The sequence below is a fragment of the Phaethon aethereus genome (genome assembly GCF_964289735.1).
Source record: "Phaethon aethereus genome assembly, chromosome: 5".
NCBI classification, from domain to species: domain Eukaryota; kingdom Metazoa; phylum Chordata; class Aves; order Phaethontiformes; family Phaethontidae; genus Phaethon; species Phaethon aethereus.
Window position 1 is genome coordinate 42,790,111 of NC_138579.1, and position 120,402 is coordinate 42,910,512.

At 44.6% G+C, this 120,402-nt stretch overlaps 3 protein-coding genes across 3 annotated transcripts; all 3 read right to left on the reverse strand.

The window, feature by feature from the left end:
- Positions 1 to 1,998: 1,998 nt before the first annotated feature.
- On the reverse strand, positions 1,999 to 5,890 carry LOC309405546 (acyl-coenzyme A thioesterase 1-like; the record flags this gene model as incomplete). The annotated part of the gene is made up of 3 exons (XM_082000336.1): positions 1,999 to 2,601; positions 3,931 to 4,133; positions 5,437 to 5,890. The coding sequence occupies 3 exons, from the start codon at positions 5,888 to 5,890 to the stop codon at positions 1,999 to 2,001; spliced, it is 1,260 nt and encodes a 419-aa protein (XP_081856462.1).
- A 1,771-nt stretch (positions 5,891 to 7,661) lies between these two features.
- Positions 7,662 to 16,500, reverse strand: JMJD7 (jumonji domain containing 7; the record flags this gene model as incomplete). The annotated part of the gene is made up of 8 exons (XM_082000778.1): positions 15,624 to 16,500; positions 14,767 to 14,920; positions 13,612 to 13,865; positions 12,747 to 12,803; positions 12,237 to 12,332; positions 10,674 to 10,750; positions 9,414 to 9,573; positions 7,662 to 7,750 (listed from the first exon to the last, which is right to left on the reverse strand). The coding sequence occupies exons 1-8, from the start codon at positions 15,688 to 15,690 to the stop codon at positions 7,662 to 7,664; spliced, it is 954 nt and encodes a 317-aa protein (XP_081856904.1). The 5' UTR covers positions 15,691 to 16,500.
- Positions 16,501 to 20,634: 4,134 nt separating this feature from the next.
- Positions 20,635 to 118,216, reverse strand: MAPKBP1 (mitogen-activated protein kinase binding protein 1; the record flags this gene model as incomplete). The annotated part of the gene is made up of 31 exons (XM_082000491.1): positions 20,635 to 20,928; positions 21,922 to 22,007; positions 25,325 to 26,386; positions 27,197 to 27,507; positions 29,078 to 29,156; positions 30,028 to 30,198; positions 30,672 to 30,817; positions 32,444 to 32,610; positions 33,571 to 33,807; positions 34,334 to 34,383; positions 34,945 to 35,093; positions 41,314 to 41,439; positions 44,331 to 44,394; positions 44,984 to 45,095; positions 47,129 to 47,204; positions 48,243 to 48,364; positions 48,817 to 48,887; positions 50,633 to 50,758; positions 51,146 to 51,237; positions 51,349 to 51,533; positions 52,469 to 52,615; positions 53,623 to 53,812; positions 56,103 to 56,263; positions 56,782 to 56,799; positions 57,408 to 57,590; positions 58,426 to 58,563; positions 61,501 to 61,671; positions 64,660 to 64,717; positions 65,325 to 65,387; positions 89,217 to 89,308; positions 118,100 to 118,216. 31 exons carry the CDS (start codon positions 118,214 to 118,216, stop codon positions 20,635 to 20,637), a joined length of 5,064 nt encoding a protein of 1,687 aa, XP_081856617.1.
- Between the last annotated feature and the right edge of the window lie 2,186 nt (positions 118,217 to 120,402).

Sequence of the window (120,402 nt, forward strand, 5' to 3'; positions counted from 1 at the left end):
CACAGGTTGGAGAACAACACAGTGTGCTGCATAAGCCTTGCTGTGTTCAGTAAAAACAAAAGAACAAAATTACTCATACCACAGCCTTGTGCCCTGAGTCTGAGGCAAATGTGGATGGACAACCCAGGTTTTTTTGACTGCTTCAATAAAATGGAAAAATGAGGGGAAAATGGGCCTTATTTCAGACTGAACTGATTAAATATGTTTGATTTCTCTTGTTGCTACACATTGCTCTTCTGCCAGGTCCTACCCACTCACTAAACATCTGGAACAACCACAGTCCATACAGGACATAGACACACAGGGGACAAACAAAAATGAAGAAGAGGTAATAACAGAAAACTTGATGGATAACCAGTGCAGATGAGCAGGAGCAAGACCTCCCCACTCTGACTGCTCTCACCTTGAGCTAAGTGGTACCCATCTACCATTTTGGGGAAGGGCTGAGGCAAGAAAATCAGAAGTAACTGAAGGGGCACACTCTGCATTGGACGTCTTGCATGAGAAGGTCTACAGCCCTCTGAGGCTCAACATGCTCATTCTGAGTAGCCATTGCTCCCTGAAACAAGAAAACTGAGGGCATGGTTCTGCCCTCAAGAAGATGCAGGCTCCTGCAGGGCTTATCTCTCAGCAGGAATTGGAAACCAGGGACTACAGCACTCTCAAAGGCAAGATTTTGCTGCCTCAGCAAAGGCAGAGACCCTCAGCTACTGTTGACATCTGTGGTCAGAAGGGGAGCATTGACTGCTCCAGAAAGCAAAATCTGCTCAGCTGATGCCATTTGATACCTAGAAAATGCCAGCAAGCTGCTGTATGCCACTATCCCACAAATGCACAAAGTAGTGGAGTCGTCACAGTCATTCTTGGCAGATTTGGACCTCAGTAAAGGGGGAGATAATACATAATCTCCCCAGAAGGCAAGGTCAGTCCTCTCTGAAGAGCGGCATTTCCTAGCTGTCACTGAGCCCACAGCTGTCTGCTATAGTGGCAAGACCGCAGAGACAGCCCACTGCACAGGGCTCCTGGGAATTCAGCAGCAGCAGTGGATTTATTCTTCCTCCTCAAAACGGGGATAAACCGACTTTCAACATTCAAAGGCAGGTGCCTAGCACATCTGTATCACACCCATCTTGAGCACTGTGCAGACCCCTACTGCCAACTCCACCACTTCTCCTACTGATAGGAGGTAAGGACTTCTGTATATCAACTCTTCAGCTAGGTGAAGCAGCAGCTTGTGACTGCACCAGGATTGCTGCCTATGTATTTATAGGCATAAAGACAGTCAAAGGCTTCATTCAGATAGTTTCAAGTAAACTGTGCATACACACATAGACATTGTATTTATTGAGTAGTGCAGTGGAAACTTTACCCTGATACGGAACTATCTGGAGTCAGCAGGACATACAAACATTGTAACCTAGGTAAGATTCACTTCTGTTTTTTGAGGTACCAGGAAAAAATATGTTATTACTGCACTTCAGAATAAGTCAGAAGAGTGCCTCTGTACTTAGTTGAGATCAGAACTGCCGCAACTGCCACTTTTCACCAAGAAATGTGAGAAAATGATACACCAAGAGGAAAGGTGAGTGTACTGATGTGCTATCCCAAGAAACTGTTGTTTACTAGTTAAAGGTGCAAGACTAAACAGTTCAATGGAAAACTCCTCCTATGAGAGTATTCCCTGCTACCAAAGGACATGGTTGGAGATTGAGGGCAAAGATACCTCAGTACAAATGAAATCCACATGATGGGATGCTGGGTTTTTCTCAGATTACTACAGGTCACAGGCAGATCAGATGGTGTCAATCTACAGTGCAGCTGGGGCCAGAAGAAAACTAAAATTCAACTGAAAAATGGGAAATTATTTGGGGAATGAAAATAAACAACTATGTAACAGTGGGGTTCTTGGAGGAAGACAGGCCAGGAAACTTGCATGAGTTTCCAAGATTCAATGTGAGCTGAAATACCAACCCTGGTCAGCTGCTTTGATAACTTCCACTACAGCTTGCTCTTAGGGATGTCCGAGTCCATCAAGTGTTGCCAGAAAAAGGCCTGTATCCTGCGCCATGCATCTTCTTGGGCTTTGGCATGCTCCCTCCATTGCCCTCCCCAATGCACAAATACCCCAAGCACTTTGTGGATTGAAGCCTGGCACAGAGGCAAGTATGGTGGTTCCAAGAGGTGTCCTGCTCCAGAATAGGAGCAAAACTCCACTTCCCGTCCATGCTGCTGAAGACGCTGAACAGCATCCTGGCAATAGAGGTCACTTTTCCAGTTCATGTCATCCAGTCCAGACAGGAAGAGGAACTTGGCCAAGGACCTCTCCATGGGAATGCGACAATCCCAAGTCGCTGGGTCCCTGTGATCATCTAGGACATCTGAAAAATCTGTTAAGCCAGACTCATCACTGGTCTTCATCCTCCTCAAATCATATGGGTGGGGAGGAACAGTGAAGCCATCCCCTCGCAGGGGAATGAAAGAATTAAAACCACTTCCAGATATGCTGACAGCTGCCTTGATGCCAGGTAGAAATGTGGCCATGGAAAGGGCTAGATCAGCTCCTTTAGACAAGCCCAAAACGCCAATCCCAGTATCCTTCACCTGAAACACAGTTATGAAACAACCATTATCAACTACTACTCATTTCCTGGGCTGGCATAATGTCTCCAGTTCTGCTTCCTCACTCCTCATGCAACTAAAACGGCTCATACCTTACACCTTACCTCTCTCTATTCAGGTTACATCACTCCCATTTCCATCCCTTTGCTGAGCCTCCACAAGAGTGACTCTGAATTCTACAGCTCCTCAACATTTCTTCTCCTGTAACACTTTCTTTCCTGGTGACCTCTACAGACAAAGCCTCTTTGCTTCCTCCACACCCTTGGCTAGACACTTGCTCTCGGTATTGTATCTTTTACTGCTCCTGCCTCCAAACCCTCTCAATCTTCTCTCCTCCAGTCCCCTTTGGAAAACCACTTTTTCATGGATTTACTTGCATTGATTTTCTTTCATGCTGTTGTTTTTTGATGCTCTCTTACAGCTGACCTGTTATCTTCCGTTTTGTCTTGGAACACATAAGGTTCATTACACCTGAGGCTGAGTAAGCCCAGCTTCTAACTGTTTAAATCAACTTATTTACAGTGAGACCTCTTCACAGCAAACTCATTTTTAATGTGTGTCTTGAAACTTTGGAAGTTTCAGGGCTCCATGAGGAACAAGACAAACAAGGAAGGCTGAATTCTGCTCTCCCTTGGCTACATTCCTGGTGTCCACGTGCCAGAAAATAAATAACTTTGTGAAATAAATACCACATTAAGTAGCATTCCATTCAAAGTTTTAATGCTACTTGATTTCTCTTGGTCTCTTTTGCTTTAAGTATGATGATATATTGCTATGAAGTGTCCTTCTCATCCCACATACTTGTTCAAATATAGCCCCAGCTTCTTAAGACATGGCACGCTCTCCAGTGCTATGACTGTAAGGGATTCTGTTGTTAAAGTGTTTTATTACTGTCTTGTGAAACTTACTCAGACTCAAAAGCCTGTAACATTTCAGAAATGGTAGAAAATGGCAATGGATTTTTTTTCCCCTTCTAAAATCTTGAAAGATGCAAAAGTAGGGGGGGCGGAAAAAAAGCAGTTTTCTGCTTCTATTCCAGGAATTCCTTTGATTTAATCTTATACAAACACTGGTTGGCAAAACATTCTATGGACTGTCATAAAGTGCTGTGCAAAACCAGCTATCCAACTACTTGCAAAATTGGAATTGAGGCACATGCTTTTCCATCTCTCAGATCATGCTGTCTTTCAGACAATGCTGTCTCCTTCTAACATTTCAGAAACTTAGTTGCATTCATGGACATATAGTGTTTCACATTAGAAAATTGGAAAATAGCTTCTAACAGAATGAGCACCATAATTTGTCTCTTACCTGCTGCTGCTTCCGTAAAAAGTTTACAGCTTCCTCAAAATAGCTCAGTTCAAGAATCTCTGGCATAGCAGGGAGATCTTCAAAAGCCATGTAAGCAAGAGCCAGAGTCACAAAGCCTCTGCTAGCCAGAAGACTTGCTCTGTATTCAACAAGACCTCCTCCAGATCCGTACAAATCAATAAGTCCAGGGAATGGACCAGGTCCTGCAATGAAAGGTATATATATACACACTCAAAGTTTCTGCAGTTGTCCTTTCAGTAGTGCTCCCTCAGCGTACACCAGGACCATAAGTATCAAAAGGAAATCATATGCTGAAGTTTTCTGTAGAGAATCTCATTCTCAGGCACACATACAATCACTGTAAGGACACTAACTTGGATATTTCTCTTTCTTAGGAACTCACTATAGGAAGTTCATATGTTGGACCTCCTTCTCCTACCATGAATTCCAGCTGAAATTGGCCTAGATGTTCTCAGGCTACTGGGCATTGACGAACAAACAGTAGTGCGCCATGAGCTGCATTTCTTTAGGAACTGTGCTAGCGGATTTTCCAGGGAGAGAATACCCGAGTTCTGAAATGCACCCACAAATGCCAGCACTGACCTCTGGCAATTTCAGGCTTTCAGTCTCATCTGGGTAACCACCCCTGGGCTTCTCAGTTCTCCTCCTGCAGCCATAGGATCTTCCTTTCCTGCTGCTGCTCTGCCCATTCTTATAGCCAGACTTCCCTTACAAGATTTGGTGTCACAGCAGCTGCAATGAACTTTTTATTCATTACAGAGCAAGATATTCACATTTAAGTACTGCTCAAGGAACATAAACAGTTCAGAGCTCAGAGCAGCTTTACACAAGATCCAGTCTCGGCATTGTCCCCGTATGGAGCTGTGGAATATGACATCTGTTTAATTAGAGACCTTGCTTTTCTCATTTGTCTCCCATCTTCCTAAGTATCCCATGCAGTCAAGCTGCTCAACCAGGTAACGACTTCCTTCTTTGGCTTTTCCTTAGCCAAAGAGAGAGACAGAGAGACAAGTCCAGAGCCTGCAGGAAGATTGGAGCAGCCAGCTGGCTGCAAGCCGAGCCCAGTGCTCCCACCACACCTCGTCATTCCTCACTCCACGGCCAGAGCTGTCACGCCTTGCAGCTCTGCCGAAGTCCAGGGGCCTCTTTGTCCTATCAGCTAAGCAGAAAAGCTAAGAAATAAACACTCTTTTCCTCAGAGCTCTCACCACAGGAGAGGTCCTGGCCTCCCTCAGCTACAGAAAAGAGGACATGCCTCTTGTTACCATTGCTGCCCTCCCTGCACACCCCTGCCTTGGCACTTGACCCGCCTGGGCAACGGCTGCTCCTCCCTGCTCTGCTGTGAGGATCCAAGTAGCTGGAGCAAGCACAGGCAGCAGGAAGCATTAGCTGAGGCTTTGCTCTGTGTTCCCAAGTGCATCCAGGGGTCACGGGGCACTACGTGGTATGTCACACCTGGAAAACCAGAATGGAATTAAAACTCACCAGGAGGGAGGAAGAGGGTTGCTTTGAGATGACCTTCTCTGACTGAAATCCTCTTCACCCCCTCTCCTAAAAAACATCGTTCATTGGTGCATTTTCCCAGCAATCGGCTCATGTCCCCATGGCCCTCATACACTTCCAAGTCCACACAGAAAGGGGTCAGGACGTTCCGCTTTGCCAGCCGCTTATAGGGCGATTTAGACTGCAGAGACCACAGCAGCCCCATCGGTTCCACTCCTGAATAGCTGCCCCCCAGCGCAGGGGAGCGGCTGAGGTCGAGCTCTCCGTTGCTCCCAGCTCTGTAGCGAGCGTGGGCTTGGAAAAGCTCCCCGCTCTCGTCCACCAAGCTGGCTCGGAGGGTGACCTCCTGCTGCGGCAGGAGACCCGCCACGCAGATCTGCACGGGGTCATCGAACAGGCACCTGGCAGAAGGCAGAACTGTCACCTGCACCGCCATCCCAGCTCTGCTGGTGGGGAGAGGAGCTGCCCTTTTTTGTGGTGAGACACCGGCTGCGTGAAACAGGATCGTCAAGAGCCTGTCGCTTCTCACGCTTAAAATCTCTGCCCAAAGTCCAGGAGGCACCACCGTGACTGCTTCCTTCAGCCGGCGAGCATGGGCTGCTGGGAGACGTAGTTCAGAGCACGCCTCCCTCCAGATACTCCGGCTCAGAGGTGGTACAATAACACCAGCCACTTGCACAGACGCATGCCGTCATTTGTTCCCGGCGTGCTGTCTTACATTTGATTATTGAGAGAGAGACACTAAATTAAACACCCCAAAGTGACAAAAAGAGATAATCAAAATGCCTTTTCCCCTAGCCCAGCTGTGGGAAAGTCTGGATTTGACTGCAAAACTGGCTTGGGCACCTTTGCCAAGGCACAGTGAACACAAACAAGCTGGAAAGCCTGAAGTGATGTGACATCTTAATCTAGCCATGAAACAAATCCTGCCCTTAATCCTTCCTAAATTTTCATCAATTTTTTGGACAAACACCACAAGGTAAAATGATGCTTTATGCTTTAACTCTGTTTCTTTTGTTTTTTAAAGAAACAGACAAAGTAAAAGAATTATTATCTTTTTTCTTCACAATAATCAATCTTGTCTAAAGGGTATCTGCATTTTACTAATTAATAAATGGAAAATAAATTTTCCCCCATATTGCTACTGTTTCTAAGGAACTGTCTGAAGATTTGACAATAAATACCAACTTTGGGTTTTCATAAACAACAATACTACATTTTTGCAATGTCTGTGTATTTAATAGCCTTCTACTCCTACCCTGCAGGTCTCATACACATGAGTAGTCTCATCCTGTTCTGTGGAAACACAAATGCGAATTAAGATTGTAGAAATAGGCTCCTGGTCCACACAACTCACCTGACCATGCATTACACAGCAATTACTGGCAAAGGAATGACACAGTCAACGAGCCTACAGGCTCCAGAATCACATGTCATGCCACAAGACCACAGGTGATGTGCAGATTGACTGTAGATCTGTCAAAGCAACTCTAAAATCACCACTCAGGATGTAAGAGAATACAGCTATATTTAAATACAACAGTGAAAAGAAATAAAAACCAGCAATAAAAACATGTAGCTTAACGTGGAAAATAGCCAACATTGAGTTTTGCATGTCTTCCTCGATGTCCTTCACCCATCACATCATTTGAAAAGAAAGTAATAAATCAGTACAGAAACAAGCTTTTAAACTGACCTTTTATTGCAGAAGTTGCAATTTCTCACCATCAAAATACCACAGCCACTGAACTTAGTGAATTACAACTGGATAGGACTTTTGCCTTAAGCGGAACACATTAAGGACTGAGGCAGCCTGATGCACAGGTGGGTGGCAGAGCAGATTCTTCCTTGTCTGCTTGTGTTGTTATGAAAACAATCTGTAGATATAAACAAACAGTCACGGCTTCAAAACCTCCAAAACCTGGATTGCCTTACTTCAAATTTTATTATGCTCACCATCACTGAAGCAACATGCAAAGACCTAAAAATGTTATTATCAAACTTTCTACTTACAAGCCAAAAAACCTGGCCCATTGATCTGGACTCTGAAATCAGGCAAAATAGCCATGATCTGTTTGACAGACATTGTTGAGGATAATTTAATGTACAGTTCTTTTCACTTGAATAATGTGCGTACTCCAGTCATAGATGCTGATGATTATATCACATCAGAGAGAAAGATCGCAAGCTCGAGTCCCCCACCTCTGCTATAACGCTTTCACGGCTTTTGTGAGACAATCTAGTAGTTGATAATAGCTGTACTTAAGGTCATATTCCATGTCATACCAGTAATTCACTGTGGAGACAAGAAAAAGGAAAAACATTTCTAAGGCTAGAATGTAATGATTTACAAATGTGTTCATAGACTGTTTTACACAGCTCAGTTTTTCCTTATTACTGACTGAACTTTGAAATGAGCAAATCTTTGGCTACAGCCAAAAATAACGTAAGTAAACATCAGAGTTCTTTAATAGTGCTGCCAATGCAACTCTGTCTTAACCCAAACCAACTCCTCTTCAGACTCTATACTGGGGATTCCTTGGAGCAGAAGCTGGCAAAATATTTAGGAACAGAAAATATGTGCTTCTATTTAGAAAAAAATACCAAATACACTGCAAAGTTTACTATCTCAATAGGAACCTCGCTTCCTCTGAGTGTGTAAAGCACAGCAGATTCACCACTACTTCACAATGGTCATCAATCAGTGCTTTAATTCAGCTTCTCATTTTAATTTTGGTGTACAGCTGCTAGAAAAAATAAGCCAAGCAGTAAAATACTCTACCAATGGTTCTTGAAGGAGGATATACTCTAGCTTCAGACGTCCACTGGACCAGACCCAGAGAATATTGATTTTTCAAGTGCATACAGACTGTAGTGCAGTTAACAGGCCTTTACAGTGCAGTAAAGGCCAAATAAACTCAGCAATTCTTTAGCATTTCTGCTAGACAGAGAAAAAGAGTGGTCAGGGTTGCAAATGGAAACAACTCTACTTCTAAAAAATTTTTAAGGACTGATGCAGCACTACTGGGAAAAGAGAATTGGTATACTTCTTCACTGCTAGCTTGTCTTTTTATCACAGTATTGTGAATACTGGGAAAAAAAAAGGCTTGCAATATTTGCAGTGTTGCACAAATACTAATATCATGTTGTACAGAATACTTTATTTACTCTGCCTGGACAGACAGGATTATTCCAGGTAAAGGACAGAAAAAACCTCTTCCTCAAACCCTGCAAAACTTACACAACGTAACAATAATACTTTGCACCATCCCTACCCCTCCACCTGCACGAAATGAGCAATGCTTGAAATTCTGGAACTCTCTTGGGGAAGGAAAAAAAGAGATAGAGATGATAAATCATACAAAGAGAGATATGACATGACTTTTGACAAGTGCAGGGGAACAGGAACACAAGCATGGGCTTATTATCAAGGTAAGAGCCTGGACTGGAGCAGATTCCAGCTCACATGACAACAGAGTATCTTCCACGTTGTGTCTAGATCCATGCCTAAAACTCATACACTTTCTGTTTTCCATTTCTTCCCCCAGATCCTTTTTTGCTGACGTGATAACGGCATACACAACATGCAGTTTCTTTGTGAAAGGTATGTAGATGACCAATTTGCAGTTAGCAAGCTAGGCAAAAAAACTGCTTAGCTCCATGTCATAAACAGAAACTGGATCATGATCACTGAATTAGCTATTCTTCTCCAGAATTGACAACTAGAAAGACTTTTTCTTCTGCTATATCCCTAGCACTTGTCAACAATACTATGACTTACAAGCAAAAGAGACTGCAAGGAGATAGCCCCATGGCATCCTTCAAGATTGCCATGTCACCCTGAGGGGAGGTAGATGATCTCAAAGGGACATTTGGTCCCAGTTTTGCTTTGCTGTGGGATATCTAGCTGCACACCCACCACAGTTCAAAAATGTATCTGGAAATACTGTGTATTTTACCTGCTATGCAGCCATGTGATTGCTGAACATGATGGAACCAGAGAGAAGGCAGGTATAACATCTCACCAGCTTTCACTGTACACTGCAAAGGTTTTGCTTGAGCATACTCTGGATACTGTTCCAGATTTGGATTCAATGGGTCCAGGGGGATCCAGGGCACCTAGAAGCAGAAGAGGTACTGACCTCAGTAAAAAATTCCAGCAAGCTTCCAGAAAAACAACCGACAACCAAACTTACCAGGTTACAAAATATGTATTTTGCCTAGCAAAACACGTACAGCTACACAGCTTTCCTCAGTCAACTCAGAAAAGGTCAAGGATGCAAAAATTTGCCTCCTTCAGTGAAGCATTTCTAATTATGGAAAAGGTGGTAAATGTCAGCCATGAAATTTCAGTCTCGTGGCATGCTTCCAAAACACCTCCAGCCCCTCAAGTCACTTGTTCCTCCTACATTCAGTGCTTGAGCATTTTATCTGCACCATTCTTCTTAGAAATTCCCTTCTTCTAAAGCTCTCTGATCTAATTTTATTCCCAGCAGCTAACCCCTCCCCGCTTCCTGCTGGAAATCCCTCTTGTCTGCATTAATTTCTTCTGTGCCCTACCGAGTTATAAACCTCAGCACCCCACCTTACTGCGTTACAGGAATGTTCCCATGAGATTCCATGAGCACCACTCCGGAAACAGAGAAAAAGCCCCAGCTCAAGTTCAGCTGTAGCATTAGTCACACATTGCAGAGGCAAAAGGAGCAGGATGATTAGATACAAAAGACTACTGAGTTTTTGTGAAGTGCCTCCAGATCTATAGATTTTAATCAAATCAATATTGCTACTACTAAGAAAACATAATTTATTCATTGAGCTAATATATTTTATTGCACTGGGTGATACTGCTGTAGAGCAAAAACCAGCCCTGAGTTGAGGGCCAAAAGAAAGTGAATGCAGAGGAGTCTATTTCAGTTTTAATGACATAAACTCCTTTACTCTTGATTCATTTAAAAGTTTTTTACTGGATCTATTTAAGTTTGGTGAAAATCCTCCACTGGATCTAAGTTTGGTGGCAAGGAAGACAGTTTATGATACAGGTGTGCAGTAAAAATCTTTTCTGGAACCTGTGTATCCTTTACAATTAATAAAATACAAGTGAAATATCAGGCCATTCCAGTAATGAAGGATTTCTAAGTACCAATCAATATGCTCAGTTTGAGGGCTCAGCAGTGCCCAACACTCTCTTTACTGTATTGTGTTCTTTATATACTTTTTACCTTATCTGTGCTCTTCTTGTCCACAATTTCAAATGAGCCATCTTCTGATACCTGGTAGGTTGCTGGCTGATAGAGCTCTGGAACCACAGAAGGAAGTAAATGGCACAAATCTGAGTAGTACCCAAAGAAACTAGTGGCCAGGCATGTCACACTTTCACCAAGTAAAAGAAAAATTAAGACAAAACCATTTTCAACTTACTGTCCTCACCGTCCTTCCCTTTGTACATTTCAATTTTTATCCAGTTTCTTAATTTTTTTTTTTTAGTCAGTCTGAATACTGAACTGCCTTCCTGTTTGGAATTCCAACCTTCTTTCTTCACAGGGATGATTCTCCTCAAAACCCATTTTACTCCTGGTCCTATTTTGTCCCAGTAACTGTCTTGTTTCCCTTTCAGAAGTCATAAATGCATCCCTGACTGACTTACACATTGTTCTATATTCTGCCCTTTGTTCTTAGGTCAGTCTAGCAAGATAGCACTCACAACAGTTATTAGTGACTTGTGGCCAGCCTTTCATTTCTAGTTTTATCCAACAGGGCTCATTAACTGCTTCAGATACTGCAGGTTGCTTTTCTTTCATTGCTTCAGCACATGTGGTTTTCTAAGACCTCCCTTGAGAGTCTCCCTCCATTAACTTGATGTTCCAAAAAATGGAATTGTCTTTTTACTACAACTATAACATGCAAGCATTATCTCTGTTCCATACTTTAACAGTAACTTGTTTTGCAAAGTATGACTCATATGACGCACATGTATTTCATACATTCACATACATATGATACCACCTCTCCTATGAAGAAAGGCTGAGACAGATGGGGCTGTTTCAGTCTGGAGAAGAGAAGGCTCTGAGGAAACCTTATTGCAGCCTTTCAATATATAGAATATATTTTTATATATTAAAAAATATATAAAGGGGGCTTATAAGAAAGATAGAGGAAACTTTTTACCAAGGCCTGTAGTGACAGAATAAGGGGCAACAGTTTCAAACTGAGAGAGGGTAGATTTAGACTGGATATAAGGAATAAATTTTTTACAATGAGGGTCATGAAACACTGGAACAGGCTGCCCAGAGAAGTTGTGGATGTCCCATCATTGGAAGTGTTCAAGGTCAGACTGGATGGGGCTTTGAGCAACCTGAACTGGTGAAGAGCAGTGGGGATTCAGTTAGTACCTTGAATATTTTGTTAAATTACAGCTTATTTTTCAGCTTCCTGGCTTTTTTTCCTGAAGAAAAGAATGAGCAGGCAGAATCCAAACCTGTTAAACATCAAAGATGGCATGCCACAATACTGACAAGATACTTAAATAATTTAAATAGAAGAGAAGAGACTGCCATGAGTATCAATGAACCTATTACTTTACAAGACTGGAAAACCTGAACTCAGAGTAATGTTTGTATTACAAACTACCTGCAACACAAAATAGAAGAGATTCCTGTTCACGCTGGAAAGTGTAACACTGCATAAACATCAAAATGTTATCTCTGCTTCCTTTTTCATATCTTTCAATATTTTAGCCTCTTCTCCTTCCAACCTCCAGATATACTGCATAATAAATTATGTACCATACGGGATGAAGGGACGGTCACTTGGCGGATGCAGTAGAAAATGTTTCTCTCCAGATATCACACAGTACAAGTTCTCATAATGATCTTTATGTACTAGGATTGAGAAAAAACAGAGATGGGGAGAAAGAGTGAAAACCAGTGTTATTTCCTTCTCTACATCAGAAACTATAGTAAACTGAAAGTGTCAGCTTGTCCTCTTATTATCAGGCTGCTTCTTCCTCTTGCAGACAGTGGGAGTGGAAAGCCACAATATAATGTTGTAGCAAATGTATTCAATGAGGCAAATTGTCAGTGCCTTGCCTGACATAACACCAGGTAGATGCACCCAGAGACACAGCAGCAAGAGGCTGCAGAAGTGCAGGAAAAAGAACACAAAAAAAGCATGTTAAAGCAGAACTGCCTTGACAAAGAAAACACACAGTCCTACTGAGCCACCAACTCAAAACAAGCCCACTTAAACCTGTGCTGAAAGCACGCAGAAGACTTACAGCACCATACAATACATACAAGATGTCACAGCAGCTGATTCCCCAAGCCAGAAATTCACAGCATCGGGCTTCTTCCCTGTATAGTTAGGAAATAGAGGAATGTTGTGAACAAAAAAAGAATTTGAAGTGTCATGTTTAAAAGAATTTCAAATAATTTTCTGCCAATTTCTGCCAAATTCTGTCCTTCAACTTCCTTTGTAACTATGACAGGCTTCATTGCAAATAGCACTCTGTGAGCAACAGCAACCTCCACTGTAGTGCCCATCAGACTTCAAGACATAGTAACATCCATCCCCAAATCGATGGTTACAACCCTTCATTTCCAAATTCTGAATCCCTAAGACTTAGCTCACACAGAAACTGCAGCACTGTCTACGTACAGTTGCAAAAAGGTGAGATCACAGTAAATAATTTTCATTGACATTTTAAAAAAAGACATGCCGTAAAATAAAAAACTGAAACGGAACAGTGTTTAACTAGAAACAAACATCTGTAATTTTACCAAAGGGGGTGGGAGCTGCATGTTGTTTCACTCCTTTGTTATGCCAGCTTTGGTAGCAACAGCATGAATCGAAGTCGAAACGTGACTCTGAATCAGAGAAAAGCTGCTATATGAAAAGAAGGGCTATATGGCACTATCACCACACTGTTGCAGTTGTGATGGTGCCAATACACAACTGAGATACTGATTCTGGAGTAACCCAAACCCAAAACTTGGATTACTCTATTATTATGTATTTTACCACTTCTGCTTTCTAAGGGGATGAAACCAAACTGAGCTGTGGCATCCAGAAACAGAACAACCATTCACCATGTACCTAGCATGATTGTTTTAAAGCTCCATACAAAATATTTACTGAATATAGGAGAAATAAAAGGTTTACCAAGTGCCTCACTCATCCATCGTATGTCAGGCTGCACATCACAGACAAGTTCAGAAAACTCCTCGGTGAGGTTTGAACACTGCTTCTGCACATAGAATACGTTGGGAGAAGTCACTTTCTTCTCTAAAATGTCCAAAAAGTCCATGAAAGGCATTTGGCGCTCCTCTGGCATGACAAAACGGTCCTGGAACACCGCATCTGCATAACCATTTGGTGTTACTGCCACACTCACTACCTTGCGACCTACTACCTCCCTGCAAAAGAAATCCAAGGTTTATAGCCAGACCTGCAATTGGCCCATATATTGGACACCGGTTACTTTAAAAACAACACGTTTCATAGGCAGGAAACATAAAAAGCCTGGCTTTCTGTGGATGGCTGTCTCTTGACTAGATTTTCAACTGTCTGGTAGTTCTACTATTACTATTCTGGCATTCTTCTCCGATTGCTGCCTGTGGTCAAGGCAACCATAGTATCTTTGCCTCTCTAAATTCTCTTGTGTCTTAACAGGTGAGTTCACAAAGGAGCTCCCTTTCCCCCTGCGCAGGCAGAAGGCCCTCTTCAGCCACTTCTTCTCATGAATCATGGTGGAGCTTGATATTCTTGGGACTACTCATCCTGGCCAAATCTGGGTGGCCGTATGTTCAAAAGCAATTGAGGAGGAAGAAAGTGCGGACAGAGACCAACAGACACACACATCGTGAGGCTAACAGCCCTTATTTCCATGAGAAATTTAATTTTAAACCCATAAATTTTAGGTGTAACCAGAAATTCCATCTCAAAAAAGAGCTTTAAAAAAAAAAAAAAAAATCAGACATTGATAAAATGCTCATCATTTTGTAGCCCCACTCCAACTGGGGGGCTGCAGGGTAGAGCACTGGCCAGAGCACAGCAATGAGAGTTGGGTTTCTATAGCCTGAGTCTGTTGGTTGCACACAGTCAAAACACCTCCCCTTCATACTGCATCGGAACTGGTCAGGACAGTATGTTTACAAGAAGAAATTTACACCTGGGTTTGGCAAGACCAAACAGCTTTGTACAGAAGCACAGAGGAATCTGAGCTAATCTTAAGGATAAAACCAAAGATTAACCAAGGGCCTTTTACTGAGATCAGTGATAATTGACCACCAGTCCTGCTCCAAAGCTCGTTCATACCTGAGGTACGCTGAGGTCCATTTCTTCAGAGCCGGCCAGTGGCTGATGGCATTCTGAATTATACAAGGTTTATTCGGACTCACCCATTCTCGATAAAATTCCAGCGGGGACGGAGGCCTATCAAGATAGGGTACAGACTCCATCCACCCCAGCTCTGTCCAGGCAAACGAGAAACAGTTTTACTCAGGGTCCCAACAGCAGCTCCCTCTGCTAGCACACTAACTGGCTTCAAACCCCACTACACAGGTGCTCAGCGGAAAGCAAGCGGTGTCCTCCTGGGCTCCAGAAACAGCTCCATTAAAACCCAGAGACTGTCAGGGAGGGTTTCTGTGACAAGCCCATACCCCGCTCCGTCACCCTGCTACTCTCCTACTGCCAGCCACAGCTCCTCTCACAGGCAGCCATGCCATGTGTCCACAGGAGAGCAGGCAAGAAGGTCATAGCTTACAGGAGGTGCAGCTCCGATACAGAGATGATACCACAGGAAGATTTTTTTGGAAGCTGGAACAGTGCTTTGTTTTGCTGTTTTATACATATGAAAATAACCTAAAAGGGCCATTTTCTCGAGTTTCTTTTTCTTTTTGCAGCAGCCTTTCTGCTGCTTCTTCACTTGGGAAACATTTGACCGAAAACAGGGTAGGAGCATGGATGCTCCAGTTCAACCCGTGCAGGCGCCGTTTGCGGCTGCCGCGGCCCAGCCGGGGCGGCCGCAGACTGAGTTCTTCCCGTGTGAGGCGGGCTGGGGCCCGTGGAGACAGCGAGCCAGGCCCCGCCGCGGCCGTTACGGGCGGAGCCAGCCGCGCCGCCTCACACCCCCTTCCCGCCTGGCCGCCCCCCCTCCCCGGCCCGGCGCTCACCGCGGGCCTCCCGCGGGAAGGCAGCCAGGCAGCCCCGGACGGCTCGCAGTGCCGCCGCCTCCGCCATGCCCGCGGCCGGCGGGCCCCAGGCGTGGAGCAGGCCCCAGCCCGGCCCCGGAGGAGGAGGTGCCGCCCGCCTCCTCCCGCCTCCTCCGCGGCCGCCCTCTCTGCTCCCCGCCGCGCAGGAAAGTGAAGTCTCGGGCGCTGTTCGCGAGTGGGTGGCGCAGCTCGACCGCAGCTCGGTACCAAATGATCACATTTTTATTGAAACAGTTTTAAGACACCGAGTACAAATGAATACAGAGTTAAAAACAGCTCCCGGGGGGGGGGGAGCCTCACAGTGCAAAAGAAACCAACAAACGATTTTTATTTTTTTTTTTCCCAAATAATTGAACAACAACAACAACAAAAGACTTTTTAAAGGATTATTTTACCTATAGCCAGAAGTATAAAAACACACATTTATAAATAAAGCAGGAAGTATTTTTTTTCTTTTTTTTTCTTTTTTTTTTTTTTAAAACGAGTGAAGGAAAAGGGTAGTGTTGGAGAACACAGGTAAAGAGTTGCCTGCCTGGTGCCTTGGGCGCACGGAAACATGCGGAGTGGCCATGGCTTATTCCTAACACTTGCTGCCCCATGCATCTCCCCCTCCACGCTTTACCACAGGTTACCCATACAAAAACAGTCCCAGCCGCCCCTGTGTTATTTACACACACTATCTGAAATATGGGATGTGCTGGTCTTAACCAGAGAAGGAAGCACCTGCTCACTCAGGGGCTGCTCAAAGACCTAATATTTTAATGAGGTTATTGTAATTTAGTATCTTGGATGCTACACATCCAGCGGGGTGGGGGGAGCCACTGAATACATGCAAGAATTTACCAATGGTGTTTAAATACCTGTATTTCATTTTTCCTTATATATAATTATATACATATTCTTTCTTTTAAAAAAAATTAAGTTTGTATGTTTCTACTCCCGGAAAGAAATATCCTGATTCCTCTAAGTCGTGATGAAGTCTGCAAAATAGGGGACTGGTGAGAAGGCTGCTCTAAGGCCTGCCCTAGCCATCGCCTGGGAGGTTGCATGGAAAGGAGAGGACAACCTGAGAGAGGAGGTAGGAGAAATGCAGACTACCATACACCCAGCTCCTGGGTGCTACTGAGGGATGGAGAGGAGGAAGGTGTTACCCTGCCTGCAGCAGAAAGTAAAAGAGAAAGAGTTTGCTGCCCTCTCAGGTTGCAGCCCTTCCTACTGCACCAGTTCAGAGGGTCCAAGAAAGCACCAAGGGGTCCCACAGGCAAAGTAATACTATTTATAATCAAGATGGAACAAAAAACCCAACAACTCTTCTCATTTTGACCAGAAATGTTGGGTAAGAGGGGACAAGAATGTACATAAAGAGGATAAGCAGGTCCAAATTCTTTTTTCAGGCTTTATGTTAAACAAATAACTTGTCTTAATACAAGTATCTGGTTGTGCCTATGATAACAACCACACAAACCAGTAAGAGGGATCACAAACCAGTAAGAGGGATAGACTCGAGTTTATTACCTCCTCCCACACGCCTCTTCACTTCCCAGGCAGTTGCCATTCAGCATTTCTCTCCATGGCCCAATGGACAGCCTGTGGCGAAACACAGTCACAAGGTGCAACAAAATGTAACACATTTACGCTCTCTTTGTTTTGTAAACTAGAATTTTTAGGATTATTTCCTACTGCCAGCAATAGGAAGTTAGCAGGAAAGAATCAGTTGGATCAGTCTCAAATTATAAAGACCAACACTATCTCCTCACACCTCTCAGCAACAAACATGAGGTACCATCATCTCCTTTATTGGGCTTCTACTATTCAATTCATAACATCCAAGCCTTGGGCAAACACCTCACGACTTTGCCGCTTAAGAAAAAACAGCTGCTTAGAGGACAGCGAGTGAAGAAACAAGAGGCCCAATAAGACATACTTCAAAACAAACCCCTTCCAATTCATTCTTCAATTACAGCTCGCCATCTCAAGTCCTAAATCTACTTTCTTGAAGCCTTTCTGTACTATATCTTTCACAGGTATTGGCCAAATGGTGTTCCTCAGGCCAAGACTATCTCTGCCTCTACTCTGTTTTCCTGAGTGTTCTACATATACTATTCTAATTTATTTTAAACTACACAACCATCCTCCAGCTGATCTACTTGCCTGACACTTCTCTTAGCACCATTCTGATCAGATTTTACCTCTAGTTTCCTGTATGCAGCTGTGACCCCAAGTAAAATCCATTCCAGGAAGCAAAACCCACTCTACTCAGCTTAAAAAACAGGTTTGCTTCACGTGATGACTCCTTTCCTAGCAGCTTTGTTTCATATCGCTATGCCAGCTTTACTGATCGTTGCTCTTTACCTTAACGGGAATTTCATTCTCACCACTGACTCTTCTGTATCACCTCTGACCCTTTTTGTCACTACCTCAAAGTTTAAATAATAAAATGGAATAAAATTGCACAGGGAAGCAATATAAAGGACCCTCAAACCATTATCGCTGGTACCAAAAGATACCTGGGTTGAAGGGACTGCTATTTTACCTGAGTGTCTTGTGGCCCCAGTACAACAAGAAATTTCCTGTATACTAGGACGTATGTTCACAGTCTGAAAGTGGAGGAATTAATCACCTCAAAAGCAAGCTTGACCCACACTAACTCCATCACAGACCCAACATGACCGCCATCATACACTCCACTCATGGCATCTCCAGCACACCTCTTCACTCAAGGAAACGGCCAGAAATTTCCTCTCTGGTTTTCAACTTGCCTTCCTTTGCAAAACCTGTCTGTGCAAGAGAAGCTGCCCATGGGACCGAGCACACCAGCTGAATCAGCACAGTGCAATGCTGAGACAGGGCTAGAAAAAAACACTTTTAAGGTTTCAGTATAAGCCCATGGAAGGGAAGGTTAGCAAGGACACCTGAAACATGATTAGGCAGATTTAAATTACAGGCAGAAGGAGTTGGAAAGCTCTGAAAGTGCTCCCCATACTGTTAAGTCCTGAAGCACTCAGCAATAGTGCTCAGCCAGCAAACCTGTTGAGGGGGGAGCGAGAACTGCAGATTATTCAGTCCCGGAGTTATTTGGAAGAAAGAGCTCATCCTACACCAGTCTGGCCAGCCCAGTAGAAAAAAGGCTGTACTGCAGATCTCCGGTCACAGAAAGATGAGAAGTCAAGAAACCACATTTCCAAGTGCCACAGGGTTTCAAAGAGATGACAGCCAGGACAGTAAAGGAAAGAAAACTGTTTCAAGCCTGTAACCTGTGGAACCAAGTGATGCAGCCTGGCTGCCTTTGACTGACTTCCACAGATACTAGCATTCTCTCTCCCACTGAAAGCTTGTTGCTTGCTAATGCAATGTTTCATAATATATAATGTTTTATAAACTGGAATTACACTGCTCTGCCTTAAAATACATACAAGACATACTGGAAATGGAGGAAGAAATAAAGCATTTTGTGTCTGTCCCTGTTGTGGAAAGGAGTGGGAGCATGGGGGAAGGTGCTGAAGAGTTTCATTGGTTTGAAATTTTTTTTTCTTAGCTTATCATTGTCCAAAAACACATCACTGGACAGTTTTAAACCACAACAAACACCAGTTAGCATGGTCTTAGAGAAGCTCCACAGGCTGAGAAGAGTATTGCATGCACAAATGCAAGAAGGGAAGATTTTCTGTTTCTCAGATGAAGAAATTCACGAAAAGCAAAGAGGCCAGGGGCAGGGGAAATGGTGGTAATCACATCCCAAAATATCTTGTTCCAGGTTCTTGGGAAACCATTTTTGGTGGGTAGTTGAAATAGCTTTGCAAAAGGTAAGAGAATCCCAGCTTTCTTGGGATGTAAATATTCCTTTTTCCTGGAAATGCAAGAAGAAAACACTTTCCTATCACAGTGAAATGAACAAATGATATGGATGAGCCGCTGCACTGAAGATCTCTCAAATCCAGAGATGGAAACCATCTTTTCTATGTCACTTCTCAACAGATAAATCAGCACCCCAAATTTCCCAGTCATGATAATACCAAAGTCAATATCCAATTCCCAATCATGAAAGGTGGCTAAAACAAGCTTTCATATTTGTAGCTAAATCCCAGTTTTAAAATGTCTGCAGAAAACCCAGTCTGAAGTATCAATATAACGTCAAATTCCAGATTACAAATACCGCTACTGAATTCTTTAAGTAATGTCCAAAGCATGGTCCAAGGGTTGCAGAGCCTTCCGCTGGAGGCACATGCAGATAACGTACAGTGTGGGGACCATCTTGAAACACGAGAAAAGCAGACAGGGTCGTCATGACAACAGTAGGATTACTACAGGTAACAAAACTAAGGCAGGAAAAGAAAGAACAGCAAGACAAGATATAAGCAGAAAACAGTTCATTCATTGCACAGACACTCCAGCCTGTCTCCCTGTTGGGGGTTTATAATACAGAGATTGTTTCTCGCTGGGATATGGCAAAGGGATTGACAGTTTTTGTTAAAGGACAAAGATAATAGCCACAAACGTGACATAGAGCAACAGTCAGAAAAATAAATTAATAAATAAACCCATAAAAAGTCTGCTTCTTGATTCTCATGAAGCCTTGGAGAGGAAGGGATTGGCTTCACTTGAACTCCTTTGTTTTTAGTCAGCAGTTCAGAATTTCTTGGATAAACTGTATTTTCTTTGTTTCTTTAGTTGCCAAACATCCTTGCCTCCTGGCTATGAAGAAATTTCAATGCAATTTCTCCAAACTCCTCCTTCAAGACTTTGTCTACAGACAGGAATTTGAAGACCATTGGGGAAAAAATATTAAAATCGTGGCCAGCACATTGCTAAGAATTAGACCAAGTCAGTTATAGGGGCCTGAGGAAATGAATTTATAAAGGTCTCCCCACCAGCCCTAGACCAATACGATGATAGCGTTGGCCTGAAGCTCTCTCTGTGGTCCTCTTCTTGGGATTATTTCTGTGTATTCACAAACACCTGAAAGCTGCCCCTCTTAGAGTTTTTTGTCCATGCGTCGTTCCACAGCTTGCAGCAATAGCTCTGAGTACTGTTCCAGCAAAGCTAGCGTCTGCTCGTCTCCCAGACTCTTGGGACTCGGTGGGTTGGCACCACATCCCTCATTCAGTGGGCTAGTGGTATCTTGTGGCTTTGCCAGTACCTCCTTAACCTTTGGAAGCTCTTCCTCATCCTTCAGAGAGTCCAATTCTTTCTTCATTGAGGAGAATGTTTCTGTCAGGAGGCCTGCTATTTTATCTTTGTCAGTAGAAGACTCTGTATCGTTTAACACCTGAAAATAGAGAAAAGAAAAAAAAAGAATGAACTGGGGTTTAGGCAGAACACCAAGAAAGCAGTTTCAGCCCTTTAGGGAAGTGAAGCCATCAAGATTTGCAGACCACTCAAGTGTCCTTTTCTTACACATTTCAGACTGCCAATTTAGTCACATAGCAGGGCATGCATCCAATACTGCTAGTCACACAAAATCCAGAGGCATCACTCCAATAGGATAGAGATGGGAAGCACATTTTTGGGTAGTGTTCCACTTGTTCTAGGCCAAAGGAGGTGCTATGTTTCTTAGCTGCAGCACAGGGCCACAGTCTCCTTTTCTTCCCATCTGCCAGATGCAGCTGGTCACAGGAACAGAGCAAGGTCAGAGAGCTAATGCAACTGCTAAAGCCAGAGCTGCAGAGGATCGCAGGGCAGAAGCTCACTGTGGAAGTTTCACACTCATTACAGAAGACTTGACAAATCAGTGTTAAGCAAAGAAACGAAGAGCTGTTATATTGCTCTGCATGTAACTCTGGTCTGGCAGTGAGAGGGACAGGCGAGTGGTTGCATGTTCCCTCTCACAGCTGGATTCCCATGGTATCTCACATTTGCTAATCCTTTTCCCAGGCATCAAAGACAGAGAACAGATGGGGATAATAAAACATAAAGCTCCTATAACATTTTGTATCTCTGAAGCACTATATAAATATTAACTAATTCCCTAATACCCTTTTGAAAAAGAGCATACTGTTATCTTCAGTTTACAGGTAGGCCAAACACACAGAAAAATTAATTGATTTGCTCAGAGTACCATAGCAAGCCATTGGAAAATCCAGCAGTTGGAAATCAGGAGTTCCTGCCTCCCCGGTTCAAGCTTAAGGTGCAGTCAAGTGGACAACCAGGCAGTTTGTGTCACTGAACACTCAGTCAAGTGAACCAGCAAGCACATACACTCGATGCTTGCAGGCTATAAAGCCTACCTACTGTAACAGAGCCCATGTCCGAGGTCACTCACCATGCGGTAAAGATGAATGGCTTTGCGCATGCTGTCCTGGAGCTCAGATACCACGTGCTCACACTGCTCTACGCTGATGCATGATTCTGAAGGGGAGGAAGAAATAAAAACCTAAACTAAGGCACAGACACACTCCAATATCCACAATCTCACAGTTGGGTGAAAAAAAATATGGGAGTTTTTTAATATATATATTTGAAAGACATGTGCACACACTTCTCATTCAATTTTTAGGGCTGGTTTGAGCCAGTCATTAAACAGGCAAGTTCTACATGAGCTTTTCTTCATACTATCTAGAGATGCTGCTTGTTTCAAACAGTCCTATTTTTCCAGTCTTTAGCCTCTCCAAAGTCAGCAGTGTTTTTTCTCAGATCACACGTATTTGTTGCAGTCAGGGATAGTCACAGATTACCCATGCCATTCTCAATTATAATCAAAGTCAAGTTTGAATGAAGGATTCCAGTGGCAAAAGGGACTGATCTGAGGAGCCTCTTAATTTAGCCTCCACCTAGTCAGAAATCTACATGTTCCCACTCATGTTGCGCAGTGTACAACTAAGCACTGAGGATGAAGGATTATGCTGAATTATTACAGTGTTCTCTAGTGAGGACCAAGGTCCAGAGGAGTGTTGACAAACTCAATCACCACAGAATGACATTTCTGAGCAACCCAGGATATGCACTGCAAACACAATGTAATTTGAAAATGAAAAATAAAAGCAAGCAACTAAAGGACATCATCTTCTGCCTGCCCCAACCAGATATTATCTCCAAAGCATCAGAACTGAAGGCCTGCAAAGTCTTAATAAAATAAACACTTTCATGAGTTAAGACATAAACCATGAACAAAGACATAGACACACACACAATCTGAAGTTATCTTCAATTTACAAAGGCCTGGACAAAGGCCATTCAACTTCCTTCAGTTACCTAAAAACAAAACTTGGTCACATTAGCACTATTATTTCTGCAATTCTAAGAACATCATCTTTGAACAGGCTGGAGGGGACCTTAGCTGATTTTATGAAAACATCTATATGATGTATAAACAAATACAGCTTAAAAAACACATCTATTTATATATAAACAAACACACCTAGAAGAACAAAAGAGCATGAACAAGTCCTTCAGTCTGTATTTTTTGTTCCCAAATCACCCAACCTTGTAGAGTTTGAGCACAGTGGGCTTCAGTGAAGTCCAAGATTCTTGCCTTTTTTCTTTTTCCCTTTTTTTTTTTTTCTGCCTCCCTTCACCCTCTTTTTGTTTTAAACCCAGCTGTTTCTTCTCATGATTGTTTCTGCATTCCTACTCTGGTGGAATGACTTTTATGCTGGTCTCCAGCTCTGTGAGCTGCCAGTCTGGAGAAAGGTCACAAATACAACATAAATGCTTAAGTAACAGGCATCTTCTGCCTCTTGGGTGTGCAGAGCAGAGCTCTTCAGAAACCAGCAGAGAATATTAAACACAGCAACAGTATTAAGCATATCTACAGCATTTTAACTGTAAATGTCAAAATGCTTTAACAAAAACAATTAAGTCTCTTTATCTGTAGCTGTTACACAGGCAGGAAAATGGAAGAACAGAAAAATTAAGTGGAAACCCAAAGTCATGGAGCAAGTCAGAAGCAGAACAGGTTTCCGCAACCCTACAGTTCTAATTTAAACTGCCACCCTATGATCCACAGAAGCCACAGTAAATTGTTCATAGCAATAGCCAATTTGGATCTAAACAGCTTTTCCAGCATCTACCACTAAAAATTTGGGAAACATGGTCTGCAAGAAGCTGAAGGCTGACAGCTGTCTGCTGAGGAAAAAAAAAATTGGAGATCCACGGTGCTGAATCATCTTAATTCACTAAAAGATGGGGCTAAATATTCTGTCAGGGCATGCTATGTATTCGGAGCTGCTTTAAAAAAAAAAAAAAAAATCACTGCTGCAAAAAAATCACTCCTCCTCTGCACTATCTGTGCTAATTCTGCAAAGATTCCTAGCAACTGTGATATGTAGCTTGATTCCCAAGTCTAGAAGAGAAAACTCAGCCTGAAGTGTACAGACAACTGGACTGTTACTCCTCTGCTATAGAATGTGATTCCACAGCTCCAGGCTGCATCTGCTGTTGGAGAAATCCTGACCACTGTGGGGACAGGGTCGGAAAGTTTCAGACACACTCACTATTCTACAAAGCAGCTATCCTATGGTATAAGAAAAGCAGGTCCCTCAGACAAAACACCGCATTTCCTGTTTTACATGAGTGTGCTTCAATCTTAGGGCATTTGATATCTCTAGAAATGCAAAAAGAAAAATAACAGTGCAAAAAACCCAGATTATCCCTCTGCAATGCTTTGGTGCAGAAATATTGTGCTTAACTAATGTCATGGACAGTGGAGCAGCCTGGCACCACAGAAAGTAATTCATTAGAGGATTACAGAGGTGCCCCTTCTCAGATATGAATAAGAACAATATAGCAAAAGGAATTAAAAACTGTGCACTGTATAGCCCCCTGAAGGTACAAGGTTTCAGTGCAGTGGTTAACATTCAGCTTCCTACTGCATGACTCAGATGAGTATTTCAGGAAGGCGTATTTCCTTTCAGGTTGTGACACAAAAGAAAAACCTCTGGAGGTTTTAGTCCCATAGCGGATGTTACGGGACTAATCTGGGTCTTCTCTGCCACTGGAGGCTTTCATGCCTTGGAGGGCAGGATTTTTGCTTCAGTTTGACATTACCTGCTAGTTTTCATTTGACTGAACTACCTCAAACCAGGGCCTGTAACAGATCCAAGAGCTGTTTTCAGCAAGTAAAAGTTTCCCACCTTGTACCTTTTTCTCCAAAATAGAGATAATTAAAAAATTCATCCATGTTTTTTACGCTCAAACCCAAAGGCTAGGCCTGTATGTGCACTGCATACCCAGTTTGCAGACGTGTCCACAAAGCAGAGCGATAGCGGCACAGAGACTTTCACAGGAGGCTACAACAAGGAACTCACCTTGGTCAAGTCTCATCTCATGCTAGAAAACTGTATGCAAACCCTTCTGGACCCTGCATACTTGCACATTAACAAAAGTGAAGCCCGAGCTGCCTGGCATATGACTGCACTGTCATTATCATCTGTACTTGCTAGGTTGAGCTAGTACATGCTGGCCTGCACCTTCATCTGCTGGTCAGACATGCTCCGAGAAGGGAATGGGGGGTGTAATTTACACACACTCATGGGGATTCCCAGCACATCAGCTTTTAGCATTGACCAGAAAGAAGTTTGAGCCCCTACAGGTAATTGTATGACTAAAAACATGAGACTGCTGAGGTCTACAAAACATTCAGCCAAAAAGGACCTTCTCACATAAGACGCAGAAGAAATGGAAATTAAAGACTGAGAAAAAGATGTCAGGTTGAAGAAGTGTCTCACCATTGCGGGGATGGCTTATGGAACGAGACAGGTGCAGACAGGACGAGACAGGCCAGAAGTCGGACGTAAAGAAATGTGATGGGATCGTGAGGCGGTTCACAAAGACAGGAGACAGAAGGGGGAAGATAAAAGATGGGTATCCATGCACACCTGAGACCTGTGCTGAGGCAGTTATAGATGTAGGAGACCTCGGCCTGATGGGGTCTAGTGGGCAAAGTCCAGGTTGGTTGTCTAGCACACAGGCGATGCCGGTGATCCTCTCCCTGCACCTGGGTAGCGTGCCCTCAGGAGACCTTAGGTGCCGGCCCTCTGACAACTCCCTCAGTTTTGGATTAGTGACCCCTGGCTCATCCTGGCAACCTGTCGTTGAGACTGGACTCTCCACTGGGCTCTCCTTAGCAAGTCCTGTTGGGATCTCCCTACCAGGAACCAGAGGCCCAGCAGTTTGATTCTCCCTCTTGGAGGCTCGGACCTCAGGAAAAGAGGGTTTCTTTTTACAGGCCCCAGCAGGTGACTGCGGAGATTGTGGCTCAAGCAGGGTTTTTGTTTTGGTAGTGGGTGAGAAGGAGGCCAGTGTAGGTCTATCAGGCAATGGCTTGGGAATGTCAAGAATCAGATGTGCTCTGTTTGACGATGCCAACTTGCTGTGGAAGGACTTGGGAGATGAGCAGTTTACAACTGGCTGAAGTGCTGGCTTCACTGGAACATTTTCTTTCACTGGTAGCTTAATCTTCTCAGCATCTGCTGTGGAACTAAACTGTGTCTTCTCTGCCACTGGAGGGCTAGTCCTCCCATCAGTCAACATTTCAGTGGAGTAACCAAGGTACAGATTTTCCCCTACAGATACACTCCTTGACATCTTAGCCCGGAAGCTGGTTGTGGGGTTCATGTAGGACTTTGGTTTTGCAGCCCTGATATCTTTGGCCAGAAGAGCACCAGATCCATCCATCTTCAACATACTGGCTGATAACACCCTGCAATTGTTAGGTCTGGGATCCTTCTCAACCACCAAAAGAGTGTGAGGACGCTGCTTGGTAGAGGATATCATTCCAGGACCCTTATCTGTGAAAATTAAACAGACAAACATACCAAAAATAGACAAGAGCCTGCAGTGAATTCCAAAATCGGAAAGTGACAGAGCTGCTCCAGCCTATGTGCCACAGCTCAGCCCCTGGCAGAGGTGTTCAGAACCACTACTTCAGGTTAATATCACCAAGCCTCAACAGCTTTCTTTTTTGCCCATCCCTCATCCTGCTCACACACTGCTGCTTACCTGATGAGAGAGACTCGTTCTTAAAGTTTATGGCCAGAAGACCTCAGACCACTGTGAACGTTAACTGAGAGGCCAGAGGAAGCAGGCTAAAACTTATATATGATGATATGGTGACAAGGTGGTTTTGTTTTTTTTTTAAAACAGAGTGTTTATTGATGATTCATGAGTTGATTGTTTCAAAAATGGAGTTCTTTCATGCAGAGTGCAGGGATACAGTAAGCTCCCTCCTACTGTCTCCTCCTTCCCTCTTTCTCTCCTCCCTAGCCTGGGGAGCTTCAGTCTTGTCCTACAGCAACCACCCACAGCAAGAGAGAATTTCTTTGCAAATCGTTCATTTCACCCTTGGCATTGCTCCTCCCAAAGCTGCCAGACAAATAGCAGGGACTTATAATTAGAAGACCAGCATTTGCATTACAAATTAAAAATATTTTCCCTTGACAAGCTAAGAGCTAGAAGACATGCAAAGCCTGTAAGCTCAGAACACAGAAAGACATAAACTTAATTTAAATCTCTACTCAAGCTCAAGTCTCCCCATTTCATGCTCAAATCTCCCCATTTCATTCTCAGATTTATACCATCATTCCAACCTGTGTCCTTACCCTCATGAACAAGATCGTGAACTGACTGCGCCTTTCTCATCGCTGCATTCACAGGGCCTTCTGGAAAGGATGCAATAACCCGTGCAGGAGCCATACCGACTCTGCTGGCCTCCAAAGCTGATCTGCGTTTTTTCTGGACATAAGCAGCTCGATTTGAATTTATACTCTCCAGGAGCTGGCTGTTCTCCAGTGCATCACCAGGACGGCTGCTGCCATGTTTCAACAGGTCTGGTGTAAACCTATTGGTCTGGATTGGCGGCTCGATGGGCTTTGAATCCAGCATCAGATTTGACGACGAGAGTGACAATCGTCTAGAGAACACGATAAAGAAATCCCAGTTAAAACAAGTAACTATGTTGCCCTGGACAAACATGCACACGCATTAAACCAATTTCTCTAGGATAAAGAGCCCTTCCCTATCTGGATTTTTTTAAGTCAAAAATGCCCTAGGCTGTTATCACTGCATTATACTCATCCCTGGAAGCACTGCTCTTCAGGCATCTGACCTCAGGCTGTGCAATCACAAATAGCATTGGGTCACTGTTTCCAGGGGGGACACTGTGAAAGGTGAAGGGAAAAGAGAAGGAAAAATTCCAGACAGAAGGAAGACTGAGCAAAGTCAGGTCTTTTCTCCCAGTTTACCTTACTAACAATGAAAACTTTTCAATTCTAAGATACCCTAAGAGAAAGTAATTATACTTTCCTAAACATTATGAAAGCATAATTACTAGGAAAGCTGGACAGTATCTTCAAAAGGAAAGCTTAATTTCCTCTTCCTCTCCACTTCAGACAAGCACAATGGGCTTCCTTTGGAAAGGAGGCAACTTTATCTGGCAAGTTTGAACAGCTGAACAGATTAAAAGCCCAGAGTTTTTCATAACCTAAAACTACTTCTCTTGTTACATCTCTAGAGCACCAGTGACTTCCTTCACTCACCATCGTAACTCTCCATAAGCTTACACAATAGCTAACCACTGGCTTTCTTCCCAAACATACGGTCCCAACACAAGACAGACTGAGACACTCCTGACAGCAGCAACAGCAGCTGAATACAGCAATGACAAAAAAATTTCCCTAACATGGGTGAATCTAGACACAGCTGGTGAACCATAGGAGGTGTACCCAAATCTGCTCAGTCCTATACAATGAAATTAATAGGAGCTGAGTTTTCAGGTTGTCATTTTAGAGGAATACAGGAGTATTTGTTTGTTTTAAACATTTATGAACCCAAATCAAAAAAAGTATTTAGCCCATTTTTTGTTAGTTTCTTTGTTTCTTTCTTTGTTTTGTTGAGGTTTTTTTTTTATTAAACAACAACGGAAATAGCCTGGAGAGGCCTTCTGGGATGCTTTAGCATTGAGGGGTTTCTTGAAGAATAATATCCCCATGGAGCTTTGTATGAGATACCAGAGCACCCTGTGAAGGCATGGGACTGAGAAACAAAGCTGAGTGTAAAAAAGGACTGTAAAACAAAGGAAAAGTTGACAACCCTACTTTCATTGTCCAAGCTGAATGAAATACAAAAGAATAAACAGAGCATAAACAGTGAAGAGTAAATTAGATGATTAGTGATACCTCCAGCTTAATCAATCAAGGCATTAATCATGAAACAATTAAGCACATTGTTGAAAGAGGAAAGAGAACAAAACAACAGTGGTGTTTTAGTAAGAAATAAAACAGCTGAAGTGACACAGGACTGCCTGTCCAAATCACAAGGGTCTGTAACCAGCCTGCCAGGTGCTATGCTAACACTTTGTTGTGCCTAGGCACACCAAGGCCAGAAGTTTGCTCAACTATTTTGACCCAGGGCCTAGCACAAGACCTACTCACACTAGTAGAAATAGACAGAGAAAAAAAAACTCAAAACAAACGGAGGCATACCTGAGAGCCGGGGACTGGGAAAGAAAGCGAGAGGAAATGCTGAGGTTTTCAATTCTTTCCAGATTCCTGCATGAGCCACCTAAAAATTTTGGTTAAAGGGGAGAGAAAAAGGGAGCAGTTTAGTTACAGAACAAACATTCTGACACATGCATTTTCTTATCACAGAGGCTATCAAATGTTCCACCATATCAAAGGGGATTTTTTGAGCTAAAACCACAGAGAATAAAATAATTTCACTGCCTTTGCCTTTTCTGTTCTACTTCGATTATTCTGCCTTAAACTGCTACTCTCCCTAAGGGTACGCCTCCTCCTTTTTTGCTTCCCTTTGTGTCCTATCCTGCCTGTAGGACTGTGAGGCACTGGCATCAAGCAGAAAAAAAATCAATCAAAGGAGAAAAAAAAACAACAAAAAAAGGAAAACAGAAAACTCACATAGATATTGCTGCCTGCAACCATTATCAATTCTAAAAAGATACGCTTTGTTCTGGAGTTGGTCGGTAAAGCCTAACCAGCTCCTTTGCCACTCTGATGTCTCCTCTTAGTCTCTCCCTCCACCCAGCATTTCAGCCTTTTCTTTTGTGACATTTGTTATGCCTTAATACACCACTAGAGGCCACTGCACGTCACCTGTGGCGGGGGGGCGATGTGAACACACAGTTAATACCTTCATACACAACAGGAACAAGAGAACGGCTCTTCAGGATTCCAGGGACAATACGTAACCCAAACCGATACAAATACCAATCTCATTCACACCCACTTACACACAGACCAATGGAGTTAACAGATGTTGCTCGTCTTTGGGCCTTTCTACACTGGTTCCCCATTTTTGCCCCCTGGTACACACATACCCACGAAAGCCTAGCAGAACTTGTAGCGTGGTTTGATTTATACAGGGGACAAATCTGGAGTGACCTCACAAAGTCCCCCCACGGAGCAGAGAGCTGTACCTTTTCCATCAGTGCTGGCCAGAGTCCCAAAATGCTGCTTGAGGAACTTTTCCTGATCAGGTGTCTGGAGGATTTCTCTCTCCGACATGCTAGTACCTACATCCTCCTCTCCTTCCTCTCCCTCCAGGTCTGAGATGCCATCCACACTTAGGGGCTCAGTGCTTTCAGAATCTGGGAAAAGGCAAAAAAAACCAATGCTGTAATAACATAATCACAATAACATTAGCAAGGTTAAAAAAAAACATTCAGCAAAGATGCTAAACTCAACCTAGAATGTTAAAGCAAAAGTTGGTCAGCGTTAAGCGTAATTCTCTAATCTACCATATCCCACAAACAGCATAGCCTATGGGATAATCCGTATTAAAACTGCCTCCTTACCTAGCAAGGTAAAAGAAAGCCAAAGGCACACAAGGAAAGCGCGCTTTAACCAACTCCTCCTTCTACACTGCCTGTTCAGTGCACCTGAATCTTTGCAGCAATACTAGCAAGACCAATACGAGTGTGAACTCAGTTCAGCTCATGAAGAGGATCAAGTATTAGAGATCAGGATAGCAAGTGATAAACATGGCACAGAACCACCCCAGCAAGTTTCCGCAGTGTTCCACATCATATATAAATACATTTATAATGTCTTTGCATCTTACCTTCATTCGGGTGGTCTGGGCTGGACAGACGACTGCTGCTGTAATCTACAGAGCAGGCACTGTCAGGACTGTGTTTGTCTGGGCATCCATTACTGTGATAACCTCTACTTAGCTTCCCATGGGGCAATGCTTTTACCTGGAACTCACTACAAGAGAGACAGGAAAGATACAGCACTGGAAGACATCTTTGTTTTTACATGTAAAGAAGCACATTCTAACTTTAATAAGGCCTTACCTGTGTTAGCAAGACCTTTGATTACAAAAGTAAGGCTTTAAAGAGAAAAAGAAGTTGATTTCTCTCATCATTATACATTATATTTTTTGCATTTCATTAAGCTTGGACAGTGAAGTCTCAAGGGGACTGTCTGACTTTCTGGGTGTTGTCAGTTTCCCATGATTACCAGGCACCAGCACAGCACTGCCCTGGCTGGATTTGCAGCACACATGAGGAACAAATGTAGACGTCTACATAATGAAAAAGGGACTAAAACCAGGCCTACACCTGCACAATAGAAACTGCAGTTTGCCATAGATTTGAGCCCTAATATACTATTTTTTCCATGTTTTTACCTGCTTCTTTGGGCAACTTCTGTGTTGCAAAATAGAGAAAATTCTGTGTTTGAGCAAGACTAATTTACTGAAGAACATCATACAAAAATACAATATTGTAAGACAGGGCTCCTGATTTCTGTTGTGATTTCATGAGTCTTATTTCGTCAAATGACACAAGCACCATTATTTTGCCTAATGCCTGAGGACTTCAGTTTTCCACTTTATGAAATAGTTTGGTTTCAGATGTACTCCAATGCAAGCTGGGATACAGAAGTCACCCAACAAAACTGAATGGCAGTTACTCCTGGCAGCTTGCAACGCTGTATACTTTGTGACATGCCCAGTCTGTATCCAGTATCACCAGAGAGCCTCCCTTTCTAACGTAGTGGAGCAGAACATGGGGGTGCTCTGTCCAAATGTTATCATAATAAAATTAAAAATGTAAAGAAAGAGAAACTGGCAGAAACCTATCAGCTTCAACTGAAAAATCTTGGAATGCACTCTTGCATAAAGGCCTGTCTAAAGCTATCAGCCCACTCTCTGTAACAGAGCAGGAGACGACAGAGGAAATTAAACAGTTATTAGTATCAGGTTGAGAGGGGAAGGGAAGACTAAAATTCAGGGAGGGAAAAAAAAATGGAGCACAGAATGAAACAGAAAATTAAGCAAGGTAAAACTAAAACAGAAGAAACAGCAGAGGAAGAAAAAAGGTCTCCACTGTCTCCAGTGTCGTTTTCAATGTCATCCATCTCATGCAAGCCATTTTATTTCTCTGAAAAGGGTCATCACATACATTTGTTAAATTCTTGCCCAATTAGGTTTGAAATTGTCATAAATAATAGTGTCCTGTCATTTCTCCTGGGCAGACATTTCACTGCCACGCATATGCTACTGCTGGGTGGTTTTCCAGCTTCCAAGTTTTCCCTTGCTTATTTCAATTTATATAAGGAAGAATGCAAAAAGGCTGCCCCCCAAGTTGTTTATTCAACAAAAAAAAACTTGGGGGAGGTTGCTAATGTGCAGTTTCCCCAGAGGAAAGATTATTTTAGTGGTGCCTTCTTAGTTTCAGATTCCTTTATCATCAGGCTAGCATAAAACTCTCAGCTAAACATGCCTGGCATCAATCAGGCAGTAAGTCAACTCATCCGTTACCACACAAACTGCAAGCAAACTAAAACAGAAACGTCTAAGCCATGCACAGCAGAGAGCTTATTTTTAACCTGCTGGGGTCTGTGGGATGGATTTCCTCTTGCTCAGGGTAGATTACACACTCCTCGCTCTCAGAAGGTTCCAGTTCCTGAGAGAAAATCCCCTCTTCACAAGACACAAGCCGAATCACTTGGGGTCGCACACAAGACCTGTTATCCTGGGGAAGTATCGAGCCAACCTGGTTTAAAAAGAGAGAAAACTAGGCATTACCAGTGTATTTCCTTAAGTCAGCAAGTGCTGTGCAGAGCTAGAAAGTAGGCATTACAGCACAGAATATGATCAGAAATCTGAGATCAGAAAGCACAGCACTGCCATGTCTTTCCTGTTCCTTATTTACTAAACTTGACACACTGCTGCTGTAGTTTCCTATTTTATTTCCTGTTTGCAATCCCCTAAAATTCTCTGGTAAAGTACTGGACTCCTTATCCTTCTTTGACCAAAAATCAGGAGTGTAAGCCATATGGCAGCAGGTTCTTCCATTACCTTTTATAGACTGATTGGTCATAGTTCAGAGAAGTCTGTGGGCCGCAGCTGAAAAACACTGATTTACTGCACCAACGAGCCCAATCCTCTTCTCAGTCACACAGTTATAAATGAAGAAAAAACTCTAACGAAGTTAGGCATCAGGACAGACTGCTACTGGGAAACAGGCGTCAGCTTTCTGAGGGATGAACATGCATTACTTGCTGTAATGACCCATTGATACAAAAATTAAAGAGAACTTAATAACCTAGTATAGCCCACAACTGAGGGCATCATATGAGCCACATTTCAGTGGCTACTGGAGTCAAGGAACTGCACCCCAGTAGAGTGAGCTAACAGGTAATCAAGTACACATTTGTAGCTCCACGCTCAGCTTCTCAGCTTGTTTTTGCCACAGATAATCAAAGAGCTAAAAGAAAACATGAGGTCTTCCCCTGGATCCCATATGGGTTCTGCTATAAGATAGGAGAGTCACACATTGCAGGAGTACTAACTACGAAAGAGTTATCTAAACAAGTTTCTCAGAAGGCATTTAGAGCGACCTCTAAAGGTGTAAAGAATGGCATCAGGTACTAATACAAGTAGGTAATAATAAACAGAGGCAGGACAGATGCACTCAGATTAGATTCACCTCCTCAGAGTAGTAATGCCTTACTTTGTTGATGTGCACAGAAAGATCTGCCTGTTCTTCTCTGTCATCCCCATTGCTGTTTTGAGACAGCGAGTCTCGACTCGGAGAACGGGAAACAGAGAAAGACTCCAACTGACGCAGGTCAAGCATGGATTTCACAGTCATCTCAATGTTGCTGGTTGGCTGGGACCAGCGCCCACGTTGCCGAGGCATCTTGCTCATTGGTGCCTCTGAGCACTGGATTGACGCTATCTCTTTGGCCTGAAGGAAATTGAAAGACAGACAGTCTTAGGGACTGAGTTCTGCTGAAGGAAAAACAGGAGAGAAAACACAAGACCCACAGAAAAACACAATTATGTCCACCTCCATAAAAGCCCCAAAGCTGTCTGTGAGACAGCTTAAAACTCCTCTCTTAATCATAAAGCATCAAGTAAAGATGATACATTTGTTGCTGCTTCTTGCATAACTGAACATTTAAATGCCTCGCTGTGATCCAAGTATATGATCAGGTTCAGCACCATATAATTTTCAGGCCAGAAATGAAGGGGCAAAAGCATAACATCTGATGGAAAGATACTGATGTAAAAATCCCAAGTGAAACTGTCTCAAACTAGGATCTATTTTGCCATTCTTCACAGAGAGGTTTCTCAGTGGTTTCCCACCACAGCTCTACCTTTCCTACCACAGCTCTACCTTTCCTACCAGTGCAAATGAAGTTTTTAATCTCCATGGGAATTTCTTTTCCAGTTTCCCTATGACAATACAATTTGAAGATTTAGCAACTCACCCTCCTCATTTCCCAATGGGAGAGGCTTCTTGACAGGGTAATGTCTGGATCTGGAAAAGGAAAAAGATACACACTTAGCTGGCATTCTTGGCCAGCAGTCCAGCTTTTTCAAGACCTCTTACCTCATCTTTCCTCAAAGGCAGCATTCCTACACCTTTTGAACCAATCAATCACTGACAACACATGCTTTCCCATGAACTACCAAATTGTTGTATCAAAATTTTAATGGAGACGTACGGTTTTGTATAAGATTTTCACTGACTCAACAGACCCATTGCAGAACACTTGCCAGAGTGCAGTGGCCCACCAAAGGCTTGGGAAAAAACCCTGCTCCAATACACTGTAGCATCTGTGGTAAAAATACCTCAAATTAGTAATGGTAATCTCTACTGTAAGTTTTATCAGAACTCTCTAGAATCCTCTGCCAGATCTCTTTTGGCTTCTGTGGATTTCTAACATCTTGTAGACCCAAGCCCGGGACACTAGTTCAAAATTTGTTTGGCCAGTTGGAACTAGTAAGAAACTTGTCAATTTAACAACTGAATCTTCAATCAGAGAACTCCAAAATGTACCCCTCTTCAGATGCAGGAATGGGCAACTCCCATTTATACCTGAGTCTCTCTCAGTGTTGCAGGTGGACTGAATATGGAAAGACTGCAGCCCACGTAACTCATCTTCATCATTTCCTTCATCTTCACCATCCTTGTCACTGTCTGATGAGAGTGCAGGCACAGAGGACAGAGCAGAGACGGACTCGTGCCTAGGAGGCAGGAATTGGAAGGAGTATTATGGTGTATCTCAAGAATTGCCCACTATTTCAACCCTTACACCAGGCAGTTTTCCACCTTATCTCCACCCACACTCAGCAGGATGCCTCAACTCTCCCAAACAGGCCTCGCTCTAGAAAAACCCATCTCTGAGAAACAGAACAAGTTAAACTCTGCACAAAGGTATGTACAGCCTTCCACAGAAATCATCTCATATGTGTGGAAGGATGACAGAAATCAGAACAGCAGTAAACGAGTCTGAGAAAGTCAAGTGGAATGAAACTTGGCCTTCTGTTTCAGACCCCATCAAGTGATAAGGTCAAGACAGTAGAACATATTTGAAAGGCAAATATTTTTCTGACCCTTAAACATTTCCTCTCTGGAACTGTTTTACACATCAAAAATATCAGAGAGATACTTCCTGTTTGACAGGAATTGGGTATATGGCAAATTATCACGTAAGAGGCAGGTTCAAATCAAGGATTGCACCACACAGAACCTGAAGGCACAGCCCACACACCATAAGAGCACTGTGCTGCCTTTTTTAGCCTTCAGGCACAAAGAATAATGAAAACATATTTTGGGCAGATCTTTAATCAAAGTAAATCAGACAAGCATTCTCATATGGACCTCAGAGGCACTCCTAGCATAGAATTCCCCAATACCAATCAAGGACACTTACCAACACCAAACTCTATGTTCCCTCCTTTTTCTTCTCTTCCCCTTCCTCCCCTAACTCCTTCAAGTCAACAGAACCAAATGAACAAACCCGCTTTGGGCAATAATTGAACAAATGAAGAATCCCTAACAAATAAATTTGAGTAGCGCCTGCTCCACAGCCTTGAGCTACAGTGCCAAACTCATCATTATTGACATTTATAAGATATCACTGGTGGGTGCTGAGTGCGAAGCATTATTCATGAAATAAAAATAGCTCATCAACGAAATACAGAGCAGCCTGGTGAGAGACAAACTTCTCCTGCAGCTGACAGATAGCAGGCAGTATTGAAACATGGTAAGAAGTAGTTAGGAAATTTTAATCTTTTCTTATATAGTGGCAGGACATTAATTTCCATTCTATTAGGAGTGGCTGAGCAATAACTACCCAATCCTTTCAGATGAGCTTCGAGGTGTTCTGGCAAAAAGAACAGTGAAATTAACTGTAGTCTGCAGAGTCCTCCAGTGAAACAGTTTCATGTTGGCTGTCCTCATCTACTTTTGACATTTGAGTTTGTTAGTCTCTTCATCTTTTCTACTGTCTCCTTGTGTGTCCATCTTGTCACTTCCAGGTTCTTATGTCTAAGTAGGGGAATCCCAACAAAGTTCAAGCACCAGAGTACATTTGAGGTTATGCCATGTTTCATCCTATGAGGTATATTACATTTATATATGGTAGGCAATATTAACTTTGTATCAGTAACTTTGGTAGCATCCTTCTGCATGTATTCTTCATGGTTATTTGAGAAGTTTATTGAGGAAGAAGGTTGGGATCATTAGACGTTTTAACATTTAACTGATTGAATACCTCACTACAATGAGGTGATGTGGCAAGGCAAAGTTACATATTTGCTAAACTCCTGCATGTACTGTCATTGATGTAAACGAAGAAGGGAGGATTGCTATCAATGTGGTTTATATTACAAGCAGAAAGATGGCTTCTCTGTCTGTCAGATGGTGACTGACAAAATAAGGAAGGGGGAAAAAAAGTATATTCCAATATCTCAAAGGAGCTGAGTAAGACAATGCAAAACATATTTTGGAAGTCAGATGGGCTTTTTTTTTATATACCTCACAGGAAGTGCCAAACAAATTATGAAGTCACATGTGTCTGATAAAAATGTAAGGTATCTTGCAGTATCCCAGCAAAAACCCATGTTTCCCTTCCACATTCTCCTTTCTACAACTCAAATATGCTTTTCAAACCCAGTCCTGTAACTTGGAGATAACTGAATGGGGTTTTCAAAAGGATCTTAGGCCCACTGATTTGAAACTGAGATACTCCTGAAAATGAAACCTAGGTTCATAAGGTCTTGCGTGTTTTAACTGTTATGCTTGTGCAAGTCAATCCCTCAGTTTGGACTTCATTACTTTCTCCTTTCTTCACCTGCCTTCCTCTGTATTCTCTGGATATTCTTCTAAGCCCCTCTGTTGCACTCATCTCCTCAACATACTTCCTCAGTGCTTGTTCATGCTTAGATGGAAGTCAGAGCAATGTAGGGTGAGGTTTCAAGCACAGGAGCTGCTTCCAAATAAGCACCACACAAGAGCATTTTGAAAGCTAAGGAATAAAACTTCTGGGTTTTGCTGAATTCCTGCTGAGAGCAGGTTCAGCCAAACCCCAGCAAAGCATCATTATGCCAGAATGAATGTTTCAGAGTAGCTATTCCAGAATAGCATGTACAGACATGTCCAATTCTCATGATACATGCGACTTGGAGCAAGGATTTTAATTGTCCTTCCTCTTGTCTTAGTTCCTCAGTGAAGGAAGATCTCATTCTAGTACCATGCCTGTGTCTTGTTCTGTACAGATGGGCAGAGCGTCAACTGCACTTCAGCTCCTAGTTTCTGAAGGGTCTCCCAGTATGGAGTCAATGGCAGGGGAGGACCTTCAGTTAGAAAGTCTTCAGGACATATATATAAATTTAAAAGTGCCACATGCCTTTATGGAGTTCTAGTATTAAGACATCTGATATTAGGTACTCTATATTCGTTTGCATGTCCTGAATTCAACCCTTTTTTCTTTTCTTAAAACAAACCAGACAAGAACAGCAACTATCCATTTAAAGAGGTATGTTGTCAGCATTCCCACTCTGATCTTGTGCTACTTAAACCCTCAGTTCTAGGGGCCTATTTATGAAACTGTAACATCCTATGTGGTAGATATCACAAGCAGATTTCACCCCCCCAAAATGCCTAAGGATTTTTAAAAGAAAGTTACTCTGCTTTTCCCCACAGAAAGATCACAGTGCTTACTTCAGTTTCCCTGGTGGTGTAATTGCAGTAGTTCAGCACAGACTCAGGCACCACTTCTGATCTGACATCAGAAGCCTGCCCCATTCTGAGCCCTGGAAACCACACAGCTTTCCTGGACTGGACCAAAGCCTCACTGAGAATTTGATAAGGAGCTCTTCTTTCCAAATATATCTGACGGCACACAGTGCTTCTTCAGCATACATATCTCTAAGTTTTACACAATTTAATTTGGATAACATTTCTATCTTTAGCTGTTTATAGTAGACCTTCAATGAAAGTCGCAGAGAAAGTGACTTTTAAAATTAAAATAAAAAAATGTAAGCGTTCAGCTAAAACATGACTATAAGCCCTGCAAACACTCCACAGTAAAATCAATTTAAACTTCCCTCCCAAAAATTTGAGACAAGCTTTTCTATACGATAAATACATACCTGGATCAAAATCAAAACCCTATTAAAAGGCCTTTACATGGTTTCTTCTCTGAAAATATAAATGCCTCAAAACCAAAAATGTACCAGCAATACCAGCTGAGTACAAATTCTATTATCCTGAACAACCAAAGCTCCTCATGTTCAGCAGATGAGAGAAAAGCACACATCTGCAATTATCACAACCAGAGGCAGAACTGAAAGGCTCTCAGGGGCACTATGGAGAACATGGGCCATACAGGTCAGATTACTTCCAAAATAATCCACTGTCCCATAAAGGTGAGTCAGAGATATCCTTCAGAGGAGAAACTTTAGTCTCTCTAGAAGGTTTTGGATGGACTGAAAAGGCTGGGACTCTTCAGTTTGGAAAGAAGGCTGGATGGAGAGAGGTTATCATAAAGGTTTACAAAACCATGGGGACTACAGATAGGGGGATACCAAATTCACCAGAGCTCGCAATATTCAGAAGCGGGGAGCTTTCAACAAAACTAGCAGGAATGTGGTTTAACAGAGACAAAAAAAGTTCTTCTTTCCACAGAGAGCAGTGAACTCCTGGAACTTGTCACGAAAGGATGTTGCAGAGGCAGACAATATTACAAAGTTCAAAAAGGATTTATACAAATTCAGTAGACAATGGGTCTATGAACAAATACTAAAGGGAACCGGTAGAGATGTACGTCCTAACACCCTTGATATAACAATTGAGCATGAGGCAAATGGACTGCAAAGGTTCGTATAGCAAGGCTCACAGAGTGTCTCACTAAATAGCATCTTCCGTTGCCACTGTCACAGGCAGAATATTAGGCTTCACGGAGCACTGGTTTGACCCAGAAAGGCATCTTCCATGTGTTTGCACTCCAGATGTTATTCGCCTGGGCCAATCCCTGCCCTGCCAGCCACATCTGGATAGAGACAGCACTGTCCTGAATTGGAAATTTTCAGCTCCTCACTGCCTCCTCAGCTGACTTTTGTTTCCCCAATATTATTTTGATTATTCAGCCTGTCATACACTCACACTATGGAACTAGCAGAATGCATTACTTCCCCTACAAATTCTACCAATACTATTCTAAAGAAAAATCTAGTAGAACAAATGACATATCAACAGGCAGGGAGCTTTCTTATACTACTGTAAGTCCCTTTGAGACAACAGTTTTACACCACAAGATGCAACCCAACTCTCCATTACGACCTACACGGACAGACTTTGGAAACACAACCAGAACAGTTACTCAAGTTCATTAGTTTTCCTTCTCCCACCTCAGTAATGCTGGTCCAATAGGTTCTTCCTCCATATTCAGTCCCAATCCAAAAATGCTCTGGAGTTATGTCTTTGCTGATCTCCAGTGACCACAGCGGTCGATCAAAACTGAAAACAAGCTTTCAAAGCTGGCCAAACAAGTAGATTCCAGGCTTGCAAAGAGGCTACCAAACAAGTTTAATAAAGTGCTGGGCTTGGCGTGGCACTAACACCGCCCTTCAGCAAGCGTCTGTGACGGAAACAAGTATCACCTAATGCGGAAGAGGACTGGGATTATCTGTCACAGGCTGAGCCTCAGTAGGGTATGGCTGCAGCTGCTGGAATAATGGAGAGTCTGCTATAAAAAGCACATTGCTTGACAGCTCCAGAATTTTGGCTAGAAAAAAGGCTTCCTGAGTTCTCCTAGCATCATTACCGAAAGCACTTACTAGACGAGACTCGTTTCAAGAATGAGCAGATCAAGACTTTCCCAAATGAAACTATGCAGACAGACTTGTTTCAACATTGCTTGCTCCCAAAGGGAGTGGGAAGGTCCTTGTGATACTCAACACAACAACCAGTGTGGTAAGTCCTCCAATGCTTTGGCACTTCTATATCCAGAACTGAATTTCTAGTTATTTGGAGGAGGAAAACTGTGGGACATAGCATGAAAAATCTAGGTCTATCCTTTTTTCCCAACTTTGACCCTATATCAGCTCAGTCACGACTCTCTCCTGCACTGCTTACAGTCAAATTAGTCTCAGCTACTTACTAACTACAAAAAAACCAAATACATTACACTAATAATCCATAATCCCCTGTCTCTCTTGTTGTGTTTAAAAACAGGGCCTGTGTTTAAGCACCACTTTTTAAAGAAAGGTCACCAGATAAATTCAGATCTATTCAGTTTGTAGGCTGTGGTAGTTTGTTTTTAGATAGGTTGTTTACCAAGCAAAAAATAATAATATGATTTAGCTGCCAAGAACTTTTCGTATGGAAATTATTTTAAGATTTATTATTTATAGTATAATTATTTTTAACTATTTTCCTTTGAAAAAGGTCAGCTAACAAAGAAACAGCACAACTGTAAGGACTCTTTCAGAATTATGATCAACATGGCAGACTCATACAGCTCACAGGGATACTTCAGTACTGACACCACAGAAAACAGCCTTTAAGTGGCATTCAGCCTAGATCCGGAGAATTTTATTCATGAAGGAGCAAGGCTTCCCTGGTGAGATGCTGTGTACCAGCCTCAGTACTGCTAAGTAAACTGCTTACTAAAGTTTCTGACCACATCATTAAACTAAATTAAGACACAAGGGGAATTGCATACACATTGCAATCTGTGAAGCAACACTAAGTAAGTCTGTCTGGAAGATCATGGTCAGGCTTCTATATCCAAAGAAGGGAGGCACAAAAACCATGGCAAATCCAACAGAAGAGTCAGAGAACTTTTGGGAGACACTTATCAATGAAGACAGCAGAAACCTTACAGTTGAATCCCAGTGACACACTTTTCACACTAAACCCTAGAAAGCCAGTCGCCTCTTCTCAGTCTACTCTGCTTACCTCATGAGTCCAGCTGTCTTGTGCGGAGGAGACTTTTCTGCCTGCTTCCCTCTCTGCTTCATGTCAGACAGTCGCTGTCGCATGTTGATGGTCATCTCTGAGCTCAGACGCCAGATGAAGATACAGCTGCAAGAGGGAAAGGTGAGGTTGGGGTCAAGTCTCAGTTCAGTTTATCGGTATTCTCATTCCCACCGCAGAGGCAAACAAGAGTCCCTTTGTCTGTGGTGAGGAGAGACACACACACACAAACAGCTTCACAGAAACTCAATCTCATGACAAGCCTCATGACAAAAGGGTAAAACCTGCCTAGCAAAGACTCCCTGTGGGTGAGAGCAACTGCAGAGATATTTGCACAGACTCACCTCTGATCCTATACATTTATTTGACTATCTGACCAGCTGCTGAAGGAAATGCAATGAAATGAAAGTCCCTCCATGGTCAGCAGGACAAGTGGAGCCTACAGGCATCCTTTGCATCCTTCAACAGTGACTGAGCCTCTGATTGCAACTACCCCATAAGCAAAGCCTTCCTAATGCCCGTCATCCCATGGAGCGTCTGTGGTGTAATAATAGTTAAGCTTATGTGGCAGTACTTTTTGCAGTGCTCCTAATATTTTATTTGGACTCCCTCCAGGAAAGGTCTAAGGAATTTGATTGAATTTGGCCAATGGATTCAAAAGTGTTTGAGACAGGGAAACACACAGTGTGATTTCACTGGTCTCATTTTCTTCATAAATCTGACTAGAAAAAAAAAAAAAAAAGATTTCTTCATCATGTTAGGGAATACTGTATCTCATCTTCAGCTACTAGAAAGTAAAATGACCAGCTCTCTTTGAAATTTAACCTCAGTGCTAACTAATTCTTTTCATCGCACACATCTTTCCTGTCTGGCTGGGCATACTTACACTGATGTAGAAACAGAGGTGGTGCTTTTACTATCATTTATAGAATCCTACACACTACTTTGGAATCCAAAGGGGATTTAATCAAGTTCTTCAAGACTCATCAGTGACATCATACTCATGAGTACTCCAATTCACCATGGAATTTTCAATGCGGGGCTTTCCCCTCTTTCTTGCTAGTTTGTAAAAATTCATTTGCTCTGCCATTTTGAACAATGGCCATGAATTCTGGTCTCCTGGACCTGAGGCAAATGCCAAAAGCACCAGGATCCTGAATGCCTGCATCTTCTCCATTTTTTTCCCCTCTCATGAGAAGACATTTTAAAAGGTTTTATTTCCATGCCACATGAAAAAGAAAACAGAAACCCTATTTTGCAGTCTGTGGAGATTTTATTGAAACACTAAAAGTTCCCTTCTTGACCCAAGTGCCATTCCCTTTGCAACAAAGCTCAGGAACATTGCTCCCAGCTATTGAAGTCACACACAGACGCTTCCCATCAACAGTGAACACGCTGTCATCCTCACCCCCCAGCTTTTCAGCCAGGAGAAAGTGGTGAGGCACTGCATCTGGGAACTATGGCAACCTGAGGCAGTCAGCTGCTTCCCCTCAAGCAGCAGCTTTCTCAAATGTAACAGCAACCATAATCTGCTGCTGAGAAAATACTGAAAAGCAGGAAACAAAAGTCAGAAAGCAAATATGGCTTGTTCATTTATCCCCTCCCCACAACTATCAAACCTAGAGGTAGGCAGCAAATAGAATGAACTTGAAAATACATAAGCATTCAACACAAAGCTCTACAGAATTATGCTCCTACCTACCCTTTCTGCTGTCTTTTTTTTTTTTTCTCCTTTCAGTACTTTTCTGACATGGGTTTCGCAGTCCTTCTGCCCTTCTCCACCTCCATTTCTCTGTCTAGTCTCAGTTTTATCCCTTGCACATGCTGCTGTGTGTGAAAAGACTATTTTCCCTGTTCTCCTTTGAAAAACATGCTTTCTCAAATCCTTACAGCAAAGTTCTTCATGAATCCTTTCCTCACTTCTCATCCACCTCCTCCACACCCTTAGTGAAAAAAATGACCCTTTCACTCATCAAAATGGTCAACAAGGGGACACTGCACTAAATCATGAAGATCCTGGGGACCTCAAACCTTCCATGTTTCTGGAATTTACCAGAAATCCACAACAAAAGGACTCTCTTCTGCAACTTTTCCCCTAACCTATTTCAACACATGAAAGGTAAAGAAAGAGGAAAACCAAATTATTTTTATTTTGCTGAAAGACATAAATAATCAATTGATGCATTTTTTATGTTCTGTAACAACTCACCTTCTAAAACTCTTTTTCCAGTTCAATTGTGTTTTATTAATAGGAAAGAGGAAGAAAGAGAGAGAATCGGGGTTGCTCTGGCCTTGAAATAGCAGAAACTATCTTTCTCGAGGGAAAAATTTTATTTGGTTCAGCTGATTTAAGCATTCACTGATTCCAGAAGTAGTGGGTCCAGTCACCTTTACAATCATCATATTAGGCATGTATTCTGCTTTTCCCCCTTGGGCTCAGGCTGGTGATTACTTAAGCTTTTGGTGAGCTGATTTAGCTCACTAAATCAGCAGAAAACTCAGCTCAGGACCTGCATCGGCTTACTGAGGGGTCAGCTGCACCACAGCTGACTTAAGAGTGTCGGGGAAGAGGACCATATGGACAGGAGCAAAGAGCAGGGATGGGCCTGGTGAAACCTCACCAACAGGAGTACTGTAAGACAAAGTTTTGGCACCACTGGTCAGAATATCACAAGCTGCATTACATTACAGACCTTAAGGCTGGTAAGGGAACACGCCACATCCCTGTCTCCTTTCCAGCAGGGAATAGTACCTACACTCAAAAAACCACAAGGGAAGCACTCTATATGGTTGTCTCATTCCATGGAATGATAATATAAGCTCTGTGAGCTTTGCCAACAGCACACATTTAGGATTCAGAAAGCTCTGAGGTTTCTTTGGAATTCAGAAAACATCCCTCATTAAAAAAAGCAAAAAAATTCCACTTTCCTTCAGGACACACTTTAAATCCAGTGTGAGATGGCATGAACTGATACAACAAACAAGAAAACCCCTCTTACCTGTCACCAGAAACAGAGATCAGATGTTTGCAGTCGTTACTGAATTTCATCCCCGTTACAATCTCTGTGTAAAATAAAGCACAAGAAAAAAAAAAACCTTCCCTGAATTATTCCAATGGGCAGAAGAGATCATTAGCCAAACAGCCTATCTGTGCTCAGCAACTTAAAATTTTGATTAAAGCCAACACACTTCACAGATCAATATGCCCCAGTTACAATAACCATTTAAGAAAGAATCAGTCTTGACATAGAAAGGGTATCCCATGGCAAAATAAGCATGAAGACTGAAGTGCCTTTTTGCCTATAATAGAATAGGTCCTGCCTGGTAGGAGCTGAGGATATATCATAATGAAACTTAATATATGCTGAAAAAACACAGACTACCTTAAAGGCTATTAGAAAAACTGTGTAAACAAATACATGTCCTGACAGGGGTGTGTGCGCTTGTGTTTTGCAATGCAAAATGTGGTCTTAAAAAAGTTGAAATTGCAATGAAATAAGCTATTGCAACTTCTTCCAACCATAACCTACTCCAAAATACCCATTGGGTAAACTTTGGTGGGGAGGAACCTTCAGAAAGCTTGACTAGTATCAGACCCTACCATATAGTCATCAGCAGAGAAAATGCATTTCCAGAAGTTTACATGCCTTACCTGAATGTCCATACATAGTTGCAACACACTCGCCAGAATAGAAATCAAAGATGGAGAGGTTCTTGTCAGAACAACTGGTTGCAATATAAAGACCAGAGGGATCGGTTTGCACCTAGTTTAGGAGATAAGTGCAAAGACCTGGTGAGAAAGTGCCTTCAAACTGCATGAAAATGGTCCAGAATACCCAAGACCATTCATAGTAGTTGACAGACTAAAATGCAAGTAGCTCCCACAGGACTCCAAAAGTACCAGACTATCCAGCATCCCAGGACAAATCTCCAACCTAATCAGAAACTAAAGGCACTCACATAAAATGCCTTCATGACTGTGAAGGCACCACCACCAATGGACAGACTTATACCTCTCTCTCCTACCTCCTTCTAACCACTGGGGTCTTACTGTCTTCTGTCTTAAGATGAAAACAAAACAAACAAAAAACCAAAAAACACACACACATCAAAACACACATATCCCCCCCCCAAATATAATCACTGACAGAGTTAAGTGAAATATTAAAAGACTCCAATCTTGAGGATAGAAACCAAAAAAGAACTGTAGAGAAATTATCTGTGATAACAATGCTGTCAAATCTCCAGCATTTGCAACTCCTGGGTTTGGTTGTGCAAGAAATTGCTTTACCTTGGATCAAATATAAAACCCCCTCCAAATGCCCCTCTAGGTCTAAAGCAGCACTACACAGCAAATATAGCTACTGTCACCAAATATCTTGCTTTGTCCTTTGTAGAACTTTAAGGAATTGAGAGTGAAAATGTCTGGGTTTTGAGGGAGACATGGTATTTAAATAATGATAACTTTTTTTTGTTATGTTTATTTTGTTGCTGTATCTTTTGCTTTGCATGTCACCGTTTGGGTTCTACTTGTTAAACTGCAATTATATTATGATCTCAGCACAACATGCCAAGAAAGTTTAAATTCCAGAGACAACCATAATCCCTTGGTTACATAATTGTCCTAAAAATGAACAAAGCAACATTAAAAATAATTGAGATTCCCCACCTGAGCTACACATGAAAAAAAAAAAAACCCCAAACATAAAGGGTATTAAAAACAAAAAATCCAGTTCCCAGCAACATTTCATGGTTTGTGGTCTGAGAAAGACATAATCAAGCACCTGAACTTACCAGCAATAAAGTGTACTATCAATTTTTCATTTTCATTACTCTGGCTTATAAAAATCTTTGTAGGAATTATAATAGGCAAAGAGAAAGAGAACTTATCTTTCTCTGTGAAACAGAAGTGGTGACACTGAACAAAGCTGTTTGCTTTCCTCTCCCTTTCTAATCAGTTATTTACACCCATCAATAATACTGCTGGCCTATGCAAATGAACAGAAATACTTGGTTTAAAAAGTAGAAAAATTATCAGTGACAACAAATACGATGAAGAAGCTTGTTTGGCAGCTTAATTTGAGAGATATTTTGGTTGTGTCAATTAGTCTTCCCCCTTTAAAGACAAGAATACAATTCTTCCACATCCCAATGTGCTGGCATCACTCAGGACAGTGACAGAAGCAGGTGTGCTACCCTACCCGAAGGCCTGGATGCACTCAGCAGTGCGAAACATGAACAGACTCTCTCTAAGCAGTACCAGGCTTGTCCAGCACTCCAAAGTCCAAAGAATATGGGCTTTCCAGGGCAGATGCTACTAAATTTCATTCAACTCATAATGAGTGTCACTTGTATTTGCCCTCTAGCAACCACAAATTTCTCAAACACCGATCAACAGGCAGCTCCACCTTAAAAATCCTAACAAAAATAGTCAAAGCCAGAATGCGCTCTGGAGCGTGAAGTAAATTATTAAGGTAAACGGACTAAACCATCTCATGACAGATATTGGTGCAGTTCTAGTTGCTTATAAAAGCATGGACCTGTGCCTCACTTCAGAAACAGGACATCAACTTCAGCATTCACTGACTCTTTTCCTGATGGAACCCAAATACATTACTAGCCCTTAAAGATGGAGTTAGAAGGAAGCAGCAGCAGGATAAGGGACAAAGGAAGCCAAAAAAAAAAAAAAAAAAAGTTACTGTGTTCAGATTTGTATTTCATTTTCTTAGCCCTGAGCTACATTCAGAAGAGCTGGAAAAAAGGAAAAGAGCAAAGAGGGGGAGAGCAAAGAGCTTACTTTGATAAGGGTGCCATCTTCACCTTGGGATCCCTTGTAAAGTTTCTTCTGCTTCCCACTGCTTATGTTGAAAACCCTGAGGGGAACAACATAAGACAATATTGCTCATTTTGCCCAGGTACTGCTCTGTGGCTCTTCTCACACGGATCATTTTCTCTTTCTGCTCCTGATTCCACATGAGATACAGGGAACCAGGCCAAGCCACAGGAAGTGGAGAAATTACCTCTATGAACTATAATGACCAACCACTTAAACGGTTCAAGAAACAACTTTCAAAGTAACATAGGGGCCCAAGACTGGATGATACGATATCAAGCAGATTATCTGAATAAAAATTATGTCTTGATTCTCAAGCCAATAATCAAAAACAAGTATAGCATCATGGCACTGAAGGAGAAGTCAAATGCGAGGGAGAAAACCTTGCTGTGCCTTGTAATGGCTAACGGTTATGTAGCAGGCATGGCTCCTCCATGCTATAAAAATACCTGTGGCTCCTTCATACTAAAGGAAAGGGTTAAGAGAGCAAGATCCTTTATGTACATTAAAACACAAAAACAAGTAACATTCAGCAGTGGTATTTCACCCGGATACAACAGGAGGAGACACACAACTACAGAGTCTCCTTTGCTTTGAAGGTAGAAGCAGACAAATTGGAAAAAAGGATAAAAAGGGAGCAGAGCATGGATTCCACTTGTCCAAAGACAGTCATAACTAGCTGAATTTTAGGTTCCTACAGTCCTAGCTATTCCACAGGACTTCACAGCTTCTCACTAGACATATCTTTAAGAGCAAAAATTACCACAGCGCAGAAGTTCTTGCCCCACAGCTCAATGCTGTGCCAAGGAAGGCACACTTGCTCTCCCAGTAGAAAGGCTTTGCTCTGCAGAGTAACCCAGTGAGCAGCCAAGAGTCTCACAGGCATTTGCATATATCCACAGCTTTTTATCAGTGAGGGGAAAGGCAGAGTTCAACCTCACAGAGTGTGAGATGACACCTCAGAACTGCCTGAAAATGCTGTGTCAAATAACTTTGAGGAACAATGATGGAGATGGGGCCATCTTGGCCAACTCATTTATGACTGCAAAAATATTTTCAAGACAAGAAGTAAACTAACCTGATGTTACGATCTTGGCATCCAATAGCTGCATATTTCCAGCTGGGGTCCACATCCATGTCATAAAGAGTGGTCTTCCTAACAATGTGATGTGTTCGGGTAAACTGAACTCCTTCTCCTGTCTAAGCATGTGAGTAAAGACTGTGTCAAAATCAAGTAGTTAACCCATTATTAAAAACTTCTCAATACAGATGAGTCCTCTTACACAGCCAGCACAAACCAACCCTTCCCACTAACCAGGTCTGCTGGGAGCAGCTGGGAATGGAGGCACAATGAACTCCTCTCTCCAGCCCATACTCTTTCACCACTCCTCACAATAGTCCTGACAGTGAAAGAAAAGCAGATATCCTAACAGTTCTCTTCTTTGCACCTTGCTGAGAGAGGTCAGGCTGGGAGCAGCTGCATGCTTCACAAAACTAGTTCTCTGAATGTAATCTCTTGCATTGAGTCAGTGGGAGACACTGAGGCTGAAATAGCAATAAGCTCATACCGAAACTCTGATACCACTCTTTGAAGTAGTTCCTTCATGGAAAGATTATTTTTAAAAGTGCACAAAAAGCTGTAATAATGTTACCTTCTGCGCAGTGCGGAAATAGATGCTCTTGTCTGCCCCACAGCTTATCATTCGCACTTTCCCATCATTGGCTGGAACAAAAGGCAGGAGCCGATCAAAAGATAAACACAGATACAAGGCAGAGGATATCTTTCAGTTTATACCACTGCTCATTTATTCCAGTCCTGATTACCCAAGACTGACTCCTACCTAAGCAGCAGGATGCTGCAGCAAAACAGAAGCCCCTTCTCAGGGCCAGCATTTGTTAATGCTCAGAGTCCCTGAAGCCTTAATACAGAGGCTTTACACAACAGATTAGGATGTAATTCTGTCTTCTCCCCCAACAGAGAATGAGCTCACATGCTCATTCTCGATGTGCCACAGCACCCTGTAGCAATGTGACAAGTTCACACTCAGTATGAGCTGAAAACAGGCAATAGGCACTTTTCAGTCCTCAGAGTCAGTCACATGTTTCTTGCTGCCCTCTCTTACTGCAGGGTCAGGCTTTCCTTCTTCTCCTAGCACTCTTTTGTAACCAATCCTTCAGCAAAGCAACACCTGATAAAACTCCATGTAATGAAAATGGATCCAATATTACACAAGTCCACTTGAACTGCACCCACTTAAGAGCAGGGCTGCACTTAGCTCACAGACTAGCACAAAGGCCTTCGCTGCCAGGGCCTCAAGTGCAGTTCCCCCACCGAGGAGTTTAGTTGGCTGCATTTAAGGCCAGCTCGCTGATAAGACAGAGCTGTCAGAGAAACTTTTACTCGCATTGGAGCTCCTTGAGAAAAAAAATGAAAAAGCCTCACAGCAGCTTTGGGGAGCCTCTCCTATGAAGCTCCAGCAAGGTCCCTGCTCTTCAGCTGGGAGCTCCTTTCAAACTGAGGTTCTCATCCTTGAACCCCAACTGAGCTACACTGCAGCAGCATTGCAGCCACACCTGTGCCTGGCCACGTACCCTACTGATTCGAATCCTGACCCTGACCCATGGACTCAGCTTCCTGATTTGAACTTGAACTTGCTTTGCTGCTATGGGCTTGCCTGGCAAGCACCTAACTGTGGCTGACCCTGCGTCACTGTCTCCAGACTGATCCTGACCTTGAATTACTGATGTGTCTTACCAGTATGGATTTGTCTGGTGATGTGGACTACTGGTTGGATGTACTGTCACTGGACTTGATCTGTTCCACCTTGTTCAGGTACTGCGGGACTTTCCCATTGCCAGTGAGGCCACTACCTTTGCTTGCCTTTGTGTCTCCCTTGGCTACTGGCTTCCCCTGGCAGAGCAGCCAACCCTTCTTGTTCCCTGACAACAGCAAAATACACACCTCACTGATGTCTGACCATCAGTAGTAACTGAGTGCTGAGATTGCAATGTGCTCCATTACCACAAATGCAAAGTCCTACACTGGTTTGCAATGACAAATTTACTTGTGACTAGTTGTGACTAGTGTTTTTTGTGGATTTGGGGATTTTTTTTGAGGATGACTGTTCCACTTCTCCTCACTGAGAACAGTGTATAGTCATCTGTCATCAGTTAAAGGGAGTAAATCATTACAGAAAACAGCTTCCCAAAGAAATGCTGAGGACTTCAATCAGAAAAGGCTTTTTTGAGTGGGGAAGAAAGAGAGGAGAAAAAAAAAAGGGAAAAGAAGGCAAGTTATCATCAAATATCATCTTTTGTTAGGACTGCAGCTACAGAAGATGACAAAAAAGCAGCTGCAGCTTCAGCCTGGCCTAGCCCAATGTTTAAGCAGTTAAAATTACTTTACAGCCACAATGGGACAACAGCAGTGCTCAAATCCCACTTTGGAGGAAGGCTGTGATTCTCTACCTGCAAACTTCACAGCAGTGATGGAAGAAGAATGTTCATCCAGGGTCTGCTGCAGGCTGTAGTCCTTTCCAGCATCCAAGACATGAATCAATCTATCCCGACTGGCTGAGGCTAAGAGCTTTAAGCCTGTCAGAAGATCAAAAAGAGTGCAAGACCATTACTAAAAAGTCATTTGTTCTTCCGGTCATTTTTTTTAAAACAGCTTCTCAAGACATCTTAGGGACAAAACATTATACTGTAGCTAACTGCATAGACGGACACAAAAGAACACCCCTGGATTTCACACTATAATAACAGACAGAACAAGTTTCAATCTCAACCTACAATATTCCACAGAAAAGTATGAGAAAGAAGTCTTTTTCAAAGTCCGGCTCTACTGGTCTAACACTACAAGCCTGCTCTGAAATTCAGGAGTACCTCACCACTGAAGGTTCTGACATACCACGGCTGGACATTCTGACTTGCTCAACACTACATTCATATGCAAAAGATAAGAAACTCAATTGCATTTACCTGTGTCAGGTTTGGAGTACTCCAGACATAGGATCTCAGAGTCATGGGCTTCCACCTTCAGCATTTCCCTCAAAGATTGCAGCTCATATATCCTAAGACACAACATGTCTGATTTCAGTATGTTTAATAAAATTAGCAAGACCTGGTTTTGATCCTCATGTCTTTCCAGCCCACAGTCTGCACAAGAAACTCTATGAGATTACCTGAGAGTGCCTATTCTGTCCCCTGAAGCCAGGTGCTCCCCACTGGGACTCACACAAACAGTGCGTATCCCCACCTTCGTATCCGTCACTTGTGCATCAGCTTTGTCTGCACTTCCTGCTGAGTTGTAATCAGTGTCCAGAAGTACCTGAGTGTTGTCATCTACATAAATGATCTTCATCAGGTCCTAGGGATACAATACACCCAGAAATATTAACTAGTTACATAACATTAAAGTGAAGCATCTGCCTTAGAAACGGGGCTCCTGGCCAACATATACACTCCATTGGCAGTAATGCTGTAATTGGTGGGATCTTTTAGCTACGAGCAAGCACTCAGCCCCTTCATACTGTAAGATGAAAGTTTCACAGCTGTGTCTCATGACCACCCTTTGTGAAAGATTCCCCTTCAAGCTAGGAACGAACAGCATCTCCCGCACAACAGACAAGCTCTGAGAGTAGTGATTACAACGTAGTAGGGGACACAGCAGGAATCTGAAAGACTTCTAGGGATCATCCAAGTCAGCCTGTGTCTTTTGAGAGCTCTCTGACAGAAAAAGCAGGAGCTTTTTCCACCGTGAGCAGATTGCTGAGAACAGGCAGGTCAGGGCTGCTATGCCCATGGATCTTCCAACACAATTGAGAACAGAAGCAAATGTCCATAGGTAATCGCTGTTCTGTATGAGTATGCTCCCTCTTATATAGACAAAGTAAGTATAAACTGTTTCTCATTCGATTCTCCCAAACTTCTGCCTCATTTAATGCACCTTTTCCAACAAATCTTGAAGTGGTTACACATTACAGAGATGGAGAAAAAGAGAAACAGCTCTCCCGAAGCATATGGCATGAGGCATTTTGGAAGAGACTAAGCTTGAAGAATTCCTTGGGTGATTTATGGAAAGAGAAATAGTCCCCACGATCATTTCAGACAAACTTTCTTTCCATCTGATACTCCCTTCATGTTTCTTCAGGTTCATACATTTTACCAGACTTGTGCCCTGTTTACAGAGAAGCCTGTGTTGACTTAGAGGTCCAAAGAAGTTTGGTCTTTAACTTGGGAGTACCTGTGCATGAGGAAGAGCAACCCCAAGAGCAAGGAGGTGATCAAAGCCTGGAATCTTACATTGCTGAGGATGTTGCGGTGCAGGGCTGTGCCGTGAATGTTGGAGCTCTCGGTGTTCCATAGGCGAATGGTGTTGTCAGAGGAGCAGGTGATGAAGGAACCAGGGGGGAGGCATGACTGATTGTTGTCCTTCACCTCCGGATACATCTAAGGGCAGGTAAAATCAACCCCTGAATGAGACTGCCTGGCACCTGGCATCCTAGACACTGGCAGTAGGTTTCAAAACAAAATGAGATAAAACAGCTGTCCTCTGTTTTGTAAAGGTGAGAGTCAGCCAGTTCTCCTAATGACAAACTGTTTGCAGACCAGAGCTTCATATTCACTTCAATCGAATGCTCAGTGATCTTCCCTGAATGTAGAACATCCCTTTAAGAAGCATGCAACAAGCCAGCATCCTTTGTTTCTGATAGTTCAAAGAGAGCACCTCAAAGACCACACAACAACCATCATGCAGCAACAACCTTGCACTGCTGTTTGCAGCTTTCAGCTACTACTGTCAATTTATAATCCAGAAGGGAAAGATGCAATTAATAAATAATAACAAAAAAAGTCCTCAAAGTCTTCCCACTTTCTTTCTACTTCCCCCTTTCCTGACCACTGTTGGACATATTTCAACGTATTAACAATTAAATTGTTTCCTGTACCTCCTTTCCATCCCTCTGAGGGAAAACCAACTAGACAGACTGGAAGATGACAGCCACTTGAGAGACTAATTCAAGATGCCCTGGTAAGTAAGGATCAGAGTTGAAATCTTATCACCTTTTTCATTTCTTTGACTTTGGAGCACTTGCTCACCACAGGCCTCAAATAATTTTTTTGAGGTCAATAGTAAACTCTTGGGCATTTCGTGAAAGGAGCCCCTGCATACAGCTTTGTCCAGCTCTGCCCCTTGTCCCACCTCTCACCTTTTAACAGTGAGATTTTTCTTCCAGTTACACACTGCATCTAATGCATTTGGTCAGCCATTGCAGTGCAGCCAAAAAACTGTTCCCAGTTCCAACTCAAGCCCTGTAGCAACCACACTAACCACAGGAGGAAATTTGAGTCAATTCTTTCTCTCTGCAGTAAGTGTTTGCATTCAAATTTGGCAGCTCTTCAGATGACTTTCTCAGATGCAACTCGCAATCCAACACTTGTGTCTGCAGACAACATACCTCAATGTTCCACACACAGGAAGAGTGGTATAAAGCGGAGTACACCTTGCCCACTTTCTTCGGGTCTTTGACATCCCACACATATAGGCTGTGGTCATTGTATACACAGGAAAGCCACTGGTTGGTGGGGTCAAAGGTCAAGGCAATCGTGTCTGGATACTTTGCATCAGCCATACCAGAGAAAAGACGACTGTACAAAGAGAGAACAACAGCCTGGTTAACTTGTGCTCTCTTGGAATCAGAGCAAGGAGGTGAAGCATGAAAGCTCTGATTCTCCACAGGGCACTGGTGAAATGAAAAATACACTGTGGCATATATAGGCAGAGAGAGTAGCTGGCTGGAAAGACCTGTGTCTCGAACAGCCAGAGTCCCAAAAGAAGCCTGAAAGTCCCACAGCAAAAGTCATTCTCCTTGCCAACCAACCCAGAGTCCCACCACAGACAGGCAATTGACTTATTCTGAAGAAGGACCAAACAGGACATTTGATCATCGCTGGAGATCATCATCTTTTACCCCTGCATAACCAGGTGGTAAAATCAAAGTCAAATAATCTCAAAACAAAGGGAAGAGGGAGGATCAGCTTTTGGTGAGTACTATATTTTGTTTACTGATTGCCAGAACTGCTCTTGCATAGGACCAAGCAGAAGAGTAAGCACTGCACTCAAAAGACAGGAGCACACCAGCACAAGGAACAAAGGAATGATTCGTTTCAGCAGCCGCTTGTCTGACATGCTTCCCTTCCACCCCTACCCCACACACAAGCCAGCTTGGTGCTGCTTGCAGCAGCTCATGAGATAGGCAGCTGCACATGGGTACAGTCCTTTTTAGACAGGCAAGCTCTCTGATGCAAACTTAAAAACAGAGGAATTCTGCAGAACAAGGAAGCACCTCTTTCCCCAGATTAGACCAATATCATGCCACGTGAACCCTATCTGCTCTGCAGGGGTCCTCTGTGAAGTCCTGCTGCCGTGCATGTAAAGAAGGAGCTGCTCTCTTGACCTGAGGTGAACACAGCCATCCCACAATGCTGCTAATGATATTGAATAAGGTAACTATAGCCAGAGTGCCAGGGTGTTGAGAGCAGGTAATTGAAAAGGACTGATAGAGATGCAGCAATGAGGGCCAAAACGCATATAGTACACCAGACAATTGGAGCCCTGCTTCTGCAGGTGCAAAGCTTTCAGGGCTAAAAGAGTGCAGCCCAGATCCTACCAAAAAGTCATGTCATTGATATAGTTGTGGGCAGATCATTGCAGGCAACTGGCATCCCACAGAGGCTCTGGCATACATGGGAAAATAAGGGAGTCCAGTGTTTTCAAGCTTCTTTGGAAGTAATAAAAAAGAAAAAACGTTGTTAAGATTGTAATCAGTGCTACAAATGCATCTTTAAGAATCACATGAATATTTTTGCTCAATCGATGCATGAGAGCAGCAGAGAGTATTTTTAAAGGGTCCATGTATACAATTGCTTGATTTTAGCATTACCAGAAACTGGTAACATTTTAAATTGTTCTTTTTACAGCTCCCTTAATAGAATATCATTATCTCCCACTGATCTTCTGGAGGACTATACAGTGCACTGTTTGAACCTTTACCTCAAGTTCCCAAGAAATGCTTAGATAAAAGCTGTTGAGACACAAGAAAAAAGAAGGAAAAAAAAAAAGAAAAAAGGAAAACAAAAAACAAAAAGAGTATATATCAGTAGACATGGGAACTCCAGATATCCAGTGGAATGATGGCTGGTGCATTCATACACCTTTGGATTTCCTTCCCCACTAGTGACAGAAGTGAAAGAGGGCAACAGAAGATTGGGAAAGCCTCCAACCAGGATTGGCAAACAGCAACACATGAAGGGTTTTCTCCAGCGTAAGCCTTCACAAGCTGGCAGACAGAATTGTATGGAAAACACATTACCCATCTCAGAAGGTGAGAAATAGAAAGCCAAGGCAGAAGGTACTGGAGCAAGGTAGGAAAATAAGACAACAGAATGCACAAAATAGAGGGGGAAAAAAGACTACGGGCAATAGTAGGAGATTTGGGTCTACAAAAGATCGCAAGGGAGCCTTTGAAAATGTGCCCCATGAGAGCCTGAGGATCTCTTAGCAACATCATTGTATTGCTACAGAGGAGAGTCTTCAGCCCTTACCAGTGAAAAGCGAAGGATGTGCCATGGTACAAGAATCACTGAATTGTGCCACAGCATCCTGTGCCCTCTGCCTGCTTGCTCATAGCAACCAATGTCAAAAGGCCACCAATACCCGAGCAATCCCAGGGAGATGAGGAGCAAGATATGCTATGTAGTCCAGCAACCAGCTTTGGGCTGTAGCCCTGCCATGCAAGGCAAGGCTGCAACAACTCTGGGAGATCTGCAACAGGCAATTTAAATCCATAAAGAGAGCACACTCCAGATGGCAACGGTCTGGGAAACAGTTCTCACCCCCACAAGCCTCCCTTGCTCCCTTCCACCCTCTCCACGGTACCTGGCCTCAGTCACACTCGCGATGTCTGTTCCCAGGAAGTGCGGCTTCGGCAGTGTGGTGACAAAATGAAGGTTCAGAGGGTTAAAAATCCGCACAGTGCCATCAGCGCAGCCACAGAAGATGTAGTCATGATTCACAGAGATGCAGTTTGCCACAGTGGTCTGAGGAGGACACAGCACACAAGAAAGCTAATAAGCAATGCACTTTCACTTCAAAGGTCACCAGACACACGACAGGGAGAATAGCAAATTGACAGACAAAGGAGTCATGGTGAGAAGAGCTGAAATGAAGTAAGGAAAAGCCTAAAAATCCAATTTTCCTTTCTGAGGGGCTTCCCAGCCAAGGTCCACTGCAAATTCCAAGTGGTTAAGGAAAAAGCCTAGTTCTTCTGCCACCCATTATGGTGGGAGGTCAGCAGAGCTATACATTTGCTCCAGCTGAGTCTTACTCTGAACATTTTTTTTTTTTGTTCCTCTGTGGCATTCAGCACCACTGGCAGGCAAGCAGCACCTCACCCTGTACCAGCAAGACAATACATTACCTGTCACAAGCAAATAAGAAGAGAAAAAAATGGATTTATTCCCCCTCCCCTTGGGTTTTGAACAAATGTCAGAAAATGGTAGAAAATGGAGTGTGGTGATAAGGGGATGAGTTCAATGCAAACTTCTCTCCAACTTACTGTGAAGCTGTCTGTATTCTGAGCGAGAGTGAAAGGCAGATTTTAGAGAGGAAAGGAAAGAAAAGAAGAGGCATTTCACTGGAGTGAAAGCATGGAAATATTTTTCCATTGATTTTAATACACTAGATCCTTTCAGGTGGGCATTTTAAATTCCAGCTAAAGGAAAATAAACATGACCAAATTCTTAACTATGGGCCAACCTGGTGGTTTAGAATAGCCAAACCAACTAGTACCTTGGGAACCTGCATTTGAGATGCACAAGCCAAGGAAGACTGCAGAGCGGGTAGAAATCTGAATCCTTCTAAAACTCCTGCTTGTCCAGTCCAAGCCACGAGGGACAACACAGGGATTGCCAAAGCTACATCAGGACACTGCTTTGCCAGAAGGGCAATAGCCATAATGCTGAGGCTGGAGAATGAAAGAGCCTCAATGATTAATAAAATCCCCTTGCCAAGAAGCAACACTATTTTTGCCTGGCCTTCCAGAGTAAATCACAAAGTGGCAGAGGCCCAATGACCTTCACTGCTGGTGGTCAGCTTGTGCTCCCTAAGCGCCCTTATTATTTGTTGTTCCTGCTCTGCTTCAGCAGGCACAAATATTGCAGGACAGGAAGATGTAAAACTCACCCTCAGCTCCACCCACTTGTCTAGCAGCCTTTTTTCATTGAATTCACAGAGCAGGCCTGAGGACGTGATACAGAAGGTGCTGTCAGCTTTTTTGCCCCTTCCACATGCCACATCTGCAAAGAAGTTATTCCTCAGTTCTCCAAGCAATCCCGAGCGACCTAGCAAGGGCACTGTGGCATTGACCTACCAATAAAAAACAGTTTGTTAGAAATAGAGCAAGGCACTCCAGGCAGACAGACAGCTTTCAGAATGTCAAGCCTTAAGTACTGAAGTGCCTTAAAGAAAGAGAGCTGCAAACAGCCTACAAGGAGAGGTAGTGACATGTTTTACTTGCTGCAGACCCATTGGTTGCTTAGTGTGTTGGAACCATCAGTATTAGCACGTCAGTGGAACAGAACACTATCAGTGCCACCAAAACTATGCATCCAAACATATGACCCAGAGACAGCAGATCAATCACTGGAAGAACGAGCCTTCCATGGCCAATCTGTGATTTATACCAAATGCCAAAGCAGGGTCCAAGCCTGAAGTAGGAACACCTGTTCATGACCATGCAGAAAAATTATCGTATGTGGATTCTGTCCCCCAGAGAAGAACAGGACAGCTAAAAGTTTAAACACTTCAGTTGATGCTTCAAAATAGCATTCACAACCTTTTGTGATGCTCATACCAACATCAGACAGCTCTCCCTCTGTGCTCCAAGGAGTTCAATGACTGCAAGCTCTTCTCTATTTTTTTTGTGCTTCAGTATATGTGACTTCTAAAGAACAAGCATGCTGCTATACAACTCCAAGAGCCATGCCCCTACCTCAGCGCAGGGTAAGACAAGATTTGGTGCTTTTTGGTGCTACCAGCACATGGAGAAATTGAGATTGAGAGCCAAGGGTGGAGGGTTATCCTCAAATCCCATCAAAAAATCAAGGAGTTCCCACCTCCCACAGCTCACTGAGGCAAAATCCACCCTGCTGTAAGATGGAAATGTCTGTTCACAGCTTGGCCTTGATGCACCTTCTCTCACCTTGGAGGTTTTGCTGTCATCCAGGTACCAGAACTTGATGTGTCGGTTTCCAGCAGTGACAAAGTAACTGCAGTCCTCAGAGAATGACACAGCTGTCACTTTACTTGAGACTTTGTTGGCTGCCACTACAATGTTTTTCTGGAAACATAATTGTTTAGATAGCTTAATTTCTTTGCTCAAAAGCAAAGGAAACTCATTTCAATTACAGGCACATATCCAGTACAAGCGCTGCAGCAGGGAAAAGGTGAGGCCCAAACGATTCCCCATTCACCTCTGAAAACAATCTCCCCAGCATTAGCTGGGAGGGTTGATTTGGCAGACAGCACAATCCACATTTACATTCAATTCCACTTCCACATTGACTGGGATCAAGAACAAATCAGCAGGCATTACTGCCCGCAGGAACTTGCTGTCTGAGCCTTGACATGTTGGTTTCACAATCACTGGGAGCTCAGAGCAAACCCATTTTCCTTTCTAAAGAGAAAAAGCACACACAGGGCAGCACAAGGAGGAGCTATCCCAGCCTCCAGGCAGCAATGAGAGCAAGACACTCAAGATGGGGAACAGGTGTTTTCTTCAGGGAAAACAGTACTGGTTCCTCCATAAATTCTCTCTTCTCTTTAAAGACATGACACTTTATCGAAAGACCCAAAACACAAAAAGACCATGTCTGTATTGGAAGGGACAAAGCAAAATCTGCTGCACCCCAAAGATGCACCTCAAGACGTCAAAGAGGTTGGGAAAGGAGGAAGAACACGGCAGGGACAGAAAACAGGAATGGACACTGCCCGAGCAGAATGATCAGATGGCAGAAGCTCCACATCCACAATACCAGCATTCAGTTTTCCACTCCCTGCCTTTCCCCAGAGATGGGTAGAAGTGAGAATAAGAAGTTTTCCCCTCTGCCTGTGGTAGGTTTTCAACCGTGCAGCACATGGTTGACAACAGTGCACCACTTCAGATTCTCATTCTGTTTCCTTTACCCCTCCTTTTAGGGACTTGGTTGCTCCCAGTCTTCCCAAAGCAATGCCCTCAGCACACAAACCACGTCATGCTGAGGGCCCCATCGGACAGTGTGCTGACACCACTGAAGAAACTGGCAATAGATGAGACCAGGCTGCTGCACCGTCACCATGGAAGACCCCCCCAACCCGGACTGGGGGAAAAGCAAGCAGGACATCCATTAACATAATTTCTTGCAAGACGGTGCACAGAGAAAGGCTTAGGACCCTTGCAAACCTCAACATCTGGACAACTACCACTGTTGTGGTCTTTCTTCAGGGAAGCAGGGGGACCCTACAGACAACAGGGGTTTTCTTTTCCATCACAGTCAAATGACAGAGCAAGTCTCCCAGCCAGGAAAAACGGGGAAATCAAAGCAGCAGCACAGTGGATAGAAGAAGAAGGGTTGTGGTTAAAAATGCAGGAAATGTGCTTCAGGAGATCTGGCTTTCACATCTTGGTCTCTTATTCTTTTTTGACTTTGGTCAGGTAAAGTCCCTCTAGTTTTCATACCCAGCCTGCAAAATAGAGGCTAGCTGGACCTCCTGATAGTCACAGTCTGGAGCGTATGTTTAAAGTGTGTGTTATTCAGTGCAGAACAGTGAGATAGTCCTTACCTCACAAGCTCTCATGCACATGATTATAAATAGGAATAGTGAACAGAAAAACCTGCATAAGCAAGGGAAAACAAAGCTACTTGTACTCAGTCCCACACATGCCACGCATTATGACCATCTCCAAGTCACTACTTTCATTTGTATAAGCAGAAAAAACCAAAAGGCTGAGCCCTCAATTTTCAACACTTACATTTTATCACTACACAGTTCAGCTACACAAAAAAATAGCAAGGTCAAACTTCAGCTCATGCAGGAGAGGACTAACAGTGAGATCTTAAATTACAGCACAGGAAATGCAATGAAGAGAGTAACATACTAAATAAGCACAGACTTACAAGCTGCAAGAGAAGAGAAGGCTCCAGGGAGACCTTATAGTGGCCTTCCAGTACTTAGGGGGCCTACAGGAAAGATGGGGGGGGACTCTTTACCAGGGAGTGTAGTGATAAGATGAGGGGTAATGGTTTTAAACTTAAAGAGGGTAGATTTAGACCAGAAAGTAGGAAGAAATTCTTTATTGTGAGAGTGGTGATACACTGGAACAGGCTGCCCAGAGAAGTTGTGGATGCCCCATCCCTGGAAGTGTTCCAAGGCCAGGCTGGATGGGGCTTTGAGCAACCTTGTCTAGTAGAAGGTGTCCCTGCCCATGGCAGGGGGGTTGGAAGTAGACGATCTTTAAGGTCCCTTCCAACCCAAACCATTCTATGATTATGTGAGGTTTAACAGATGCATTGAAGTTCTTTTTAAATCGCATCTCTTTTACAAAGGGTTACAGCACCTGAAAAGGTAGCAGGAGCTGAGTAAGTAGTTAGCATTTATTAATACAGAAGACTCCAAGCCTACTGACAATAAATGTTTCTTTTCTTATATACAAACAGCACACCCTTAAATGTTTTCTAGAGGATAAGACATGGGCTTTCTTTCCACAGAGTGCTGCCCCAACCTGGTGGCAGACAGCGTGATCTCCATCGGCTTTCACCCACTGTGATTTCTCTATGTTCCCTTTCTCAATCATCAAGGATAGGATGAGAGTATCACAAACCCTGACACCACAAAAGGAAAACAAGCCAAGAGCATCCACTACACCACAAAAGAAATCCCTGGCTGATAAGAGTTTCTTTCCTCAACCTCATAAATTAGTTTTTTAATAAGTCTCTAAAAGAGCACAAGGCTTTGACAAGTTTTCAAAGTCCAGGCTTTTCTGACTGGCCAGAAAGATGTCACACGTCTTCAAGTAGAGAGAATACCCCTTTGCTGAAGTGACTTAGACCTTCCCTAAGGGACCATAGCTGTCTCTCATGTCCAAAGTTGTCTGTGTCTATGAATGTCAAAAACAAACAACAACAGTATTACAACAAAGCAGAAAGCAAGATGGAACCAAAATAGTTAACGGTCAGTCTGTCCACTCTTTATAATTTAGCAACACCCTGTGGTCCACTAAACCTCCTGGAGAACTTACCTTCCATGACCATACATTGACAATCATGTCATGCTGGTACCCCACTGAAACAATGTACTTGGAGCTGGGGGAGAAGGCCACGCAGGCCACGCCGTACTTGTGCTCCTGGAGCTCAGCCACCTGAGTTCGCTCAGCCACATCCCATACCCGAACTGCTGGCATGTGTCCACTCTGGAGGGGATGAGAGCAGACACAGAACAGGAAATGTAACCCTCGAGGTCAGTTCTGACAGATACAAGCACGCAAATGTGTGGGGGCTTTGAAAAAGATGTCTAGATGATGCATTCACAACAGGGTTAGAGGTTAGACCTCAGTTCCTTCAACTCTTTAAAGCTCAGGTTGAGATTTACAACCTAAGGACTATATGCATTTCAACAGGTGTCTACAAGAATTAATACAATCTCCCCCACATTAATCCTTTCTTATGCTACTCACAAAACAGCCAGAGACTAGAACAATACTTTTAATGCACGTCCCTGATCTTTGCAATGGGAACTCATAGCCAGCTCATGAAAAGTATTATAATAGATCTTCTCTCTAGACTCAGTGAACCAAAAGGCCCTCACATCCTCTGCTTCTAACACAATGTGGACATCTGAGATCTCAAACCAGGTCATGCTATACAAAAACATGCTCTGTCTGTTGTGATAACTATCACAAGCTATTTGACAGAGGCCTCTGGGAGACTAGCAATATCGTTTCTGCCACAAAGGTAACACACACATGTGCTACCTGAAAGAGTATGGGCAGGGTAGCATCACAGAAAAAGACAGTGAGGGAACAGAGCCTCTGGTTTTATGCTTGTTCACCAGAGAAACAGAAGGTCATAGACTTCAGAAATGACAATTCAGCACCTTCTGCCAGACAATTCTATTCTTTTCTTTAATTATTTGTTATTAAGCCGAAATAAAACAAGGCACACAAGATGAGCTGAAAGGCTGGCCAAAAATGTGCCTGATGGGCAAATTCTACTCAAGAGCCTGCTCATGATTTCACATTGAAGGCTGTCAAAACAGTAGCTTGCGAGACAACATATCCATGGCAACATGGCAAAATGGTACCTTTTCTGATCGGTTTTAAGTAAGTTATTTGATTGTGTGGGAGAGGCAAGTCTGATCACAAAGAGAAGTCAAAGCTTTACAAACTCAGAATCACACATGTTTTAATCTTCTTGTTCAAAAGCTTTGCCTAGTGACTGCTTGTGGCCTGGAAAAATGCCACGGTCAGATTTTACTGCAGTTGGTACAGTTCTCCCTCCTGCAAGGCAGAGCTCAGGTCTCAAGGGGGCTGGCAAGATGTTACAATAAGCTGAATCAGCTGCTCTTCAAAGCAATTGCTGTACTTAAACACATACATATATAAGCGTGTGTATATACACACACACATACACACATTTTTCCTAGCACCTTAGCATAGACCCCAAGACCTTAACAAATTTAATTCATATTCCATCATTTTAAAAAATGCTCACCAAAAGTGAGGTCTATGTGATTCCCATAGATGAGGAATCTATGCCTCCATGGGGAGAAAGGGGAAAAAAAAAATGGGGGGGGGGAAATTAATTTTCCTCTGTATTTGAAATATACAGAAGACATGTAATAGGTATGTCGTCAACCAACTAACCTCCATGGTCTCCTTCCTGAAAAGCTAGTCATGCAGAAAACTAAGATGTCACTAGGCAGAATTAGTATGAGGCTGCTAAAAGTGAGCTTGCAAAGTGAAGCATTTCCCTATGGGACCAACCCACAGGACAGAGGTTGAACTAAGACGAGACTGCTGACACCGGCAGGGGACACTGCTACACCAAGAAGTAAGTCAAATGTCAGACACGTGGGAGGATACCAAAAAGAGAAATGGTCTTACAACAGGGCGAGAGGAGACATGTCTTGCAACAAGGCACAAAAAGCTTTCAAGTATAACTGGAAAGGCTTTTTTAAAAAAAAAAAAAAAAAAATCTGAACTTGCCATTTACCCCAATAAAGTTTCAAACTGAAAAGTTTGGGTTGTTGGTAAGAAAAGAACTCAATTCACTTTTCACCACTTTTCCTACCACACATGAAAAGAACAGAGCACCAGAGATTTAAAAAAAAAAAAAAAAGAAAAGAAGGCATCAGAATCATAAATATATTATATATTTATTACAAATTTAATATTAAGGTTTTTATTACATTAAGACTTCTAGAGTAGAGGCATTAAAACAAATTACAGCTATAAAACCTCCTGCTTTCACTAAAAATTAACAACAACAACCTCTGATGCTCCAATGGAAAAATTGTGCTTACTTTTTTCTGTGTCAAGGTAGCCTCCATCCCAAAACACTGCTGTTTCTATCCTTGGCCTAATCCACACAGGATTCAGGCCCAGCTTGGGAACCACCCAGTGACATGACAGCTGCCATCACAGTGGCTGCACTAGGGACCACTGGAGCGAACAGCATCCATCTTGACAACTCCGACACAGGGCTGTGACATACTTCTCTTCTTTGTGGCTGAGGCTCAGGAGGGGACCTGTTGCACACATGCTCCCTCCCCACATCTTACAGAGGCACTGAGACTAGTGGTGAGTTACCATTAATCACACACAAGAGTAAACTGAACCCAACCAAAACAGGGGATAGTCAGCATTTCTGTGGATTTCTAACATCCAGCAATTCCAACCTCATGACAACAGCCCATGCCTTGAACTTCTAATCCAGAACAGACACACAGTGCACTCATCCTTATTCTCCCTCTTGGGCATGTTTGGAAGGAGGAAGCAATTGTCGCCCCCAGCCAAACATACAATGCCAAACCACAGGCACCAGCATCTTCTGTCACTATTCCTAAAGCTCCATTCCACATGCATTTTTCACTTTTTCCACAACATTGTTACTGGCTTCAGTTACTTCCTGAAATCCTAAAGGGACAACGTTAAACTCAGACCAAGATATCTTCAGGCCACAGACACCATCCCAGAAGATCCATCCCCCGAGCTGATGAGAGACAACACACTGAAAAGCTGCCAGCAGGAGCACCCGTAACCCTGTAGGTCCACCCAGAGTGCAACACTGAAATAGATTAGTCTATGTCAAGGCAGCTCACTGGCTTGTTTCTCCTAATACCTTCTGCCCTGCTTCAAAATGTGATGGGCAAGGTGTGCCCTCCTTCCTCTCACACTTACCTCTCCTGTAACCAAGTATTTTCCATCTGGAGAGAAAGCAAGTGCTGTAATTGTTTTCCTAAAACAGAGAATATGACACTGAGAAACATTTCCAATATGTGATTTCATTTTAATACGTCATGACTGAGGAGTAGGTTGGGATGAACTGGAAAGAGTCTGAAATCACACATAATAGCTTGACACAATAGTTTTGTTTTACCAGAGGTCTAACACTTGTCATGGGGATTCCCTGCTGCCCAAGTCTCAAGAAGCATGTCTACAGCACTGGAAAAGCTCCAGAAGTCAAAGTTCATCCTTGTGCCTTTATTCCAGATGCAGGACCATGTCCCAGTCCTGGCTTCAATAATGAGGTCATAGTTTTACATGGAGAAAAAAAAAAACAGATACCATGGAGTTCTAGCAAGACCTCCTCCATGTCATGCCTGTTAGCAGTTCCCCACACCTGTTAGCAGTGGACCACAATGTTTATGAGGTGGTGCCTCATCAGCAATAGCACCTCATATTAGAAGGAGCTGGAGTCAAACGAGCAGGCAGCCTCTGCCCAATGCAGCTCTCACTGAGGGGATTTAGCCTGGAGCAAGAGTGGCTCCTGCACTTCACTCAAGCCATAAAAACCTTGAACTCACCTCCCACAGAAAGCAAGCCCAGCTTAAAGCTTCACTCACCTGGAACTGTTTAGAATATGGTGTTGTTTATTTTTTCTAGGGTTGAACAGCACAACAACACACCTAGATGGAGGAAACAGAACAAAAAGAGTTGACATGACCATGTGTATAAAGAAAACCAAAGAGCTATCCTTGCTGGCAAAGCAGCAGCAAAAGCAGCCCCAGAAAGTTGCTTCATCCCCTAATCTCACCAACTGAGCTAGGGTTAACCAGAAGTCACAAAGAAAAAGAGCAGCCCAGAGGGGAATCACAAGTCTCTCCCATGTTGAGGGGCAGCACGTGCTAGTACCAAGAATAATTACCTTTCCAGCATCTGGGAGCCCTGAGTCTCTGATTGCTCAAGCTGGACAGAAAGGTTAACCATGAAAGTTTGTGCAACAGCCCTAATGGATTATGTCTCCCCGCCATAAAAGCGACCCTACGTACTAGGCACAAAACCAGCATATCTAGACCAGAGTAAGAATGTCAGGAAGAAGGAGGGGATCTTTCAGAAAATCTCTCAGAGGAGAAGAGGGGGACATACAGAGGCTAAATTTCTGTGCCTTGCTCATAATACTAGACAGGACAAAAACTGTTAAGTAGAGCACAAGAGGTGGCCGGCCAGTTAAGAAATGAGACATATGATGCTAAAAACTATTGACTCAAGGGACGTATCTGAATAAACAACTTGCTCAGGGGCACTGCAGAACTCTCTCAGCAAGACGCACTGCAAAAGCAAGCAGTAGTAAACTCCTGGTAAGCATTATAATCACCTCCATCGGGAACAAAACAGTTGCTGATTGGGAGGGGAGGGAAGAAGAGGCCTCACTTCCCCACTAATCTTGCCCATAGCACATTGCCTTGGGGCCTCAGCCCACCACAACCAGACTGGGGCAGTCCCAGGTATTGGAGCCTTCCCCACTCTCCACATACACTCTAGACACACAACAGCATCTGTCTCGTAGCAGAAAACACACAGCCCTTACTGCCCACTCCCAAAAGTGTAACTGTTAAGTGAATAAAAGGAAGGGAAAACTGGCCTCAGGTAGAACAGCAATTGCTCTAATGACCTTGTGCCCTATCTCTCACTTCACCTCTAAAATAGAAATTGTTGTTTTCGCCTGTCCCTCTTCTAGTACACGCTGCCAGTGCTCAGAGAGTCCCGGCTCCTCCTTCGCTGCGGTGCCAGGGGAGCGCTGCGGGATGCCCTGCTCCACTGCCAGCAGCCCTCGCCACACTGGGGACTTCACTCACGTCACCATTGCGCTGGGGCTTGCCCGCAACACATGCTAGGCTATGGACACCAGTCAGGGGGAGAAACATGCAGGAGAGAGAAGTAGAGGTGTTGGCCTGAAGTAGGCAAGCAGAAAGGCAAAAGCTGAGCCATCACAGAAACCCGTTGCAGCACCTCACCCACAGACCTCACCAGCATTTCAACACAGGCAGGGCACACTCACATGCAGGGCTTTAGCCAGGACTGAGCACACCTCGTTGCCGTGCTACCCAGAACAAGAGCCTCGTCCTTCCAGGCCCCTCTCCATGCCCCCAGCAGCAGGCAGTGCTAGCAGCACCACAGGCATGGCTCAGGGTTGACAGGGGCCTACCATGCCTCTGGGACATCCTCACCTAGCCCAGGCAGCTGACCTTTCCCTTGGTCTGATGGGGTTAATCCTGCCAGAAGTGGTGTCAATTTTGAAATGGAAAAGATAGCAGAAAGGAGGACCGATGCACTAAGATCTTGACCTTAGAGTCCTTGGCTGAAGCTGTCACACTCCATTAATATTGCTAGCTAAAGGCAGACACTGTCAGAGGGTACCAAAGCTTTAACCTCTAAAGATATGTCCCCCCACCCCCCCTCTCCACCCATGCCATTCCACCTACACTTCTCCATCCATGCCCTACCCAGAAGGCCAAGGTAATACAGGCACCAAATCTTGATAGTCAAGGCAGACAGCTATGGTTGGAGAGGTAACCTTATGCAAGAGCAGGAAAGGTGTAAATAAGCAGTTTGTTCAGACCAGGATTGATCCTTCTGTGCCTTTTATGCTGGGGAACCAATCTGGAGAGTTTCAAGTCAAAGCTATGCTATATATTTCTGAGGGATTAGTGTAAAGAAGCAGGTGGTTTGTGATCCATTAACAAGTCAGGGGAGGTTAAGCCTTGCAAATCACAAGATATGAAATAGGAAGTTAGCAGATGTGAAAATCTATCTAATCCCAAGCCTCCAGCTAAGCAGAAAAGCAAAGCAAAACCCCATTATGTGGAGTTGGATAGGGTTAATGGACCAATATCTTGCCGAGTTATGACAGGGATGAATTGTGCTCAAAATAAGCTTAAAAAAACCCAGAAAGAATAAAGGAAAGATGCAAAATCCTGGCAAAGGCTTTCCTATGCAGCTGTTAAATTTAAGTTTCTGTTTTATTGTGACGAACTCAGCAGAGAAACAGGACTTCAGAGGAGTGAACACAATCTAAAAACACAGGAAAGATGCAAAAAACAAACCATGGTCTTCAAACCAGGCGAGAAAACAAACCACCTCCTAGAATAGTATAGTGAACCGTGAAGGTCCAGGGCTTTACCATTATTAACTTACATGACTGCGCCTTTGGCCACTTACAGTCATGAATTTTAGCTCAGTCGCACTCCGGAGCAGGCTGTCTGCCAGCAGGCTTCCTTCCCGCTTCCCAGCTCTCAGCCAAGTCCAGAACCCGCAGCGAAGGTAAGAGCCACCCAGCTCATACACCCAGGCAAATCAACAAACCCTTCCAAGACCCACATGGCTTCTAGTGCCAGCGCAGCCATCAGAAATGTGGATATTTTAACTGTCTTGAGACACCCCTATGCTCAATTCACTGAGTTTGACCCATAAAACTTAAAAAACTCTATTTGGAAGGGGCAGTGGGGGAAGAGGGAAATAAATCACAGTATCTCCTTACTGGTCAGCAAGCATTGATTTATGCCACAAAATGGTAATTTTAACTCATAGACTCAGTGAAATAAGATTGCACATGGTTATTTTGAATTGGAAGCTAACAACTAACATAACTTGCTAATTGATTATGACCTTCTATACCAACAAAATCATTTAGCTAGGCTAAATTAGTCTTCTAAACTTGCTTTCTTGAATTAGCTGCTACCCAGCAAAAGCTACCCCACTACTATGCTGTCCCATGCTGATTTTCCACCATCACTCTCCTCTCTGCCATACACAAGGGCAATGAAGTCTCCAGCCAACACCAAGGACACCTTATTCAGCCAGATGGCAGGCCACAAACCACAAATCGTAAGAGTGGAACACAGATACTGTTCTGGGAGTCAGAAGCACCTGACTTTGAAAACTGGCTCCCTCTCAAAATGCTTGGGAAGGTGTCTAATCCACTCCATCCTAGAGAGTGTATCTCCTCAACAAGCAGAAATTAACCACTTCTAGCACTTTAATCTCTTCTGAGTCTTCAGGGCGGCCTCAATTGCCTATTCAGACACTCACAGGTCAGCTCAATGTGGCTGCAGAGCAGGTTCTCTGCCCCAAGCAGCAGGCAAGTTGTTCTTCAGCAGAACCTGCAGCAGTTCCCCAAACGAGGTGGCTCAGAGCCCATTAATACTCTGGGCGTGCTCTGTTTTAGCAAAGAAAATTAGTCTAGCAAAATTAAGGGAATGGAGGCACTGAATGGTCAAAATGCTGATCCACCTACTCCACACTGCCTCCAAGTCCAGGAAGGCTACCAAGCCCTCAGGAGACTCAAAGTATCTACTCCTTTCCATTAATGCTGGCTTTAATCTTACAGCAGTTAAAATAATAAAAATAATTACCATGGAAAATTAATTGCATACAAGAGCATACAGCCATCTACCCATCCTCCACCTCTGCCCGCTCCTTTATAAGACTGCATTCAGCATTTTGCAGCCAGAGGGATGGAAAGGACGCAAGGGAAGAGAGCACTGATCTTTTTGTTCCTAGCTTCCAATTGTGGATGTACACCAAGCAAAGTACTTCAAACCTGCACTTCTATAATGATCACATCACCTCTTCCACCTGTCCCACTCCTTTCCCAAATTGAAGCTTTCAAAAGAAATTCAAGTTCTTAAGACACCTTTGTCTGATGAGACCTTTTTAAATGCTAGTGCCAACATGCAAATTAAGACCATCTCCAAAAGCACCTCACATGGGACCTACACAGAGAAACACTGACCCTGGTACACAGTGTTTAGAAGGTCAACATTGTTAGCATCCTTGTTTCAGCACAAACCCTACCTCCTCTGCAGCTGCAGGCTGGGCTTGGTGACCACAGCACCTTTTTAAATCCGTAAGTATATTCTGATTTCCAAGACGTTTATAGGAACTATTCACTGCTGTATGGATTATTGCTGCAGAAACCATCTATCAGCCAGCTAAGATTAAGTGTCCTGTTTGTTTGCATGCTGGTTCCTGCACAGGCCGTTGCCAATGGCATACATATGTAAAGGTATTACTTCTAGGTCTGTGATGCCACCTCATAACGTTTAAGTACACCTTCCTGATGCAAGCAGCTTTTAAAAACAATTTGGCTGTGGAGTCTCTCCCAGTTCTCCTCTTTCTTGTGGGACAATCTGCTAGCCTCAAATACAAGGGAAGGACAGAATCAGCTCTCACAGCGATGTTAAAGGATTTTGCAGACAACCTGAGCTCCATCAGGGACCCCATTTAGATCAGTCAACAAGAAAGCAGTGAAAGGTCCCCTGCAGAGCTTTCCAAGCCTCCACAAAGGCACAGCCCTATCTTATACGTGCAGAACTGTGCACCATATATGCAGATAAAAAGCTGGTGGTGTTTCGAGGCTGGGGGAGGGAGAAGGGGGAGTGGAAATGTCACAGCAGTTTCCATTGGCCCCAGCAAGAGGAAAAAAAAAAAACAAAATATAAAAAAGAAGCAGTTTCCCTAAGCTAAATATAGGAGCGGGAATGGAGAGGAATCGGACGTCAGTATCGCATTTACACAAAGTATCTGACTCACTAAGTCAGCAGCAATGGGTCACTCCATGCAGCTCCCCCACCTTTACTCCTGCCTTTTCTCCTACTGGCTTCACTCCTGCTCTTACCAAAATCCTAGTTCCTGGGCATTTTAGTCTTCTCATTGTCCTCCTGTTTCCCCTCACATCCCTCTAGCCTCAGCTGCCTTCCTCCAGCCACCTCCTTCCTCACTCCTCTTCAGCAAGCTAATAAAAAACCCGTATTTCTGCAGAAGTCAGTTTTACTCTTTCCTTCCTCTGCAGGCCACATTCCCCTCCAGAGGGGCTTGGGAAAATTAAAAGCCTGTGATAGCATTCCTTTCCAAGTTATCCATCAACTCAGCATTGCCCTATTTGTGGGACACATGACTGGAGGTGGAGTTCATGGGTCAAGTCCTCCTTGGGTCAAGTCCTCCTCTCCTAAATGCATGCAGCCTATGCTATAAAGAGGAGGCCGTATGGAGGAAAGAAAACTCCATTAAGACATCAAAACAAACGTTGGCTTTCTTTTTTTCCCCACAATATATTCATTTCATGCTGCTGCAAGAATAAATGAAAAGAGCAAACAGTCCTATCCCTTCAAAATTGGTCCATTTCTCAATTTCTGGCTCATAGTCTGCTCTCTTCCCCCCACCTAAACCTATTCAAATGAGAGAGCAATAGCTTCCTACGCACTAAATGCGTGAAAAAGAAAAAGAGACATTGATAAGAACAAAATCTTTTTTCCACTGCACTGGTTGCCAAGGGAAGCTTGATCAGAGTGAAAAAGCTGGTGTTAATTTTCTATGTGGCAACTCTTCCTGCCAAAAAGCTTCTTCAATTCACAGCCAGTACTGGGAGTGGGTTAACAGTGATGAGAGAGGATGTGCATGCTGACTATGTAACTGAATAGGTATTTTCATGCAAGCTATATTAATTAAATGCATGCTGAGAAGAAAGATGTCTCTGTTGAGAGGTTAAGATTTGGGTGTCACTGCCTGAGCAGAAAAGCCTTCAGAGCTCCCTGCACCAATCCATGACCAAGAAGACTGGAAAGGTAGAACCCTGAGAGATGCAGCTAAATTCACGCTTCAGAAACACACACAGACTAATGAAAAGTCACAAATACTGAACAAGAAACCCCGTGTGAAAAAGAAAGTGAGCAATACATTTAGTGTCACTAGACTAACAGTGTAGGAATTTCTGATTGCCAACCAGGGACACGTTTGTTCTGTTTAAAAGGCTGTGTGGTACCCCAGATCTGCAGGAGTGGGAGCTCAAATGCACCACAGAACAGGCTCTGCTCCAAAAACCACAGGAAGAATCAGGCCAAACTAAAGTCCAATATCTTGCCTCCAAAAGCCCAGGCCTAGGGAAGAACTGGGCAGATTTGAAGATACTGGCTCAGACTATTCTCCCAGCCTCCAGAAATTTAACATTCAGAGATACTTTAAGCCAGCAAGCGCCCACACACAAGAAGAGGGGGCACAGCACAGGAAATTAAGTCTACAAGAAGGCAGAGCAGAACTGACAAGAGCGACTTGTAGGGATAATCCCCTACAAAAGGGACAAGGGCAGCCTCTGCTCCCCCCACCACTTCAGCCTACTGAAGTCACATCAGCCATTGCATTGACTGATAGGGCAAATGTGTCCAGGAGGAGGGAACACAAGATGAAGCCCAACAGCCTCTCTCTCTGTCTCTGCCCAGCGTCATTTGCTTTGCACAACCACAGGACAGTGGTTTGATTGCTCTCCTCAGCTGTGGTAGGCTAATACCAGTTACAGCTCACTTCCCATTCAGCCTTCAATGGACAGAGACAGAAGAGCAAGCCATGCAAGAAAACAAATAACTACATCCTCAAATAGGGGATATCCCCACCACCCCCACAAAAAACCCACCAGTGCCTATGTGATCTGATGACATCCAGAAAAACAGGCAACTTGCTCTCCCCACCACCTGGCAAGGATGCTGCCACCCTCATGATCTTCTGCTGCCAGCACGTTTTGTGCCTGTCCACACGTACAGGCTGTGCTGCACATGAGAGGGCTGGGCTGAGCTCCTTCTCATCTCCTGCCCGGCACAGGGCCAACACAAGCTCCTGCTGTGCATGGCCAACAGCTTCCACTGGCAGCTCTCAGGAGCCCCTTTACACCTGCCAGACTATATCTTTAGAACAACTAGCCATATCCCTAACTTCAAGCTAGAGATGTCAGCGAACAGAAGCACAGATCTGAAAAGACGCCCAAAACATTTTAAAAAGACTTTAAAAAACCCAACACATAAATGGATGAAAAGATCCAGTAAGGAGCAGAGATTGTCAGTGTACACCGACCAATCCAGGCCTCTCTTCTTGGATACACACAGACACCGCTGAAGCTTCAGCTTTACCAGGAACACAGAGGAGAAACTCTGCAGGAGTCCTCCTGCTTGCTTCCTACCAGAGCGAAGGTGCTGCCTGCCCACAAGAACTGGACACAGTGATTTCCAGCAGGTCCAGCTGATCTTACTGCAAGGTATCCTCACTCCCCCAGAGCTACTACACGTGGAAGACTCCATCTTAGCATGGAAATGTCCAACACTACATTATTTCAAGGTCTCTTTTTAAGAGAGCAGAGCAGAAGAGGAGGGAGGGGGATTTTTAAAACCGGCAACAGTTCTGACACTGGGCAAACGTAAGGCAGAGTGGTAATTCAGGAAAACAAACTCAGACTGAACGCTTTGCACAAAATGGATGCGGGGACAAAAGACAGCCTGGGTCCTGTCTCCCACCGAGTAAGTTGTACACAACTCCACAGCAGCCACGCTGGAGCCAGAGACGCAGCGGTAGTGCCCTCAGGAGAGCAATGGCTTTTCACAGAGCTGCGCAGTAAGGAGGCACCTTTTCTGGGAGGCAAAGAGCTAAGCCAGACGGAGATTGTGAAAGACTTGGGCATGAAGTGCATATGGGGAAAAGCGGAGGGGAGAAAAGGGCTCAGAGGAAAACCACGAAATTTAAACCAGCTTACCAACTGGGAATCATTACAGTTGCAAGGAAGATGAAAATTATTCCAGTTAATTGTTATGGCTCACGGCTGCCTAGTCACCAGTGATTCAGCAGGAACTTCACCTTTGAAACATCCTGATTCCCTTCGACACTCCAAAGCCAGGAGAGGGAAGAAAAAAAAAAAAACCAAAAACAACCACACAAAGCAAAAAACTCGTGGATGAGAAACCAGGGATAAAACCCTGCCCCAGCAGAACTGGGGACAGGCCATCTCCCCTGCCTTGCAGAATACCCCATCTCTCCTCCAGCCTGCAGCAAAGGTAGGTGAAGCCACACAAAGTGGTGGCTGTGCACACACACGCTGAGTTGCCCGTCAGCCTGCACATCTGAGAAGCTTCAAAGGACATAGGGCACTGATAACAAATGCATGTACACACACATGTATCTATCTGTCTATCTATGTGTGTACGCAGGTATATATACAGACACATGCACACCATACAGTTCATGGCTGACTATAACACACACACATATAGAGTCCACATTTCTCCCTCCCTCTCTCCAAAACCACTCACTTCCCTAGGGGCAGAGAAGCAATGCCAGCAATACACCTACATGAAGCATTAAATCAAGTGGGCTGGGAGTAGGAGTTGCAGAGCTGCGTTTTATTTCAGCACTCTTGGCAAACACCCACTGAACACTGCAAATGAGCAGCAGGCCCGTGGGCTAGAGCAATGGGGAACTGATGATAGGAAGGCTGGAGGAATGAAAGGATCACTGAGACAGTTCATGACAAGAAAATGTGCTGATCAGTCAGACAGGAGAGACTGAGAAGCCGTAGAAAATGGAGCCTTGAGCAGAACCTGGTGGTCCCAGGTGCAACCAAGAGAGATGAAACAAACAGCCAGAACATGGCTGAAAACCCGACAAGCTTTGCATCAAGTCAGGGAATGCAACTTTTTCCAGGATGGGTGCTACAGAATCACAGAATACTATGTTAATTCTTGAGAACGAACTTGTCTCCAATACGCTGAGGTCTCCTCCCAGAGTTATGGCTGTCACAGGCACATCAACAAGTAGAAGAGAACAACTCTCTGTCCTGACAGACCAGCCAAGACACCTGCTTCAGGGATCTTTCGCTCCCCAGTTGTGCTCCACCCCTCCGCTTGCTCTCAAGAGCCAGTCTTCGATCAGCATCTGGCTGACAGCCCCAGATTTGCCATTCTCAGCAACAGGCCATAAGCTTTGTACTGAGTCTGAAAGGCCTTGGGCTTCCCGGGCTTACTCGCTCTGAACTTTTCTTGACCTGCCTGTAGCTCTATTTTACGTGGTTGAGCTGTGACAGCAATTTCTCTAACGGACCAGGTGTCGATGGCTAACTTGTTTTACTTCTGTTTATCTTCGTGTGTTACAACCGCAGTTTTATAAATAACAGTAAAAGCAGTTATTTTATGTAGACTAAGATATTTACAACGAATGCTACAATATAGTGGAGAGAAATGCAGCCAAGGTATGAAAGCAGAGGCCTTGAGAAGTGGAGATGCGGGATGCAGTGCAGAGGAGTACAGGCATAGGATGATAAAAGATGAGGCACATGCTTGGCAGTGGAGACCCCATGGCTGTGAACAACTCGCCCACAGTCTGTTAAAGAAATACAGACTTGGAGCTTAACAAAACAGGTTTTAGGGGTAACAAAGTCAACAAAGAGATGATATCCAACGTGCATGAAAGGCACCATACATAGTGAATTCAGAAGCATGTGGAGATGCAGACCAAATAAGAAAGAGAAAGGTGTGAAAGTATGTTAGCAAACGAAGAATCCAGCAACATCCACATCATATTCCTCTCAGTGAAGGGCTTGGTGTTACCCTCCAATGACTGACTTTAAGATCCAGAGGAGTAACACAAGGATGAGCATAACACCAGGAAAAACAAATAGAAATTAAAAATGTGTTACAGTTGTAGTTGCATTACCACAAGTACTGAGACTTTTCTATATACAAGTATTTTAATGCATTATTATTCTTTCTTTTTCTGTAATAATTAGTGGTAGTGTAAAATGATTCCTGAATTAGAGTGTTAAGAACTCAGTTATACTAACAATAAATTCTTGCCCTTTTTTATTTAGACACACACAGCGCCTGTATATACAAGGGATGCTTCCTCTTTGCCCATGAACAACATTGAGTGTAACAAAGCCCAAGGGGAGTGCCTCAGAGAAAAAAAAAATGCACAGATCTAGGGGAAAAGGAAGCAATGAAAGACAAGTTGAAGAAAAAAAAAAAGAAAACTTAAAAACCCCAGGCAAATAGCAGTTCAGAGGGAAAGGCAAGAAAGAGATGAGAAGCAAAGTTTACAATAAAATTCCTGCAGAATCATCAAATCTGCCATCAAGTGCTGAGCAAATTTGGCTCTCCAGCCCAACAGTATAACGAGAGAAGATGGGGTTCTCTCTGAAGGCACCCTCCTGGGAGCAAGCAGCTCCCTGCAGAGATTCACAGACCCAGCTGGGCTTACACGGGAACATCTGGCTCTACACTCCAGGTCTGCACTGACTTCTCTGCAAGAGCAGTTGCCCCCATGCCACAAAGCCTCAAAAGCTGAGTAAGTGTCTTCCTTTACAATCAAGTCCCAAAGGAAAAACATATCCCACTTGCAATCAATTGGCCAACACCTCTGCTTCCAGCAGCAAGCGCAGCCAGAGTATTGCCTCCTTGTGCCTGAGCAGATCGGGAGCAGGAGATCTATACATCAAACTAATCATCTGGGGCAGATGAACGTGACAGCTCATGGCAGATGCCTCGGGGCTTTAATTGTTTTACCATGAGCAAGCAGTGTAGTCAATATTAAAGTGGCATCAATCAAAGGAGAAAGACAAAAAGTAATACAATTTAACTCTCTCCCTGTTCTCATCTAATTAACCTTCAGAAAGCAGCAGACTGAGGCAGGGCTGTCTCCCAGGCCCCTCCCCACCGCCACCTCCCCGGGGAGGATGGCCACGCAGGGGTCAGGCACTAGGCAGGCCCCTCCAGTGCCCATCGACCCATCCTTGTTATCTCTTGCGTTCCAGAGCAGACAGCAGAAGCCCCCACTGCGGCACAGAAACTAGAGCAGCTTTTCCCCTTGAATGCTTCAGTAAGTGTAATCCTTGCCGTAGCTCTGCAAGAGTGCCAGAGACAAAAAAAAAAAAAAAAAAAAAATCCCAACACACCACAAAATCTCTTCTTTTAAAAAATGGAGTTAAAGAATCACCCCCTCAAACAGTCAGTTGTTTTTGGCTCCTCTAGGCATGGGCAAAGCTCACAGCTGCCTCGGGCAGCAGGCTGCCAGGGCCAGCAAAAAGTCAGTAAAGCCTCTTGCCAGCCCTGCCTATTCAGAGCCCTACGAGGTCAGGCTGGCAGATGCTGAAAGAAGGGGCAGGGGGGAGCTTGCTTCTCCCCACAGCTGCTGTCGGTGCCACACCCCACGGGAAGCCTGCTGCAGCTCCCAGGCCCAAACGTCCAGAGGTCTCGGTAGCTCCCTGCCCCAGCCCCACTGCTTCTCAGGGTGGGAACAGCTCAGACGTTCCCAAATTGGCAAAATTCTGCCTACTATTATCTTCTTAGGAGACTTGTGACAACTCTGGCTTTAATGGAAGATGAACATTTGCCTCTGCTTTGCCCGTATCTCAGCATAATATAGAGCATTTTAAATGCACTAAAATTTTTCTTCAGAGTAGCTTCCGTTGTCAGGAGATCTGAAAAGACAGCTTTCCTGAAAGGAGAAGCAATCATGATAAAACTCAGTTTTGCTTTCTCATATATCTGTATCTCTTGTCACAGAGAAACGTGGCCAGGTTAGAGTCCAAGACAAAGAAGCATTAGGTCAGTGTTGCAAAAGCATAGCAACTAACACCGAAGGCAAGGAAGTGGCTGGTATCAGCTCTGTCGGTCTTTGCCTACCAGCCGAAAGAACCAGGTTCAGGTGCACAACAGGCCAGTGCACGTGTTGCAGGGCACGGCTTCCAGCGCTAGCCTTGTGCGGAGGGCCAAGTGCTACCTCTGGCTCCTAAGCAATAGTCAGGGCACTTCTGGGCATGCTTACAATAAGCAAAGTATACCACTTCTTGGCACTTCTTAGCTATCCTAACATGATGCTCTTTCACCTTTAACTTGTTGCTTTTCTGACACCAAGTGAAACCCAAGACCATCTACAGTGCCAGATATTCCAGGAAGAAGAAAAGGACCGACCCCCTGTTGTTCATGCCTCGTGATGGGATATGTCCTTTGGACTGTATGTACTTCTTTTAAGTTAAACTCTATGATTTGTGTCAAGGTTGCCAGGAGACACGGTGCCTGTTTTGAGATTCTTAGAAAGGGTGGAGCTCAGCTGAGGCGGCTGGTATCTCATTTTCATCCCAGACTTTGCTATTCAGTCCCCATTCCCCCCCCCTCCTCGCTCTTATGCAAGCTCAGGACTTGGCTCACCAGCAAGTCGTGTTGCTGCACCAAGGCACTGGTTGCCAGGAGGTATAAGTGCTGGAGAGATACAGAGCAGGTAGAGAAGAGAAGAGAAGAGAACAGGTTGCTACCTGCAGGCACACAGGCTTTCGGGCACTCCTGCTCTATGCCACCCCTCTTCCTTTCTCAGGCAATGGGCAAACCCCAGGGGGCTGCAGAGCTTCAAGCTGAGAAAAGGCCTACGTGTTCCAAAATAGACAAGGCAGCGTGAGCTTTGCAACCACTCCTCTTCCCCGTTTCACTAGCATGCAATAGCTTTCCAAACCTGTCAAAGCTTCGCACTTGCAGAGTTCTACCAGCATGTTTAACTGTATTATTAAATAAAGCAGACATGCTTATTCTGTTGCTTCCATTTCTTTGTGTATAAACGGCAAGTGACCCTCACCACGGGGCTGTTTTTTTCTTTTTTTTTTTAAATAGGGACTTCCCTTTAGTTCACCTGCTGGTTAATGAGATCAAAGCACAAAGTAACAAACTAACCATCTACATGGGATTACTTCTAGCTTGTCTCCCGATTTAAAAATTAAATTGGTACAATTGACACAGTGAAAGATTGAGAACAGCCAGTGTTTATCTTAAGGCAGGTTAAAGTCAGATATACCCAATATGATCATTAAACCAGCAACTTGTTGTAGCTATTCTGACAGGCACGATAATACTCTCCTGTTGATGGAACTGGAATATTTGCCCTAGAACTAGGATGGAAGCAGTAACAAACATGTGCTATATAGTTCTCCTTAATATGGTTTGCCAAGCAACTCAAACAGCAGCAAATTTGCAGGACTCCTCCAAGAAGCTCTACCTTTCCCTGCTCGCAGCCTCAGGAATCCAGCACAGGGAAGCTTCAAGGGCAGTTAAGTGCTTTTTCTTTGTCACAAGAATTTTCACTGCAGCCTTGCAAAGATAAAAGCATTCCCATTTCCCTGCTCTCACTTTCTTCATCGCTGACATTTTTGGCAACAGCAAGAACCCACACTCTAACATAAACTTTCTTGAGGGCTCAGCTAATACTTCTGGCCCCCCAACACACACTGCACAGGCAGTGCCTGGACCTGCCACACCAGTTGTGTGAGGCAGTGCAGGACTGAAGCTACCTAACTAGACTTGCCCTACCCACACTACCAAACTTTATTTAAGGCTCGCTCACACCACCACAGCATTATACACAGAAAGAAACCTCCTCTCTGGAGGTGAGAGCACGTTCATGCTGCCTGCACACACACTGCAGGCAAGGAGCCTTCTTTGGCCCAGAATAAGGGTCCTGAAATTCATTCTTACACTAAAATCCATCCCCAACTTTGTTGTCAGTTAAGCACAAAAACTGCTTATAGTTAACGCAATTGTGTGCCATGCTGTGGTACTAAAGGGTCAGAGTTCAAAGGTACATAGTATGGAAGAGGAGAGAGGTGGAACAAGAAAAGTTTTTACTTCTTTGAAGTAATCAAAAAAAATGATTGACGTAATCAAAGAAATCGCATGTAAAAATGTTCTGATGTTCAAAAACAATGCAAAATGCACTACTGAAGAGATGCCTACACAACCTCCATCCAATTTCCTTCTACAAAACCATTCTGAGAGCATTTCTTTCCACCACCATCCCATTCTGCTCTCCTCTCTCTGTTAAGAACCAGGCTTGCTCAGCACTGGGAACAGAATCACAGAATCATTAAGGTTGGAAAAGACCTTTAAGGTCATCAAGTCCAACCATCAACCCAACACCACCATGCCCACTAAGCCATATCCTGAAGTGCCGCATCTACATGTTTTTCGAAGACTTCCAGTGATGGTGACTCCACTACCTCCCTGGGCAGCCTGTTCCACTGTTTGACCACTCTCTCAGTGAAGAATTTTCCTAATATCCAGTCTAAACCTCCCCAGCACAGCTTGAGGCCCATTTCACAGGTACAAAGGAGGACACGGAGGCAGTGGAGGCAGCAGCATCTGGTGTTCATTGCCTTAATCACATCCTTAACTTTCTGTGCATATACCTATCATGTCACCTGAGCTCATGTCCCATGCATGGAACCAGCTGTGAGACATTCAGAGGCTCTTAAGAAACAACACAACATGTCTTTGTGGACTCTACCACCTTGAGGGCTGGCTAGTGTGTGATGTTGGGAGAAGAGTGTCCAAACTAGCAAGGGTAAGGATTGGTGACAGCACTTTTTAAGTCATCTGTTTAAAATAGCTGTTTAATATCCAGCTCCTATTATCTACAGCTCTATAAGGGAGAAAATAGGAAACTGTTACTATTATTTTTAGAAAAAGGTGCAAGCTGGGAGAAACAAAGTGATTTTCTTTACCATTCAGTGCCACGGCTGACTAAAAATAGAGGAAAAAAGTCTCAGTTTTCCATGCGCTACAATACATTGCCTCTTCCTACTGCTGGCTTTTTTTCCGAAAAGTCTTCCTGTCCTTCAGACAAACTCTCACTAGGGAGTCCTTACTGTGGCCTTTCAGTACTTAGAGGGGGCTTCTAAGAAAGATGGGGACAAACTTTTTAGCAGGGCCTATCACGACAGGACACAGGCTAATGGTTTTAAACTAAATGAGGGTAGATTTAGACTAAATCTAAAGAAGACATTTTCCCAGTGAGGGTGGTGAAACACTGGCACAGGTTGCCTAGAGAGGTGATAGATGCTCCATCCCCAGAAACATTCAAGATCAGGTTGGATGGGGCTCTGAGCAACCTGCTCTAGTTGAAGATGTCCCTGGTCACTGCACGGGGGTTGGACTGGATGGCCTTTAAAAGGTCCCTTCCAACACAAACTATTCTATGATTCTATGATTTTCCTGCCCCCACCCTGTAATTTTAAAAGGGGGAGAACGAAGAGTAGAGTTACCAGCTCATCTCTGAACTGAACTCAGTTTTCTGCTCAAGTCAGAGCAGGGTTGCCCATATTCCAAGGAGAAGTTTTCAGGCAATTTGTTCTGGGGAAAGGTACCTGCTCCCACTCATAGACTCCCTCTCTCCACAGAATTCCTGGTGAAAAAAAAATCATGAAACGTTTCCCAAAATGTTTCATTGCAATTGGATCATTCCCTTGAAAAATTCTCAATTCCATCTAAATGTCAAAAACCATCTGGCAATCTAAACGGGTGAAGGCTCCCTGTTGTGGCATTTAGGGGCTGGTTTGGGGTTTTTTGGTTTGGTTTTTGTTTTTGTTTGGGTTTGGTTTCTTTTTTTAAAACAGCAGCAAACTCTGCTACCAAGGGTGACCAGACTTCAATTTCAATTCATCCCTGCGCCCAGAGAGCAGGTACTGTCACGACAGTGGGTCTTCCTGCTGGAAGGGCTGCAAGAGGAAACACAGATTGCCGCTCCTCACTGCGGGAGGGTTCTGTAGTGACACCGGGATGCAGCAGCACGCTCCTACGCTGAGTACAGCTGTAGAGTCCAGCCCTTCCCCTGTGCCCAACAGAAAGGAGGAAGCACAGAAGCATGGATGAGCACAGGCGCACCCCAGAGAGGATGGGGTGTACAAAGGCAGTGTTTTGGGAGAAAGGGCTCGAATCACACGGCTTCTGTGGAAAGACAGGGGATAAACGGGCACTTGGTACCTGGCGGCTTGAGGGAGGATGCCGTATCAGACCTATTGCTGCTGCCAGATCCTCAGTTAGTAACTGTACAACAAAGTGTCACATTTCATCTCTGTTTGTCCCGAGGCTGTAGCAGCTGGCTACAGAACAGCAACCCACCCCCTTGTAACGTGAAGGCTGGATTAGCGTATGGCACTCTGGAGAAGTAACAAGAAGTTCCATGTATATCAAAACAACAGCTTGTCTCAAAGGTAGAGCTGGCAACGCCAAACATCAGCACTGGCCTGACTAGTTTTTCAATACCAAGTGCGACACAAGGTACACAGTCACACAGGGACTGAAGTCAAGGATCCCACAATCCCCACTGTCCACCACAAGAGCTTCAACCTACTCCACTGCTGGCAAAGGTGGCATTAACCACTTCCCCAGCCAGCAGCTGAGCTCTCGGAGTCAAGTGCTCACTCTCCTAACACCTTCCCTCCAGCAGTCTCGACAGGATCCCGATGCCACAGTCTTCAGCGCACGCAGCACAGACAGCAGCACTTTTGGCAGAGGCTTGACACGGTCCCCCTCTGGTTTAGTAAGAAGCTTTTCTGCCTGGCTATTTTGAGGTTTTGTCCTATTTTTCTCCCTTTTCTGCTGGGCAGCAGGTTTGCTGCAGGTCTTGAGCTTTGTGGCTATCTCATTATTTAAGATTCTACCAAATGTTACACCCTCAGTTGTTTGTCGCAAGTAAAGATCTTAAATTAATTAGACATGACATCAAAAGCCCACACACACACACGCCTGGGGGCTGGCTGATGAAAACTGCCCGGAAGTCAATTTGACAGGCTTGTCTCCATTCGGCTAAGGGCTAAAACCAGGGGAGTTTGCCCAGAGCTCTAGGTGATTGCTAGTACTGCTTTGTTTGCTTCTTTATCACCTCTTCTGCCAAAGCAAGTGAAATTACAGCTGAGCTGGATCAATACACCGACCATTCAGCAAACAACTCTACTTTTTAGGTGTAGTTTTATTGCGGAGACATGGATTCAATGTGGAAGAGTCTCCAGCACTCACAAAAAGAGAGACCAAGCAAAAAAACTGTACAGAAATTCTTGCCTAGCTGTACAGGCATGTGGAAACAGCGCAGACAAGTAAGACTGCGCCTGCTCCATTAGGCAAGGGTCTTTTCTGTCTGAAGTGCACTGATGGGGATTCAGTACTGGACCCAGCTGCTATCCAGATGGGAAGAGGACGATTGCTCCAGGACTGCATGATTGTTACCTGTGAATATCACAGGCCAACAGCAAGGGAGCAGGGGAGAGGCCATAGCCCCCCGAAATCCACCTCTGCAAATTAAAATATCAAAGTTATGATTCTTTGGCCTGACAATAAAGCACTGTTGCAAAGAGGATCTCCATTCTCTTGTCCCAAGTGCAAAGAGCTTGCTCACTTGCCAGAAACTAACACTGGATTAGCCTTCCTCAGCCCACCCTCCCTGTCTAATCTACATTAATAAAACCAAGGAGTGAAAGGACATATTTTACACTTCAGGTCTTTATGCCTCAGATATGCTCCTCCCCCTCCAGTGGGTATTTAAGACAGGGAGATTTGAGAGTTAAACAAAGTATCCCTGATTCTTTCTGAGCGAAAGACTTCCCTCTATTGCCGGGGAAGGAAAGGGAGGGAAGGGTTTGGCTACTTTTCATCATCTTTTTGGACACTTTCAACACACTGAAACCTAGTGTTGCTCCCTCTTGGCACAGAAAAGTTTGTTTGGTTTGGTTGTAATACCCCAACTCAAACCCAGCTGCAGTCACAGCTCTTCAATGAAGGGAGTTTTCTTATCTTCCTCTCCAGGTCCACCATCACAACTGTGCCAGCTGGAAAACCTCCCCAGATGGCATTTACAAGCACGGTAGCCTCACACAAGAAATGCATTAACAATAGTCCAGATGCCTGGGAGACGGGGTGGGGAAAGAGGTCTAAGCCTTGAAAGGCAATTGTCCCATTTTAAAGAGGGTGTCTTTAAGCTGCCTCTGGTGTGGCCAAAGATGCTGAAATTTGCTTTGAACCATAAATGAGAACTTCTCTCACTTTAGGTTTCTAAAATCTTTACTACATTGCAGGATTCTTCTTTAGAAAAGAATATACAAAGAAGACCCAGAAATTCTCCTTCAGAAGTTTGGGTAAAGTGAAATTGAAGGAGCCACCACCAGCAGAACTGGATTTATCTACTGGTAACCCAGCAGTTTGAGTATTTCAGTGTCCCTGTACCCATTTAAGCTGCATTTGGGATACAGCCCAATAGCATTAGCATTTACACTAGGGAAAAATTAGTGAAGAACTGTACCTGCACAGAGCACTACAGCTTTGCACAAAACTGCACATGTACCAAAACGTACACTGGGTCTGTAACGTGGATTCCTTCTGTGTGCCTACAGCTTTCTAAAGGCAAGCACCACTGTGGCGTCCAAGCAAAGTGATCAATTAATTAAGAAAAATGTGCTCTGAAATAATACTTCTGATAATAATTCCTGGGATAATAATCTCCGGAATATTTCTCATTTTACAAATTAGGATTTCATTGTCCATGTAGGCACCAAATCTAACCTGGCCACAATGGTCATAAGTCATGAACAGATCCCAGTTCAGAACAGCATTTTGCCTCATTCACCAGCAGTCATCTACTAGATCTGCCTGTCACAATTCATTCCTGTACCCCACTGACCAAAACCTTCCACTTTAAAGAAGAAAGAAAGAACAAGGCAACATCATGCCTGCTAAAGTTATGCAACGTTTATCCTAAATGTTATTCTTCCATTGTGGGTTATATGCAGCTTAAGTAAACGGAAATTGTTCTAAGCTGATAATTTATTATGTTGTGCAGTAACGTATCTGTATATTGATGGAAAATGATGATTAAAACTTTCCAAGAGACTCCACATATGGATGGGCTGGAAACCACTTAGTCTTACAGCCTATCTACCAAAACGGGAAAGAGGTATTTGGGAGCAAACCACCAACCACTTCTGTAAAAGAAAAATCCTCACTCTTGCATCTTCCAGTGGGTTTTACCACTCAATTATGTGAGACAGCTCAACACGTGCGGAGCAGACTCCTGGCTGGATTAAAACTGATTTACTCATTTCCCGCTGCGCTCCTCCTCTTCCTCCCTTCACTGTGACACAGGCCGTGGTCACTGCCCTGTCAAGTGCAGGACCTGACACTCACCCCCCTGGACCCGCGGACAGGGAGCCAGGAGAGTTATGAGTCAGAAGGTCTGACAGAGTTAAGAGGCTTCCACTCAGTACTGCAAACCAGCCAAGGACAAAGGGTGCAACAAGGGGGAGACAGAGTGAAACGAGAAAAGGAGAACAGGGCTCAATTCTGCCGCAGCACAGGTCGGCACACGAGGGGCTGCTGTGCTTTAGGTCCAACATGCATGGCAGAGCAGCAGTAAAATAAAATCTCACCCAGACAACTGTGCATTTTTCTGATTTTGAACACATCATACCACTATTCACTTCTGAATATTAGTTGTCCTACCTCAAAAAAACCTCCAGGTGATAAAGCTGAAGCAAGAACAAGTCTAGGTCTTCAACAAGATCTCGCAGCAAAAAGCAGCAGGAGAAAAGACTTAATATCTTCATCTTAACTTTGATCATGTAGCTCCTTCTTTTATTGTCCCTCCCTTCCCATCTACAAACAAGAGTGATTCATTTTGAAATGGTACAGAATACGGGGGCATCCAAATCATTTGTTCAGCAGATGTACTGCGCACACAGAGCGCTAGCCAGGGGGCTGCATCTGCGCTGGCTACATTCATTTCTGAGAAAACCCAAAGAAACTCATTTCACTGTGTCTCAGAGAAGATTCACTACATTAAGCCTGTGTCTGCCTTCAGCAGGAGTTGCTGTATGTAAAGAGCTATGCTAGAGAGCTGATGGTGGGGGTAAGAATATGCAAGCTGAGACCGATCAACTCAGTACATGTGGTATGTATCAAATACCAATCTCCCCAGGAAGGAACACTAATATGAAAAATCCCTGACTTTAACAGAATGGCTGGGAACTGACAAGCAGAGCTAGAGAGAGGCTTATGCTGGCCAGAACATAACAGAAGAGCATTTAAAAGACATCACATACTGAACAGCATGAAGCACTACTTGCCGGCTCCTATGGAGGAAAAAGCATAGACTGCTCCCTCAAGCAGGCAAGTGCCTCATATGAAGACAAGATTCCCAACCAGCTATCATGACCAACTGAGAGCCAAGGAAAGAAGAATAAAGAGAAGCAAAATAAATCAGTCAGTCATACCTACTTACAAGGCTTAAAAAACAACAGCAAACACAACCCCAAAAACAGATAAGCTGACTCAAGCTATCTGAGCAGCTGGTCTAGAATTTAAATGGATAGACGTCCTGTCTCCCCGCCCCCTTTTTTTTTTCCCCTTTTTTGATGCTAGTCATCCTCAGAGGATTTTCTTAGCTTTGTTTCCCTTCTTGTTTCTAAGAAACAGAATCTTAACTAGCTACTGGGGGGGGAAACAAAAAAAAAAGACAAACAACCAAAATAAGGGAAGAGCAGGGAAAAAGCAAAGTGGAAAGAAAACTGAAAGAAAAGGAGGACAGAGCATTGGTCCTGCCACAAGAAATAAAAAATTCATTACATTTCTGTCCCACTCACTCCTCCCATAAGACTGACTTTGTTACTCACTGCATAACCCTAACAGAGATCAAATTAAGCAACTTTGGGTTTATTTCACTTGCCAGCATAGAATAGGTTGAGTGCAGGCAGCAGATGTAAGACCTTCTCTTGATGTAATTTTCTCTCCTATGTTGTCTTATCTCCCAAGACAACAGCCTTATATGAAAGTGGTGGCCTAGCGGATCTGCAGCACTCTGTGCCTTTAGCCTTTATGGCAGACATGAAGAAAAAGCCTATAAACACAAGCATCCCACTGAAATAATACCAGGGTCAGGAAAGCTGCTGTCACACACTTCCCTTTGACCCTCATTAGGGTCAAAGAGGAGAAAGGATAAAAGGTTCAAAAGCCAGTGAGAAGTAAAGAAAATAATAATGTAACACTCGGCGCTCTGGCACCACTGCGGAGTTGGAACGAGCTTGCGTTGCATTGAGACCTACTTCTTTCAGGAGATTTGGAAACTTCTCAGCACATTCAGAAACTCCAAGACAGAGAAAATCCAGAAAAGCAATCACACTTAAAAAAAACCCAACACCAACAAACTTTAGGCAAACCAGAGACCAGAGTTAAGATTCTACTCAAAGAACAGCAAAGGTTCTCATGCACAAGTATGCATTCATATGCCTGGTGTGGATGAAGTCGGGATGCCTGGGGTAACTGTTTTGATCTTAACCAAATGAATCCAGGTATGTTGAAAGTGTTCTTAGGAAAATACAGAGTTGTTACGTAAATTCAGCTTTTAGGGGTAGGACAGACTGGAGGAGCAAAGCATCTGCATGTCAAGACTGCAAAACCTCAGTAGATGAGCAGAGGACTAAGGAAATCACTGGAGCACCTGCAGCACAGCTGAAGATGACCAAGTTGCATGGACATGTGCATGAGCCATACCCAGTCTGCTATATCAGCCTCACGTAAGAAGCTTGGGTGTCCAGTATATTCAAACAAGTAGAAACAGAAATAAACAGAATAAAGCCAGTATACCAGAAATGCCAGGATTCTTGCAAATCAAGATAAATTCACTGCAAATTAGAATGGAGAGAAAAAAAAAACAACCAACCAACAACAATAAACTGAATTTGCATCAACTTAATAATGTCTGCACCAGTCTGCCTCTCGTGTTTTGACTCCTTAACTAATGCTAGTTTTCTTAGAGGTTGTCTTGACTGCAGCAAATCACAACAGCATCACAACACAAGCCAGACATGGCACAAAAAGCAGCAAGTCATATAAGCCATTAAACTGTTACAACACACATCTAGTATATTCTAGTATATTCTGCCCACGCCATGAATGCTACCACCAACAAGTAAGAACAGGAATTCCCCTGTAAAGCCCTAAGGAATCACATAACCTTTTAATTACCCAAAAGAATCCCCAGGTGTCCTCATGCTTGATTAAATCAGTTAGGCACGCACAAGCTCATCAGAGGACATCACTATTAACAAAACTAATCTATCTTTAGCTATGCAAGAGCCCAAAACATCTGTTTACTGCACTTGTTTTCTTCTCTCTCTCATTGCCCTCTTCAAATGTGAACATATTCAGTGTCAGAAAAGATGCAGAGGAAGAGGCAACACACACCAGAATATATTTGCCTGGCTCCAAAGAGTTCAAGCATAAAGGGTGCTGTCAAGTGCAGATGTGGATCTCAAACTGTCTGCAGTTTAACTGACTGCTCACTAACAGAAAGAGAGGCATTGGACAGAAATTAAAACACAAAAAATTCCATTTGAACACAAATGAAAAAGAAAAAACCACACCCCACTCCCGCCCCCCCCCCCCTTTTTTTTTTTTTTGGTGTTACTGTGAGAGTCATCAAACATTGGAACATGGTGCCCAGAGAGGTTGTGGAATCTCCATCTTTGGACATATTCAAAATCTGCCTGGCCATGGTCCTGGGCAACCTGCTCTAGGTGATCCTGCTTGAGCATGGGGATAGGTCTAGATCATCTCAAGACGTTCCTCCCAACTACAATGATTCCATGAACTAGGATCTTACAAAAATTTCTACCCAGTTTTACTGACCCTATCTCTCATTCTGGCCAAATACAGAATCCTTAATCCAATCTTGTACACTTGAAAAGGCCATTTGTAATTGTTGTGGAAGTTCCTTTCTTCTAATGCCAGCTTTCATGTCTTAAGAGTACACCACTTTGAGATAGTGCCCTTCTCCTTTAGCTTGCTGACGAGCAGAATAAATTAGCTCGAAGGAAGAGCCAGGCTCATACAGACTTCTGCAACACCACCAGCTGAAGTACCCCCATACAGTGCTACCTTAGGCAATGAAGGCTTTTCCTGAAGAGTCAATCTTCTGTCTTCCCAATCTATTCCCACTACAGTATCATATCTTTTCATCTAAGTCATAGATATACCCCGTCTCTACACCCATGCTTCCACCGGCAGGATAAAATATTTTTTCACCTCAGCTTTTCAAACTTCCATCTGAGACCTCCACCTGCCTCTTTCATAGTCCCCTTAAAAATTTTCAGGGGCTTTATTCTTTCAGACAAGTCCCATCCCACAGATCAGCAACAATGACATGCTCTGCTCCTCCACAGACACGTGCCCTTTGGGTGAGCTCTACCTTCATCAAGATCAGGATCTGGTCCCAGATTTCTATGATTTTGCTAAACACGCAATTCGCAAAGCCAACTCTCTAGCCCTCACCTATCTCCCTCTAGGTAGCTCTCTTGCCATCCATCAAAGTCTCCTTCTGGATATCTCTATTTGGACTTAGACTGCAGCTGATAGATATGTTGCACTCCAGAAAACCCACAAGCAAGGGCCTCTCAACCTGAAGTCTTTCTCTGCATTTGGATGAGGAACATGGTAAGTCATAAATTGCAGGGCATATACAAAAAGGCTTTTGTCAATTCATTGAAAGCATCATCTGCTCCACTAGGTACTCACTAGCTTGAGCATCATATGGAGTTAGATGCAAGTTCACCACATTACAGAGCACAGTTAAAAAGCCCACAATTTAACACCCAGCTTAGAGAAAGAAAAGGGAGAGGGGTTCCATTAAAAGGAATCTCATTAAAACTTGACAGGTAAAATGCAATCCTTCTCCCTTGCCAATTACACTAACACTGCTGAATCTCATCATTCTCCAGTGTTAAAAGACTAAAGAATGGTAAATAGCCTCCCTATAGAAGACCATAGTGGAAATACCCTGAACCTTTATGTTGATACATCAGTCCTGGTTTATCTTAGCTTGGAAGAATGTGGTTAGTGACTCACCCTGCCGGATAAGCAACGAGGCCAGTTCTGGGGTCGCAGGCTAATCCTCTGCCTCCCGACACAGTTATCCCCAACACCTTCTCCAAAGTCACCTAGTGCATGTGAAAAACAAAACAAGAAGTATTATGAAATAGAAGTGCAGTTCAAATGGACCCATACACAGATGCTGATGGTCTCGTTCACGCTGGCACTGAGAAGAATCACAGCTCCTAGAAATTCACTGACAAGCACTCAGGTACAGAAGCAACCCTACTCAGTTTTCTACATAGGCATAGCAAAATACTGCTGGGGTACAGAGGAGGAGTTATCAATCCACTGATTACTCTCTCTATGCCAGAGCATTACAAAGCATTTCAAGGACAGAGGATTGCAAGCAGCAAATGGTACTAGTGAGAAGCTGGGGTGCACATTCCCTGCCCAGGATTCCCATCCTCCCAGCAAGAGCAGCAAATCACTTTCTCCAAAACTCTTTCCCAGAAATTGTTTCCAGGTTGACGCATTCTCTTTACCTCTTCTATCCAGGAGTAGGTGGTTCAGCCTGGTCCCAGCCCAGTATTCCTAGGAACGGAATAGTTAATTTTCCCACAGTGCTTGAATTGGAAATCACATCCAGTGGACCAGGGCATCCCTACCCCCAGGAACCTCAAGAGACAGAACAGCTTACATGACTGGGTTCACAAGCCCACATACCAACGACCCATGCAAGAGACAGTAATCCAAAATGCTTGCTTTCCCCCCTGAGCAAAGATCTCAACTATTTTTAGAAAAAAGAAGAGAAATGCAACTGGGAAGAGCTACTTGAAAGATACAAAGATTCATAGCCAGGCCTCTGTAGCAAGAAGCTGGGAAAAGCAAAAACAAAAGAGGAAGGGAGGGGGACAGATGGACATGACACAATATTTTGGGGTGCACACCCTGTCAGAGAAAGCATCAGAATTTAGCAATTACCCCAAAGCAAAAGGTTGCAGTGGGATTACACTGCACAAGATCTGGTCTGTGGCATGAAAGGACTCAGCAGCTGAGCACAAACCAGTTCTCAGCCCTGGGGTTGTTTTGACCGACGCAAAATTATTCTCTTTCGTTTACATTTGCACAGCTTGGTTTTATTTATTATACATTTGATGCATACATTCCTCCTCAGCATTGCTGTCCCTGACAAACTTATGGATTTTACTGGGTCACAGTCTTCTGTTTTTAATTATAATCATCTAAGTTATATTTGGTTAAGGCCTTAAGGGCATGGAGGTGGCATAAGTTACTATTGTAATAATTACTACTATCTTTAATAGCTGCCCTGAAGATGAACATCTTGTATTTATACCAACATGGTGTACAAAAGGCAGGGACAGGGCAGGTTCCCCACGCCACCCTGACCACACAGCTTACCAGACCTGTGGAGTTCAGCTGTAGGGTGAAGAAACGAGGTCTCACCGAGCCCATGGCCCAGGTTACTATGGACAGTGACAGAAGTAACGTCACACAAAGAACCACCTTGCTTCAACAGGTAAAGCAGGGAGGGCTGAGGTGCCACCAGTTAAAGTGAGCCATCCATGCTTTAGGTAGTTCAAATTTGGCCTGTCTTCAAACCAGTGACATGGAAAGTGGGAGATTTCATATCCCAGACCCTGAAACAACTTGGTCTTTTCTTCCCTTTTAGTAATAACATACCCCAGATACTTTGAGACAGTATGAGAGAACACCAAATTGTCCCCTTCCCTAGCAAAATGAGTATCTCTGGAAACATGGCTTTTACAAAACTCCACTGGATTTTTGTTTAGTATAAGAACATACAATTTAAAAACCATTTACAAATCCACCAGTAAAAAAAAGGAAATAGTTCTGTTCCAGCTTAATGTTGGAACAAAAAGGGGGGGGTGGGGAGGAGTGAGGGAGTCTAGGAGTATATCCACTCTCCAGGATCATTAACAATACTTCAAAACACATCTCTTTTTAAAGCAGTTTTTAAATTAAAGGCGCAGAAAGAAGAGTCCAACGCTTCTACTGCTGAGATTCCAGCTCATCTCAGCAGTTCCTAATCCATCAGACTAAGAGAGGTTTAAATTCCTATAGAAACCGCGTTCTTGACAGTGAAGGAGGAAGAAGAAGAGACATGTGCCATTCAAGTACTCCAATCTAGATAAGGCACCAATTACTTGATGCTGTCAGCAAACATCAATTTAGCAATCCTGTGCTTATGCTGCTCAGCACAAGCTTTAGCTCAGGCTGGCTGTAATTGCAACTATCCTAAAAGGCACTACTTGACCTTGACTATGCAGCTATTCAGCAGCAATTCAGCAACCTACTTTCACTAACAGGTACGTTTTTGCTCTGCGAGGATGTGTATCGAGCCTCTCAGTGTGCAGTCTTACGCCACAGCTGAGCTAATCTTACAGCTGCCTGCTCTGGATGGGACAGTTCCTTCCTCCCTCATCCCACTGACACCCCCCACCATTTCCCTTGCGACAGCACTGGCATGGCAACTGCTTGCCCAGCAGGCCAAATCAGCAGAACAACCATGTTGTAGGTTTTGTTTTCTGTTTGCCAGCCTGGGGAAGCCCCAGGGAACTCAAAGCCAGGAAAAAGATAAACTGTCCCCTTTCACTGGCAACTAGATCAATCCAGCTGCACCTCCAAACCCACCTTGTACTTGGTGGTGTGGAAAAATCCGCCTCCTCTTACTCTTTAAGAGGGAGTGAAACCAAACAGGAGCACTAACTGATTTATCTTGGCACTCTCACTCCACCAACAGCAACATGTCACGCTTGCTCCAGCTTCTTCTCTCATTCTGGGGTCTGTAGAGGCCCCATGCTGCTCGGCCAATAGACTATTTGTAGCAATGCTAGGAGGTGGAAAGTGTACCTTTCTCCTAGGGCCAGCACACATCTTGACATAAAAGGAGTAGCTCAGTCTTCGGGTCCAGTTATTCTACTACCAGTGAGCATCTTCTGGCCTCCAACAGATCACTCGTTCCATTAGAAAAAGACAACTACCAAGGTCATACCACTGGCATTGATAGACCTAGTGCCACAGAAACAGATACCTGTGTCCAGAGACTCATATCTAACTTTCTGGAAAAGACTCCCCCCTCTTTTGCTCCTACTCTTAGCTTTAAAACCTTCCTAATGTAAAGAATCTGAAAGGGAAGGCCATGAAGCCTATCCAATGGATACTCTTACAACACCTCCACATGATAATCCTTGAGTATTAAAAACAACTTGCTTTGAAAAGGAGTACACACAAATTTAAAATTTGGTCTTGTGACACAAGCATCAATCCCACCACCCTGCTCACAAAACACCACAGCTTTACCCCCATGACCAACCTCCAGGCTAGGTAACATAAGAGATAGTCACTTGTCACAAAACTTGTCAGAAGAATGAAAAATGTTTCAAAGGGAAAAAACAATAGGCAACAATGCAGTATAAACTAGATTCCTTTCAACTTGCCAGCTAAATCAAAGAAATTACTAATATAGTTAATTAGGGCAGAAGTACACTAACTTTAAACTTCCTAATCTGGAATTAAGATTCGTAAGCAAAAGGCAAATTTGTCAATACAGGTCTGCCATTATTCCAATTCTGCAGTTAAGACTTACCACAAGGTAGGAACCCACTTCCTCATGTGGCAAGTGCACTCTCCCAGTCCTACACAGCCATAACCACTGCCATTCCTACAAGTCTCCCAGGTGGTACTTCAGCAGATCCCAATCAAAAACAAATTCCCTGGCACACCTTTCCAAGTCTGATCTGAGGTAGCCACAGGACCTGGAGAGTCCCCCTTCAGATCTGAGACACTGTGTTCCTTACCAATAGCTTCCATGTAGGCCCAATTTGCTTCCCCACAGTCATCAGACATGTCACTGCTTGCTCAGGCCTCCATAGGCAATCAAGGGGCCACCTCACCACCCTCATCCAAGCCTGCAAACAACTGCAAGATTAAACCTGTCATTTTGTGCGCCTAAATTAGAGGCACAGAGAGGAGGCCGGCTATCCACATTTGTTACTTCATCTCGAGGCTTCTATTAATAGTATTTGGCACTTTCAGTCAAGGTTCTCTACACGATTTGCAAGTGTTATGGAATCAACCCACAAGCAATGTGCTTCTGCAGCTCACTTTGCATTGCCACCATGCTACCTGTAACCACCCCATCTTCATTCCTTTAAGGTCACCTTTTTTTTTTTTTAAATTTGGACACTCAATACACACTCTTAGGCATCAAAACCAGAATCAGCTGTGCAGCTAACACCTGTCTTGCAAAACCTGATATTCACCCATTTTACAGGCTTAAATCTAAATTAGGCTGCTTGGAGTTGCACAAACATGTAAAGAAATTTTAGTGCCTAAGCAGATCACTTACCCTGTTCCTTCCACATCAGATCACAAGATCATCAGATAGCTCCCACACCTGGTAAGATCAGACCAGTAGAGTCCTGAATTGCAGGACTCAAGGTACTGACAGGTATTGATGGCAACCAGGCCTTCCCAGGGAGAGGCGCCTTGCTGCAGCCCAATCCCACCTGGATGTCAAAGGGCACGTCTGAGAGCAGCCTTTGCTTCCCTCAGGCAAGGTCCCACGCAGCTTGAGGGGAAGGCCCACGTGACAAAGCCATGCCACTTCTGCCTTACCACTGAGGTGCAGATAATCCTTTCAGAAAGGTTGGTCTAAGCAGCCCCTGCCAGCCTTCGTTGTCTTTTCAAGAAACAAGCGCTCAGAGAGCGAGTTTCATACTTGCACAAGCTCTTTCTGTTGTTTTGAGGAAGCTACCACAAGCAATTGTTTCCACATGCTAAAAGGACAACACAGAAGTCCTTGAAGGATGAGCCCAACTTCATGCCCCTGAAAACACTCTCTTCTTTCCCATCGCTTGCATCCCTTTCGGACCATCTACACTGCAAAACCACACACGAGGTGCAGGAGGCAAACACTGTGGTCTGCACTTTTAGGCAGCACGCTGTTAGAAAGCGGTAGTAAACACACCCAGCACAGTAATAATTTCCACCAAAATGGGTGCCAAGGGGGACAACCTAGTCACAGCAAGAGTCCTGCCTGACCTGGGCTCACAGGCGCTCTCCCTACAGCTGCACTGTTTTACTACTGAGCCACCGCTGCTGGGTAGGAGCTCCTGCATCTATGCCTGCTTGCCCACCAGCAGACTTCTACAGTCTGGTTTCATCTTAAAGAAGGAGAAGAAAAGAAAATTTCAAGAAAAAGCCATTTTTAACACCAGGCATCCATCAAAGAGTTTCAACTGAAGGCTGAATGATGCTGCTACTCACCCCATCACCCCCCTCAGGTCAGCAAAAGACTAAGTAGGAGTTCAGTAGTATTTCAGCCCCTCTTCCCAATATTCACATGCTCAAGAAATTAGAGTTTTCTAACTTGACCATCCCACCTCCTGCCTTCTAATACTATCCATGTTCTCTTCTGGGCCCCAAAACCTCATCATTCTCTACAAACGCAATTTATTTAAGCATGGAAATAAAGAAGCAAAGCATTTGAGAGGATATGTGCAACTCTTCAGTACTCAAAGACCACCATGAGGAGAAAACTGGTGTTACTGTACAGGGCTGCTCATATGTTCCAGTACCTATGGCATTAGGCAGGAGGCTACAGAGTTGGAAAACCACATCCAGCAAGCAGATGTGTCTGTTCCAGACTTCATGAGATTGGCCATTTTGGATCAGACATCAGTATCTATCCCTGGTTCCTGTTTCCATTTGCAGTCATAAATGAAGGAGAGAAGTCAGGAAGAACAGTATCATAAACAAATGTATGGATAAAGTTTAAGAGCAGGGAAAGCAAATTTGATTCTTTCTCACCTCCTGTCAATCTCCCAGTCTCAAAATAGATGTTCTCAGTTTTTAACCTCTTTCATGAGTTCTCTACCATGAACTTATCCACTATGTCTATAAAAGTTTAGCATTCAGAACATCCTTTGGCAAGGAACTCCACCAGTCTGGTACCTGTTGCAAGAAGAACCATCCTCCATTGCTTGTTTTAAACCTCATTTCTATGAGTTTCATTTGATGTGCCCTAATCCTTGTATGGGAAGAGAGAGTGAATAGTCAATCCCCACCTACCATCTTTAAGTGGCTCATGATTTTGTAAGGAGCCATACTATCATCCCAAGTCATCTGTGTTCCAAGTATAAGAGTCTTCACTTACTCAGTTTACGGCTCTCCTGAAAGCCATTTCATATCTTCAATCAGCTCTGATGGTCTTCTGTGAACCACTCTTCAGGTCCACTATATCCTTCCTGAGATGAAGAGGAAACACCAAGACTACATGTAGCTTTCAAGGTGTGGTCACAGCAAATGTTTACAGAACAGAATAATATAGTCTTTTGTTCTCCATTCTTTTTTCCCATTAATACCTTACACTTGTTGTGCCCATTTTGACATCTAACATCATTTACAGACAGCAGTAAAGAGGTCACCCTGCTCAGCAGAGTCACAGATAAGAACTCCTGCTGCTTTGCACTTGGAAATTTATCCTCCATTCTCTCCTCTCTGCTCCCCTATGGAAAGGGAAATCCTATTCTTGAATCAACAGTTTGATTTCAACTTCCCCCTTCCTCTCCACGCCTTTGTGATCATGCACTTATGAACAACAACATCCTCAGAGGGAGTTCTTGCAGCACAATTATTCCATTCCACTCCAGAATGACTACTTCAATAAATGTCCACATGCAGACAAGTTCTATTTTAAAAGTCTTCCCATGGGCCTGTGTATAACACAGTTAACGTTTGAATCCATTTAATTAACTGAAGGCATTGAGTCAGCATGAAGAGACAACATCCATCAGAGTTCATCTATCATCCACTACACAATGTGCCTGCCTTCATCCCTCTCCGGTCTGAATGTGGACTTATTAATAATGTATGTGCAAAGGCACGCACTCCTGAAAAAGCAGTGGACACAGAAATCCCAGAGATACATAACCCAAGAGGGTTACTTCAGAAAGTCTTCTCTAGCGCATCAAGTAATCAGTTACCACCTTGGCTGAGCAGTGGCTACATTATCATCTGTTCTTTTGCCTTAAAAAAACCCTGCTTTCATGGCTTGACTTGAGACCTCAATACTCTTCGGTCCTGACAATACACTGACACAGGGAGCTCCAAAATTAGGCCTGAGTTTCACAACAGCCCTGTGGTTTTCATGTCTGACTCCCTATATTCTGCTCCCAGAGTTTTCAGCATTGCTACACACACTCCAACGTGTTTTCCATGCTGCAACACAGCAAAGACATATCGGCATCCAATACGTGAAAATGCATCGTAGCTGTACATTGTCAGTGTCAGCATTTAAGAAATAGCTGTCTATTTCTTACATAAGTGAAATTTGATACAGAGCACCAAATCTCACAGCTGGCCCTGTTTGTACATCTCCCCCCCTGCCCCTGAGCCCCACCGCAAAAAAGCACGTTTAACCTCCAGGGACCAGCGCACACGTTGTAGGCTCTAATCCACCATCTGAACACACTGTCTGATCTCTTGTTACTGCTGCAGAAAAACAAAGGCTTGAAGTTTTACATTTAGTTCTGCTGTGCTTTGTTTGGCACATTAAACACAGAACACTAATTACAGTATACTAGTCTACTTATGGGGCTGTCAGCATTTCCACTGCAAAGCCTTGATTTCAGGGCTTTATAACACAGCTGTGAAATACTCATTTTGCACTTGAGCTTGACACGCAAAGGTCTGGCTTTGGCCCAGATTCCTCTGCCTGTTTGTTTTTTGGGGAGTTTGGGGTTTTTGTTGTTGGTCTAGCAGGGGGAGGGCTGAAGACGGGTGGATGAAATTAACTGCAGGAGATGTTTGAATTACAAGAGCACACAAACAACAAAACCACTCAGCTCCACAGCTGGGTTTCTGTCTCTCACCTACCCAATGCCTCCCCATTTTTCTATGTGGGCATAGAATATGCACTTTTAAAAAAAATATATAGTAAAAAAAAATTAAAAGATACTTTTCTATCCTCTCCCTCCTCCTCCAGCCTGAGCCTTCTGTCCCTCAGCATCCAGAGTACAAGACAGAGTACTGTCTTGACAAGCCTAGAGACTGAGAATATTCCACCTGCAAAAGCAACAGTAGTGAGCCACGCTCCAACACACGACCAGTTCAGAACATATCTGCCTTGACAGAGCAGTCTCCATGTCTCTCGCAGTAAGTCTCACAAGCCTTGCTCACTGCCACCATTGCAGACTCAATACTAGTTGCCTAACTGACCCTCTAGGAACTACTCTGAAACCATCAAACTGGTTTCACACAACCCACCACACAGACTTGTTGCAACATTTCAAAATGTTTCCAGACCACGCTCAGTTTGAAGCAGCGTTCATGGGGTGAAAAGATTCAGAGCTATGTCTAACTGCTGAACAAGCTCTCACATTTTAACCAATTTAAAAAAACAAACAAACAAATAAAACAACAACAACAACAAAAAAACAACAAACCCTGACCAGAACATCATCATCTGCAACAAGCAGTTGCCAATTCTAGGCAATTTGATTTCAAAGTAACCACTCCAAGAACATCAGGGAATTATCTCCCACAACACAAATTATGAATGACACACCTTGGCACAAGAGTGGCAAGGGTAGAAACCCACTTGCCCAAAGGTTTTAAATTACTGAGTTATGGGAAGCATTACATTACATTTGTAAACCTGCATAAAACCAGAGGTGGGATGCAGGAGTGTTCTGATGGAAATGCTGAGCCTCAGCTCTAATGGTTCTGCCAGGTGTCACTACAATGGTTGCACAGGGGTGTGCACACATTTATTAAAAATGATCCAGGCAGCTGAGAGAACAGGGAACGAAACAGGGATGGAGGTGGAAGAAAGGGAACGTGAGCAACCCAGGGTCCCTGCAGGCTGACTTTGCACATGAGCCTGCACGCAGCGTACATGCGTTTGTCCATCTCTCCACACAGGCTCTCTTGCCTGCTCTCCCCTCCTGGGCTCCCCACCGTACTGGCTGCTTTCAGGCCGATTCCAGCTGTCAGGACTGCATTCCTGAGCCGTCAGCCCCAGCTGTCAAGGGCTACGTGCTGAATCTGCACTCTGCCTTCTTCATGCACCTGGAGTAAGGCAGTCCCAGGGAGGCCATAAATACCATTGCATATCCCCGGGGAAGTGGGTGGGAGACTATTAAAAGCACCTCTACCAGGAACCGTGGTGAGGGTACGCAGAACTGACAGTGGCACACATCTGCAAGTGTCCCTGTAGCCTGCAAAAGAGGATACATATAGGGTTAATCTGCTACCAGCTTCTGCAGTATGACCTAGCCATCCTTAAATAATTACCTTCTGCTTCTTCACTTAACACCAGCCTGATCTCCCAATTTTCTCTTCTCCACCCCCACACCAAGGTCCAATTTCTTCTAAAACACTGCAGGGATGAGGTGAGGCACATGTAATCTTGTCCACCCTAGTTAAAGACATGGCAAGCAGCAACTTCTCCTCCTTCTCCCATTCAGCCACTAATCCTCAGCATAAAAGCAGCTGCAACTCAGTTTTTCATGAGATTTCACAAAATCTTCAGAATATCTGAGCTTCAGAGATACAAATGTGGTGAAGGGACAAGGGGCAGAGTGTGTGTAAATTGTCCACCTTTGTCAGTGTTGTGATGATGCTATTTTGACTTTGGAGTGGGGAATTTTTTTTGTTGATGTAAGCAAAGTTTGTGAAGATTGTGTGATGAATGTATATTTTAAAAAAGAAAAAGCAACATCAAACAGGCTACAGGTTTGCTGGCACAAAAAGTCAATCCTGATTTATTCCAGACTAAGCATCTGCACGCGGATTCAATCGGACTAGCTCCACGGGCAGGCAAGTCCTATGGGACACAACAGAGAGATGCATCCTGTGTGGGCAGGCTTCAAAGAAGCCATTCCTTGAGCTCTCAGGACCTGGAATTGTGCAGGATCACTTCTACACAAGGAACAGATTTTTCCAATTTGCAAATGTGCATTACTTTTCCATAAGGAAAGAGAGCAGGCAAGATACCAGATTTACATAGGGGGTGCTTTTGCCCTCCCACATAGGCAATTTGTCCAGCGATTTTTTTCCTCTGTAATGGAAAAAGCAACCAATTCACCTTCCCCTGCACGGAGAACTATCTGTAAGACGATTAGGTACAAGCGAGGACTTGCAACGCTCCCCCATCAATCTGTCCCAACAGTAGAGATCAAAGGAAGCAACTTCTGACTTTCTGGCATTGTTATACTGGTCTCCTCCAAATCCACATACAGGGCCTGAATATAGGCAAAGAAAGTGCTTCAGTGAGTAGAAGTAGTAAAAAAAAAAGTAAATACAGATCCCTTGGGCAGTGTTTCAGTTACTCATATAAGGGTTTGAAATCAAGCAGGAACAAACGGTTCTCTCAGCATAAGGGTCACTGTTTATCATCATTAATCATCTCTTCCCAGATAGGAAAGACTCTTTCCCCTCTGTTTCGCCCAGGCTTTAGCACTCATGAGAAGCAAGAGACAAGAACAAGGAAAAGAGCCAAACAGGGATGTGGGCATGGGCTGGCAAGGCTGCTCCCTCTGTGGCTCTGTCAAAGTCCCTTCCCACAGCCCCAGCCCTGAGCTGGGCCTGCTCCTAAATACAAACAGCCAGCGGTTAAAAGTCCACAGCTTCGTGTCAGAGACGGGCATCCACTCCAAGGAAACCATGGCAGCTCCACATAACTCCCGACTCTGGAGACGTCAAACACATAGGCCGTAACACAGTGTTTCTATACTGCTGTAGCAAGGAGCTCCATCCTAAATCACCTCCTGCAGAACTCTATAAACAGAACATATGTTCAAACTAAACTTGGACACGGAGAAGATAGACCAAAAGAGAGGGTGCAGAAAGCCTACCCCACAGATAACCCTGACAAGGGGAACCAGAGAAGGAAAGCCACATCTCAGCATTTCAAGAAAAGTGCCACATTACAATCTCCTTTCTCTGCATTTCTTCTCACTGGAGCTTATTTTTTGTATAAACGGATCAACGTACTGTTTGACAAAGCTTGGAGGGGGAACTTGATGGTTGACCTTGAGTCCAAGAGTAGAAACACACAAGCTAGAGCTATGCAGGACGAAGAAAAGCCTTTTGATCAGCCTGCCTGAGGTGACACTTACAAATAATTTGTGATTTCTTTATTCATGCATAACGCCTCATGCCAAATCAATCTATTTTTATCCTTCACCACTGATATGCACAGCAGTTCTGTCCTAAAAGTCATCAACTGCCACTTCTAAATTCTGTCTCTAGATCTTGTCCCTACCTACCCAGGCCTCATAGCCATGAAGGCAATCACACAGGTCTTCTGGAAAAGGGGACAGCCGTGAGTGGTGTATTTAAGTTGCCAGGAAAGATTTAAAGAGGCTCTTTATACGTAAAAGCCTTGCCTTTTTATGCCCAGACTCCTTACACAGAGCACATATCTGTCCCCTCCACAGGAGGTCAGAGAGCTCACCTCTCCCCGTGCCTGCAGGCTCCTGCCTGTAATACCTGAACCACTCCAGGACTAGACACCTTGTCCTCCTACACATGCATCTCCCTAGGATGGCAGTGGTGCTATGAGGAAAAGTACGTACTCGCATCCTCAGGGGATTAGAAAATGGTTTTGTTGTAAGCTGATTTAAATTATATTAAAAAACTTATCAGCAATTTAAAAGATGCTAAGATTGGAATAAATACAACAGGAGGGGGAGAGAGAGTACACAGCATTTATCACACAGCATCCCTATGGAAGGAGGCAGGTGGTAAAGAGATTAGTATTCAATCTTTCCCTAAACATTGTCTGGAATATTTAGTATTTGTTTCTTGCAAGGTGTCTCTACAAACATGAAGGCCTCCTGTGCTTACAGGAGGTAGCAACATGTACTCTCACACAGCTTGCAATCTATAACCAGATATAAGAGAACTAGGTGGCAAAAAGACAGAAACACTGAGGTAAAATATCTTGATCATGGTCATGCAACAAATTAGCAGTAGAGCTGGGAATAACCTCACCTCACTCCCAAATTCCAGCAGCTATCTACTGCATGGACCATGCTGCACCATTACTGTATCTCACTCCTGTTTGAGGCTAGGGACAATATTTTTGAAGAATGCTTAAAAACGAATCAAAGGAAAGCAGGAGAGATTTCTTTTTTTCCTCAAACCAACCAGGTTATACAGAAGGAGCCACCCAAGCTTCGTGCCCATCCCTAGCCACCAGTCACTGCCTAGCTCTTGGAAATCCCTTCCTGCACTCCTCCCTGCACTCTGCCCTGAGGAGTAAGCTTCTTACAGAACAGCCTTTATCATCATCTGCCCTTTGTGCATCCTAGAATTAAGCAGCTCTTCGCATCTGTCAGTCAACATACATATTGAGCACCCAAGAGATTTCTCCCGTCAGCCAGAAAGGAGATCATGTCCTTCAGGAGGAGCGATACATAGGAACACAGGCCAAAGACCGAATAAACAAACTTAAGAGAACAGTGCAAGCACTGATTTCCATCCTCTCCTCAACAATCCTGCTGCCACCTCTTCCTGTTCCAGTATGGCTGGAAAGTCCTTCACTGGTAATATAGTGTCCCCATCACTGCACCTGCCGCTCAGCCACCAGCACGGACAACTCCAGCAAACCCACATGTGGTCTGGTACACACGTTGGGCCATCCTTCTGCTTCAAAGATGCAAACTGGTACTACAGGAGAGGCAATCATCGTTCACAGTCACAGATATCCCAGATGAAGAACTCTGTTTAGTCTTTTCCAAACAATTAAGATGTCTTGCAAGTTTTATGGCCTAGATCCAGCACCCCAAAGTCCTGAATAACTCTCCCTGCAAGTCAGCAGCAAGAAACATCATCGATCCTCACTCCTGTACACACACACACAGAGGAAACCACCGCTAGACAATAAACTGCACAGAGAGACAAAAGGTTATAAAGATAACTACAAAGCAATCCTAAACAAACTCACTAAATCATTCATTCAGCCCACTTTCCTTCTTCACATACTTTGCCCTTAAATCACTTCTTCCTGTGATTTTTCCCAAGCACCTTTTCAGTTTCTTTTCCTGAAGGAAACAAAGCCTGTAAACGAGTGGTACAATAGTCTAACATAAGCTGACTTATTTGAGGAGTTCGTTAAAGGTGACTTAACAAAAACAGAGCAGGCTGCCATCTAAGTGACTTAAAACCCTGAAACAGGGGAAGTAAGGCTGGAAAAGCAGGTCTTGTCTAGCCTACATTTAGGCTCAGGAGCATGGGTAACGGGTAGAATTACCAAATATGAGAACTGAGGACGTAAAACCACACTCAGAGGAAGCAATTTTTATCCGCAGGCTTAAAAAGCCCTTTGATTTTGTTACCATCTAGCTTCTGCCATACTTCAAGAAAGCAAACCATTACAACGACCACCATTTCTTACTGCCCTTATTTAGGAATTCAGAAAGCCCTGGATCCAGGCACACAACCAACTCCTGTTCCTTCAACACTTCACAAAGTACTTCTGTTTTTACATATTTAGTTCTTAGCAAAAACTGCTGCTGTAAAAAAAGAGAAGACAAAAAGAGATATTATGGAACGCCAGTCTTCAGCAAAGAGTCAATGCTCTCAATGCATGATTTTCCAGTCAATAGTTTTAGATGCATTCACCTACTAAGAAGCATTTTGCAGAATCTGTCTTGGTAAGAAATAACTTTGAGCCACCCGTGTAGTTTAGAAATACCTGAACTACTAATCCCAAGTACATTTCTACAATTTAAACAAAAGATATAAGAAGCAGACAAACAATTGAAGGGCAAGCAGTAAGACTGAACAACAAAACATCATCCCTGTTGACTGTCATATGTGGTGAACATACTTAAACTGTATTTCATGCCCTACAGCCAAAAGATAGCTATAAAGCTTCTGTGCAGTTTGTGTCCACTCCTTGCTGTGGTGCACCGGCAGCTATGTAGCGGGCAACTGCTGAATACAAGCTTTACTGTCATCCCTTCACAGGAACTGGCCCCTGCGTGAAGCCAGGCTGCAATACCCATCACCGACCAGAGAAGAAGTGTTGGATGAAATGGAGCTGACTGCCTGTCAGAGTTGTAAGAATGCAACTGATGATTCGGACTCTTAAAAAAAAAAAAAAATCAGAACGAAACGATTGTAGAGAATTATTCATGGAGCACTGAACCCTGAAAATGTTCCCACCTGTCCACAATCTTGCCTCTCTTCTTCTAATTGCATCAATCTATTTAAGAAAAGACATTACTTCTACCTGCAAACCTTGTCTCTCATGTCCTTAGAACATCACAGGTTGATACCTGCAATAAAGCACTTAGGAGACAATATTGTGGCAGGATCTGTTTACATATTAGCCAAAGACAAACAAGCACTTAAGAGTTTAAAGATAGAATTAACACCAGCCACAAGCAAAGACCAAAGCTGGCTGCTCAGTGCTTATCAGCACTTTCTGCTGTATCTATAGAGGTCACTTCCCACATTTCTTTTGGATGCGATAAAAATCTATTAGTGACAGAAAAGACCACAGAAATTGGCACAATCTGCTATGGCAGCCAAGCTGACCGACCAGAGTCTTGCACTAAACAATCTCATACAAAGAATCAGAACAGTACTCAGAAATTGCAGAAGTTGTTTTGCTTACTAGCACTGCCTGGGAGAAGTCCCATGCACACTTCACATGGTGCAAAAGATGACAGCAGCATCCCAATGCACCTGTGAAGCCACACAACCATGTCACTTCAAAATACTGCTCCCTACAGTATGTCACAACATGACGACCAAAGCAACTAGAAGCTCCACAAGTAGCCAGACTACTTGTCTAATACCTTGAGCAGAGAAATGTCTGCCAGAAGGAGTTCAAGAAAACTCAGCAACAGCTTTGGAGTCACAAGAAACCAAGAGACTGTCACAGACCAAACACCATGGTTTTCAGGACTAAGTCACTGCAAACTCAACCCTGTGGGGTTTCTGACAGATGTTCTACCACAAAAGAGCTGAGCAACCGTCAAGCAGGAAGCCAACGCTCCAGACCCAAGTATCTCACCCTTTATGCTCTTCCCTGAAGGCCAGCCATATGGCGTTTTGTTGTTGCTTTCAGCCACCTTCCCCAGCCTCTTCCACTTAAGCTGGAGCACTGGGAAGTTTTCTTGAATCTGCTCTGAGGAAGGGAAGCCCTGGTGCTACCCCTTTCTCCTATTTATACCAACAACATTACTGCAACAGTTCAAAAATTTTATATATATAGCTCTGTGGTTTATTTCCAGGCAGAAGTAACTCAATGCTGGTGTACATGTGTTTAGACCACAGCAATTGGAAAGAATGTCCTATAAACACTGTTAACTCTGCTGCTCCACTGTGACCAGAACAGGCTCTACCACTGCAGAAATATGTCATGTTAGGAAAATTAAAAAAAAAAAAAACCAAAAGAAAAAAAGAAGTCACCCACCAAGAAGCTAAGCAAGCCACTCGCCACCTGCACAGCACTGCTGACTGCCAAGAGACCATATAGAGATGAACAGGGTGTGGGCCAGCATAGGGACAGACATGCAATACATAGAGCATCTGCCAGTACCCATTTGCATTTTAAAGTAATCTTATAAACTTAAGTGATGGACAAACACAAGACAGTCAGATTTGCACAGCTCTATTTGCAAACCCTGCTTGTACTGAAAATACCAGTAGTGCTACCATATTTTAATGAGTCTGACTTTAGCCTAATACCCATAAGCTCATGCACTGGAAAGAAACAAGACGGGCAAGGTGCAGGAGCCACAAACCAACATCCAAAATGTACACCCCCCAGAACTGGTTGCAGGGACCTCAATGACATGTAGATGAGAAAGGCACCTGCTATAAATCCAGAGGATACTGATCCCAGTGCTAGGCCTAGGTTTTAACACGACTCCAGGTGAGCCAAACCCCAGGCAGCAGCCCACAGGGACACACTGCGTCTGCTGTATTCCCTCTCCTAAAGGAGGGTGCTCCTGCTACCACATGTAGACAACTACCAGGTGATAGCTACCATACCTTTCACCAGATTGTCCCTTTCATGGGCTGCAAAAACAGCTCTGCCAGTCTTCCCAGAACACATTAAAACAACCTTTCATCGCTTTTTTCTCTGCAACAGCTAAATAATCAGGGGCAGGGGGGGAAATTAATGTGTCTTGCCTTTTCTTATGTACAAATCCAATGGGACTGGACTTCAAAGAGGAGGAAAGAATAATCAACACTTCAGAAGTATCTAAAAAAGCATGGCATCTTTGGTTACATGAAGTGGAAAAGTTAATGACCATCATCTCAGGCCTCTGCAGAGACAGGCGTCTCTTGTCCTGGAGTATAAACAACCTAGCTTTATCCTTACATAAACCTGTTTGTAACTTCAGGAATGAAACTGCCCTTCCTGAACACATCAGGTCAGCACCTTGCTTGGATGAGAGGAGGCTCTGTCAGGGAGCCTCTAGCTAGGGAGGAAAGGGGAAACCAAGTGCACATTTTGGGGATGATGATGGGGGTACGAAAGAAAAATGGAATTTCTCTAGTTAACTCTTTATTTGGGGGATGGGAAACTGGGGAAAAGAAACAGTCTCTGTTCCAGGCTTCACAGAACTGGTTAGCAACATGCCCAGGGAATATGGATTAATGGACAAAATACCATGATATACACACTGCATGATAGACATATAAGGCATGCACACACATACAGTTATGTGCATGACATGAATCATCATACATTGACTCTGATCTTGCAATCAGCCACAGGGGCTTTTATCTTTACATCCATTGAGTGAAATGGAATTATTCATGCTCATATTACCTCACACAAAATTAAGCACATGCTTAAGTATCTGCAGGAATGGTACCAGAGTTTACATTCAGTTTTCTTTTAAACTCTTCAAGGTCATCATGACTGTAAGAGTGTTAGTCGAAGAGTTGTACAAGACTCTGTGTACATTACAGCTGTAACACAATACCAGTGTCACTTTATAAACAGGGGAAAAGAGTAGGTTGTAAATTACTGTACTAACAGGCACACTAAGAAAAGCAACATACACTCAACCAGAACAGAATAGGTTCTTCCTATTAAACACACACATACACAAAAAAATAGAAACATACTCATACCATCATCCAACCAGGCCCCAGCATTTAAGTATGCTCTACAACACAAAATCCTGCTTGGCAGCTGTTTACAGTACTTTCCTTTTTGGGGATCTGGAGAAAAAGCTTCCAAATTAAATCCCGCTAGAGAGTGGGAGGGCAAGACATGGGACAGAACCCAGGCAGCAGACCTGGAAGTAAATCCCTCTTCCGGAGGGATGGCCACAACACATAGGCAGCATTCCCTCTGCTGCCCAGAGACAAGATCCCCTCCCCAGCATGGGAAATCACCCACTTTGACATTTTATAATGGATTTTGCTTCTAAGCCCTTCCTTCTGCCCTAACTGCTTCCGCAGATTAAGTAGATCACTGATGATTTACAGTTCTGCCATCTCCTCAGCATGAGAGCTCCCCAACTCAACTAATTCCAACTGCTACACAAACATGCTTCAGGCCCACAACTCCCTTCCCCACAGCCCAGGGCAGGAATACCAGCTCCTCTCTGCCTGGAGAGTTACAGTATTCTTTCCACAGCCTCCTCCCCTCCTCAGCCAGGGCTGCTGGCTAAGGCGGGATGGGTTGCTCCTCCCAGTACAACAGGCCCTAAGTGCCAGAAAAAACTACCAGTCGAAAGAAAGAGTATCTGTTGCTTGCCAACAAACCTTTAGGCAGTAAGTGATGAGTGTTCCCAATTGTTTTAAACCTCTGGAAAGCACTCACAGCAGAACTAAAGGCCTTATCACAGTAAGCACCCTCCTCCCCACTGGAACATCACAGGACTCTCCACAGCAAGCAGTATTTCTCCACCCCTGGTGACCTCACTGTTTCTTTCACAAAAGAGGCAGATTTTCCCAAACAGGACAATTCAGTTCCCTAGGCAGAGATGCAGAGCTGGAAGCTGCCCAGGCAACAATATCCTCTACAACAGAGGACAGTGTTATTACCCAGGGCAACCTGGTACTCTCCGACAGCCTTGCTGGTCAGCCTGGAACCTTGCTCACCAGCACTCCACCACAAAGGACCAGACACTGTCTGGAGACACAGCCTATAAGCATATTATGTAGGGTTTGTCTAGACTGGAAGCTTGGTTGGTCTTTTTTTTTTTTTCCCGAAAACCTGTGTTTAAATTAACCGCCGTGGGCTTACCCAAGGGTACAGTCCCTGGGACGCGCACCGGGAGCGCGATGCTCAGAGGAGCCCTCCCAAAGGCGGGAGCCGTCCGCTGCCCGGACGAAAACACCGCGCCGCGCACATGGCGCGCCGCGGCCGCCCGGGAGGGTGGAGTTAGGACGCACCACGCCCCTTCCCCCCCATTGGCCGGGCGGTGTCTCCATGGCGACGGGAGGCCGCAGGCACCGCCCCTTCCGCGGCGCCGCGCCGCGAGCCAGCCCGGACCGAGAGCGGCTCCAGCGGGGAGCGAGCGGGGCGGGCTCCGGCGCGGCCGCCGCGGCAGCGCTGTGACAGCGGCCGGGGGGACGAAGCGAGGGCGGAAGGCGCCCGCCCGCCCCGCGAAGCTGCCAGCAAGCAGCGAGCGGGCAAGGCCTATTTCGTGCAACTGCAGCCCTGTTGCTGCGTCGCCCACCGGCCCTCGCCTCTGCTTCACCAGAAGGCCACTGGTCAGCCCGCTGGCCATTTTATAGTGGCCGTGTTTACATTCAGACGCTCCTGGGTAGAAACGGTCATTGCAAGGAGCTGGAGTAGCTCGGATGCACAGCAAAGTTAGTCCAGGTGCTGCATCTTCTCCCCCACCCACCACACTCTGTTTCCCACTGATGGCTCCATCAAAAAAGTGTTTATCACAGGTCTCAAGACATCAGAAAGCTTATTTGCAGCCCCGCTACAGAACATGGGACGAGAACTTTGCAAAGCAAGCATCTATAAGCCACCCACCACAACAGAGATGCAGGAGACCCACTATTCCAGAAGTTACAGCCAAAAACACAGCCATAGCAGTCATCGCCGAGGAAGCTGGAGGAAGAACCCTCCAGCCCAGAGTACCCCATCCTTCATCCTCCCCCAGTGCCAGTGACGTGCACTGCTGACTGCCTGTAAAACACATCTCGACAGCTTAGCTGGGGAAGCCTGCAGAGACATGCAGCGCAAACCATGGATTATCAGGGAGGAAGATTATCCTCACGGTACAGGAGGAGAAGGTGGAATCCCAATTCCAGCCTCAAAAGCAGCTCAGGGTTTCAGAAACAACTACATCCACTGAGGTATACCACACATTCATCAGAAATATTTGTTAATGTATTTTATTAAGAGTGTTTTATGTCGTCTTGTCCCCATTCCCCTCCACCACCACCCCCATAGCAGGGTTCGAGGCACAGGATAGGGAGACACCCTCCAGCCAGCCCTCACGGTCAGGCAAGATACACAGAACATTTTTGAAGCCTGTCTGGCCACAATTCAGTTCAAGAAAACCAGGTGAGCTGGGACCAGATGGGCTTAAACAAACAAAGCAGATCCCAAATTTGTCAGTACCAGTTCACAGCCAGCAATGCTTTTGGACCCAGCTGCTCAAGAAGGGTGACACCCCAAAGCAGGTTTGAAACAACTGCACTTGGGACCACTATATCTAGTTCAAAAGTGGGAGATAAGCCAAATGCAAGGAGTTATTGCAGCTGTTTTAAAGCCCTGGATGCTGGGGCATGTTGCAGTAAGTGGATAAGTATCCTGTCTGTTTTACATTGAGGGGAAAAAAAAAAAAAGAAAAAAAAAAAAAAGAGGCTCAGAGACAGTCTGAAGAGCAAGCACAGAACCCAAAACCATTAACTGCATTTAAAAAAAAAAAAAAACACCACAGTTCTGTCTCAAGGTTCACTCTACCTTTACACATTTCAGCAGCACAGAAGCATTAGTTAGGAGCATGAAAAATGTCACTCAATCCAGGCAAAGGTCTTGCAGAAAAGATACTAATATTGACGCAATATAACTGGCAAAAATAGGTCCTTTTACTGGTATAGCCTGTTTCTTTGAGGGACAGGATCATTCAACAGACTTTTGGTGCTGTGTCACCATTAAGACAGCTTGTTAGGGAAGCTCAGCTTGCAAATTGTTTCTAGCACAGGCAAGTGTTTCGCCAAGTACACTCTTACATTCGTGCCCACTCTGGATACCTCTGACACCATCCCCATCCCCTTATGGTCCAGGTCACAGCCCCATGGTGTGGCCATGGCTGAAGCACAGAGCACAGCAAGTTCTGAGCACCAAGAGCAGTCACCAAAGGAGAAGGCAGGTCCTGCACACTCTCACTCTCCATCCTATTCAATGTTTCCACAACTCCAGCATCTAGACTGTGTTAGGGACTGTGTAACAAACTCAAGCTCCTTTGGTGCAAATTCCTGGGCTGAGCAACGGTGCTTGCTTCCGACTCCCGTCCCCCATCCACCCTCCCGCTCCAGATGAAAGCATCCCTCCTACAAACAAGACTTCAAAGGCAAGTGGCCCCTTCTGTGCTACTCAAAGGTGAGCAATCAATTTCAAAGCCCTTGGGAGAGCTCAAAGGCTACCACTGTTGAGCACAGGAGACACATTGCTAACACTTCAGTACCGACACTTCAAACAAGAGCTGCGCTGTGCTGGGCCTGCCTGTCCATAGGGAAGGGCTTCTGAACAGGCAGCACTGTTTTTCACAGTGCCTACTTGGAAGAAAAACAGGAGCAGAAAGCTTTGTAAGTCTCTATCCTTGAATCCACTGACACTGCCATAAAGTTGCCTTCTCCTTCTTTCAGAAACTCCTCCATCTGCCTGCTCTCAAGACATTTGTTAATGTTGTGACTCTCTATTACTATGCAACCTCCAATAATCTTTCTTCCAGAGAAAGGAGTCTCTCTGGACCCATGATGGAGGAAATTTCAGCCTAGCTATGCAAAGTGTTTGGGAGATGCAGAAATTAAAGAACCATCACTGTAAGGAAGAAATGTCATTGTTCAATTCCACCAGGTAAGAAATCCCGTATTAGTTGTTAAATCACATTAGCCTCCTTGACCAATTGTGAATTTTAATACTGTATTTGGGAGAACAAGCAGGACTGGCTTTTATTGCTATTGGCTTGGAAACACTGAGTACACCAGCAGTTCATAGAATTTTCTATAGTATTATTTTCAATCAGAGTTTCCCCACAGTAACTAACAACAGTACTGGTCTCCTGGGACACTAGCAAAATTACAAGGCTTACTGGGGTTTCCACAGCTCTAATTCATACGGTGCTTAATCTGCTTGAGCCTGTTGGAAAGTCATCACCACCAGAGCTACTGAAATCATTAGTGACAATGGAACCAAGTCAGCATTTACAACAGCACAGTTTGGGGACTTTTAAGCAAATAATCCTAAATGAACACACAGTCCTCACATGGGAGAGGTGAGGAACATTCCTGGTAATCTGCAAGAGGCTGGGCTTTGTGGCTAAGGCTAAGATATGGCCTCAGAGGATCAGGATTCAATTTCTAGGTATGCCTCAGACTTCTGTGGGAGTTTGGAGCCATGTCTGTATAGGAATAGCATGTCCTCACACACTTTTTTTTTTTTTTTAAGCCTGAAGCTCCTCTGGGCAGGGTCTACTTTATACATATCTGTCCAATGCTCACCAAAGCAAGGTAGAGATGAGATGCTCCTGCAGTCTACGGTCACACAAATACTATCAGAGACTCACCTTTAAAATTAATATTTTTGAAGACACATCGCACAGATCCACTGCCGGTTACAATAGCCGCAGGCCTCAGCTGTATTTTCCTTGCAGAACATGCAGACGTGCTCAGGGCAAGGCTAAGCAGCACTGCAGTGAAAGGAAATAGTGGGAGGTTTTTCTGAATTGCAGTAGCCACGCTTTGGTGGGTACAGCCTCAGCAGAGCCCGCAGGGTTTCAGGCACAGGGACCAGCCCCCATCTGGAGCTGGAAACGACAGCATACAGCACACCGCAACCCTGCCACACACATACAGGAGCCTCAGAAATTTCCAGCTCTGTGGAGGCAAGTACACCAGATGGAAACAGAAGCCTGAAGTGACTGAAACTGGGCTTGGTGCTAGTTAATTATTCAGACCTTAGCTGGGATCATTCAGCACTAGTATCAGGGCTTCACTCTGCTAAGTGCTGTTTGAGTGCCATGTAAGCGCCACTCCCTGCCCCGAACATCAAGGCAAGAGACCTTTTAAAAAATCCAAAGACTAGCTAGCACATAATGTTCACTTTCACTCTCACAGAGAAAATTGTACCAAGCTAATCAAGCAACTTCTCCCTAAGACCTGATCAACAGAAAGCAAACCGTCAGCTTTGCCAGGCGAACAAACTTTCTCAGTTAGAAACAGAGGTGATGCCCTGCAGTTGCTTTCCACTAGACACAGAGGAGAGTGAAAATATATACAAGTCATTTTACAGGCACTTGCAGACTCTTGATGATACAAAACCAGATAGTGGCCCAACCTGGCCTGACTCCCAACCATCACTTCAACTGTTCTGCCCTACTGAAACAAATGAGGTGATACACCACAGGTAGTGCCAAGCACACAGCTAGTGAAACAGATGGTACACTTTGGAGGAGGTCTCTTTCCATTGTGTCTGTGGACGCCTTCCTCCAGCAGCCCTCTCTGTACCACAGTGAACAACAGCTCTGACCAGCAAGCAGCAAATGTACTACCTGCAACACCTCTGACCAGCCCTGACCTCTGCCATCTTACCATCCCAGCCAGGTCTTTGGCAAAACACTACATGCTTCACAGCCCACTGCAGAACAACAGCCCACAAGCAAAAGGGGGTTGTCAGTCTATATGTGTACGGCTTATCCAGCACAGCAGGGGCAGAGTTAAACCTGCTTACGAGTCTCTCCAGCCAGGTTAGCTAAGTCCCACGTGCCTTCTCAGAATACCCAGCTCGTCTGAAGGAGGTAAAGAATGGCGTGCAAGGCAAGACCTCAGCAGATCTAAAAGACCGTCCAGGTAAGCAGCATATGACCATCCAGGGGAAGAAATAACCATTTAAACCCACTCAGCAATGACCTCATTTGTGTTATTTATGCTGACTGCACCCCAGCTGTTAGCACATCACCGCCTTCCCCCTGCCATGGAGGTGTCTTCCTGCTAGCTTTCACAGTAAAGACAGCACATTATTTAGGGGTGGATAGGAGGATGGATCTTTCCAGAAATCTTGTCCCAAGATTGGCAAGAAGGATCACAGTGGATCATGGATACAGTTGCAGGCTACAAAACCGAACGTTGAATTGCTATATGCTTTTCTATCTACCAAAAGCAATCAGTGCTGCAGTCCACCAGCAGAAAAATGGTGGCTATAAGACACATTTAACATTTATGCTCAGATCCAATTCAGGCCAGGAGAGCTAGCCAGTTCACCCTGTAATTTCAGGACAAGGCATAACATGCATAGAGTGAAGAATGGAGTAAGGAAAACCTGTGGTTTAGGTTGTTAACAAACACAGGGTCGTCTTGAGCACCATGTATTTGAGGATGGAGTAGAAGGGACCAGAGCAACCCAATAGGGAAAGATTCAGCACCTCAGCTATGACACTCTCAGGTGTTCAACTGACTCTATCCACAGATACAGGCACGCCATTGAAATGCAGGTCTGGCTATGGAGAAGCTAACCAGCCTTTGTCCTCTGCTTTAAGAGACACTGTTATAAGCCCAACCAGGGACAGACATGAAATCCCTTCTATCTCTGGACAGCCACCCCTAAGCTGTTGAAGAAACTGGGTGTGTTTAGACTGAATGGTGCAGATCCCTAGCTATCAACCGGGGCCAAGCAACATTCATGGGTATAAGCTTTGAAGCAGAACAGGCATAGCAGCAGAAGGACAGCCCAGGGTTAGATGCATCCTCTCAGCTGTGCTACTGGCTGCACTGATCCCAGAGCTGGTGGACTAAGCACTGTTCAGATTCCAGTGGAGTGGAGAAGGCAAACAGGGCAACAATACTGTGCTGAACAGCTCCTCAAAAGCACTATCATTACGTAAAGACCCTTCCAAATCCTGCCAGAACAAGAGCTTGCGACAGCATCAGACAGGCTGCTCTCTACCTCACCCACATAGCCTGGCTGCTCAGCCCTGCATCCAGCTCCCTGGGAAATGCTGCCCATGAGGAACCCAGCAGACTCTCCTGCTGCTGGACCAAGTTGTTCCCAAAGACATACAAAGAACCCCACTCTGCATCTTAAACAATTTAACATGAGGCAACGATTTTTGAAGCATTTAGATCAGTGAATCAAACTTGTGTGTTTTTTGGTTCTGTTCCAGTTCAGGTTCAGCAATTCCCAGCTGATCTGGTTAAGACCAGTAGTGGTCTAAACTGATTCATGTTGGAAGCTATAATATTTTCAAACAAAAAGGACTGCGTACCGAAAGCAGGAAGCTACAGCAAGGCCAGAAACATTACTCCACTCTCCTGTGGTCCTAGCCACGCCCTGCAGCTTCTCAGGGGATTGAGGAGCTGGAGAACTGTGTTGGCAATGTGAGGGGCATGAGAAGGCACAGGGGTCTCAAGCTTCCACGAATCTGCTTCCCTCTTAAATCTGTGCCTGCGCATGTCCTGCTCACGGTCAGGACACAGAGGTATGCGTACGTGTTTCTGCTGCCCTAACGAAGGAGCTACCACCTGGCTGATGGGAGCCCAGAGGTTGGCAGTAAGAACGACCACGCCTCACCAAAGGAGGACAGGAAACCCTGTCCCACTAGGAGCAACTTAGTCAAGGCTCATTTTCAGAACAAAAGCTCTGAAAAAGCTTTTGCAGAGCCACCCAGTCCAACCCAGCATCATGGAGTGGGAACGGGCTCCAGCTGCACATGCTCGCACGACACTTGGTGGGTAGAGACCACAATACAACAGTCCCTGTGCAGAATGACGTCCTGCTGGGGAACGTCAGATTTTAGTCAAAGCGCTCTTTTAAACTGGCAGCTTGAAACATCAGGACATGGTTTAGGGAACATGGTGGCACTGGATTAATGGTTGGACTTGATGATCTTGAAGGTCCTTTCCAACCTTAGTGATTCTATGATCTCTGGCTTAGAAAAAACAGGAGAGATCAAAGAAACATGCAGCAAATTCCAAATGTGTTTCTTTGACTCACTGGCTTACAGTTTTAGGGAAAATCCTGTAGCAGTCTTTGTAGTAATTTGTTGCTACATTGACATTCATAATCTGGTTTGACTGAGGATATCCCCACACACACACTCTAAAATAGGCACAGCTACATCAGTTAAAAAGATGCTTGTATTTACAAGAGTAGAGTTTAACAACATGAACAGCCTCTGCCAGAACTGTACCTGCTCAGGTTCATTACTTCTGTGAGCAGAGAAAGATTTGTGTAGCCAAGCTGCAGGGTACTACAGCAACTGGGGCATTTGAGCAACGGGAGATGGCTCAACCCCTAGCGTCCCCACTGTCATGCTAGTGCCACTCCTTCAGGGTCATCGATGCTGCTTCACAGGCACTCATTGGCCAGTTTTTAACTCTGTGTCTCTACTGGAATCAAAAGCACAGCGACCAGATGCACAGCTGGGTTTCTGGTAGGGTTAGCAATCCTCTAGAAATTGAACTCAGGCCAACCAACTTATCTGAGGAAATTTTAGCTTCCAGCCACCACACTGACATGTTAGACTCCAACAATCAACAGGCCTAGACTTAAGACCTGTACTTTAGGTCTATATTGGTTCAACACAAAAAATGGAGATCTGGGGAGGATGGGAAGAGTGGGTTCAAGCCATGAACATCAGAAGACACACCAGAAAAAAAAAAAAAGTCTAAACACATGCAGCAACAAAAATCAAGACTCCCACAAAAAAAAAGTTTTTTTTGAAAAGCAGCAACAAAACCAAACACTACATCCAATTTGTCAACCAGCTTTACTTAAAGAGCTCCTGTTCGTGTCCCCCCCGCCCCCTTTTTTTTTTTAAATATCCATGATTATGTATTGGTTCACTAGTTTTACTCCTGCAGAGATCTCCTGCACAGTAAGGGGGTTGCACAGCAAAACCATGCATTAATGGTTTGCAAGAAATAAGTCCTAATAAAAGTCCACAAAACAAGTTCTCTCTTGTACAGCTCCCAAGTAACACATTGCATGTCTTGCGCAGCCCTCATGCAAAATATCTGTACTTACCCACAACTCCCCCTTCCAGAGAAATGCACAAACAGGTCTCTGCGGAGCCAGCCTCCCACAGCCTGCCCACGTCCAGCACAGCCTTACATGGCTGCTTCACTGAAAGGAGCCAATTTTCACAGGGCTTCTCTTCAGCATGACAAACTGCCCAGGGGGTCTGTCCTTAACCACTGAGACAGCCTGGCAGGCCTCACACCACCAAAGGGTTGTTTAGGAAAGAGCAGGGACACCAGGGACACTTTCCACTGGGGTGGTGTGGGGGGGGGGTGTGGGAAAAAAAAAAAAAAAAAAAAAAATCACAGCTTATTGAAGTCAAGGCACTGCCACTGAGGGTGCTTGTCCATCCTAAATTGAGCAGCTGGTTGCAATAAAAGTTTGAGGGACTCAGAGGAACCACAAGGCTGTTGAGGGCTTGCTCTTCACCTACATCTGCACATACAAAGCACAGTATCACCTTTCAAGCATTATCTAGGGCAACAGCCCCGCTCCATCCTATATAGCCAAGCAGCATTCATCAGAGATGACCAACTAGGTAGGCTATGATGCTACCGGCTTCATAGGCCTCTCCATATTTCATGTGACTGGAGTCACATGCATCTCTTGGAGCAGTCATTTCTCAAAAAGTCCAAGAGACAAAGATGCCTGAAAAAACTCTCCCTGCAGGTCAGCAAAGATCCTTCAGGAGCAATGTATACGACGTTCAATTTCACTCACAAGGGATTTATACTCACACCAAAGAGCAGACTGAGAGGATCTGTTTCCTGCTATTTTAAAAAAGTAGAGCTGCTCCTCACCTTGGAAGGCAGAGGAGCACACAGGTAGCAGAAGGAGCATCTCCACAAATATCCAACATACGTCGGATCTTTGGTAAGGGGCCCACTCCTTTTTGCCTTGCCCACTTCAGCTGTCCCACTGAAGGCAGGCCATAACTCATTTGAGGGAAATTCAGAGCAGATCGCTTTAGGAAACCAAACACCAGCACCTAACTCCTCTTCGTGACATTGCTTCTACCAGCAAACTCCCCAGCAGTTCCTTTGCATCTCACTGATTAACTGCTCTTACTAATAAGATACACAAAATCCAGCCCTCAAACCCTAATTGGATGGTGTGGAATGAATCCATGATATCCCCAGGGGATCAGACAGCCCTGGCTGCACATTGGGAGACAGCACAAGGGATACAAAGGAGCTCTTCCAAAAGGCACATGGCAAGGAAAACAAAATGCAACAAGTACCAGAGAAGACCCAGTGTATGTAGCAGCAGGTCCCAGCTCTACTCTTTTCAGGAGTGTGCAAACCTCAGCTCCTATTCAGAGCCAGAATCCAATGCCCGCTGTACACGGTGGAACAGGTGGCTTTTGGCTCTTTCGACAGAGGCCTCTGCAGAATACAGATCAACAAATTGCTCTGCACCAACAGCTACAAAGCACGTTTCGCTGGCAGTCCACAGGCTGCATTAAATGCAGCACGTGCATGCACATGCACACACTGAGGTCACACACAAACACCAAGGACTCTCCTCTAGCCAACTTTGAGGACGCCAAGCAGGTTTTTTTCTTGCTTGGCAAGAGAATATCGTATTCCATGGTATTAAACAGCTATCTCAGGGAAACTCCAACCCAGACCAGAGTTCTGAGAACAGGATTTCATGCTGGGGACAGGCCATTTAGGCAAGGTGTCATTTATTACACACACTCTTCACTCCAAGAGATAAGTCTTGAAGCACTACTGTTTTGAGACACAGGAATGCACTTTGCAGACATGGATTACAAGCATTTCTTATTTATTAGTGAGTCTTCACAAGGGGGGAGGGATTAAGCTGTCTGTCTATGGGGGAGTGAGAGCGCGAGCTACGCAAAAGCTGAGTGATTTGCCCAGGGTTACAAGTGAATCAGTGGCGGGAACAGAACAAGGTGCCCTGACTCAGCGGCGGCCGCTGTCAGCACATGGCAATGCCACCCAGCTCCTGTTCTCCTTGCAGCCGGGGCTAAGTCATCCTCCTCTCCTCATGACACCAGTCAATTCCCAGTGAATGACTGTCTGTCAGGAATTCTCCACAACACCAAGAAGAATGATGGATTTTTCAGGTAGAAGCAATTCTACCCCAGACAAGACATCCCCAAGGGAAGTGTGTCTGAGGCACACAGAGAAGGAACATGGAGGAAAGCATACCCAGGCCTGTGGAACGCAGACCCCATCTCAACAGTCACCTCCGAGACATGTCTCACATCCTCCCTTTCCCCACATGCTCACAGAACACTCCTTTGTGGGGCTGAGAGCAATTGCTTACACAGAAGAACAGGTCTTTGTGTATTGTTAGCTGCTAGTAATGCAGGTTAGCAGTTGGAAACATGGAGGAAGAGGCAGCATTGTATTTCCCCTGTCTGTCATCTGTAACAACTCCACACACCACAGCATGGGAAATCCCAAAACCTTTCTGATACAGACTGGGTACATACCACACAAGCAAAAAGAGTGTGTTTCAGAAGCAGGCCCCAGGCTTTAGCAAGGATCTGCAGCACAGTAGAGATCCCAACTAAAAGCCAGACTACAGTCACGTATCAGCTGCTCTGCATCACTCTACAGTTACACCGGTTCTCCCAACACAGTACTGTCAGTACAGATGGGACGTTAGGCAACAAAGTAGAAGCATGCCGGCCACACCACGCAGCACTCACCTTGCTGCCTATATCTTCACGCTTGTTCCCAGGCTTGCTTCTCCTCAGCTTAATGGAAGGGGAGCGAAGTAGATTTTTGATCCGACTTGTTATTGTAGACCCTTCGACCGACATCATCTCCAGGTGCCAAGAGGGTAGTCACCCCACACACAGGCTGTGCCTGGGGAGCGAGCCCAGGTTTGAGGCAGAAATACCGATGTGCTCCGCTTTGCTTACGCTCGTTCACATATCTCTCAGCGATTCTGCTCGGGAACTCCACTCCTGTTACACTACAAAGCTATTCACAGAGGCTGGCAGACTTTCCTTTTGCAGATTCCAGAGGATCAAATCAGCAGTAATCTAAACTGAAAGGTGCACCCGTGGGTCAATACGACATTCACAATAAATTCTAGCCTCATTCTTTCCAATAAATGCCAAATGCAAGAGTTTATGATAAGGATGGGTGCAGTATTACTTATTCTCAGAGGCTTCCACAAAAATTATCATCCTTTTAGTATCAATTAGCACATCCAAACCAATTCCCAGATCCAAAATTTTTATGTTTTTACACTTCAGTATCGGCTTTTACAGCAAATACAAAAATTCCCACCATTGGAGTCCATTAACGGGGTCCACCCAGCCCCTTGCTTTTGCTCCATACACACCCAAATCCACCTTAGGCTTTGCACTCTAGAAAGCACAACGCTGTACTTGGTTACCAGACACCAAGTCGCAGAAGCACACCGAGAATAAACACGAGGGAGTTTTTAACTCCCACAAATTTAGCTCTAAGTGCGCGTATATAGTGTGCAATATCTGATAAAAAAGGCGTATAACATTTCACATCCCCCCACCCCCTATTTATCAAGGGGACCAACGAGGAACTGCAACCGCCACCAACGACTTACAGACCCCCCGCCAAACCCTTCACCTTTCCCGAAGCCCCGGCGGAGGGAAGCGGGGGGAAAGGAGGGATCCGGTCACAGCCTGCTGTAAATCACCCTCCCGGCTTCCGTGCAAAATGGGGGCGGGGGGAAGAGAGAACGAGAAAGAGAGAAGAGGAGAGAGAGGAGAGGAAGAGAGAAACGTCCAAGTCAGCAGAACCGCCAGCCCCTCTCCCGCCGGCGGCGGCACCGCGGGCTGAGGGGACACGTCTCCCTCCCACGCCCCGCCCCGCCGGGTGAAACCTCCCCTACCTGGTGCCCAGGAGCTGCTCTGCCGGCGAGGCCGGCGCCCACGGTGCCCCGCAGCGCCTGCCCATGCAGCCGGCCTCCCCCGAGGAGGGGCCGCGACGCGGGCCGCCCCCGCGGGCGGGGCGGGGGGCCGTTCCCTCAGCGGCGGCGGCGAGGGGGCGGCTCCGCAGCCTCAGGCCGAAGCCAGACGCGGGGGGCCGAGGCCGCCCGCTGAGCCCCGCGCCGGCCCCGGGAGCCCAGGGCCGAGCGCCCGCCCGCACCGCCCAGCCGCCTCCCCCCGGCGGCCGCAGCGCCGCCCGCAGCCCCGGGCCGGCCGCCCGGCCGCGCTACGGCGGCTCGCGCGGGTCAAAACGCGGCGCGGAGTGGGGGGGGGGGGAGCACGGGGGGCGGCGGAGGGAGACGGGGCGGCAGTGGCGGAGGGATCGCGGTTCGGTGTGAGGCAAAAAGTGGCAGTTGTCGCTGCTCAAGTCCCCGGGGCTCTGTAACGGTGGGAAACTGGAAGCGCGTCTCCCACCTGAGAGGCGGGGGCGGGGACAGATCCGCTCTGCCGGGCCCGCCGCCCCTCGGGGCGCTTGGTTGTGTCCCCCTGGCCACCGTCTCCGTGCCTGGGGCGGGGGGGTGCTTGTCGACGGGCGGGTGGCGCTGGCCGCTCTGCCCCGCGCGCCTGGCCAGCCGGTTCCGGCTCGCGGCACTTGCCTGCCCGTGCTGCCGGCAGCCTCTGGGAAGCAGCGGGGCGGGGGGCCGTGGGGCTCTGCCACCCTGGGCTGGGAGAGGGGACGGCGTGGTCGGGTTGGTCTTGCCCCCGTACAGCATCGCTGTGACACCCGTGGGATCTCCAGGCTTTCTTGAGAGCAGTGGTGCTGAGGGTGCTTCCGGAAGGATGTGGGTCCTGCGTTTCATTATGGAGGTGAAAAGGTGTTTTTGAGTGGCCGCCTTACCTCAGGGTAGCCAGACCTGGGTGATACACAGCTTCTAAATCGCTGGTGTTTGGATCCTTCACTGGGGCTCCAACAGTCACGGAGGTGGCTGGAGCAGAGCCTGCTGGCAAAGCCAAACCCGTAGCAGCTGAGCTGGGTGTTGCTAGATGACCATGGGACTCCACAGCCCCACAATGGCGTGGTAGGACTCCAC